The sequence below is a fragment of the Panthera onca genome, chromosome D4 (assembly GCF_046562875.1).
Source record: "Panthera onca isolate mPanOnc1 chromosome D4, mPanOnc1 haplotype 2, whole genome shotgun sequence".
Taxonomy (NCBI): Eukaryota; Metazoa; Chordata; class Mammalia; order Carnivora; family Felidae; genus Panthera; species Panthera onca.
The window spans coordinates 40,600,263-40,727,560 of NC_138351.1; the positions used below are offsets into that span (position 1 = coordinate 40,600,263).

Below are 127,298 nucleotides of genomic sequence, written 5' to 3' on the forward strand. Positions count from 1 at the left end.
TGATACAAAGGCTCAGAAACTGCCCCCAAATGCCTGATAAACACCGTTACTTCACCTATGTAAACTCACTTAAAAAAAAAAAAATTGTTTCCGTGACATATATATATATAAATGGAGGGAAATGGATGAAGGAAGAGGCAGAGAGGTAGACATGTAGATAAATACTATTGTTATTTTCCCCGGTCTAAGTCCATTAATTGTTACTTTTGTATTCATCGGTGTTGTAAATTTTTTTTAACAATGATGCTTACTCTTTTTGCTTCTTTTTAAAGTTTATTTGGGAGGGGAGGGGCAGAGAGAGAGAGGGAGAGAGAGAATCCCAAGCAGACTCTTCATGGTCAGTGTAGAGCTTGATGTGAGGCTCAAACCCATGAACCATGAGATCGTGAAGCCATGAACCCCGAGATCGTGACCTGGGCTGAAATCAAGAGTCGGATGCTCACCGACTGAGCCACCCAGGTGCCCCATGTTGTAAATTTTTAATGGCAAATTACCATTTTACTTGTAGAAATGCCAGCAGAGTTTCCACACCGTTCCTGTCAGAGCGTCTATTTGTGGAAGCTTAAAACACGTGGACCACTGGTAGCAATCAGATGACGGAGTTTACGGTAGATTTTCCTCCGCCCTGAGAGAGATCACTTAGTCATTTGGGTGCTCGACATTTCCATCAGTGAAAAGAGGCTGTCACCTACCTCAGGATTAGTCAGAATTTTTAATAGCACTCCGGAAAGAATATTCAGCTCCATAGTAAAAGCCAAAATATAAACACTAAGCGGGGATGCGGCAGAGTGGCCATTGCACTGTGTTCTCGTTGACACGAAGCCTGGGAGCGCGTCCCCCATCGCTAATGCTCTCCGCCATCCTCGTGCACTTGGTGGCGTTCATTCTGTGGGTTCTCCTGTTACTTTGCTTACCGGGAAGACAAAAGTGTGTCTGTAGCCAAGTGCTCTTGGGTTTCATCCACAACCCCAGATCCTGCATGGGAACCCGAGTAGAGATAGAAAGGCGCTGTAACAGAAGCAAATAAAATTATAATGAACGTTTCATGGAGGCCAACCAGAAAAGCAGAAAAGGAGAAAGGCAGGCGAACCCAGGAGCAGGGACCCACCTGTGGGTTCACGAAGCTGCGGTGAGGAGAGAACAGCGAGAGCACAGCGTTGGGACCAGGGCATAGATACAGACAGTGGCTTTTTAAAAAGTTAGTTGATTCGAATATTACCTAGAGAAACCAGACTGCGTTCAGTATCTCTTCTATAACTGGCCCCCCAACCCTCATTACTATTTCATTTCACCTAAGTAGAAGACGGGGCAGTACAGATATGCAAAGAATTAATTTAAAAAATTAGAATAACCACTGTTAACACTAGAGTATAATCTACCAGACCCGTTCATAGTTTGTTTGGGCTTAGTTTTTAACACACAAAAAGAATCATCTTCCACATCCTGTTTTGTAATTTTCTTTTCTCACTTAACACATCAAGAATAGCTTCCCACGTCAGTTAATATACAGCTACTTCATCATTCTGAATGGTAATCTCATTTCATTGTATAAATGAATGAGCTTTCCCTTCCCCAGTCTCCTTTGGGCATGCACGTCGATCGTTCTTTAGCGATTACAAATAATGCCTAATGCATTGGTTCCCACTGTGTAACAAACCACCCCCAAAACTTCATAGCTTAAAATAACAACCCGTTTTCTTAAGCTCACGATTCTTTGAGGACACTGGAAGAACCAGTGCAACTGAAACAGCAGGGCCTCTCTCTACATGGTCTCTCATCCTCCAGTGGGCTAGCCTAGGCTTCTCCACGCCAGGCCTCAGGGTCTCAGGAGGCAAGCCCTCGAGCCCAAGCGCTTTTCCAGCCTCTGCTTCCGAAACACTCACCAAACTCTTACTGGCCGTTCCTAGTCACAAATCCAACCCAGATTCAAGAGATGTTGAAACAGCCCCCCTGGCTTGGTGGGGAAATCTGCAATGTTACAGGAGATGTACTTGTAAGGATGGAGATTTTTTTTTTCCATTTCCACCCTCCACAAGTCCTATACTAAATATTCTTTTAACTACTTCTTTGCACACATACCTGATTATCGATGTGGGATAAATTTCTAGAAGGTAACTTGTGCCGTAAAGGAACATTTTAAGCTGTAGATTCATATTGCCACGATTGGAGTGTCTCTAATCAACTAAACTTGTAGCAATAAGAGCTCAGCGCCCAGTGTAATGCATGTTGCACAATAAATATAAATGAAATAACTGAATGAATGGACAAACAACACCAAATAAATAAATCAACAACAAGATGAGTAAATCAACAGCCTGATAATACTGAAGTTACCATTCTTCAAATTTTTGACAGTTGAGGGGCTCCTGGGTGACACAGCTGGTTAAGCGTCTGACTCTTGATTTCAGCTCAGGTCATGTTATCACGGTTTGTGAGTTCGAACCCCGAGTCAGGCTCTGCGCTGACAGCATGGAGCCTCCTTGGGATTCTCTCTCTCCCTCTCTCTCTGCCCCTCCCCCGCTCATGCTCTTTCTCTCTCTCTCTCAAAATAAATAAATAAACATCAAAATATAAACAAAAGCTTAAGAAAACAGCTATTCTTGATGTGTTAAGTGAGAAAAGAAAATTATAAAACACGATGTGGAAGATGATTCTTTTTGTGTGTAAAAAACTAAGCCCAAACAAACTATGAATGTGTCTCCCCCGCTCATGCTCTTTCTCTATCTCTCTCAAAATAAATAAATAAACATCAAAATAGAAACAGAAATACTTGCCAAGTGACAGACAAAAATAGAACCCTATTATTTAATTCGTACTTAAAAATTATTAATAACTATATGCTTCAAAGCTACTTGATATTCCTCTTTACTGAATATCAGTTGAGCTGATATGGATAGGTCTATTTCTGGGCTCTCTATTTTGTTCCATTGTCAATCTGTCTATTCCTAAGCTATGGCACTTAACACTATCGTATCTAACTCACTCCTTTCCTGACTGTATAATACTTCATTGCATGAAAGTACCATGATTTCTTTAATGGCTCTTTTATTTACAGATAGATGTATTCCTAGTCTTTCGATACTAAAGACAGAGTTTAAATGAATATCCTTTACACTTACTTTTTTGCGGTCAAGTGAGGATATATCTTCGGAATGAGAATTACTGGGTAAATTAGCATGTTCATTTAAAATATTGATACTTGGGACGCCTGGGTAGCTCAGTTGGTTAAGCAGCTGACTTCAGCTCAGGTCACGATTTTCATGGTTCCTAGGTTTGGGCTCTGTGCTGACAGCTCAGAGTATGGAGCCTGCTTCAGATTCTGTGTGTCCCTCACTCTTTGCCTCTCCTCTGCGCTCTCTCTCTCAAAAATAAATAAATATTTAAAATTCAAAAATAAAATAAAATAGAATATTGATATTTGTTGCATAAATGCTTTCCAAAGAAGTCATTGCAATTCCCATTTTTTTCCATCAGTGGGTAAATTTGCCTGTTTCCCTAAACTCTTACGCACACAACATATCAGTCTTCACCAATCTATGTGAAACATGACATATATCACTTTTAAAAAATTATATTTCTAGGGCCCCCTGGGTGGCTCAGTCGGTTAAGTGTCCAACTTTGGCTCAGGTCATGATCTCACAGTTTGTGAGTTCGAGCCCCTCGTCGGGTTCTCTGCTGATAGCTCAGAGCCTGGAGTCTGCTTCAGATTCTGTGTCTCAGTCTCTTTCTGTCCCTCCCCCACTTGTGCTCTGTCTCTCAAAAATAAATAAATGTAAACAAAAAAAAATTAATTATATTTCTATTTGAATTATGATGAACATATTTTTTTAAGTTTATAAACTATTCACATTTTTGTGTGTGAGTGAACTGATTCAAATATCTTGGCCATTGCTGGGTTGTTGGTCTTTTCCTTATTAATTCTAAGAGTTCCTTGTATCTTAGAAATAGCCTTAATATTTTATATTCACTGTATTCCTGGTTGTTCTCTGAAAAAGTATTTAATTTTTATATGGCTTTATTTATTTATTTATTTGGAGATTGAGAGCATGTGAGTGGGGGAGGGGGCAGAGGGAGAGAGAGAGAGAATCTTAAGCTGGCTCCACACTCGCGGTGCCCAAGGTGGGGCTCAATCCCATGACCCTGGGAGCATGACCTGATCTGAAATCAAGAGTCAGGTGCAGGGCACCTGTGTGGCTCACTTGGTTCAGCCTCCGACTTCAGCTCAGGTCATGATCTCACGGTTGGTGGGTTCAAAGCCCTATGTCAGGCTCTGTGCTGATAGCTCAGAGCCTGGAGCCTGCTTCAGATTCTGTATCTTTCTCTGTCTCTCTCTCTCTCTCTCTCTCTTTCTCTCTCCCCCATCCTCCACTCACACTGTCTCTCTCTCTCTCAAAAATAAATAAACATTTAGGGCGCCTGGGTGGCGCAGTCGGTTGGGCGTCCGACTTCAGCCAGGTCACGATCTCGCAGTCTGTGAGTTCGAGCCCCGCGTCAGGCTCTGGGCTGATGGCTCAGAGCCTGGAGCCTGTTTCCAATTCTGTGTCTCCCTCTCTCTCTGCCCCTCCCCCGTTCATGCTCTGTCTCTCTCTGTCCCAAAAATAAATAAACGTTGAAAAAAAAAATTAAAAAATAAATAAATAAATAAATAAATAAACATTTAAAAAATTAAAAAAAAAGAGTCAGGTGCTCAACCAACTGAGCCAGCCACGTGCCCCTATATGGTCCTATTTATTGAATATGTATTTATTGTGTCTGGATCTTGAGTATTTATTCTAAAGTCCTTCCCTTCCGCTCTTACAAAAAAATTATTTCCCAATTTTTCTTTTAGTACATTTGTCTTACTAACGTGTTTAAATTGTTGGGCTCTCAGGACCTTATTCTGCATGAGAAGCAAAGTTGTATTTTGTTCCCAAAGGACTAGCCAGTACCCGTTCTCATATAATGATGATAATATTATAAATATATCCATTCCCTCCAACAGTTTGGACTGTATTTTTATTGATAGCAAATGTATGCATGCATTAAATTTTAATTTTTTCCATTCATCTGCCTGTCTATTAAAATAATGCCAACCTTTTAAAATTACTTTAGTTTTTAGAATACATTTTAATATCTAGAGGTATTTTTTTTTTCCTTTCCTCTTTTTAAAGACCTTTTGGGATATTCTTACATAGATATCTTTGATTCACACTTTGGAATCAATTTGTCTACTTTCTACAAAAGGAGTACATTGAATTTATAGATCTTTTTATTTTTTTTTATGTTTATTTCTGAGACAGAGAGAGACAGAGCATTAGTGGGGGAGGGGCAGAGAGAGAGAGGGAGACACAGAATCTGAAGCAGGCTGCAGGCTCTGAGCCGTCAGCCCAGAGCCCGACACGGGGCTCGAACTCACAAACCGTGAGATCATGACCTGAGCCGACGTCACTCAACCGACTGAGCCACCCAGGCGCCCCAGTATAGATCTTTTTATATAGTCAGCAGTCTTAACCTTATATCTTCGTACTTAGAACTACGCACATCTCTCCAATTACACCAATTTTATACCTTGCATAAAATTTTAAGCTTTCCTTCGTTTAGATTCTATAAGTTCTCATTAATTTTATTTCTAAGCATTTTATTTTTAAAAATGACATGAATATATAGGACTAACACAGACCTCTGCATTTGAATAAGTACGTTGTCTCTTTCATTTGTGGTAAAATACACATAACGCAAAATTTACCGTCTTAATCATTTTTAAGTATACGGTTCAGTGACATTAAGTACATTCCCATTGTCATGCAACCATCACCACTATCCATCCACAGCAGTGTTTCCTGTTGCAAAACTAAACCTCTGTGCCCATTAAACAGTAATTCCCCATCATCCTCCCCGCCCCTTCTACTTTCTCTCCGTGAGGTGAGCACTCCAGGTCTCTCTTGTAAGTGGAATCACACAGTCTTTGTTCTTTTGTGACTGGCTAATACATAGCCTCTTAGCGAAACACAGGAACACTGGAAAGAAATTCTGCAGATAAAATGAACACTATTCCTTAATTTTTTAAAATATATTTTCAAGCGTTCATTGTTGCAGAAGTCAAACAATTTTGCTTTTACAACCAAAACAAAATAACCACTCTATTATACCACTCTTGGCTAAATTTATATGTATAGATCATTCCAACTTCAATTGTTTTATACTTTATTTACACCGGGTAGATCTTTTCACATTTGCGTATAATACACGCAGTTGTTCCTACTGTAATACTTTAGATCTGGAAGGTGCATTAGTGATAATCTTGTCTAACCCACTTTTCTTTTCTCAATGGAAATACTGATTTCCAAAGAAGATAGGAAAAACATAAACATTCTTCTGACTGCAAAGCCCAAGGAATTATCCCAGCCCTAATGAATATTTCAAGGGCACTGAAAGAAGTAGAGAATATGAAATCAGAATCATCAACAGCCTTTTTTTTTTTTTTTGTCTTTTTGAGAAATCATGGAGAACAGTAGAGGTTCTAGAATGCTGAACAAAGCGTATGCCCTCCCACCACCATTTTTTTTTTTGAAAGGAGGAGAAAGATCACTTTAAGTATCACTCTGTTGTAAGTTTCTGGCTGACCATTGTTCATCTTCTTGTGAGGACTTAGAAAAAGTTGTGAAAACTTAGAGATGTCATACATTCACCAAAAACATGCTATGTCAACTGAACCCACTTACTTTGATTTGTTCATTTTATTTTCAAGTTCAATGGTAAAAATGTAATAAACACTGAATGCAATATAGTTTATTAATAATAATATATAAGGGGCACCTGGGTGGCTCAGTGGGTTGAACCTCTTGGTTTTGGCTCAGGTCATGATCTCACAGTTCGTGGGTTCCAGCCCCATATTGGGGTCCACACTGACAGCAGAGCAGCTTGGGATTCTCTCTCTCTCTCTCTCTCTCTGCTGCTCTTCCCCACTTTAAAATAATAATAATAATAATAATATAATAACAATAATTTGCTTTTCAAATCTTTTTATAATATATGCATATATTTCACTTAGCTGTAATCAGCATTTGTATACAATTTTATTTCCTCCTCTTTCAACTCGGGATCATTGTTACAATATATATTCACTTATCCACATAAATCCACATAAATTTATCCGCAGAAATCTCATGCTCAGGTCAGGGCTACTCAGAAGGCAGATCTTTTGAACTGGCAGAAGAGGTGGGTAGTAGAAATAATGCTAATTACATAGGCAATTCAAGCAAAGTCACCAATCCCTTGGGCCCAGGGTAGATAGAAGCTACGCAGGGAAAAAGAGCTCAGTGAGCGAAGCAATGCTTGACATCCCACTTGGCCTCAGGAGTGAGGTCAAAAGAACACAGTGGGAGCTTAGCGTAGAGGAATTCAAGTCTGAAGACAGGCAGAAACTGCATATGACTAGTTTCTGGTCTCCTCGCTGTGATAATTGATGTATAATGACAAAAACTGCATGAAGTTGGGTAAACAGGGTAAGCGGTAAAGCCATACGTGGTGGAGGTCTGCACAGGAGTTTGTGACGGCTGTGGCTGAGAGCCAAGCCACCAGCTCACCAGGGCCAGGATCAGGACATGTGTCTTGATTTTGAAAAACAGAAGATGAAGTCTGTGATTATATCCTGTGGATAAGGTCACTGCCCAGCGTGGGTGCGAGTTACCACGTGCATTTCTGCTTGATGGACCAACTATACACAAACTGTAGGATTCAAGGTATGTCATAGGACTCTGTCTTTGGTTTCGTCTGGCTTAATAGTTTCAGTAACAATTTGAACTTGCAGTTCTTCAACGTAATTCCTTTTTGAAAAAGCAATTTGACGGACCCTCAGTGTTGGGCTTAAATTATTTTTTATTATAATATTACTTAAATATAGGCACAGATAGAAAAAATAAATAAAAAAAATATATAGGCACAAATAAGATTAAATATTGTTTATGGCTTTAATGTAACCATGAAGCTAGGATTTAAAATGAAAATGCAAACCCTGCAAAAATCAGATTAACAACATTAATGAGACATGAAATCACTGGTTTACCCCCATGTGGGCCTGAAAGTGATGGGCAGGTGCTTTGGGCGTGGCATGGCAATACTGGGAAGGGTCTCTCGATGTCTGGGCAGTCATTATTCCACAGCCTGATACAGTGTCATTGACCTTAGCTCAGCACATGCACATCATTTACACATTCAGTTGCCTAGTTTTCTTTTCTTGTTAGCCTTGTCCATTTGTTGGAAGCCCCATCTTATGTTTAAAATTTCTTTTAATGTTTATTTTTGAGAGAGAGAGAGAGAGAGAGAAAGACTAAAGGAGGGTTTGGGGTGGGACACACTCTGTCCTGACAGCAGACAGCCGGATATGGGGCTTCAATTCATGAACCATGAGATCATGACCTGAGTTTTAGTCAGATGCTCAACCAACTGAGCCACCCAGCTGCCCAGCAAGCCCCATCTAAAACACGAATGCATATACATGCACCAAAGCATGGTGTCGGTCTTAACTAGAATTTTTTACTTATGATACGGTCATTGAAAGGAAAACAGGGGCGCCTCGGTGGCTTAGCTGGTTGAGCGTCTGACTCTTGGTTTTGGCTCAGGTCGTGATCCCACAGTCGTGGGTTTGAGCCTCGCGTTGGGCACCGCACTAAGCATGGAGCCTGCCTAGGATTCCCTCTCTCTCTCTTTCTGCTCCTCTCACCCTTGCTCGCGTGAGCTCTCTCACCCTCTCTCTCCCTCTCTCTCTCCCTAAAATCAAAAGGCAGAAAGGGAAACAGAAAATTGAAGATTCATTTACAGAACTCATTCATTCAACCAATAATTACTGAGCACTCAGTAGGCACCAGGCAGGTGCTTGATGTTGTAGACACAGTGATGAACTAGACAGGACACGCTTCTGCCTGCAGGAAAAACTGCAGAATTCCTACTCAGATTTACAGATGGCTCCAGACTGGGAGGGAGAAGCAACATGTGAAAACAGGACCCGGATTATAAAACAAGTCTATACGTTTTTCCCGTAAAACTCCTTCGAAATTCCTAAATCACTGTATGCTTATTGCTTCAAAAAGTTGCATGTGATACAGAAGACTACATAAGCTAATAACTGAGAGCTACCCCTCTCTTGATACTCTGCAGTTCCACTCCCCACTGGTCACAGCTGTGTTAATTTGCACCTTCCAGATATTTCCATGAGTTTGAAAAACTAAGTCTGGAAAACTTCATTCTGTGAGCACAATTCTTTAGTTAGCCCCCTGGCCTTTTTCTCTACTCGATGGCATTTTCTAAAAGGTGTCCTTTTTACATCGGAAAATCCTCCCAGATTGAAGTTAGGAGGGATCACAGAGCCTGGCCTGGGCAAAACTTCAATTTTGCAGAATCACAAGCTTGTTCTAAGTGTCACGGAAAGGATTAAAGATACCATATACACCTGGCACAGAATAGGCACTTACAAAATCGCAATTGCGATTATTACATGAAAATACTGGTTGTGCTTGAACTGTTACTGGCCTTTCCAGGTGTGGTATACTGTGTCTTGATTATGAAGTGATGGCAGTTCTTTTTTCAACAATCTTGAGAAAAAAAAAAACCCACTTTTTTAGTGTAGTTGCTCTGGGGCGATTATAGCTTTTCGTATCTTTAGAACACCACTGCTCAGTCACCCTTCCATTTCATATAATATCCCCCTTGTCTTCATAGAGGAGATGTCAGAGGGGAGGTGGACGTTTGGTCATTTGAATTGAGACAGGGTATTAGTGTCAGGACCATATTTCTTTCCAAGTCTAAAATCTAATTTCCTCAGAACTGTGTTTAACAGTTCTGCATTTACGGCTTAAGTTCCCGGCGTCCCATCCGCTCGTCTACACAACATCGCTTAGGTAATGCTTGGAAAGTACTTTGAAGGAAATGGGCCCAGAAGTGCTAAGTAGAATTACATGATATGAGTCGACAGTGGGGAGCCACATGAATAGATAAAAATCTCCTGTCTGCGCTACATTTTATTTTCTCCAGTAAATTTTATAGAACCCTCATGTGTTATGCTGGAAATAAAGCAGGAAGTCACATTTTTATGGGTAATATGTATGTTGAACATTGAAAAAAATAACAAAGTAGTGGAATGGAATATTTGCGCTCAGTTGGGTCTAATAAAAACAGTCAGTTAGAAATTAAGGGTAGGCCACTTTCCATTATACAATATTTTTAATAAATAACCCAAAAAAAATGAAGATAGGATAAAGTAAACCGTAGAGGGAACAGTTCTGGAAAAATTTCTTATCCAGGAAAAGTGGTCCCGGAGAATTGGAGAGACAGTTTTCATAAGACTATTTGCCTGTTCAACATTTATTTATTAATTAAATAAACTTTTACTACATGCCATCAGAGAGCCAAGCACTGTGTTAAATACTGGTACAGAGAGCACAGGGACATACTGTACTGGAGGCAAGACAAATCACATCCTCGTGGAACGTGGACAAGGAATCCTCTGCAAAAGTCATGGAAAGTGTCCCTCAAGGAGGTGATATCTGAACTAGCCTCAGGGTGACTAAGTGTTGCTAGGTGGAGTTGGGGAGAAGGGGATCACACGGCAGTGAAACGGTGCGAACAAAAGCACACAGGACATGGGAGGTGAGGAAATGACAAGGTTTAATAACCTGGGACACATAATGTTAAGTCTAAGGGTGAGACCGAGGTATTGCTGAAAACATGTGCCCTCTCTTCCTTTTCCTAGAGAGAACATATGTTGACACATTTGTGGAAATGATGTGTTCTACTAAATGAGATTCAGCAAATACACCCAAGGGCATTCCTGAGGACATCAAGATGAACATAAAAAGATCCCAGTGGCCCAATGCTCACAGTGCAGTTGCCACACCATTCTTCCGCACACCTTCAGTATTCACTTCAATCATTTGTTATTCTGTTGGTTGGTACCACACCCCATATATCACTTCTAAGATCAAGAGTAGTAAGGCACAGAGGGAAGAGTGGGGCTCTGAGGTCAGACTTCCTGGGCTCAATTCCTGAGTCCCACAGATACTAGTTGCTTGACTTTGGGCAAACTAACATGGTCTCCTTCTCTACCAAATGGAAGTCCTCAACATCCAAAGTCATAGGGCTACTGTGTGAATTAAGTGAGAAAATGCAGGCACAGCACGAGGCACCTGGCGGGCTATAAACACTGGAGAAATGTAAGCTGGTCTTACAGACCTGTTTTATGTGCATTAGTGTTTTAGTGAAGAGCTGTCTCCTCAGAGCATCATGTGCATCTCCACCATGATGAAACAACCACTGCTGATTGCTCCTGTTCTGTGACTGCTCTCCTTCCTCTGCAAGGTGAGACAGATAACATTTGGAGATATTTGTTTACCATCTTCTGTAGAATCACTGTCATCATCACTAGCAATGTCATCCCATCATATATCAATGGAGAAGCCTGCATGTAAGTGAACATGAACCAGTCAGAGAGCAAACCCCAACCCAAATAGCCCAAGGGGTCAGGCAGTACTGTGGCCTAGGAAATAAATTGCTGAATTAAAAAAAAATAAAGCAAATGGGTATTACATCTGAGGAAAAGTGTTTTCTCTTCCCTCCAAATGCCAGAGTGATGTATATATTTTATTTCTGAGTGCTTTTCCCTAACCTCATTTCTATTCCACCCAAATGAAAAAATCAGATTAGGAGACAGAGGGGTTCAGAAAGATTAAGTCCAAGAATATAAACAAAACAGATGGATTAGTTCCATGTGTGAATATATTGAGGACCTATTTTAACTTCTGGCAATGAGCTTAGGACTGAATCACTGACTGGTATATAGAAAAGTAAACAATTTTAAAAATATGGCAATTACTAACTCCAGGGAAAACAGAAAGTTGTTCAAGAAAGTAAATGTAGTCATAATATATAACACAGCTCAGCTGTGAGAAATATTCTCCTAGTTATGTTAATGTAAAGTCTGAATATGTATCAAGTGTATGATATAAGTATAGAGAGAGGATATGGAAAGGAAAGTGTGCATGTATGAGTTGGTGAAGCAAGGGAAGGCAGAAATAAAGGTCAGAATATTAAATCTGAAAAATCAAACCAGACACATGACAGACATCATGTTATTCAGAATATGGAGGTAACACCAAAGAAACGGCTAAAAGAGCTGAAATGGCTGCTCTGGGAAGAACACAGGCAGAGGTTACCGCTTTTCACAATAAATCTTGAAAAACAGGATTTTTTCACAGTAAAAACTATACACGTGCATGAATTTAATATAAATAAACATTAAATATATTAAAAGGCATGATGAAAATGGGGTCCAGTTTGAAGTGTTTGAATCAAGGGCTGACAAGGGGGTGAATTTTGGTCAAGCCCATTGTGCAGGGCTTCAGAAAGCAAGGAAAAGGTGTAAGTTGTTAAGCAAAGGAGTAGCATGATCAAGTTGTATTCTGGAAAAACTTGTCATAACTATATATGTGTTATAAATTTATATATATTCTAATTAAATAGATGCTATATTACATATAAATTATATATATTATAATTAAATATATATTTTATATATACATGTATACACACACACATATATACCTATTTACACACACATACACTAAAAGACAACCCCACAGGGAGTGGGAAGACTTTAAAAATAGCGAGGCCAATTTGCAAACTTTTGCAATAGTCCTAGCAAGCAATGATGACTTCGGAACCAAACCAGGGAATGTGGGCACTGAGAGAGGAACATGGATCCAAGTGATATGAATGAGGTGGACTTCTGTTGCCCATATGGAAAACGAAGAGGGCAAAGTGAAGAACCCAGGTTCCTGGCTTAAAAGATTGGTACCATTATCTAAAATGGATCTTCAGAAGAAGAGGCAAGTCTCTAGAGAGAAGACGAAAGGGGAAAAAAGAAAATGTTGCATCTGTTTCTGTACACATCTGAAATGCTTAAGGGACACCTAGAGGAAGAACCTGTAAATGTCAATCAGGAGGCCAGGATGGAGAAGGAACCAGAAGATTTGAGGAGTTCTGGTTTATATGTAGTAAACAGAGCCTCAGGAGGCCAGCACAATGCTCAAATGGAGTATATGGTATAAATCAGGACAAAGAACTGTCCTAGGGAATAAAAATTTTGAAGAAATAATCAGCGGGGCAAGGGCCAACAAAGACAGTCAAACGTAAAAGGAAAGTAGGAGAACTAAGTGAGGGTGGCAGGACTGAAGTCACAACAGATAAGGCTTTTGAGAAGGGAGGGTTTCATCAGGTCAGAAATCTGAGAGAAGTCAAGAACAAGAAGGAAGGCATCAGTGACCCTAATGAGGCATACGTAGTGATGGAGGGATAAGGACAGAAGCCCGAATGAATGAAAATTAATTAAGTAGATACAAAGAGCACAGCAATGCCTTCAACAAATGTGGTAGAAGAAGGAAGAAGGAAAATAGAGTGTATCATGAAAATCCATTTTTGCTCCCAGTGCTTTTCTTTTCTTCTCGTTAAGCGAACCTGGCTTCGTTTGGAGATCTGCTCTATCCACATGGTTCAGAGAATATTGTAATCCGGTACCCACTTCAGGGTGGCACACGGCTCCAGAAAGGCAGCTTGGAGCCAGCACCTCTCTGGGGCTTAGTAAGCTGGAACTGAGAAAAGTTGGTCGTTTCTCTCTGGTGGCAATACTGAAAAGACATGATCCTGGGAGATGTCCAGAGCCATAGTTCCAGCCTGCTAGAGAAATACAGTCTGAGTGATTGAAGTCACACAGACAAAAGCAGAGATAAGCAATAGAGGGGGAGACCTTTGGAACAACCTTGGGAGCCCCTAAACATCGAGGCACCTGAGCTGCTTTAGTCTTTCCTTCCGGAAGCCTGGTTACTCAGCTCTTTTGGCTTTCTTTTCAGTTCTCTGAGCCATCCCAGGATCCTTCTAATTAACCCTTCTGTTTGCTCAACCTCAGGTCACTTTTTCTGTCATTTGCTACCAAAAAACAGAGAGTGGTAACTTGAAGGAAAGACAGGTTGGAGAGATGATTGATAGATAATAGATAGATAGATAGATAGATAGATTTATTCAGGGGGTAAGCATTGTTTGGAAGCATAGGGAAATAAGCTAGAAAGTAGGCTAAACATATAAGGAGAGAGGATGCTTGATGGACCTTTCAGAGAAAGTAGGCTGAGATGGGACTGTGAACCCAGGTGAAGGTCGCCGTCCCTCTGAGACAAAAACCAAGGACAGAAGCAATTACATTTGGTAGGGAATGGGCTTGAAGAAACTCATCCCTGTGGGGGCACCTGGGTGGCTCAGTTGGTTAAGTGTCCTACTCTTGATGTTGGCTCAGGTCACGATCTCACAATTCGCAGGATCCAGCCCCGGTCAGGCTCTGCGCTGACAGCATGGAGCCTGCTTGGGATTCTCTCTTTCCCTCTCTCTCTGCCTCTCTCCCCCTACCGCTCACAAAATAAATAACCTTAAAAAAAAATGCCACCTTAAGAGCTAGCGAGTGCTGTAAAGGCACAGCCTTTCCTGGGCCGCAGTCTTGTGGGTGACAAAGCATAGACGCACCACGCTTGTCACTGAATGCGGTTCCTCTGCGGCCAAGTCCTGGAAAGGGTTGAGTCTGGAGTCAACCACATGGGAGGGAGAGAATGAAAGGAGTAAAAAACATGATTTCTCCACGGGAAAACCGGGCTCAATAACACTAAGACTCTCTCCCAAAAGTAAAGGTTCCAGTCGCCTACGTGAAAAGTACCCCCTGTCCAGAGACCCCGCGATAAGCCTCCGAATCATCAGCGTGTCCCTGTCCTGCACAAGGTTGCTTTGTTTTCAGCGTTGTTTTTTTTTTTTTTTTTAAGGTGTACCTAAGACAATGTCAGAGGATCTTTTGATGTGGTTTCCAACTGTCCTGCTGTGCAGCAAATGTAAGGTTTCTAGGTTAAAAATGAGAAAACAAGGTTGCCGATGACCCGACAGCCCATCTTCTACATACCCTCTCGGGAGCCAGTTATCTGAGGTGGGGTGGGAGCGTTGCGGGAGGATGGCCCCAACTTTGTAGCGTGCAGACACTGGCAGCTATCGTCCTCAGGGCGGAGCGTTCCCATCTCTCCATTTACGCCGGGGCTTCCTAATTTTCTTCGAATTACCCAGCTGCACAGTTTTCGCAAAACCCGTTTCTTTAAAGGACACCACCCCCTGAGGTTAGGAAATGATTTTAGTAAGAAGTAGAGAATAATGCAGGGTCACCAAATTACCAAAAGGCATCATACAGGGATTTCTGGATCCTTCGGAACCGATGCCTAGCTCCTCATTTCCTCTCAGAAAGCCAAACCCCGGGCAGGGAGCTGGGGAGCTCTCAAATCCACTTCCAAAGTCGAAACCTGCTCATATTTTACAAGGTTAAATGTTGAAAGTGAAGGTTTGCTCGTTGGTTCTGTAAAAATGGGAAAGGAAGAAAAGGGACAAAAACGTGGCTTTTCAGGGTAAGGCTTTTATCAAAAGCAGGTACATTGTGGAACTCCAACCTGGGAAACAAAGGGAGCCTTGTGTAGCTCCCCCCGCAGGGCTTTGGGGGTAAAAGGAGTCGGGGAAATGGTTTCTGTGTGTGGTGGAAAAGAAAGAGCAATTCATGTGGGCTGCAAACGCGGGCTTCTCTGAAGTGCGCCTGCAGGCCGGCTCTGGCGGTGGTCATGTTTCACGGTAAGGAAAGGAGGCCTGCTGGGGGCTGGAACCTGAAGGAGGCCGAGGGCTCCCTGTGGCTGATCAACCATCAACGGGAAGGGTGGTGCAGCTTCCCCCCCCAAATACAATCAGAGCAGGAGTCGGAGAGGTCCCTCAGGACTCCTTGGAGTGGGGCACCCAACCGAGGGTGGTGAGAGCCTCACTCCGCTGCTTTACCAGTCTGTTCTCTGAGGCAAACCTACTGGTGCCCACTGTCCAACATGGCGGCCACCAGCCAAAGGTGGCTACTGAGGACTGGTGAAGTGACTGGTCCGAAATGAGGCTCGCTCTGAAAAGTTAAAAGATAACCCCCATTGCACAGAAAAGAATGTAAAATGTCTCGGTAATTTTTGTATTGATTGCATGCTGAAAGGACCACATTTTGGATATATTGGGTTAAATGAAACATATCATTGATTTTACCTGCTTCTTTCTTTCCTTTTAAAAAATGTGACTGCTGGAAAGTTTTTAAATTACACCTATTGGCTCGCCTTTTATTTCCTTTGGACCGCGCTACCTTGGAGAACACACTTAGAGCTGCAGTGCTGTTCTCACCTAATTTTCTTTTGATATTGGATAAAGGAGAAACCAAGATGGAGGAGAGAACCAGTGAAGAATGCACTTATGGTCCTAAAGCCTGAACAACTAACTTGAGGCAGCTGATTCACATGGCACAGATTCCTCGGACTCTCACCCTTGCCCCCAAGCCCCTCGTGCCTGCATCACATTATGTTCCCAGCACCCAGCCTGGCACAGAGAGGCACCTGTGTTTGTCTGAGGAAGGTGTGTGGCTGGCTGGATAAAGGGCTCTTCATTTTGCAGGGCTTTTCCTTCAGTTCTTCTCCACTCTCCCTCCTCAGCTCCCTGCTCCAATTTGTGGAGAGAGAAATTGGAAACTGAATATGCGGTTTTAATTCCTTATAATTACTACAGACCACGTCCTGCGGCGTATCTGTGCGGGAAAGGTTGAGAACACAGGTAGAATGGGGGTGTCAGCTCTCTGAGGGGCGGCTTCATTTTTGAAGGGATAGTAAAGCGTGTAAAGGGCTCTGGTGAAAAGTGCGAAGCCTGAATTCGGTGGCACGGGCCACATCACTAGCCACGTGACTCTGGACCAGGGACTTAGAGTGGCAAGACCTTATTTTCTTTTCCTGTCAAACAAAAATGCTAACCATTGTCCTGATTCCCTCATAGGGTGAGGATCAGATGAGAAAAATGAACTCCAAAGCTCATGCTGGCATTTAGAGTATAAACGGTTAATGTTATTTAGTGCCGAGCTTCTTTTGAATCAAAAACAAAAGGTCTCAATATTCCCCTCTGAAGTAAGAGATGGTACCCAGGGCTGATAGGAGGGTAAGGAAACCCAATACCGACCCCCGACCCCATCAGTCAGTGAGGAACTCTGGATGCTTTCTCCGAGTCTACTGAAGGACTAAAATGGTCATCACAAATGTGTTCTCAGAGCCAGCACTGAAAGAGCTATAGGGACCAATTTTGCTGTGCCTTTATATAGAATAAGGAACCAGAGAGGCAGGGAGGTTGGGAGGATGGTCTTGGTCACTCAGCCCAGTCAATGCCCAGCACCGTGTGGAACTCAATTCTCCCAACACGAGGCAGCGCTCATCCTGTGGGACCACATGTCGACCCTGGGAGCCCACGTGCCCTACCGCCACGAAGCTGGTGACGGTGTGCGGGGGACAGAGTCTGGAGGCCATACTAAGATGAATGTAAGAGACCACGAAAAGGACCATCCGGTCTGCAACAAGGCTGGCTTATCTTCAAATTGCTAGCAAAGATCTACCCAAAGATCCATGGGTAAGACAGAAACTTCACTCACGGCCAAACAACGAAGAAACCGAGTTGTTTACTTTAAGGTGTGAACAAGAGCCAAGTTTATTGCTATAAAATTTCCTTTCAAGGAAATTAAGTTGTTAAGAGATTATTTATTTTATCACCGCCGGCTGAGGACACAGTAAGTGGCTCTAGGCTTCTGAGTGCATTATGCCACGTGTGCATTATCTAATAAATTGCCCCGGCTTCGTAATAAAAAGAATTAAATTAACATTATTGAGGGGCGCCTGGGTGGCTCAGTCGGTTGAGCGTCCGACTTCAGCTCAGGTCACGATCTCGCGGTCCATGAGTTCGAGCCCCGCGTCAGGCTCTGGGCTGATGGCCCAGAGCCTGGAGCCTGCTTCCAAGTCTGTGTCTCCCTCTCTCTCTGCCCCTCCCCCGTTCATGTTCTGTCTCTGTCTCAAAAATAAATAAATGTTAAAAAAAAAAATTAAAAAAAAATAAATTAACATTATTGACCCACACGAATTTTTAAAACCTACTTTTTATATCCTTAACAGAACCTGGGGTCCCAGGGTGGCTCCGCCCATTAAGCATCTGACTCTTGATTTTGGCTCAGGCCATGATCTCGCAGTCATGGGATCAAGCCCCGAATCAGGCTCCAAGTCGGGCGTGGAATCTGCTTGGGATTCTCTCCCTGCCTCTCCCTCTGCCCCTCTCCCACTTGTGTTCTCTCTCTCCCTCTCAAGAAAAAAAAAAAAAAATTTAAATTAAAAAGAATCCTAAACAGGATGTAGAACCTATCTGCAAATTGTTCAGCTTTGCTAATTAGCGTCCCCTCGAGGAACTGACTCCCAGTGCAGAGGGGAATCTAGAGAGAAGAGAGCATTTAGTGTCAGATGGGGTCAGACTATAGGGTCACCCAGGATGACAGAGGGTGTCTCTTCTACCTGAGCCCCCAGGAGGCCTGCCTCCTGCAAACCCCAACCACTGTCATAAGGCTGGTGGGAATGACTTTGGTTTTGCCATGTGCCTTACTGCCTTTGTCTGATGTCCTGAGGTCATTTATTTATTGATTTTTTTCTGGTATAGGACAGGGAGTATACAATATGGATGCAGCTTATGGAAAGTCTTCCTCCTCCTTCCCCCTCCCCCAGCCACACACAGGAAATGTGATTTGAGAGTAAATGACAGGAAGGCTTAGACCAAGGCTTGCTATTCAATTTGAAAGATAGAACCGCTGGTATCCATGACAAAACTGTTACCCAGGAGACACCCTAGTTTGGGAGACGTGGGCCTGCGGGAAGAGCACTCCAGATGGGAAACGAGTGATGTCAAGAGGCAGGAGACAGGTCTTTTTAAAACACTGGTTCATTGGGGCGCCTGGGTGGCTCAGTCGGTTAAGCGTCCGACTTCGGCTCAGGTCATGATCTCACAGTTCGTGAGTTCGAGCCCTGCGTCGGGCTCTGTGCTGACAGCTCAGAGCGTGGAGCCTGCTTCACATTCTGTGTCTCCCTCTCTCTCTGCCCCTTCCCTGCTCATGCTGTGTCTCTCTCCGTCTCAAAAATAAATAAACATTAAAAAAATAAAAAAATAAAAATAAATAAATAAATAAAACACTGGTTCACAGAGCCTAAGAAAACCCTCAGTTGGACAAGGTGTGGCGCTTCATGGGCCGCCAGCCACCGAACACTGGAAACCTGCACTTGTCTATCAGAGAATCCAAAGGACCATGGAAGCAGTGATTGGAAGGACATGAGAAAGCTGAATGGGTTCCCATTTAAGAGTAAGGGTTAAGGCCATGGAAGACTGTGGAATGACCATTTTCTTGAAGAATTAAGAGTTTTTGGAGAGGGGTGCCTGGGTGGCTCAGTCGGTCAAGCATCCGACTTCGGCTCAAGTCATGATCTCACAGTTCATGGGTTCGAGCCCTGCGTCGTCGGGCTCTGTGCTGACAGCTCAGATTCTGTGACTCCCTCTCTCTCTGCCCCTCCCTGGCTCGCACTCTGTTTCTCTCTCAAAAATAAATAAACATTAAAAAAAAATTTTTTTTAAAAAGAGTTTTGGGAGAGCTAAGAAATGGATGGCTGCTGAGGTGGTGAGCCTGGGAGTCATAAATAGCCACCTGAGCCTGGGGGAGTGGAGTGGCCTAGAGGGCAGGAAGGTGAAGAGATGCCGCCCCATGGGAGGAAGAAACCCAGGCACCTTGGTGGACAAGCATCTAAAGCCACAGCAAAACCTACTGAACGGAGGGAAGCTCGCTGGATTTTCAACCTGGAAGACACCCTCACATTCTCGAACACTGGTGTCTGAGATGCCTGCTGGCCTGGCTGCATCCGAGTCACCAGGAAATAAACTACAGTTTTTTTTCAATCTTGTAAGACTGGGGACAGAATGGCTATTTTTAACAAGCTCCTAGGTGGCTTACTTGGCCAAGAAGCTTGAAAACCACTTATGTGGTCCACCATCCAGCATCTTTAATTAGATGGCAGGGCTCAGGTTAAGTGACTGGCCCAAGGACACATGACCTGTTGGTAGCAACGGAAGAACTAGAACCTGATCCTGTAATTCTAAGCAGTAGTTTTTCCCTGGCCTCACAATGCCTCTGCCAATTTCTGTTGGGCATACTGGTTAGCTCTAGTTGAGTCACAAACCACCCCAAAACATCACCGCTTAAAAACAACCACACTTATGGGGAGCCTGGGGGGCTCAGTCAGTTAAGCGCCAACTTCCGCTCAGGTCATGATCTCGCAGTTCATGAGTTCCAGCCCCGCAATGGGCCCCGTGCTGACAGCTCAGAGCCTTGGATTCTGTGTCTCCCTCTCTCTCTGCCTCTCCCCTGCTCGCACTCTGTCTCTCTCTCTCTCTCTCTTTCAAAAATAAATAAATCTTTTTAAAAAATTAAAAAAATAAAAACAACATTTACCTCAGAATTCTACAATTAAGTTGTTGGACACTTAGACAATGTCTCCGTTGGGTGCTTTTTCTGGTCACCATCTTAGAACCTGCCCAGATGCTTTTTCTGGCCTCAGCTGGGCTCCCTTGTCCACGTAGCCAGCTACCAGTCAGTTGGGTGGCTGCTTTGGGGACTGGATGGCTGTTAGCTGGGGTGACGTGAGGTGGGTCACATGTCTCTCATCCTCCAGCAGGCTGAGCTTGTTCTCACGGCACCTGGCCAGGTTCCAAGATGGTCAGTGGAAGACACAAGGCTGCTGGTGGCCTAGTGTGAACCGTACCTCATCACTGCTGCCACATTCTATTGACTGAAGCCGCCACAAGGCCAACCTGGATTCCAGGAGATGGGGCAGATTCTCCTCCTTTGTTGGAGGAAGCTACAAAGTCACATTGCAAGGACTGTGTGCGTCCAAGGAGAAAAATAAGTTGGGCCATCTTTGCCAGTCTACCACGGGGGACTTGTCTACCTGCCTCTGGCCCCCCATCCAGTACACCCTACACCCCAGCCAACTGTGATCCTCATTTCCCAAACACGATGCCACAGCCTTTCGGAAATCTGTTCGCGGACTTGCTTTCCTTGACCTAAAATGCCCTTCTCGTCCCCCCGTGTCTTCACCCTTAAATTCCTCTTTAAACACAAAAATAAACTCAAAATGGATAAAGGACCTGAATGTGAGACAGGAAACCATCAAAACCTTAGAGGAGAAAGCAGGAAAAGACCTCTCTGACCTCAGCCGTAGCAATCTCTTACTCGGCACATCCCCAAAGGCAAGGGAATTAAAAGCAAAAGTGAATTACTGGGACCTTATGAAGATAAAAAGCTTCTGCACAGCAAAGGAAACAACCAACAAAACTAAAAGGCAACCAACAGAATGGGAAAAGATATTTGCAAATGACACAACGGACAAAGGGCTAGTATCCAAAATCTATAAAGAGCTCATCAAACTCCACACCCAAAAAACAAATAACCCAGTGAAGAAATGGGCAGAAAACATGAATAGACACTTCTCTAAAGAAGACATCCGGATGGCCAACAGGCACATGAAAAGATGTTCAACGTCGCTCCTTATCAGGGAAATACAAATCAAAACCACACTCAGATACCACCTCACGCCAGTCAGAGTGGCCAAAATGAAGAAATCAGGAGACTATAGATGCTGGAGAGGATGTGGAGAAACAGGAACCCTCTTGCACTGTTGGTGGGAATGCAAATTGGTGCAGCCGCTCTGGAAAGCAGTGTGGAGGTTCCTCAGAAAATTAAAAATAGACCTACCCTATGACCCAGCAATAGCACTGCTAGGAATTTACCCAAGGGATACAGGAGTACTGATGCATAGGGGCACCTGTACCCCAATGTTTATAGCGGCACTCTCAACAATAGCCAAATTATGGAAAGAGCCTAAATGTCCATCAACTGATGAATGGATAAAGAAATTGTGGTTTATATACACAATGGAATACTACGTGGCAATGAGAAAAAATGAAATATGGCCTTTTGTAGCAACATGGATGGAACTGGAGAGTGTGATGCTAAGTGAAATAAGCCATACAGAGAAAGACAGATACCATATGGTTTCACTCTTATGTGGATCCTGAGAAACTTAACAGAAACCCATGGGGGAGGGGAAGGAAAAAAAAAAAAAAAAAAAAAGAGGTTAGAGTGGGAGAGAGCCAAAGCATTAGAGACTGTTAAAAACTGAGAACAAACTGAGGGTTGATGGGGGGTGGGAGGGAGGGCAGGGTGGGTGATGGGTATTGAGGAGGGCACCTTTTGGGATGAGCACTGGGTGTTGTATGGAAACCAATTTGACAGTAAATTTCATATATTAAAAAATAAAAAAAAATAAATAAATAAAAATAAAAAATTAAAAAAAAAAAAATAAATAAATAAATAAATTCCTCTTTAAAGTATGACTTACGGCTCCGAGTCAGAAGGGGCCAACTGAAGATGCATTTTCCCTGCTCCCTCTTGAAAACTTAGTAAAAGAGTATAAAAAGGATTTTTTAATAAAGATGCATAAACCCCCAAGGGCAAAGCAGAGAGAAGCTGACAGGTGATGAAGTATTTCAACAAAACTTTGGAATGTGGAAAGCAGATGTACGATGCCCAACTTAGCAGGCCAGAAGTGGCTGAGCGCCTGCAGCAAGGATGGGGAGCCAAGTGACAAAGTGGGTCTCAATGCAGAACCGAGGGGATTCAGGAACCAGGGGGGCTGGATGCCATGGAAGACAGAGCAGGAGCCCCTGAAAAATGTACAAGAAGTTGCTGCTCCCTGGAATTACTTACCCTCCCTACACAGCCAGGTAAATACCCTCTCCACCCAGAAGCCCTGAGGTTTCATCCTGGAGAGGCTACTCTCCAGGAGTAGGAAAGCCTCTGAAGAGCGCTGGAAGTTATTGCCTCTTAGTTGTGGGACTCCAGGGAGGAGAGAGCAGGGCGTGTCTGAGGTCATGAAAAACTTGGTAAAACTACTAGGCACATTGCACTGTAGACATGCACTGCATTGTTAAAATAAAAATTCATTCTTTTTTTTTAAGTAAACAAAACCCCCTTAAACGTCCTCTCTTTAAAGCCGTCTCCATCTGGCAAGCACGTTCATGGCCCTGCTTTACCGGTTTTTACACGATTGTCGTTCACAGGAGTAGTTTACTGAAACGTTCCTGAATGAATACAGTGAGGAGGACACATTTTATCTGCTTGACTGTCCATCCTCCTTTCTTGCTAGGCTTTATGTTTTCTGAGGTCAGCAGGAAATCTTTACTTAGGGTGCCACACACAGAGGACATTCCCACGTGTGGGGAGTGGAGGTCAAGTTATAGCCCATTCGTAAGACAAGTCTTTATTATTCACTATTTCATTAATTTTTTCATTTATCAATTTACAATTAGCTTTGTTCCTAGAAACAATTTAACGTGACTAGCTATCAAAGAAATCAGTGTAGAAATCGGGACAAATGGAAGCCTGCTTTTGAAAAGTCACACCAACATATTATGTCAAACATGAAAGAAAGCAGGTGGGGGTTCGGGGGGCAAGAAAGGAAGGAAAGAGGAGATTTAAAAAGTGTTGCACTACAGCGAAACAGCTACTTCTTTCAGCCTTCTATTTTCTCTTCCAGTTATTAGTCTTAGGCATATCCATTTGATAGCGTCCAATCATAGAAGAATAAAAATTTATATTGATTTATTCTGTGATATTTTAAGCCACATGCTATTTTTCTGTGATGAGAGTACGAAGTTGGTGAATTACTGTCTTCATAGTTATTTTTAGGGGCTTATACTTCTATTTCATCCAGTCAACATGCCATAATTTAATACCTCATTCTCTTGTTATTGAACATTTTGGCTTTCTAATCAATGCTACAATGGTATCTTGTGTGCATAGTACATATTCTTCCTTTTGGAAAACATCTCCAAACATAAACTGTCTATTGGCCATAAATAGTCACGCAGGCATGTGTTACAGGGTTTAGAACTGGCAAATGGCTTTCAACTCCCTCCAGTGTTTCCACGGCTAAGATCGTCGTTAGAGATTAGAATTTCTTTCTAATTTAATTTTATTCACATTTAAACACATCTTTACTTCACTACTTCCATTTTTATCTTGGGTCTGTTCTAGGTTCTCACACCCTCTTACACATTTATCTACTATATGTTCTGCTCGGTGGTTTTCTCATTCATGTAGATCAACTATTTGTATAACATAGATATTAGTCCTTTGTCAATGTAGTTATACATCTTTTTCCCAGTGGTTTTCCATTTCATTTTGGCTTTGATGTCTTTAATATAATAGAAAAGTTTTCATTTTAAAGACAGAGTTGAATCTATAGATTTTCCCTCGTGGTTTCTTCTGCCCAACCATGTGTTGCTTTGAGTGTGCAGGGTAGTTCGACACAAGCATCATTTGCTCTGTTTATAACTAGGTTTAACGCCAATTATATTTAGTTTATCATTCAAATAAACAGCCTTCTGGAACCAGGGAAGCCAGTTCATCCAAACAATACCCAGAAGCTTAACTGAAGCCAATTCTCAAGTTCTGAATTAGAAATTATTCTAATTGAGGCTATGACAAAATTTTGTAATGAGCATGAGTGATGCTGGGACAACCAAAAAATTACATGTTACAAAGCTGCCCCCCCCTTTTTTTTAAGTTCATGTAACTTAAAAAAAATTCTACTCCCTTTCTCCTTTCCAGGTTTTAGGTTCAGAAAATGAAAATGTGAGACTGACCACTTCCTCCATTAACTCATAAAATTGAATTTAACAAATTCAAGTTCTTCAGTTCCTTTCTCTGTTGACTCCTAACATACTTTGCAAGCTTGGGAATGTTAGAGTAAGAATTTGAAGTGTTCTCAGGGTGCCCGGGTGGCTCAGTTGGTTAAGACTCAGGTAAGTCCGCGTTTGTCTCAGGTCATGATCTCACGGTTCGTGAGTTTGAGCCCCGCTTCAGGCTCTGTGCTGGCAGCTCAGAGCCTGAAGCCTGCTTTGGATTCTGCATCTCCCTCTCTTTCTCTCTCTGTTCCTCCCCTGCTCACTCTCTGTCTTTCTCTCTCTCTCTCTCTCTCAAAAAGAAATAAACATTTAAAAAAAAATTTTAATGCTAAATAAAAGAATTTGAAATGTTCTCAGACCAAAGGGAGAGGAAGACAAATGGGGCAGTTCCCCTAATCACAACTTCCCCTCTTCCCTTTTGTCTCTTGGTCCCAGAAAAGTCGTCATTACAGGTTTGGAAGGAGATGAGGAGAATGCAGGGCCTGAAGGAGAAAAATGTATCCAAGAGAAGGAAAGAGACGGAAAGCACAGGGCTGGGAGAAGTTGGCAAGTAGAGCCCGCACAGAACAGGAGTAAGGAAGAGTCACTGGAGAGGCCCCAAGAATTTTCCCAGTGCTTCCACCCCCAGCCCCCATTCCCTGCACTTGGCCACGTCCCTGCTGAGGCTGCCCTCCCCACCGCCCCATCCATCCCTTCCCTGCTCATGGCTGATGCCTCCTCATCCTTCAACACAAGGCCACTCGCAAAGTGTGCTCTAAGCATTGGTGCTGGCTCTCAACCATCCTGTTGAGTTTTTTAGGGTGAAATGAGGTGAGTCTAGAAGTGAAAAGGAAGCATTTAGAAACTTTTATAGTAATAAGCCAGAGCCATTACATATCGGCATACTCTAAGAACAAAATTGGGTTTGTACTTTTGAATGTGACTGGTCTCGTTGTCCATTTTCATTGTATTTACATAGCAAATTGGAAATGAAAAAGAGAAAAAGATTAGCCCTTTAATATGGATAGTTCGAGAAGCTGCCTTCGGACTCATTTCAAAGATCACCTCCTCCAGGAAACCTCGCCATTGCCTCCCAGAGGAGGCGAGTGTTTCTCCTCTATACTTCCAAGAAAATGTCTCCCCTCATGCACTTGTTTTAATTATCTGCTTATGGGTCTATTTCTTCTTATTATTATTTTAGAGAGAGAGAGAGAGAGAGAGAGAGCTCAAGCAGGGAGAGGGGCAGAGGGAGTGAGAGAGAATCTTAAGCAGGTTCCATCCTCAGTGCAGAACCTGACATGGGCTTTTAATCCCATGACCCCGGGGTCATGACCTGAGCCGAAATCAAGAGTTGGATGCTCAACCGACTGAGCCATCCAGGTGCCTCTGTTTTGTGTCTATTAAACTCCAATAAACTTTGAGCTTCTTGACGGCAAATACTATATCTTACTTATCTTTGCATGCCCGACATCCAGTACAATGCATGGCCCACAGGAGACATTCAATAAACGTTTCCTGAATATTACTAACTCAATGGTCCTGCTTGGGAATGCACAGCCTATATATATATTTGACTCGGTGACACCCACTCATCTATGCTTCCATTATTAATCAAATCTTTAAAATACGCTTAATCATTAGATACGGTTATTGCCAAACGACCATATTGCTATCCTTGGGAGCCAACCTGACAAATATCTTTAGCATAAAGTTTTAAGTTCCTTCTCTGCATTCCATTTTGTGTTGGTTTCACAGCCTAACCCTCTGAGGCTATTTTGTTTCCCTAACTTCTGATTTTAGGTGAATACCTCACTTTTTCCCTCCTGTACTGCCCACACAGGGAGATGCTATCTGTTTCCTGGGGTTGCTATGAGGAATATATCACATGGTTAATGCAGAATACATGGCATATAGTAGGCTTTAAGAAAATCTCTCTTGAAGGGAAGGCAAAAAAAAATGGTATCTTGGCATTTGTGACAACATGGATGGAACTGAAGGGTATTATGCTAAGCGAAACAAGTCAGTCAGAGAACGACAAGTATCACATGATTTCACTCATATGTGGAATCTGAGAAACTTAACAGATCATCACAGGGGAAGGGAAGGAAAAATAAGACAGAAACAGAGAGGGAGGCAAACCATAAGAAGACTTAAATACAGAGAACAAACTGAGGGCTGTTGGGGGTGGTGGTGGGGAAAATGGGTGATTGGCATTGAGGAGGGCACTTGTTGGGACGAGAGCTGGGTGTTGTATATAAGTGATGAATCGTGGGAATCTACTCCCGAAGCCAAGACGACACTGTATGTTAACTAGCTTGAGAGGAAAGGGAAGGGGAGGGGAGGGGAGGGGAGGGAGGAAGGAAGGGAGGGAGAAAGAAACCATGATTCTAGGCTAATGTTGAAGTCAGTGATAATCCCAATTTGAAAGCAGTTTTTAGCAAGTGCAGGATAATGAGTCTGGTAAGCAGGCAATCAATGGTTTCAAAAAAGTGAGAGCATACTTTTCTTCAGATTTCCCCAAGGTGAAAGAACTATCACATTGTTTTGTTTTTTAAATTATTTTTTAATGTTTATTTATTTTTGAGAGAGAGAGAGAGAGAGAGAGAGAGAGAGAGACAGGCTACAAACAGGGAAGGGTCAAAGAGAGAGGGAGACACAGAATCCGAAGCAGGCCCTAGGCTCTAAGCTGTCAACACAGAGCCAGACTCAGGGATCATGGTCAGATGCTTAACTGACTGAGCCACCCAGACACCCCTAGAACCATCACATTGTTGACGGAGAGGCAGGTAGGCCTTCTGGATAGTGATGTAGTCTCTTTGTTTTTAAGGAGCTAAACACACTGTGAACAGCATACAGTTGGATTAAGATCTAACCAACTAATGTGTCTCCCTCAAGAGACAAGAATTAGTAAACAGCAGTCTCCTTGTAGTTTTACTTGACAAGGTAGGGAATCTCTGCGTTAGTGCCTGGGATGAGGCATGGATGATGAATGGGTGCTTCAGACATGAAATTACATGAAGAAAATGCAAAACTGTATTGTAATACAATTCTGTCATAAATACGCAAAGCAAAAAAGACTGATGGACATGTATCAAAATAAAGATTGTGGTCTTAGAATATGGTTACAGGCAATGTTTTTGGTTTTTTGGATCTTCTGCAGTGCAATTTTATGAAAATAAAATAACATTAAAATTAATGCAGTGGCCGTTTCAATTCTGTAAGCTCCTAAAGAGAAGGAACACTTATGAGTAGGGGGCAGCCCCTTTCCTCAGCTGCTGGAAAGGTGCTGGTCCCTCTGAGGAAGCTAAGGCCGCTCTGGGGTGAGCCCCTCACTTCATCTGTGCCCAGCAGCACCGTTCAACACTCCCCTGCATCGTGGCCTCGGTCTGGGAGCTCATCAGCCTCTGCTCTGGCCCCATCCTGCAAAGCGACGATGTGATGGTCACCGAGAATAAGATCAATGCCCTCATTAAAACAGCAGATGTAAATCTTGAACCTTTCTGGCCAGGCGTGTCTGCAAAGGCCCTGGCCAGCATCGACATCAGGAGACTCATCTGCAGTGTAGGGGCTGGTGGGCCAGCTGGCCGCTGGCACTGCAGCAGCAGGAGGTCCTCCATTTCCATCATGGCTGCCGAGCTGAAGAGAAGAAAGTGGGAGCCAAGAAAGAAGAATCAAAGGAGTCTGATGATGACATGGGCTTTGGTCTTTTTGACTAAACCTGTTTTCTGTAATCTGTTCAATAAAGAGCTGAACACTTGAAAGAAAGAAAGAAAGAAAGAAAGAAAGAAAGAAAGAAAGAAAGAAAGAAAGAAAGAAAGAAAGAAAAGGAAGGAAGGAAGGAAGGAAGGAAGAAAAAGAAAGAAAGAAAAGAAAAGAAAAAAAAGAAAAGAAAAAAGAAAAGAAGAGAAGAAAAGAAAAGAAAAGAAAAGAAAAGAAAAGAAAAGAAAAGAATACAGCAAATAGGGTCTCTCAAGTTATAAGGGCTTGAGGTAGAGAGTAAGTAAGCAATGAGTATTTTCCTGGTTTCCTGCCTCTTAGTTATATACAGGAAGACAAAGGCAGCCATGTGCCAAAACTATTTTACACATGAGCCTTCTATTTCCCCCAAGAAGAGTAGGTCTTGGTATCTCGACTGGAAAACTGGGGGTGATTCACTAACTGTACTATTTTAGCTTTCGTGTGTGTGTGTGTGTGTGTGTGTGTGTGTGTGTGTGTGTCTTTTGCGGTCAGAGGTAAGTATGGGCCATCTGGAATCGTCACCCTTCTTTGCATAACTTGGTTTTATTCCAGAGCATATGATAGAGTTATTACATCCACACAGCATATGAGCTGGAAGTTTGTGTAGCTTCTTCAAATACTCACCGACTGAATGTTTTTAAAAGGGCTCATTTTAATCTGACCATCACCGTAACATGGTGCGGAGACAGCAGCTTGCAAAAAATAATAAGGGAAAACAAAAGAATGTTGTCCTTTTGTTGTAATCTGTTGGAAGATATGAGGCGAATGCTTTGAAATGAAGCTCTCAGTAAGAGAACACTGCATACTGTGTCTCTTTGAGGAAGCTGTCTTGTTTATCTACAAGATAAGGGCCATGTGTAGCCAGGTGCATTAATAGCAGGTTCCAGAAACTTGGTGTCTCGGTTGGAAGTGACTTCAATATTTTTTTCTCCCAGAGGCTATAGTTTTTCTCTCCTCTAATTATTAGTGGAATGTTGTCTAAAAGCCAAAATCGTGATCTCTTAAGTTGCAAGTTCATTTCCAGCCTGTGGTATTATATGTTTTATCCATCCTCTTTAGAAGAACTGCTTTAGAACTTTCTTTCATGTTGCTTCCCAAGACTCTCTAAAAAAATTTTCTCCAGATCCCCTGAAAATGCAGATTCATATATAAAAAGAATTACTAGCCACCACCCCTCCTTGACTTGTATGTGTTATGCCATGTGACGTTCCAAAACAGGAGGGGATTGATCCTGTCTCTTGACTTTCATTGACAGATTTCTTGGGAGAGTCAGCAGCCCATTCATTCTGCCTGACCCTGCGTACTCACTTTGTAGCCCCTGTTATCTAGGCTCTCCTACCACCAACCCCTCCCTACTCATCACTACTCTGGAATCAAACTTGCTCTCAGGATCTTTCTCTGATTTCAGCTTCCTTGACTGTCCTATTCCCTACTGTTAGGCATATCTTTTTTCCTAAATACTCTCTTCTTTGGTTTCCGTGGTCTTGTATTTCCTTACCTACTTTAAGAGCTCATCACCTATTTGTCTTCCAAATGTAGGAATTTCCAAAGGTTATGCCTTGTCTCTCTTTTTGTGCCTACTCCTTCCATGGCCTAACCCATGATCACCTTCACCTGAACTAAAATTTGGCCGCATCACTTTCCACTCAGGTTGATGTACTTCAACGTTAACAACTTGCCTGCACTTCAAAGCTGCCCTATTTCAAACTGAGATGCCTATGCCCCCCCCCCCCACATTAGTTCTTCTTTCTCAATTCCCTATTTTTTTTAAGTTTGTTTATTTACTTTTGAGAGACAGATAGAGAGAGAATCCTAACTAGGCTCCACAGTGTCAGTGCAGAGCCCAATGCAGGGCTCGAACTCATGAACTGTGAGGTCATGAACTGAGCCAAAGTCAAGACACCTAACCAACTCAGCCACCCAGGTACCCCCTCTTAATTCCTTATTTTTATTTATAATGATACAATTCTTTTAAGGACCTAGGCTCCAACACAGAACTATATTTGCTACCTCCTTCTCTGTGACCCCAACACCTAGACAGTTAGGAGGTTCTGCAAACTCTCCATGGCAATGGTTTTTTGAATTCTCCCTTCCCACACTCTGACACTGGTTCAGATCCTCCTTTTATCCTAAGAACTACTGCAATGGCCTCTCCCTGGTCTCAGTGTTCTCTACCACAATTATCTTAAAGTGTGGCTTTGATCACAGCACATTCCATGCTCATTCATGCACGTTCAATGGCTCCCATTCTCCAACACAGTACGAGCAAACCCTCCTTGCACTCAAGCACACATAGATTTTTAACCCAGTCTCCCAACCCCTTATGAGCACCCCACTCCACAGTGAATTTATAGCAGTGTGTCTGTTGTTTTCTGACTGTTCCATGTTTTATACTTTTACTCATTCTCTCGCCTTCATCTCAAAGATTCTTCCTGGTTATTTCTGTTTCTAGAAATCTTATTCATCCTATTAGACCTAGTTCACTTCCTTCCTATCCCACCGGACCACACGCCTGCCATTTTCCTATTTCCTTTCCTTATCTGCCTTGTAGTATATTTGTTTGTATACTTGCTTGTCCTCTTTACTACATTGATCAGAAACATATCATCGGAAGAGAAGGGGCTTGATTCGGTCACACCAAGGGTAAGTCCATAGCCCCTTTGAGCCTCGCTGTCCTCATTCATAAAATGTAGATAATGACATAGTGTAACAGTGATTAAGTAAGACCTTGGGCTTCGGAGGCAGGCTGACCTGGATGATAAGTGCTTACTAAATATTGCCCAGGAGTCATTACGACGGTCGTTAATTCCTTCATGGGGTTGTTGCAATAATCCTGGGGGTAAGACAACGGCACTCCCTTAGGTCAAGGCCCCCCAAACGCAGGTTATTATCAGTTCTAGAGAAGTCATGTGGAATACAGGACAGCCAGCAGCTCTGGACCTACGTCCCCACATATAGTGTAGGTGTGCACGTGACTATAAATAATGACATGCTAAATAAATATGGTATGACCCTCTCCATCTTCACCTTTGAACCTCCTGAGATGGTATGACAAAGTAGAAAGGGTAGAGCCTTGGATTTTCTAAAGTACCAGGACAACGAATCCTATAAGTCTCAGTTTCCTCATCTGTAAGATATAGTGGTTAGTCACAGATACTAAATAAGGTGACTATAAAGTTCTTAGTATATTTGGTATAAACCAGCTGCTCAATAAATGTCAGATTCCTTCATTGCCTCCCTCTCCCAGAAGTGCCTCACGCCTAGGATAAACTTAGCGAATATTTGTTGAAGTGAACTGAACTTAAAAAATACTGAGTAGTGCGATTGCTGGGTCGTAGGGTATTTCTAGGATCCAGAAGTGCCGATTCATAGGGGCACATGTGCCCCGATATTTACAGCAGCACTGTCAACAATAGCCAAAATATGGAAAGAGCCCAAATGCCCATCAACTGATGAATGGATAAAGAAGATGTGGTTTATATATACGATGGAATACTACTTGGCAATGAGAAAGAATGAAATCCTGCCATTTGCAGCAATGTGGATGGAACTGGAGGGTATTATACTAAGTGAAATAAGTCAGCTAAAGAAAGACAGGTGTCAAATGTTTTCACTCATATGTGGAATTTGAGAAACTTATCAGAAGACCATGGGGGAAGGGAAGGGAAAAAATAGTGTCAAATAGAGAGGGAGGCAAACCATAAGAAGACTCAAATACAGAGAACAAACTGAGGGTTGATGGGGCAGGGCAGGGGAGAGGGGAAAGTGGGTGATGGGCATTGAGGACGGCACTTGTTGGGATGAGCACTGGGTGTTACATTAAGCGATGAATCACGGGCATCTACTCCTGACGCCAAGAGCACAATGTATTCACTGCATGTTAGCTAACTTGACGATAAATTACATTTTAAAAAATACTGAGTATGTACCCAGAATATGTGTATTTGTCACAGGGGATGAGTACCTTATCTGGCTAATGGGCTGACTCCTGGAGAAGGCAGAAGTAATCCCGTTAAGAGATTTAAAAATATATAATTAACTCTTCATTAAAACTGCATTCTATAAAAAAGTTTTTAAGAGAGACAGAAATTACAGCAAGAATTAAAAGGAAAATCTGGCCCCACAAAATAGCTCCACAGCTCCATAGCTCTCTCTGTGCCCAGATACCATAATGGCTAGACAGATGCAGAACGAAGCAATTTCCTGTTTTCTTACCAGATTCAAATAAAAAAAGCCTGAAAGCAAATAGATGGCCATTTTTTTTTTCTTTCTTCTAAATAAGTTTACACTTACAACAACTTGCTGAGAGACTACTGGATTCTAAGTGTTTTACATATGCTGATTTATCTGATTCTTAAACCACCGTATGTGGTAGGTACAATTATCATCCCCATAACAGAGATTATGAAAAGAAGGCACAGAGAGGTTAACCGTTCGAGATCACACAACAAATAAGTGCCAGAGCTAGGACAAGATTCTTGGCTGTACAGATCTTCTTGTAACTGTTACACACAAATGATACATTTAGGGTCCCATTTTGGAAAGTGCTAAGGTAGTGATTCTCAATAGTAGCTGCACATCTGAATCGCCTACAGATTGATACATGGATGCAGATTCCCAAGTCCAGATCAAGACAGATGGAATCAAACTCTCCAAGTGAGGTCTGGCTGTGTGTAGTTTTGGGGGCATCACTGGGAATTCTTTAAGGGTGGAACAGAATGGTGCTAAGGCTTGGCACGCTCATCTAGGGCAGGAAAGAGCCTGTGCCTACAAGACGTCATGGAAGAAGGCTCTGGAGAGCCCCGGTTCCTATTGTGGGCCTCGTCTAAGACCAGCAATGCGTCTGAAACCTACACCAACTTACCACACGCCCACGTCCTCTAAGGTGCAACTGTCAAAGCGTCCACAGCCTGCGTAAGAGACTGAAGTCACTGCACACAGAACAAAAGGCCATGCCGGGCACTCTTGCGGGGCCAACATACATGTCCCATTACAGCTTGTGCCAGCCATAAGGCAATGCCAGGTCCCTGGGGAATTCCTGGAACCCAGACGCCTACTAACTGTAGATGCGGCAAGGTGTGCTGCGAGGGAGGGCTGGCTGCTGCCACGTGACCCTTCTTCTCCTTGACTGTCTTTTCAGCTTGTGAGTCGTGAGGGCCTTTCTGGTGGCTGGGTTTATTTCAGGGGGTGGGGAGTGGGATGGGAAAGGGTACTCATTTCTATATTGCTGCTGCTGGCAATAAGAGGCAAAGTTGAGGGGTAACTTCCAACAGCTTCCCCTTTCTCTTCTTTTTGTTCACTCAATCTGTCTGGACCAATGCACAAGGAAAAAAGACAGACAGAATGGCCCTCCAAAGTTGCACTCTGTTTTAAAGCTGATAAAGGATGTGTTTCCCACAGCTTAGGAGAAAAATATATTATCAAGTGCCCGAGCAATTAAACAAATGGTATTTGCAAACATCTGCTGTCCAGAACTGTTGCCTGTGTTCAAACAAAGCCTCACACTGTCTTTGGCAAACCAGGGTGAGAAAAGCTGGGTGCCATTTGCTAAATGAACTCTCCCAGATTACAATTCTGTGGCCTGAGGGAATTAATTCACATCCACACGGGGAAATGAATTCCCAAAGAGGTAGTTATTCCCTAAGAGAATCAAAGAAACTAGGACCTAGAGTAAAGTTGGCAGTAAGTCAATGAGTGTTTTATTACCCTCTACTACACCAGATTTATTATTTATGCCCAAATCACAGAAGCCTAAAGTCAAGAAGATTCCAAAGGGAGGATGAGAGGTTTGGTTGAAAACGGCTGCTAATAGCACCGGCACTTTTCTGCAGTCTCTCCGACTGAAACCTACGAAGATACAGCCAAAGATGGAGCCTTTCAACAGCGTCACCAAGACCGACAGCCAAACGCACACAATGTGGGCGCAAAAAATAGCATTAGAGGTTAGAAAATGCAGACTCCAGATCTGAATTTTGGCCCTGCCATCTCCTAGCTGAGTGACTTCATATTCTCACCTGTAAAAATGAGATCATGAAGACAACTGCATAGGCTTGTTCTGAGGGGTAGAGAAGATAATGCCAGGAAAGCTCTCCGCGCCATCGGGGGCACAAAGAAAGCATCCCACAATTGTTAGCTATTCATAGCACAGCTTCATGGTTACTACTGTTGTCACTGTAAGACAGAAGTTTCTCCGTTGTTCTGGACTCATAACAAATGAAGACAGGAATGGCACACAATGTCCTAGGTTTCCTGAGAGGTGCCTGCTTCAGTCTTCCCCACCTCAAGCCCCAGTATCCCCAATTAACACAAAGGAAGAATGGGCAGGTAAGTGTGGCCTCTGAGGGAATATTCTGAGAAAGAGGCTATATTGACCCTCCCTTCCCCATGGGGGAGGATACCCAACTTTTTCTCTCCTTGAAACTAAGAGAGGGAGATCCTAAAAGAAATTCTAGCTAAATTTGAGGGTTTCCAACACCCCATTTTTAATAAACCAAAAGATTAATAATTTTTTTCTCTGAAAGTTGGAGAGGCACCAAGCCAACTGAGTATCTAATGTGTTCCTTGGGCTCTGAGAAGTGAATGGGAAAGGACGGTGAAGTTGGGCCTCGAAAGGATCAAACTGGTAAGCAAGTAATTTAACTGCCTATGAGAACAAAATCTAAGACTCTTAAAGAAAGATAACAGGGGCGCCTGGGTGGCTCAGTCGGTTGGGCGTCCGACTTTGGCTCAGGTCACGATCTCGCAGTCCGTGAGTTCGAGCCCTGTGTCGGGCTCTGGGCTGATGGCTCAGAGCCTGGAGCCTGCTTCCGATTCTGTGTCTCCCTCTCTCTCTGCCCCTCCCCCGTTCATGCTCTGTCTCTCTCTGTCTCAAAAATAAATAAAATGTTAAAAAAAAATTAAAAAAAAAAAAAGAAAGATAACAGTATCTACCCCTCAAAAATGTCAAATTCAGAAAGTCCAACATCTAACCAAACATTACTAGACATAGGGTAAAGCAAGAACATGTAATTCATAATGAGAAAAGTTAGTCAATAAAAAAAGATGCAAAAATGTCAGAAATGATGGAATTAATAGACACATCTAAACACAATTTAAAACATTACTGTTACAACTGTGTTTAAATATTTAAAGGAAAACATGTACCTGGTAAAAAGAGACATTAATGATATAAAGGACTAAATATAATTCTAGAAACAAAAAAAATAAGTCTAAAATGAAAAATTCACTTCATGGGATTAACTGTAGATTAACTATGGAAGAAAAGACCAAACACTTGAAACATCAAAATAGAAACTTTCAAACAGAAGGACAGATGGAAAGAATACTGAAACAAACAAACGAACAAACAACACAGAGCTCCGGTAACCTCTGGAACAATATCAAGTGTTACAATGTGTTTACAAGTGATGGGGTGGACAAAATATTTGAACATATAATGGCCAAAGTTTTAAAATTTTTTATGAAAAGAATAAACTCATAGATTTAAGGTGTTCAATAATCCCACACAGGAAAACCACAAAGAGAACCATACCAAGACATGTCATAATTAAAGTGCCAAAAAACACAGAAAAGAGGGCTATTAAATGAGAGAGAGAGGGGAAAAAAAAATGATACATTGAGTAGAAGGGGAAAAAAACTACAACAAACTTCTCACCAGAAAATATGCATGTCAGAAAACAATGGAATGGAAGAGGCTTAAAGTGGGGTAAGAAATCCCACCAACCCTAGAATTCTATATTCAACAAAAAGGTCCTTCAAAGATGAAGGTGAATTAAACTTTTCCAGACAAACAAAAGTTGAATGAATTCATTACCAGCAGGCCTGAATCACAAGAAATGTAAAAGAAAATTCTCAGACAGAAGGAAAAAGATATACATAAAACCAAGATCTAAAAAAAGGATTGAAAGCACCAGAAATGGTAAGCAGATGGGCAAATTTTAAAAATATTTTTGCTACTTTTAAATTTCTTTAAAAGATAATTTACTGGTAAGAGAAAAGTAATAATAATGTTATTGTGAGCTTTATAACACACGTACCAGTAAATATATGACATCAATGTTCAAAAGGAAAGAAGAGGGAAATGGAAACAAAATGTTGTATGATTTTTGCATTATACATGAAGTGGAATAATAATAATATCTGAAAATAGGCTGGTAAATTAGAGGCATATTGTAGTTCTGAAAGAAATGATTAAAACATTAAAAGGGGTACAGTTAATAAACCAATAGTGGGGATAAAATGGAGTATTAAAGCAATACTAAATCCAAAACAGGCAGGAAAACAGAAAAAGGATAGGACAAGTCATTTAAAACTAGCAAGATGTTAGACTTAACACAACCATAATGATAATTATGTTAAGTGAAGATGACCTAATTCAGCAGTTCTAAAACCATGCTTTATGGCCTTTTAGCAGAAATCAAGACAGAACATCCCACTGTATTAGTAATCATTGTATTGTTCATCCTCGTTAAATCTGAAAGAAAACAAGGTCAGTCTCAAGAAACCTTCATGAAGCAGTAAAAATTATTGATATTATTAAACCATGATCCTTCAGTATACCTCTTTTATAAAACACTCTTCTTTGTCTCTAGTAATGTTTCTTGGTATAAAATCTCTTTTGCCCAATATCATTATAGCTATTCTAGCTCTCTTATGATTATTGTTTGCATGGTCTATCTTTTACAATCCTTTTATTGTCAGTCTACTTATGTCTCTTATAGACAGTGTATAGTTGAATCTTGCTGTTTTATCCGGTCTGGCCATCTGTACATTTTGATTGGAGCTTTTATTCTATATTTAAGTGATTATTGATATGATTGGATTTATAAAAACTATTTTACTGTTTGCGTTCTATATCTTACATCTTAAATCCTTTTCCCCTTCTAGTCCTCTCCTACTGCCTTTTGTCTTAAACATATATTTTTAGTGTACCATTTTAATTCCTCTACTGATTTTAAATTGTATTTTATTAGATTATTTTCTTAGTGGTTATTCCAGTGATTAGAATCTCCATTGTAACTCACTACAATCTACTGTGAATTAACACTAACTTAATTCCAGCAAAATACAGAAACTTTATCCCAATATAGGTTCATTTCCTCTCTTCCTTTGTGCTATTGTGTGTGCATGTATATATACATGTACATATATATATTCTATATATTTTGTACATATAAAATCTTTGCAATAAACCAGACAGTATGGTATACAACCAGAAAGCTCTAGCAATTATAAATCTACATTCATCCAACAGAGCCCTAAACACATGAAGCAAAAACTTAAAGAATTAAAAGAATACACAATTCAACAATATCTAGAGATTTCAATACCCTAATTTCAATAACTAAGAGAACTAGACAGAAAACCACTATAGATATAGAAGATTTGAGAAAACATATTAACCAACTTGCCATAACTGATAAAGAACACTGTACCTCAAACCAGCAGGATACACATTCTCTTCACATACACTTGTAAGATTCTTTAAGAGACATCATATGCTAGGACATAAAATAAATCTCAGTAAATTAAAATAATCGAGAAACTGTATTTTCTAACAATAATGGAATTAAATTAGAAATCAAAAGTAGAAATAAGTTTGAGAAATTTCTAAATTCTTGCAAATTAAGCAACATGCTTGTAAGTAATCCATGGTCAAAAATCTTAAGAGAAGTGAAACTATAGCAAAACCTTGGATTGTGAGTAACTTGTTGTGTGTTCCACAAGACAAGCAAACATTTCTAATAAATTTTAACTTGATAAACGAGCAATGTCTTCCAATACAAGTAGTACGTGATGCCGAACATCACATGATCACAACTGAGCCAATGGTTCTGGAAATTCATTTTCATATACAAGCATTTTGAATTACGAGCATATTTCCGGAATGAATTATGCTTGCAAACTAAGGTTTCACTGGTATTTTGAGTTGAATGAAAGCAAAAACACAACAGGTCAAACTTATGGGATTCAGCTAAGGCAGTAGTAAGAAGGCAATTTATACCTTTGAAAAATCAGTAGAAGTTAGAAAACAATAAAAGTTTAAAGTCAATAATTTAAGTTTTCTTTCACCTTAAGAAACTACAAAAAGAGGGGCGCTTGGGTGGCTCAGTCGGTTGAGCAGCCGAATTCGGCTCAGGTCATGATCTCGCAGTCCATGAGTTCAAGCCCCACGTCGGGCTCTGTGCTGACAGCTCGGAGCCTGCAGCCTGCTTCAGATTCTGTGTCTCCCTCTCTCTAGCCCTCCCCCGTTCATGCTATGTCTCTCTGTGTCTCAAAAATAAATAAACATTAAAAAAAAAAATTTAAAAAAAGAGAAACTACAAAAAGAAAAGCAACTAGAAAACTCAAAGTGGGCAGAAGAAATAAGGAGGAAATAAGAAATTTTAGTATAAATCAATAAAATAAAAAACAAAATTAGAGAAAATTGATGAAATCAAAAGTATGTCACTTAAAAAGATCACTGGCTCAGTTGGTTAAGCATCCTACTCTTGATTTCAGCTCTGGTCATGATCTCACAGTTCGTGAGATTGGGCTATGTGCTGACAGCATGGAGCCTGCTTGGGATTTTCTTCCTCCCTCTTTCTCTGCCCCTCTCTGGCTTGCATACACACACTCTCTCTCTTTCTCTCAAAAATAAATAATAAATTTTTTTAAAATAACTTTAAAAATGTTTAAAAAGATCACAATATTGCCAAACCTTTAAGTAGACTAACAAAAGAAGGAAGACGTATTAGCAGAATTAGGAATGAAAAAGGGGACATCACTACTGACACTACAGACATTAAAAGGTTTCTAAGGGAATACTATGAACAACCTTATGCCAACAAATTAGACAATCTGGATGAAACAAATTCCTAGAAAGACGTAAATTCCCCAGACTTAAGAAGAAATGGAAAAACCTGAATTAGACCTATAATAAGAAAAGAAAAACTCGGGTCCATTTATCTACACTGCTGAAATTTATCAAATATTTAAAGAAATAACACCAATCATTCATAACTGTTTCAGGAAGTAGAAAAGATAACAAATTAAGGAGTATTCATACAAAAGAATAATAACAACAACATTGATACAACATGAATGAATCTCAAAACATGCTGAGCAGAAGTCTAACAAAAAAAAGAAGACACACTGTAAATGTATAATTCTATTTATGTGAAATTTTGGAAAACAAAAACATGAAAGGCTTCTGTTTCAAATGGGTGGGGGTATTTAAAAATACCATTTCTTACATGAAGTTAACAATTATAAAAACATAGGTGAATGCTTCTGAAATGTGTAGCAATAATAATTAGAAGACTTAAATGCATGCAACACACCTCCAAGAACACAAGTGATATGAAAAAATAAGCTATGTGAAACAAAATTGTGTTGGTGATACTTTGTACACCTAAAGAACTTAAACTTAGTCTCCCACTACACACTTATTACAAAAATAAAAGCTTATAGAAGTATACGAAAAACTTTGAAGTTTACAAAAATTAAAATTAATTGGAGTTTATGTTCATAAACTCTAAATGAACTTAGTAGCATAATACAAAGGAGCAACATAATCAAAGTTTTTTTTAAAAATACATAACCTTCATTTAGGAAAGACTTTTTAAAACACAAGATAAAATCCAGAAATCTTAAGGAATATGATTAAAGGTAATTTACTTCTTCCATAAGACAATGATTGTGGCAAATTTTGTTTTCCATAGATGTCCTCAAGAGGAGGACATCTCAGCTAACATACTTTTCCTGTGACATGTGACTTTGACACTCTGCCCAATAACTACAGTCTACATTCTCTTTCACTGAATCTCAGCAGGCTTTATCACTTTTGAGGTTAGGTCACAAAAAGTGATATAGCTTCTGTCTGATTCTGTTGGGCCACTCTCTTCTGGAACCTTGCCACCATGCTGTGAGGAAGCCCAAAGAAACATATAGAAAGAGGTATTCTTTTTTTTTCTTTTTTTAATGTTTATTTACCTCTGAGAGAGACAGAGAGAGAGTGTGTGTGAGCGGGGTAGGGGCAGAGGTGGGTGGGTGGTGCGGGCAGAGGATCCGAGGCGGGCTCCACGCTGACAGCAGTGAGTGAGACACCAACGGGGACTCGAACCCATGAACCGTGAGATCATGACTGGAGCTGAAGTCGGACACTCAACTGACTGAGCCTCTCAGGGGCCCCTGGAAAGAGCTGTTCTTGATGACAGCCCAGCTAGGTCCCAGTTGACAGCCAGTATCAACCATCAGACATGGGAGTAAATGAAACGTTAGCTAATTGCAGTCTCCAGTGACGGACTCCTTCATAGTCTTCAAGTTTTTCTATCTGAGGCCTCAGACACTATAAAACAGAAAAAACTGCTGTGCCCTTACACATGGAAAATGGATGGCAAAAATTAGAGCACTTTGGATGGATTTATATTTTCCGTATTGTGGATACTTTTCCATATGAAGAATATTTGAAATGCTTTCAAACATTCAAGAACTCTCTACATCAAAAATCAAGTTATAAGAAGTATAGATCACCCAAAAAACTTTGCTATCAGTTACTTCTAGTTGCCATGAAAATATGAACCTGCTCAAGGGAATCAGGCTATATCTGGCCTACAGTTACATAGCTTATACAATTTATAGAACAAATTTCATTAGCTTGATGGTCATTATTCACTCATTATGGATTAGTCATCCATAGTGTCAGTGTGGAACTATAAAAGCCCCATATCATGTTAGATCCTTAATCAGTTTTTGCCAGGAATCATAAGTTAAGAAGTAGGGAACACTTTTAGTTATAAAAATAGGAAGTTTCAGTACTAAGAAGGATAAATACAATCCAGACCGTGCCACAATTAAACTACTAATGACACACTTCAGTGCATATGTATGGTAGCATCTGAATGTTTGGATTTGTAGATTTCAAGTTCTCTATTTCCTGAATTACTCTGGTATTTTTTACATGCAAAACACATTGCTATTGGGGCGTTTGACCTAAGCAGAGGCATTTTGTTTGTTTGTTTGTTTGTTTGGAGAAGAGGGCTAATTTGAAAAATACTAAGCAACCAGAGGACATTTAAAGAATATGCTGCAACTGATACACATATTTTAAGTCAGCTTAGATGTATTTTTTTCTCTCGAACTAACACACATCCTCTATCCTTCCCTCCTCAGTCCTGTTTGCTCAGCTGGATGTCCACAGGGTCCAATTTTCCCTCCAATTGCCCTTGCACGCTAATATAATTGCTGTTCATATGGGTAATTGGTCAGCCTAGAGCAGCATTTGTATGGATTTGTTCATCTACAGTATCTGGCAGCTTCTCAAATGGTTTTGCAGTATTATAATACTATCATGCATTTTTAGTTTTTGTCTCTTTGTAACAAGACTAAACAGATGTAAATCTTTAAGGATGCTATATTTTAAGTGCTTCAAAAGCAGGAATATACAAATGCAAACTGTTTAAGCAGCTAACATTCCTTTTCACTTATCAGATACAGAATAAATGAACTTGAGTCTCAAACACATAATGTTCTGCCCTATCTTCCTCCATTGCTTTTTTTCCCTAAAAAGAGCCAAATTGAGTAGATTCAAATAAACTTTAGCTCAAAAAAGAGAATAAGCCAGCTTCACCTAATAGTGCCCTTGATGTATCAGTAAAAATAATTAATTTTATTAAATCTTGATCTTGGAGTGCATTTCTAATGTTCTGCTTGACAATATGGGAAGTACACATAAAGGATTTCACCTGCAATCCCAAATATAATTATTCTTGAGGAAAAGCACAGGTTGTACCTGTTTGAGTTGCAAGCTGAACTAGCCATGTTTTTCATGAAACACTATTTTTTATTAAAAGAGTAACTGACCAACTATGGCTTTTCAGATGTAGGTATCTGACCATTTGTCTTTCAAAAGTAAGTGAAGTGTTCCTCTCACCTCAGGGAAAACTACTGACAGTATGTGGTTACCGATGATAAAATTCAAGTTTTCAAGTAAAAACCAGAATTTTGAAAAATGTAATGTATTATGAGTTTAACAGCTTTCTAGTACTGAACATTACTACTGACCTTGTCAGAGAAGTTTTTAAATTATTTAAATTTAATTTTATAGAGTTAAATGTATCAACACTTGGGGCACCTGGGTGGCTTGGTCGGTTAAGCGTCCGACTTCGGCTCAGGTCATGATCTCACGGTCCGTGGGTTCGAGTCCCGTGTCGGGCTCTGTGCTGACAGCTCAGAGCCTGGAGCCTGCTTCCGATTCTGTGTCTCCCTCTCTCTCTGCTCCTCCCCTGTTCATGTTCTGTCTCTCTCTGTCTCAAAAATAAATAAACGTTAAAAAAAATTTTTTTTAAATGTATCAACACTTAGAAGATCTGTGTTATTCCAATATTTTCCAAATGACCAATGGATGCTGTCACAAAATCATGTAGTAGTTAAAAGAACTTTCCAGGGGCGCCTGGGTGGCTCAGTCGGTTGAGCACCGACTTCGGCTCAGGTCACGATCTCGTGGTCCGTGAGTTCGAGCCCCGCATCGGGCCCCTGTACTGACAGCTCAGGGCCCGGAGCCTGTTTCAGATTCTGTGTCTCCCTCTCTCTGACCCTCCCCCATTCATGCTCTGTCTCTCTCTGTCTCAAAAATAAATAAACATTAAAAAAAAAATTTATAAAAAAAAAAAAGAGAACTTTCCAAAGGGAAAAAAGAGACCAGTGGATTTCAATGTAACAAAACATGAGAAGTTCTTTGGGGAGTCTGGAAGATCGAGGTGTAATAGGAGGATGCTAGGCTTGCCTCCTCCAATGAATACAACTAGGTTAACTATCAAATCATCCTAAATACCCCAGATCATCAACCTGAAGACCGGCAGAACAAACTCCACAACTAAAGGTAAAGAACAGGCCACACTGAAGAAGGCAGAAAATGCAGAGACTCAGTTTGGGAGAGAAACAGACTGTGGCTGCTGTGGTAGGGAGGTAGCTGCGGCCATGGAGAAGGACAAGAGACAGACTGACACACGGGAGTGCACGGAGAAAACGAGTTCCCATAGAAATTGGCTTAGAAAACGAGAGAGGCTGAATTTTGTTGAGTTCTTATAACCAATGGGGCTTAAAGCCTGGAGTTTTAAAGTCAGTGGGCTTGGCTTGGGTAGAGCCCCAAGAGCATTGGGGCTGCTCTTGGACAGAAGGCAGGGCAACAGCCTGCAGACATACAGCGTGGAAACAGCCATCTGAAAGTTCCTTGGGCACCCAATGGGGAGGTTATTTGTTCATCTCGGAGCCTGTCCCAGAGAGGCAGCATTCGCAGAGAACAAAGAAACTGGCAGGTGCTACTTCTCTTCCCTGCTCCTCAGCATAAGCTGAGAACCACTTCAGTAACCAGGGCAGTGTAGGCACTCACTACCTAACTGGCTTTACCAAGCCCCACTCCCCCCCCCCCCCCGCCCACAAACTCCCAAAGAACTTCCCTTCCCAGTTATGTTTGCCTCAGTCCCGATACGGCAGACCCCTCAGAAGACCAGCCCAAACCCCTGCCCACACCACATCCCCTGACCTGGAAGCTCTGCAGAGCTTTAGTTCCAGTGGCAGTTGCAACAGTTCCCATTTCATAAGCGGACCAGGGTACACCTAATTAAAACACACCACATTCAGGCCAGGAACCAAACACTGCTCGTAACAGGCAAAAAGAGCCCCTGCAGACAACTGGCCTGAAGGATAATGTGGCCAGGACACAACAGCAGAGCACATGCTGTTCACATTGGAGACACTCCCATAAGTGCCAGGTCCTGGGGAACAGGAGATACTACACTCAGGACACTTCAGGACACTTCATAAGGCCATTACCCTCAAGAATGAGAGATGCTGCTGACTTTCTTCACAAATGGAAACAGGCACAGAGACTAAGACAAAATGGAAAGACAGATGAATCTGTCCTAAATGAAAGAACAGGACAAGGGCATGGCCAGAGATCTAAGAGAAGCAGATGTAAATAACATGTCCGATAAAGAATTTAAAGTAATGATCATAAAGATACTCATTGGATTTGAGAAGAGCAGAAACATGAGTGAGACCCTTAAAAGAGAGATAAGGAATAACATAGCAGAAATAAAGGGCTCAATATACTAAATGAAAAACATGCTTGATGCAATGAACAGCAGGCTGGAAGAGGCAAAGGAACATATTAATGACCCAGAAGACAGAGTAATAGAAAATAAGTTGAACAAAAGAGAGAAAAAATAATTATGCAAAACAAGAATAGACTTAGGGTACAAATGACTCCATCAAATGTAGTAACATTTGCATTACAGGAGTACCAGAAGAAGAGGAAAGGAAAGGGGACAGAGAATTTATTTGAAGTGATAATAGCTGAAAACTTCCCTAATATGGGGAAAGAAACAGATATCCAGATCCAGGAGGCACAGAGAACCCCGAACAAAATCAACAAAAAACAGATCCAATTAAAATGGAAAATTAAAGACAAAAATCTGAAAAGTAGTAAGACAAAAACAAAAACAAAAAAAAAATACAGTTACAATAAAGGGAAACTCCATAAGGCTATCAGTGAATTTTTCAGCAGAAACTTACAAGCCAGAAGGAAGTGGCATGATATATTCAAAGTGCTAAATGGGGAAAATCTGCAGCCAAGAATACTCTATCCAGCAAGGCTGTCTACACAATAGAAGGAGAGATAAAGAGTTTCCCAGACAAACAAAAGCTAGAGGAGTTCAGGGCCACTAAATAAGCCCTGCAAGAAATACTAAAAAGGACTCTTTGAAAATATCAGTCAAAAACTCACAAAATAAAAGGATGTAAAATATGGCACCAAATACCTAAAACCAAAAACGTAAACCAAAAACCTAAAAGGAAAGAAGAATCAGTTCAAACTTAAATGACCATCAACTTAATATAGACTGCTATTTGCAGAAGAGGTTATATACAAACCTAGTGATAACCACAGAACAAAAACCACTAATAAATATACAAAGAATAAAGAGAAAGAAATCCAAATGTATCGCTAAAGCAAACCAGCAAAACATGAAAGAGAGAAAGACAAAGGAATCAGAGAAAATCTTCAGGAACAACCACAATGTGTAACAGGTAATAAAATGGCAGTAAATACCTATCTATCAATAATTACCTTGAATTTAAATGGACTAAATGCTCCAGTCAAAAGATACAGGGCATCAGAATGGATTAAAAAAGCAAGAACCATCCATAGGCTACTTACAAGAGACTCATTTTAGATATGAAGACACCTGCACATTGAAAATGAAGGGTTGGAGAAACATTTTTATGTAAGTGGATGTCAAAAGAAAGCTGGATGGGCACCTGGGTGGCTCAGTTGGATAAGTGACTGACTCCTGATTTGGGCTCGGGTCATGATCTCACTGTTTGTGAGTTCAAGCCCCACATGGGGCTCTGTACTGATGGTGCAGAGCCTGCTTGGGATTCTCTCTCTCTCTCTCTCTGCCTCCCCCCAACTCATGTTCACTCTTGCTTTCTCTCAAAACAAACAAACTTAAAAAAAAGAAAAAAAAGGGGCGCCTGGGTGGCGCAGTCGGTTAAGCGTCCGACTTCAGCCAGGTCACGATCTCGCGGTCCGTGAGTTCTAGCCCCGCGTCAGACTCTGGGCTGATGGCTCGGAGCCTGGAGCCTGTTTCCGATTCTGTGTCTCCCTCTCTCTCTGCCCCTCCCCCGTTCATGCTCTGTCTCTCTCTGTCCCAAAAATAAAATAAAAAACGTTGAAAAAAAAAATTAAAAAAAAAAAAAAAAAAAAAAAAAAAAAAGCTGGAGTAGCAATACTTATATTGGACAAACTAGACTTCATTTTTTTAAAGTTTACTCATTTGAGAGAGAGAGAGAGAGAGAGAGAGAGAGAGCACGCACAAGTGAGGAAGGAACAAAGGAAAGACAGAGGGAGAGGGAGAGAATCCCAAACAGACTCCACACCACCAGTGCAGAACCTGGTGTGGGGGCTCGAACTCATGAACCATGAGATCATGACCTGAGCTGAATGAAGTCGGACACTTAACTGACTGAGCACACAGTTAGTGTGCCCCGGACAAACTAGACTTTAAAACAAAAGCTGTAACAAGAGACAAGGAAGGACAATATATAACAAGAGAAACAATCCAACAATCCAACAAGAGGATATAACAATTGTAAATATTTATGCACCCAACATGAAAACACCCAAATACATAAAACAGTTAATAATATTCATAAAGGAACTAATCAATAATAATACAATAAGAGTAGGGGGCTTTAACACCCCACTTACATTAGTAGAGAGATCACACAAGCAGAAAACCAACAAGGAAACAATGACTTTTAATGACATACTGGATCAGATGGACTTAACAGTTATAATCAGAACATTCCATCCTAAAGCAGAATGCACATTCTTTTCAAGTACATATGGGACATTCTCCAGAATAGACCACATATTAGCCTACAAAACAAGCCTCAACAAACTCAAAAAGTTCAAAATCATAGCGTGCATCTCTTCTTACCATAACACTTTGAAACCAGAAGTCAACCACAAGAAAAAAACCTCAAAGACCACAAATACATGGAAGTTAAATACCATGCTACTAAACAATCAATGGGTCAATCAGGAAATAAAATAAAAAATTACACGGAAACAAATGAAAATGAAAATACAATGGTTGAAAACCTTTGGGATGCAACAAAAATGGTTCTAAGAGGGAAATTTATAGCAACACAGGCTTACGTCAAGAGTCAAGAAAAATCTCAGTAAACAACCTGACCTTACACATAAAGGAGCTAGAAAAAGAACAAACAAAACCTAAAAAGACAAAAAAGAAGAATGAAGAAAATAAAAAGATTAGAGCAGAAATAAATGATACAGGAAGTTAAAAAAAAAAAATCAATGAAACCAGGAGCTAGTTCTTTGAAAAAAATCCATAAATTTGATAATCCTTTAGCCAGATTTATCAGGAAAAAAAAGAGAAAGGACTCAAATAAAATCACAAATGAGAGGAGGAAAAACAATCAACACCACAGAAATACAACAATTATAAGAGATTATGAAAAACTGTATACCAAAAATTAGACAACCTAGAATAAATGGATAAATTCCTAGCAACATATAAACTACCAAAATGGAAACAGGAAGAAAAAGAAAATTTGAACACACTGAGAACCAGCAAACAAATTGATTCAGTAATCAAAAAACTCCCAACAAACAAAAGCCCAGGATCAGATGGCTTCACAGGCAAGTTTTACCAAACATTTAAAGAAGAGTTAATACATATTCTTCTCAAACTATTCCAAAAAACAGAAGAGAAGGACAACTTCCAAGTTAATTCTATGAAGCCAGCATTACCCTGATACCAAAACCAGATAAAAAAACACCACAAAAGCAAAAGAGAGAGAGAGAGAGAGAGAGAGAGAACGAGAGAGAGAGAACGAGAGAGAGAGAACGAGAACTACAGGACAATATCTTTTATGAACATGGATGCAAAAATCCTCAACAAAATACTAGCAAACTGAATACAACAATACATTTTAAAAAACAATTCATCACGATCAAGTGGGATTTATTCCTGGGTTGCAAGGGTGGTTCAATATACAAAAATCAATCAATGTGATACCTCACATCAATAAGCAAAGGATAAGAACCATATGATTATTTCAATAGATGCCAAAAAAGCATTTGACAAAGTACAACATCCACTCTTGATAAAAACCCTCAACAAAGTAGGTTTAGAGGAAACATACCTCAACATAATAAAGGCCATATAGGAAAAATCTACAACTAATATCATCCTTAATGTGGAAAAACTGAGAGAGATTTTCACCTAAGGTCAGGAATAAGGTAAGAATGTCCACTCTCACTTTTATTCAACATAGTACTGGGAGTCCTAGCTACGGAAAGAAGACAACAAAAAGAAATAAAAGGCATCCAATCCAGTAAGGAAGAAGTAAAATATTCACTATTTGCAGATGACATGATACTCTGTAGAGAAAACCCAAAAGACTCCACCAAAAAACTGCTAGAATAAATTAATTCAGTAAAGTCGCAGGATACAAAATCAATGTCTCTTCCATTTGTATGCACCAATAATGAAGCATTAGAAAGAGAAATTAAAAAAAAAAAATCCCAATTACAGCTGCACCAAAAATAGTAAGATGCTGAGAACAAACCTAACCAAAGAGGTGAAAGACCTATACTCTGAAAATTATGAAACACTAATGAAAGAAACTAAAGATGAAACAAAGGAATGGAAAGACATTCCATGCTCACGGATTGGCAGAACAAATATTGTTGAATATCTATACTACTCAAAACAACCGGCACATTTAATGCAATCCCTATCAAATACCAACCGCATTTTTCACAGAACTAGAACAATTTGTACGAAACCACAGAAGACCCCTAATAGCCAAAGCAATCTTGAAAAAGAAAGGCAAAGCTGGAGGCATCACACACAATTCCAGACTTCATGTTATATTACCAAGCGGTAGTAATCAAAACAGTATAGGACTAGCACAGAAAAAGACACATAGATCAATAGAACAGAACAGAAAACTCAGAAATAAACCCACAATTATATGGTCAATTAACCTTCAACAAAGCAGGAAAGAATACCCTATGGGAAAAAGACTGTCTCTACAACAAATGGTGTCGGAAAAAGTAGAGACAACTTGCAAAAGAATGAAACTGGACCACTTTCTTACACCATACACAAAAATAAATTCAAAATGGATTAAAGACCTAAATGTGAGACCTGAAGCCATAAAAATCCTAGAAGAGAGTATAGGCAGTAACTTCTCTGACATCAGCCATAGCAACATTTTTCTAGTTATGTCTCCAGAGCCTGGGAAACACAAACAAAAACGAACTATTAAATAAAAAGCTTCTGCACAGCAAAGTAAAATAATCAACAAAGCTAAAAGGCAACCGACAGAATGGGAGAAAATATTTGCAAATGACATACCTGATAAAGGATTAGTATCCAAAGTACATAAAGGAGTTATAAAACACTCAAAAAATAATCCAGTTCAAAATGGACAGAAGACATGAACAGACATTTCTCCAAAGAAGACCGCGAATACACACATGAAAAGATGCTCAACATCACTTATCATCAGGGAAATGCAAATCAAAACTACAATGAGATATCACACCTGTCAGAATGGTGAAAATCAACCGTACAAAAAAACAATAGGTGTTGGCGAGGACATGGAGAAAAAGGAGCCTTCTTGCACTGTTGGTGGGAATGCAAACTGCCGCAGCCACTGTGGAAAAGCTATGGAAGGCCTCAAAGAGTTAAAAATAGAACTACCCTATGATCCAATAATCGCACTACTGGGTATTTACCCAAAAAATACATGTACACTAATTCAAAGGGATCCATGCACCCCTATGTTTATAACAGCATTATTTACAATAGCTAAGCAGCTCAAGTGTCCACCAACTGGTGAATAGATAAAGATGTGGTATAGGGGCACCTAGATGGCTCAGTCAGGTAAGCATCCAACTCTTGATCTCGGCTCAGATCATGATCTCGTGGTTTGTGAATTCAAGCCTCACTTTGGGCTCCTCGCTGACAGCACAGAGCCTGCTTGGGATTCTGTTTCTCCCTTTCTCTGCCCCTCCCCTGCTTGCTCTCAGAAAAACTTAAAAAAGAGGATGTGTGTGTGTGTGTGTGTGTGTGTGTGTGTGTGTGTGTGTGTACACATATACATACACACACACAGACCATGCAATATTATTCAGCTATAAAAAGAATGAAATCTTGCCATTTGTGACGACATGGATGGAGCTAGAGAGTACAATGCTAAGTGAAACAAGTCAGAGAAAGACAAATACCATATGATGTTAAGAAACAACTGAACAAAGGAAAAGAGAGAGGCAAATCAAGAAACAGACTCCTTTAACTATGGAGAACACACCGCTGGTTACCAGAGGGGAGGTAAGTGGGGGAATGGATTAAATAGGTGATGGGCATTAAGGAGTGCACTTGTGATGAACACGGCGTGTTGTATGGACGTGTTCAATCACCTTGCATCGTACACCTGCAAGTAATATTACACTGCGTGTTAACTAACTGGAATTAAAATTAAAAACTTTAAAAACGTTTCTTGGTATTGTTTCTGGTTCCACGTTGCAAGTTCCGGAAACCAATACTTGCTGAGTTTTTGTGTAGTATTAAAGATTATGAACAGCCACTTGAAAACGTTATTCTTTTTCACAACTACACTATTTGCATAAGACCAGATTTCTCTAGATACTTCAACCAAAATAACAATGCAACAGATTAAATGCAGAAACAGTATGAGATTTCAAATTTCTTTTATGAAGGTAGATACTAGAACTTTGCAAAAAAAACAACCAAAACTCTTGAGTCTCTAAATAAAAATACATTACTTATGTTAACATGCAATCAGCTTATTATTGCTATTCCAATGAATAAATAAGCATTTAAAATACTTCTCAGTTTTAATTTTTTAATACAGCCAATAGTAATTAAGACGACCTACATAATAAGCAAAAACTCTTTGGGGCCTGCAGTAATTTTTATGAATGTAAAGGAGTCCTATAACCTAAGAGATATAGAATCATTGTAATTGATCATCACTAAGGAAGTACAATTATTGTAAATGTTGCCTAGAATCAGAGCAAAGGAAACAAAATGAAACAAGATTAAAGTTTTAGAATCCTTCAGTTGGTCAGAATGCAACTGAACTTGCTTTCATTCACCAACACAGTAAGTTTGTAGTTTTATCTACAATTCTACCAAGTCATTTAAGTGTTAATCCAGGATATTTATCAACATAATTTTTATGACAATAAAAACTTAAGAATTTTAAAACTAAAGTTAAGCCTGTATCTTTCCATCTCAGGGCAGTTCATAGTCCTTCACGGTTTCTAAGACGTATGGATTTTCAGATGGTATTTTTGACCAATTTATATTCACGAATATACTTTCTCCTTTGTGACTTCTTGCATGGCCAAGTAAAGCGGTTAGTTGAGACTTTGGAAATTTGTCAACAAAAAGCTATCCAGAAACTCCTAGAATATAACTCCATGAGAGCAAAGGCTTTAAGGAATTCAGTATCCCTAGCTCTAAAATGTCTAGTTGTATACCTGAATATTCTGCATTTTACGTAAATTATTCCTCAAAAAAAAAAAATATTTCTATAAAAGTGTCTGGCACAATAAATGGGAAATAAACTGGAGGACTGAATCTAGCCATATGGGTCATCTCTAAGACAAAAATGTCTGACTGCAAATATTGTGTTTGTCAATGTCAACCCTAGTATGTGTACCTAGTTCTTCTTGATGTGTGATGAATTATGGGATTACGGTAGAACAGTATCCTAAAAAGGCTATTAATCATGAATAACCATCCAAATTGCGTAAAACTAAAAAAAGTGGCCTATCATCTCTTGGTCCTGAAATCTAGAATTTGGGTTGATTTTAATAAATAAAAAGGTGGGGGAGAAAAACAGTCTTATGTTTTTGAAAAATATTTATTTAAAAATAAGATTTCTAAAAATACAGTACATAATACATTTCAAGAGAAGTAAAAATTCCACAATTTAAATTAAAAACAATCTGCAAAGAAAAACAAATATTACAGGAATAAAAACTAAATCACTGAAATAAATAAAAAAAAAAAACCCACAAAACATTGTTCTTAAGGTAGATACATGGTTTTCCATTTTAAGAACCAGTGTAGATCTTTCACTTAAACAAAGGTATCTCAGATACATGGCTTCCTCTCTCTTTTCAGTCTGGTCTCAGCTCTCAGCTATTATTTTCCCTATTACCATTAGCACTAGAAATGTTAGTGAAGATCTTCTTTAAATGCTCTTGAGGGACCAGACAAGGTAAAACAGACAATGCAGCCAAACAGCACTCAGATTTAAACATATGCACTGAATGAAAAAACGCCTGACACATTCGAAAACAGGATCTTTATGGCACTTGGAACACCCCACTATTAAAAGACTTTTATTTTAAGGATAGAACATTAGACACAGTTTGAGGTGGACACAAAATTTTAGGAGCCCCAAAATGCCACAGATTTTGCCCATTCAACTTGCCAGTCAGAGTTTTAAAAAGACTGCTTCGGGGACACACGGTTCACACAAGCGTGGTTATCTGTGCTCAGGCCTCCGAACGGCTATCGTGCACCCCCTGTGTTAGACTCGCAACTTACTGGTCTCGGATTGTGGAGGAATTTCTTCCTATCGGATCATCGTAGTTGTTTCGTTCTGCCTACACTAAAGAAGAACTTCTTTTTAATGTTCATCTCTGGAGGACAACAAATAGTGGTGAACTATCCACTACCAATAACTTGAACAAGCAACTGCATTCACCCACAGTACTTTAAATAATAAACAAGCCAAATAACTCAGAACCGATACTGCAGCAACAGAACCTGGGAAATATATTGTTGACAATTAGAGACACAATGTTGCTTCTTCCCATTTTGATTACAAGTAAATTGCCCTGTTACCTCTAATGGCATGTACATCCGTATTTCTATATATAATTCAAATGATCCTATGTCATATTCCATTTAAGTTTCAGACTTGACTCTTTTTTTCCATTCAGAAATCACTGCAAAACCATATACTGTATCTACATTCAAGGAGAAATTTGATTTCGGTTGACTGAAAATAATGTAAAACATTCTCAAATGTGATTGTCAACTTTTCCAATACACGAACAGTTATCTTCTTGCCAGAAATTTTAACCACTTCAGTTGCAGTTTTAAGGACACTAAATAAGTGTTTTGAAAATTTATGGAAAAAGAAAAAACAGGGAACCGGCAGAGTGTACCCCGACAGCCGTACTACATTTGGACAATTACAAGTATTTCTAAAGGGCATTTCCCCCCATTTTTTGGCAAAATGAATCACTAAGCAGAAGTAGTTCTGAAAATAATCTTACGCTAAGTTTCATGGAAAGTGAGTAGCAATATCCAGACACCTTTTGTGGGTGTGTGTGTTGGTGAAGTTCAATTTTCTATGATCGTTTTGCTTAAATCAAGGTACATTTGCATTTCCTCTTGGGGAGCGCGTGTGCGCGTGTGTGTGTGGTGTGTGTGTATAGATATATATATTTTTTTAAAGGTGTTCTTTAATTGTATTTTTATTTGGAAAATAATCCCCCCAAACCCATACATAGACAGATGCAGAATTCTTCATTTATAATCAGAATGAGCCCGTTACAACTTTTCATTTTAGCATTTTGTTTCAGCACTCACTAAAAGGGCTCAATAGGATGTATAGCTCATTTATAGAAATAAAAGGAGTTCTTATTATTTTTCATTTATTCCTGCAGAAATAAAATACAATCTTGTGAAAAGTGTTCAATTATCTTTTGTAACCTCAACCTATTAAACTACCTTTTAAAGTAGCCAATCTATATTAAAATACAGACTGAAAAACCATACTAATATGCCTAAAAAAAAAAAAAAAAGTCCAAAGGAGAGACATTTAAAACCAATTAAACTGAGGCAGAAGTGTGCAAAAACTCAAATGTGTTCATCAGAATTGTTCTTAGGGACATTATTTAGAAGGATGAGAGAAGCAAAGTCCCAGTCAACCAAAAAAAAAAACAAACAAAAAACCTAAATAAATAATTCTTTGGTACAGGAATTAAAAATGTCACTCAATGCTAAAGTGAGTAGCACCAGTATGTTTTAGTTGTTGAGGCTGTAAAACACTAACTTCAGGCACCAGTAGGTTGAAAGATCACCCAGTGCACACTGGCAAGAACACAGAGCTGGCGATATGCGGACAACCTTTCCCTTTAGTTAACAGCCTATGCAATGAAACCCTGTACGAAGTCAAACAGGCAAGCGAAGCCACAAAAAGAAGCATAACTTTTGTTGTTGCTGTTTTGTCCATACCTTTGCTCATATATAAAGCTATCGATACCAAAAAGATCCAGGTGTCGAACAACTGTGGCAAGTGCTACATTACATGTTACAGGTGTTCACAATACCAATAGATATAGTGACCTTGGAGGGACCAAAATAGCCCAAATTTTAAAGTGAAAATCACCTTTTATACACAAATTGCTAATTTTCCCTCTAGTGGCAAATTTACTATAATATTTTGTATCCTTTATTTGCAATAGGTGGCTTGTAAAAAAAAAAGGTCCCAATTTTTCCAATCAAACTTTCAATAACCTATTCATTTCCCAAGTCTCCATTAAATAGCCGTAGCTTTCACATTATTTGTAACACATCAGGTTAGCATACGCTACATAATTATAATGTTTAAAATTTAAAATAATTTTTCAAAGGCATCTGGCCAACTCATGAGAATCAGCAATATAAATAACTCTAACTAAATGCTCCCATGCATTAACAACTCTTACATTAAAATGATTATCAACAAGAGATAAGGCTAAAATGACTACAGCTGGGGATTTCCTGATGTCACAGAGACTATCTCCCGTCAACCCTGTTGCTGAGATGCTGCTTATACATGTCCCGTCTAGCCTTCTTCCCATCTTCGAAAGTTGCCCTAATATCTTTATCCAATTTTGGCTACTCACTGCTCATTTGTATCTGCCCTCTATGGTGGATGAGGGAAAAGGACATATAATAGTAAAAATATATATAGTGAGAATGGAAAATACTGGTAATATCAACACCTTAAGAACCATAAATGCCACTGTTATTTCTGTTGCAAATTAGCACTAGCAGGAAGTATTACAACATCTGAAGAACAGACAAAAATGCAGTAAATTTCGTTGTTAAAAACTGCACAATGATGATGAAAGGAGACATCAGAGAAAACACTTTCCTGAAATTAAACCATCATTATCTCAAAGGCAGCGGAAATGCTAAATACTGACTGATACATAAAACAACAACATTGGTTCAAAATACTTTAAACAAGTTGCTTCTATTACTTTCTCACATTCTACTGCAGAATATTCTAGAATTCAATTGAAAATGGCTAAATTCAGAGCACAGTGCCATTGTTGATTTATAGATAAAATCTGAGGATGATTCTTAGAGTAGAAGGTAACAAATGACATTAAATAATACACTCGTTCAGCTGTTAATTATATGGCTAATAACACTAGCAAATAGAACATACTAAATGTGCATGACTACATCTGCCAATACATACATTTTCAAAAGCAAGAACAGGTTGGGTAAAAAAAAGCTAAACCTTGTATCTATTAGTAAACTATCTGATGTTTGTACATACAAGCTTTCCCAAATAAATTCTAGGTATATCTACTTACATTTGAGGTGATGTCAAAAATTTGTTTAATGAAGCAGCACTCGTTTAGTAAACTTGAGCTAGATAATCTATTCATACATGAAGCACGAGGGAAGTAGTTAGAGACTAGAGAAAAGTCCAGAGAGAGACTAGCAGCTCTGTTAACATTAATGCCATTGTACACCAGGGCCGGACACACCGCGATTTTACAGCAACACACGCGAGAACACACGAACTGCCCTGTGATCTGATACATAGGAAACCGTGTGGTCATACTCTAAATGACTTCACACTTCCCAGTCGGAAGTGTCCTCCTAACCTAAGTCTTTCTGATTAGCATTCAGAAATAATACACCCTTTTGAGCGAATCACACCTTCAACTTTTATGGAAGTGACTTAAAAGTGTGACAATGAATAGCTGTAATTAGCCAGCATCCGCAGAGAAAAATACCTCCAAGCATTGGCAAAAAGTCACTGCTGTTCAGTCCGACAGAAGTTTTAACTTAGTTGTCATATGGAGCATTATGTCTGATTATGCTCCGTACTTCCATTACTATTAAAAGTAAACTATGCTTTCTTCTGTTAAAAGAGGTTAAAACGTTAACTAAAATTTTAAATATGGTTACCTCTTACATGAAGTACTTTTAATACAATTCTTAAGCAAAACAGTATTTTTCTTATAATGGAACACCAGTTAACTTTGTATTTTTAAACTAGAAGTCTTGGTTACAAAGTACCAAAAGCTCTTTAAACTGAGGCTTGCTGTCTGGGGGATTCTGAACTCAGTCCATTTTTGCCTACAATCTTGGGCCCATAAGCGTTTTTGTTTACAGAAGAGAACAACAACAAATATAACTGGTAACTCAGAATATCTGGCTAAAAATCTTTCACTTCCAGAGCCCAATTAAGAATTGCTGATGCAAAGCATCCTTTAACATATATTTTGCTTAAAACAAAATGGAATGTTTATAAGGAAATACTTCATCCAACAAATAGATTATATCAGTAATTTCACTGCTTGTAATTATTTTCTAATAAGGCTCAACATTAGTCATTTTCACAGTTATCCAAAACCCATAATATGATGACTACTAAAGTTATAGCTATAATTCTGAATGGGAGTTATAAGAGTATAACTTACACTCTTAAAAAGAATGAAGTATAGAAAGAATTATTAATCTATTATTCTATTAATACAATAAAATCAGTAAAAAAAATCATTCTGAAACTGAGATTAAAAAATCTAAATGTATTTTTTTAGATATTCATTAAAACACATTAGATACTTGCTTGCCAATGTAACTACAGTTAAGTTTCTGTGTTTTGTAATGAATTGGTAATTTTAGGTAATGGCTTTCCTAATTCTAAGCACTTAATTCGCCGAAATAAGGTTTAAAATATTATTCATGAAATGGTTTACATTTGTTTACCCTGATCTGATATAAATTTCTAATGGATAGTAAAAAAGTATAATAATATACACAGATGAAGCAAAGTAGTTATCATATTTGTATGATCCACACACTGCCATCATAAACGGGAATGCACTGGTTTTCATAAACTCTTACGTTTTTGTACTTAACACTTCCCCTAAGTTTGCACCTCTGGCATGCTCAGAATTAGGCCATACAAATAATGAACTGTGGGGCAATAAATCTCTAGAACCAGTATAATTACATTAGTTAGCCAAAAGAGGGCGCAGAGAGAACACAACTAGATTCCATGCGTCCCAGGAAACTGCCGGTTGGCTTCGTTCAAGTCATCGCTCGAGAATTGTAAACACAGTTAGGTGTGCTGACTTGAGCACACTGAAAATCACAGCAAAAGTGTATACATACAGATAGGCTTTAATATAGATTCTTATATAGATTGATACGTAGCATTTCTGCCATTCAAACAAAATAAATATATGCCTTGTCTAGTGTATCAGTTTGTACCCCAATGACTGTGAGCAATCAGGTAGAGGGAACAGGACAGGGAGGTTAAAGAGAAAAGAGGGAGGAAAATGTGCCCAGAAGTGGTAAATCTAAGAAAAACAAAAACCCTCAGGGCGGGGAAAGGACCATCTCTGGCTCCCATTACTGAGACAGAGATCGGCAATGGGGATCTCCCAGGTATATACCTTTCAAGGCAGCTACTGCTACTACGTGAAGCGTAAATACGTCCATAAAGCTCTTTAGCGGGTCTACAGTTGGCTATGTTTTTTCTCAAGGTTCTCATTTGACAGAAATGTACACAGCATGAGGCATTTGACTGATATATACCTACATATCTACACGTTACTTCCCTTTAACAGTTCTGTCAACAGACCAAATGTGGTCACTATGTTAGCTTGCACAAAACCCAACCCAGGTGCCGGACACAAACAAACATACCAATTTTGTGGTTCACTAAGCTCTATAAATATACTCCTCATATTACATTTACTATGCATCTTATCAGCACCAATAAATATTTTCATCTGCCACTTCCAAATTTTTAAATAATAAAGCACTGTAGTCAGAACATGAAAGACATGGTATTTGTATCTCTGAGAACAGCTTATTCAGTTATTTTAGAAGATATTTACAATTCCTGAAAGAACAAACTACAGTAGAGTTCACTGGCTGACAATGGAAATCTTCTGTTTCATGATTTCTCAGGTTTGACTCCTTCCTCTCAACACTAACTAAAAGGAAAATACTGGTATGTTCCAAGAACAGCGGACCCCTTTAATCTTCTCTTCAAGGGAAAGACTGTGAGGACATAAATTGTTGACAAGGATATATGGATTTTGCAGTATTCTAATGGAAAAAAGTGTAAAAGCTGAATTTTTCTCAAAGCATGCTAAAATGTCTTTTCACACAAATCTTCTATGCTCTCCAAGAGACCATCACCATTAGCAATTTAAATTTGTAGAAGCTAATCATGTAGATCATTACGTTTTCTTATTTTAAGGTCATTTCCTAACATTAGGTACTAAGTACAAAAGGTCTCTCAATCCAAACTTATAGTTGGCCAATTGCAATTTGGGTGATTACAGGTGCACAAAAATTAACTTACTTTTACTAGCAACTTCCTATAACGAAGATTTCATTCTTAGTTGGCCAATATCTATTACATACAAACCTTGAGTGTGTCATTTTAGATCTACTAGTAGGTAAGTAAAAGTAAAAAGTATATATTTGTTTTTCAAAAGCACAATATTCCTCTTTATACTGTACATTATATATTATCTAGTTATACTAGCACTTTAAAAACATACGCATTGTAATATAACCGTACTAGAAAAGGTGTCTGTGGAATTATTGCAAATTCTCTACCCTTTTTGCTCATCAAAATCTTAGGGTAAAATAGAATATACATGCCCGCTTGGTCAAAAATTTCACCTTGGAGTAATTATTTGAACAACAACCAACAATTACATCAGTATAGGGAAAAGAAATGGAAAAGTTAATATGGAAAAAAAATTAATCTTGCCTTGAAAACAAGGTAGGTAGTTGGTGTTTTATTTTAGTGGCGCTTTTATTTTGCTTTTGGTGAAGAGAAAAACAGAAAACATTAGAAAGCTACTTCTAAGAAAACACTGCCCTTTTTCTGTTGTTGTTTTATTGTTCGATTCTATGCTGCATTAAAAAAAAAATCCTGCAGCATATAAAAAAGGCAGTATTATTTAAATTATTATGCATTTGAAAAAGAAAATTTGCATATACTATAAGGTGTATCAACTTTTATAAACCTGAAGAATTAAATTCAGATTTGGTTAGTACTGTTTGAGAGTGAAAAATTTAAATAAACATCTGAAATTTCCCATAAATTAAAATCGGCAACATTGTCAGTACTAAAAAAAAAGAAAAAAAATTATGTACAATTATTTTATCTCAATCACTGCCTTTTGGGTTTAATAACAAAAGCATTTCAAGAAATCCCCGTGGAAAGCTAATTTGAAAGTAAACATGCTTTAAAACTTAAATATAGATCTTGTATTAGTCCCACAACAGGATTCAAGATCACTATTAAAATAAAGCCTGGGGCACATTATGACGCCTAAGATTGGTGGGTGGATTTTAATTGACTTGAAGACTGTCATAGTTCTATTATCAGAAAACCTGTAACGCATTTCCAGCATGGAGGACCCATCTGTGCCCACCATCCATCTGTTTAGACGTGATTGGCAAAGTGGTAGGGAACTCGCAGTGGTTGCCTCTGCCTGAAAGGAATAAACCACAGGATCTTCCAACGAGTGCCAAAAACTTCTGAGAAGGTCTGCTGCCATGGCTTTCGGGGCCTCGATCTACAGAAGACAGCATTATTAGTGAAAGACAGCACTCCCATGGTGCACTTCAGTCAGCTAAAACAATGCAGGTTGGCTGGGGATCCATTACTGGACTCTGATGAATTGTGTCCCAGCATCACAAATACAGCTTTTCTTTCATTATGGCATGCAGCTGAGTTTTAACTCTGGATAGCAGATATTGTATCTGTGTCGTCAATCAACCTAGGGGAACTTTTGAAGCAGAGGAGAATCTCAGGATTAACAGAGCGTGTGTCAACGACACAGTAGCAAATCTCTTTTGATGTACTTTCGGGACAAATAATTTAACTTACTTTAGTGAGACAAGGAACAAGAACGACCAGTACTTATTTTGTTGGGAAACTCTCATGGCTTGAAGACCCCTACTGTAAGACTGGATTATGCTTGTCTAGCTCAGGCCTTAGACAAGGCACCGAGAAAAAGCCATCATTATGTTATCTTTCCATCACATGCACACATTTTTCAAATGTGGCCAGCTGTTTCCATTTTTAAATAAGAGCACTACAGATTTCATTTTTATACTTACATTTCTTCACAACAGTTTGACATCTTTTCAATAGATGTTGTATCCTATTAAAAATTAAAGAAAAATTATACTCAGATGTAACAAGGTTATCAAGACTCTATTCTGTATCTACTTTATGATGCTTTTCATCATATTCAGAGACTATTCCGAAGACTTCAACAGTTTACATATGGGTACTAAGAATTTTAAATTAACTGCATACATTGCTGAAATTCCCTTGACAAAAACAGAACGAACATTACATTGTGCCAAAAAAATGTATTCAGTTACAAAACCTCACAAAAATTGTAGGAGTCTCACTTTATTAAAATATAACCTATTACATTTGCTTTCTTTGATAATTCTTTTAAAAGTCTACGATCTATTTTTAATTCAACTGCCAGGGAATATGCGCTACAAAATAAATACCAAAGTGACAAATGAAAGGCACTTAATAAACAGAAAGCTGCCAAGAGCCAGAGTGCTACTGGGTCTGGATTTCTATAAACAAACACAAATTCAACAAGGCAATCTATGCATTTGCCATATTACGGCATCTATCACCTTGAAAGGTAAAGCGAAACTATTTCTTTTTTTCAACAGAAAAACCAGTATCTTCCTAATAATACAATTTCTCATTCTATGTTTTCCATAAAGCTCTAATATTACAAATATGTATTACATATTATCTAATATTGCAAATATGTAAGCAAAGGAAGTCAACAAAGAGAAGACAGCTTCTAGACATGCTGGTTCCATTCATATATACAGAAATCCTATCACTAGACTGAGAAACTGCGATAAATAATAGCCAAATGCTCAGAACACAAATTACACGATCTTCTTTCAAATATAATGTTTCAGACACATTTCAAAGTAGTACAAAAGGAAATATGTTCTTTTAAATATGCAAAAGAGGTAGCGAACTTTCCCTCTTATCCTCTGATAGCTTGCTCACATATGGCAGGTGAACTGGACTGTTATTAAGCAGCACTATGCATGCACAATCTGGGACGGCAACTCCAATTCCAGGAACATCTAGTTGTAGAACTCTCTCCCAACGATACTGGTAAAAAAACACTTTGACTTTAAAAATCTCTTTGTAGAAGTTACATCAACATCTCACAATATTAAGTCCTTAACGTATGAACCGTTGAAGAACTACGGTTGGCCCACATACGAGAAAGTGAACCTATTTTTTTTTTTTAGATGACAGAGTAACCAATAGCAGTGTTCCGTTTCCATATTTCCCAGGGATTTGTGACAAGATGGTAGATTAGCCACATATTCCATATTCATCAGTTTTCCTATCATGCTTTGAAATTCATGGTATCCAATGACAAGCCTATTTATAACTAACTTTTCTCAGTTCTGTTGCATAATTTCCTCAAAATAATGTTTTACTTTGTGACAACACAGTCTGCAAATATATGAGAACCTTGATCACGGGCTTAGAGGAAGGCTGGGCCTCCGCTTCCACATCTGTAGAGAACGTGAAGGCGGTCATTCTAACGGTTTCCTGGCACGGATGGGTGACGGGATGCCCCAAAAGACTGAAGGCAACTTGTGCAAAAATGCAAAGGAAACGACGGGACAGAAATCTGTCAGGGTTCTTAGGACAGGTAAATAAACGGATGCAAAGGGATAATACTTAAAAACCATTTCGAGAGAGGGAAGGCAATTACAAAGTCAGACTACCATAGCTAGTATTGTATGAAATTTTTTACTATGCATAAATTTACAATTTGATTAAGACTCCGAGGAACTTATTTGTGGCGATAAAAGATTCATCTTCAAAGATTCTGGATTTAGACTTCATGTGGGAAAAGCTTTTATTTGCAAGTGCTTTTGACACCTTCCCAGAAACTGGTTCAAGTAATAAGTAGAATACTACCTCTTAAGTGATCATAAACAGACGGTCATTCTATCCACGAATGTGACGTTTGCCGTGACTTTTCCAACAGGATTTGTGAGGCTAGACAAAGAAGGCCACTCTTTTCCCTCTAGAAATAGCAAATGCATAACTCTCTGAAACCCAGCTATCGAGCATACGGTTGTAAGAAAAATGTGCAATTTGTACTTGAACAGCCAAACAGGTCACAAACATGTCACTGGCACTTCTAGAGCGTACTCAGAACAACACAAGTTATCACACCATCACATTCGTAAACACAGCAGGAACTGCAAACTTAGAGGAGCAGAGAGGTTACTACCGGCAGGAACACTGAAGCCGTAAGTTATTTCCAAAAGTGCCAAATGAGGTTTGATATAGCTTTTAGGTTTATTTTTGAGAGCGAGCAGGCGTGCACGAGTGGGGGAGGGGCAGAGAGAGAGAACCCTAAGCAGGCTCCACGCTCTCAGTGCATTTCGAGCGGGGCAAAACCTCAGCAACAGTGAGATCATGGCCTGAGCTGAAAGCAAGAGTCAGACGCTTAACTGACAGCGATCCAGATGCCCCTAATATACTTTTTGTTTTATGAAGCTGGGAAATAAAACCAACGTTTTTAGTGCATTTAAAATAGATTTTGGTGCAGACAGTTTAATTCAATATAAAAGATTCAATACCTTTAGTGACCATCAGGAAATGACCAATAAGAAAATCGCCAATGACCTGTAAGATAATCTTCAAGGAGTATAATTTATAAATTCTTAGTGCTTTATAAAACTAGCTAGCTATCCAGAAAAATTCATTCTTCAAGGAATGATAAGACACAAGTTTTTATAGTAGGTCATCTTCAATCAGGATATCTTATCTTCAGAAAAATATTTATGTCACATTGATGGTCTAATGATCAAAATATCTAAGACTCGGGGCGCCTGGGTGGCTCAGTCGGTTAAGCGGCCGACTTCGGCTCAGGTCATGATCTCGCGGTCTGTGAGTTCGAGCCCCGCGTCGGGCTCTGTGCTGACAGCTCAGAGCCTGGAGCCTGTTTCGGATTCTGTGTCTCCCTCTCTCTGACCCTCCCCCATTCATGCTTTGTCTCTCTCTGTCTCAAAAATAATAAATAAACATTAAAAAAAAATTAAAAAAATATCTAAGACTTCCAACAGTCTGCATAACTAAGAGACATATGAGAATGCTTTCCTATATTTAAAAACTGAAAGTTTATTTTCTAAAAAGGAATAAATTAGGAACAGCAGGACTTCTATGGACCTTACCTATTTCATCAACCGATCCTTTATCTTCTCCTGCTGGCTGATGTTACCCTAACGATCAGGTTCAGTCTAAGATACTAGTAAGATTATATCTGGAATAGGGCGGGGGGGGGGGGTGGGGGGGTGGGGTTCCTAACAGAAAGGGATAGGAAAGTATTTACTGTCTGTTGGAAAAATTAGTAGTAAGAGTGGAGGACAAAGAGCAAGAATTTATCACCAGACAACTAGCCCTCTCGGAACAGACAGCTTGACGATCTGATCCATTCAACTGACTCATCCTGCTTTGGGTTCATTTTCACCAAGCAACGCTGCCACGTACGTTGTGCAGGACAAGGAATATGCCGAAAGTCCTCTGGCACGCCTTACAATTCCACATGAGGGAACAAACAATCTGGTTTATACGACCAACGCTTTTGAGTCTGGAAGGCACAGTCGCGATCTCTGGGCCTAACTCTGGAAACATTTCCAAAATGGAGTTTCTAGACCTGCCGAACTGCCAACTCGATGAAAGTTAAGAGCATTCTATCACAAAGACGTGAAGACAGCTCAGTGTAACCTCGATGATCACCTGAACACTTTATTCTTCCTTTGGTCTGCTGCACATACCTAATTCAATGACTGTTGACTGAATCTGGAGTTAAAAACCACTCAGGAACTTTCTTCACAACGAGAGATTATATACCTGTTTTATCTATTACTACTACTACTAATTCTAAGACAGACTTTGGCTTGACTTCCTAGCACCTCTCATCAATGAACGGACAGGAGCTCAGTTAACTTCACGTCTTTCACAGCACCTAGCAGCATACGTGGTTCCAAGTGGGTACCCGATGTATGTTTCCAGCACTAAACTAACTGAACATGGACAGAAACAGCGTGATTCCTTAGTTTTTTCCTTTGGAATTCAAAGAGAGAACATTTCCCGTGAATCATAGCTCTCTCTCCTCCTGTGAAGCCAGAACTCACTATATTCTTCATTTGAAATAACCGGTACTTTAAGCATTTATCCACCAAGAGAGGACCAGCTATATCTCTCATTAGAGATCTGAAGTTCACAGAAACATTTAATCAATCACGGAACCAAAGGAGAAGGTGGTAGATCTTACATGTGTAGTCACTGAAAATTTCTTTCCAATAGGATTCCTGTACTTCATCAAGCTACTTTCTGGCTGTATAAAACCTTAGGAAAGTGACTAAAACTCAGTATCGTAATTTTCAAATAATAATTCCTTATTCATAGATTTTTGTAGGGATTAAATGAGTCGGTATATGTTAGAACCCTTAACTCCTCAATAAACAGCAGTCCTACCTTTTACTGATGTTGCCTACTATGCTGTTTTTGAGAGGGCTTAGAGATATAATCTCAATTACATCAGAATATAACTTAAAAAAACATGTTTAAGTAAAAAAAAAAGTGGGTTTTATAACAAACAATAAAATGACTGGGCCTATTTTACACAGATAAAATCCAATGTCCACAAGGGGCTTACAATCCAGCTGAGAAAATAAGTACTATGTAACATACACCACGACTCATTTACTCATCTATCCATTTATCAAAAATCTACTAAGGACCTATTACAACACGGTCCTTAGCATCAAGGAGCTTGACAGTCTAGTGAAAGTGGTCAAGTATACAGGATAACTATACAAGAAAATACAGAGAATGCCAGAGAGAACGGTTATATGCAATAACATACTATATAAGTAAGCTCTATAACTGAATATTTGAAACAGCTGGAAACTATGTTTACAATCAACACTCCCTGTCAACTACTCCTACATTTTTAATACAAAATTATACTTTCAAAAAGATTTTTGGTTACCAGCATAATAAGTAAGATGGGCTAATGGTAATGGGCCTCTCTGGCTGAGATTTAGGGAGTAACTAACGTATTGACAGAATGTGACAGAAGCATATGAATCATTGTGGAAAAGATCTACAAATTAACCGTAAATACAGGATTCAGTGTTTTCTCCAATTCTGTAATGTTTTAAATCAAATTTTAAAAAATGCATGTAGATTCAGAACATGAGAAAATAAAGTGAACGTGGAAAATTGCAAGTAAAATGAAAACTCATAAATGTTTAACTTGTTCACCAAAAAAAAAAAAAAAAGCATTGAGTTAATCACTCAAGCAATTAGTAATGCTTTGAGAAAATTAAAATGCAGTATTCCTATGGAAGAAATTCTAGAAATAGATTTAAATAGTTTTAATTACTTTTAACGTTATCAGATATACAGGAAAGTTATGACACTGAGCAGACAGATGATGCAATATATATACATTTTTCACACAGGAACATATTATGCTAAAGAGCAATATAATTCCACACATAATAATTTTGATGCTAGCAGGCATTTTTTAAAAGAATGCTTTTTATATACCATGCAATGTGACTTAGTATGTATTTAAACTAATTCTTTGGCACAGGGGAACCCAGGTTCTAGAGTTTTCTATGTATTCCAGTTCAAAGAAATAATACTTAGCCAATATTAGTATGTAATATTAAAAAGCATAAAAGAAATGACATTTTAAATTGTAATGACTTTTCTAGGTTTTTAAAGCTACTGAGAAGATATGTCATATAATATTACAAGTAGAGGTATTCTATTAAATACACTTTGTTTTTATTAAACAAAAAATATAATTCAGAAAGGAAAACAAAATGCTATACAGAGTGTCCTTTGTAGAAATGTAAGTGAGTTGGGTTCTGCATAATTAGCAATAATTTCCATATTTGCAATGCTGATTTAGAGCTGAGTAAACCAAACATAATTTGTACACAGATTGTACTGAATGCCGCTAATTCACCACATTGATTCAGTGGGATACTTGGCAAAATTTAATTATAAGGATTAATAATCTCAGGACACATTTCTGGATACATAGTAAAAGGCAGGTAAGCCCACTAATTGTCTGATTAAGGAGAATGCTATTTAATAGATAATCTCATTTAAACTAATTTAACATTTTGAACATAAGATACTTTTCACTGCATAAGATAACCCAGTTAAACTGAAATCACCCTGCGTTTGTGATTCTTTCTGTATTTATTTAAGGAACCATGGGTCAGTATTTGGGGGGGGGGGGGGGTGGGCGTGGGGGAGCATTTTCCCTCTTAATTTGAAAAGCTTTCCTTTAAGCTAGCTCTAGTAATTCAAGTAGAGTCCCACAAGAGTACCTACGAACAAATGCAAGAGCTCACTTTTTCTTCTTTGAGAGTTTAAAAGCTCAAAACCACGGCTAAATACATCTTCCCCGCCCTACCCTCAACCTCACCGCAACTGAGAAAAGCACTATGCTCCAGAGACGCCATCAAAAGCTTAAGCTATTATATACACTCCACGGTGCCCAGAAAACAAAAATGCTTGTATACAAAATGTAGATAAACTGTCAGAGCAGTGTCACGGTATACAATAGCTCACTGTCAGAACCTCACCAGAAGGCGCTGTACCAGCTGTTCTAGCGTTTCTTGATGAACTCTCTCCAAGCCCGGTGACTGAAAACATGACTGACACAATCACCCAGCACTGGTAGGATTGGTGCTCATCAGAACGGACATTATTCTTGGCTGTGTGCGAACTACTGCTCAATAAGAAATTCTGACAACATCAATTACATTAATAACAACATCACTATCCATTTCATTCGGAAACAGAAACAGAAAAAGGCTAACCAGGCTAAGTAAGGAATAATTAGAATAATCTGTTCCCTAAATAAAGAACGCTTCAAAGCAGATTGCTTTGAAAACGGTTTAATTTCAATATTGATTTTACTAAAAATTTACCAACTTATAAACATATGCCTACAGTTAAATCTAAAAATAATCAAAGGTAATCCCTTAAAATTGGGTTTAAGATTAGTCTATTCCACAGAAACATCTGGTTGTGTTGAGATCTTTTAACCTTGGAAATGAGATTAGAAACCCACTGTTTTTAAATTTAATTTCTAGTTATTTTATCTGGGTCACAGATAATCTGCTCTTGCTAAATCTAACATGACATCAGATTATCATTACTGTGATTATCCTGTTACCTTCTACTGTCAATAAGAAGACAGGATTTTCCCTCTTACATGGAGAGAAATGATGTATTTATTCCAAGTAAGAACAAATAATGGGAAAAAAATTACTGAAAACTGAGGTACCGCTTCCTGAAAATCTCAACCTAAACCTCAAAAAGATAGCATATGTCTTGTGTATTTGTTGTCCAACAGGCCTACGTTCAAGCTACGTAATGACAGTTCATATGACGAAATAATACTCCTACCAGTGTTTTCCCAAAATGCCTCTTGGTCTCTGGGGTGCAGGAATAGGGGAAGGAGGAAGACTTTAGCGGAAGGATTAAATTTACTGTAACTTCTCCTCCTCCTCCTCTTCTTTCTTATACTACTTGACAAATTCATCACCTTCCTTCCCATTGTGAGAGATGCACGGATTCAAATTACGACAAAAACACCCAGGTGTGACATTTCCTGTGGGTAGTCTCAAATTTTTCATAAGATGAAAACAGCAAGCATACTGTATTTTAAAAAGTAAGCATGATCTCTGTATGTTAACTTTAATTAAAATATTAGATTCTACTTTATTTAAATACTAATTATTCATTAGATTTAAAATGAATACTGAGGTTAAATGACCTTAAATAATGAAGCCTTAAAGAGCCTTAAATCAATGTGAGGAGGAGTGCATTCTGGAAACCTTAAAAAAAAAAAAAAAAATGTTTTTCATCCAAAAACAGTGATGCTAGAAGTTCACTATGAAAGCCCAGGTAAATGGAGTTAAAATTTACTGTAATTGTTTAAAGTACTGGGATTCAAGAGGAAGTACAGTGAGTGGTGAGTAAAGACTAGACTAGCAAATACAGTGTATTCTCTTAACGCTGCATTCTTTTTTGAATGTTTCACAAATGTCGAACTTCTACAGACATCAGAACTGTCCAGTACAGAGTATTCTGAGAGGGTACTATACATATACGGAAAGAAATGAAACTTTTGGAGGAAGCATTATATATAAAAACAAAACAAAACAAAACAAAACACCGTGGTTTCTACTTAGTTTTAGAAACATCACATCAGAACCAACCTCTCTAAAGACAATGTTGTTCAGTATTATAGCAAAAGAAAAAAATCATACAATTTGAAAAACATTAACATGTTGGCAATACAGAATAGAGTCAGAACAGAATTTGATATTACACATCCTTCAAACACCAACAAATTCAGTAAATAACTTTATGGCCAACTCAGAAGTGAACGCTAAAATTTTAAAGTAGGGATTCTTAAAAGATTTTGAAGGCTTTCTGCCAAACCCTCCCCTCTGAAGCTTCTGGGGCTGCTAGGTAAGAAAGAAATTGCTGCCCTCAGCTATAAACCCCTGACGGCCCTCATAAGTAGCTTGTACTCGTAGCAGCAATGTCCCAAATGTCCATTTTTAGTCATTCATCATAAGAAATTGGAAAAATCTGAGAATTCTCCTTCCAGGGGATAAAAATATACACCAGTGATTTCGGTAAATCCAAAAGTGAAAATTCAAACAATGCACGTACAATCTGGCAATTCTGACGTGACTGATGAACAGACTATAAAGTAATTGGGAATTAATATAAAAGTAGAGAAAAAAGAATTTAGGCAAAGACCTACTTTCATCCTCACCACTGTTATTAATACCATGTTATTTATCACCATCATTAGAAAAATCACAAGAGGTATTAGAAAATATTTCAAGCTGAATAATAGTAAAAATATATTTAAACAGACATTACCCGATCCATGAACAACCAATAAGCACAGGAAGAAGTGTTCAATATCATTAGTCGTCAGGGAAATATAAATGAACACAAGATGCTATTAAAACCTACCAGAATGGCTGCAATTAAAGACTGATGACAACAAATGTTGACAAGGATGTAGAACAACCAGAATTCTCATATATTGTTGGGGAGAGGGCAACTGGTACTTGGGGAAAAGATCTGGCCGTTGCTTATGAAATAAAAGGTAAGCCTCTCCTAAGTGACAAAGCCGTTCTTCTCCCAGACACTGACCCAAGAAAATGAAATAGGTTTCCACAAAAGGACTTGAGCAAAAATATTCAGAGCTTTATTTGTAACTGCCACAAATCTAGAAGCAAGCCAGCCCTCTTTCAATAGAATAGAGAGACAACTCGTGGCCTAGTCATACAGTGGAATACTACTCAGCAACAAAAAGGAATTACCAACACATGCAACAGTATGGATGAAAACAGTATTATTTTGAGCACAAGAAGATCTACATAAATGGATACATATGAAATTCTCCAACCAGTACTAATCTATGGTGGGGAACAAAATGACATCAGTGGTGCCTCTGCGGACTTACTGATGTGAGGCAGGAGGGAACTCCTGTGAGGTGATGGTAATATTCTGTGTTGTGAAAAGGCTTTGGGTTGCGCTGTGCGCCTCTGTCAGTGCTCATCCAATAGTAACACTTACTGTATGCCTCTCACTGTATGGAAATTTGGCCTCATAGGAAAAACATGTAAACAAGCATTGAGCTCTAGTGGATGATTTGCATGGTGAACAATTTGATGCCTGTGATTTATTCGGATATGTATTAAAACATATAACAGATTGACAGATGGTATGAAATGAGGTAAAGTATTCTAACATGTTAATTGTGGTTGGGTATTCACTGTAAAATTCCTTAGAAGTTCCCGTGTGTTTAAAAATGTTTCCTATAGAGGCGCCTGGGTGGCTCAGTCGGTTAAGCGTCCGACTTCAGCTCAGGTCACGATCTCGCGGTCCGTGAGTTCGAGCCCCGTGTCAGGCTCTGGGCTGATGGCTCGGAGCCTGGAGCCTGCTTCCGATTCTGTGTCTCCCTCTCTCTCTGCCCCTCCCCCGTTCATGCTCTGTCTCTCTCTGTCTCAAAAATAAATAAATGTTAAAAAAAAAAAAAAAATTAAAAATGTTTCCTATAAAACCCAGGGAAAAAAGGTTACTATGAGTACCTTATAAAATACGCAAACACAGGTTATACAGTAAATGTTTTCCTTCCATATCTGACTGCATCCTTCCCGTTCAGAGGCCACTACCAGAACTGCTATCTAATTTGCCTTTCCAAAGGAGTCTGAATACAGCCAGTAGGACAGAGAGAGACAGCGCTCTCCTGCACTATTTCTTTTTTTTGAAAGTTAACTTTTTTATTAACCTTTCTTAGCGATCAGTGAGAAAAGGACACCTTAAGAAAACAAAGGACATCAACAAACCATATACAAAATGAATAAAATTAACATTTAACTTATGCTAGAAATAGGCTTTTTTTGGAAAGAGCTATATTGACATATAATTCACACACTATACAGCTGACCCATTTAAAGTGTACATTTCAACTTTTTTTTTTTTAGTATGTTCATAGAGTCATGCAGCCATCACCAAAATCAATTTTAGAACATGTTCATCATCCCGTACAAGAGACCCTGAACCGTTTAGCTATCATCTCCAGCCCCGCTAGCTCTCCACCCCCAGGTAACCACTAATCTCCTTTCATCTCTACGGACTTGCTCATCCTGGACAGTTCATATAAATGGAATTATACAAATACATGGCCTTTTGTGACTGGTCTCTTTCACTTCACATAGTGTTTTCAAGGCTCATCCATGTTATATCATGTATCAGCACTTGACTTCTTTTTATGGCTAAATAATATCCACTGTATGGATATACAAAATGTTATTAGCAATAGATACCTGAATTGCTTTTGGTTGGGGCTACTATGAATAATGTTGCTATGAATATTCACCTATAATTTTTTGCATGGACATAGATTTCATTTCTCTTGGGTATATACCTAGGAGTGGAATGCTAAGAGAAATGATAACTCTGTGTTTAACTTTTAAAACAACTATCAGACTGTTATCTGCACTGTTTCACATCCCCACTAGCAGTGTGTGAGGGTTCTGATTCCTCCACATCCTTACCAACCTTATTTTCTTTAATGTCAATTTATCTATTTTTGAGAAAGAGAGAGAGCACAAGCAGGGGAGGGGCAGAGAGAGAGAGAGAGAGAGAGAGAGAGAGAGAGAGAGAGAGAGATTGATTGAGAGAAACAGAATCCGAACCAGGCTCCAAGCTGTCAGCACAAAGCCCGACGCGGGGCTCAAACCCATGAACCGTGAGACTATGACCTGAGCTGAAGTCGGACGCTTAACGGACTGAACCACTTAGGCACCCCTCCTTTTTTATTATAGCCATCCTAGTGTGTGTGAAGTGGTACCTCGTTATGGTTCTGATTTTAATTTCCCTGATGACTAATGATGTTGAGCATCTTTTCATGTATTTGTTGTCCACTGGATAACTTCTTTGAATAAATCTCCATTCACAACCTTTCACCATGTTTTAATTAGGCTTTTTATTATTTATAGGAGCTCTTTATTCTAGATATAAAACCCCCTTAGCAGATAGATGATTTATAAATTATTTTCTCCCATTCTATGACCTGCCTTTTCACTTTTTTCATAGTGTCCTTTGAAGCAGAAAAGTTTATGGTTTTTTATTTATCCATTTTTTTCTTTGGTTGTCTGCACTTTTGATATCATGTCTAAGATACTATTTCCTATTCCAAAATTTCCTCCTATGTTTTCTCCTAAGTGTTCTATAATTTTAGATCTTACTATTTAGGTCTATACCCCATTTTGGACTAATATATGTATATGTATATGTATATGCATATATATGTATATGAGGTAAGGGTCCAACTGTATGCTTTTGCATGTGGATATCTAATTATCCCAGCAGCATTTGTTCAAAAGACTTTTCCTTTCCTCACTGAATAGTTTTGGCACCCTTCTTGATAATCAACTGACCACAGATATACAGCTCTGGTCTCTCAATTCTATGTCATTTATCTATATGTGTATCCTTGTGCCAGGACCACAGTTTCTTGATTACTGTTACTTTATAGTAAGTCTTGATACATTTTTTTTACTATACATTTTTTTCACTGAACATATCTGGTAAACACTTTTCATACACAATACATATGTTATGCATAATGGAGATCTTTTTTAACATACATGTTTATTACACATAGTATTAAGGAGATCTTTTTAACATACATGTTTATGTACACACATATGAATAAAATAGCTTCTACAAAATAAACATGTAAAGGTTGATCAAAAGGACTATGCATTTTAAAGTATGATACACAATGACAATTTACCTTTCAAAAAGGTTACACGAATTTACATCACCACCAACAATGTATGAGAAAACCTTAACCCACATCTTCTACAATACAGTGTACTACCAAACTTAAATCCTTACTCAGTATAATTTTTCTCACTTTTTGAACTTTTCTGCTGTGATAAATCCTATATGGTTAATCAATGCATGCAAAAAAATAAGACTTAATTATTAATAAAATGTTTCTACCAGCAACTCCATTTTTTGGAATTTACCGTAAATAAATAGTTTGAAGAGGAAAAGAATCAAAGGAATGTTTGTAATACAGAAAAAAATGATCATACACTAGATGCTGACCAACAGGAAAACTATTCATTAAAATATTGTATATTCACTAAACAGAGTATATCCAACTACTAAAAACAATAAACACGAAGTCTGTAGCCACACAGAAATACGTTAATTTTTAAAACCAGGATACAAATTGCATATGTCCTCTACAGACTGATTGTAACTACTTTAAAATTACATAGGCATATGGAAATGAAAACATATAAATGACTGTGAGTAATTTTCTCCTTTAATTGCTAAACTTTTTGTAGCTTCTTGGAATTAAGTTCATAAGTAGGGAATATGTTCATAAATACATTACATTAAAAAATAGATACTTACTGTGATGATGCCAATTAGTTGAGTATAAAAAAGTCCAGTTATTCCAACTAACATAGTAATGCCCATAAAGGCAGCGAGTCTCATTATGGCCAATTCATGCCTAACCACAAAGAGGTCCTATAGGAAGAAGAAAAAAGGAAGCCTTAAAAACAAATTGAAAAGTTATTTATTGTTGCAGTAACAGTCAAGAATTAACAACGAATTAAGTTATTATCTTAACAATATTCTCCCCTGAGTTTATTCCACTTTCTATATAAATATTTGAAAATTTCAAAAATAATTGTTTTAACTCATAGTAGCAAGTTGAAAAAAATAGGATTTTTACTACTCTTGTGCCAAAAAACCTCAAACCTAAAGTTGCAAATTAGTCACACTCATTTACTATTTGCAGCAAAAAAACACAAAACCATGTTGTACAATCTTTGGTTATACAAAAGAAAATTTTATTATTATACTGCTAAAAAGCTTGAATGCACAAGCCTGATTCATAGTATTAAAATTCAAGTGACCAAGACACCTAGAGGTGATGTCACTTAGGCAAAATAAGGGGAAACACAAGTGATAGGATCATGTGGACCAGCTCTTAAGCCCACTTCATTCATTCATCCATCCATTCACCCGACCCCCACTGCCGAGCAATGCACTGTGTAATAGAAAAGCCAAAATGAGAAAGATAGGTCCGTGCCCGGAAGAAGCTGCAGCTTATTTAGAGACAGAACCCAACTTTGCAAAATTCCAAAGCAATGTGATACATGCTATAACGGGGGTGCATGCAGAAGACTACAGAAACACCTTGCAATGTCTAGACAGAAAGGAGAAATGGAAATGCTGTGAGGGACCATGGATTTTCTGGCTCAGGGCATAAAATAAGGGTGAACCCAAGAAAGTGGTGGAAAGACAGGAAAACAAGAAGCATTTCATGCACTCTGATACCAAGCAGACAGACCAGAGGAGTGAAAGGGAGCGAAGGAACAAAGACTTCTAGAAACATACTGCTGCTGCTAAGCTCTGGTATAATACTGTCACAGTGGATAGAAGCAACAGAAGAATGGAAGGACCCCCAAAACCTATACCCACGTGCTTTTTAAAACCTGATTCAGGTTAAGGCTTAAAGGTATCCTGGTAGCAACATCAAAAAGAGGGAGGTCACCGAACGTAATGAGCTTGCTTGACACAAAAGAACTGATGCTTTTCTGTGCATCACAGTGACCACCCACCAGACTCAAGCAAAAGTCTGATTCCACACCCAAACCAACATTTAACTCATTAGCCTGGAGAAACTTAAATTCACCAAGACATTTTAGGTGCCGTGTAGCAGTCACATGTTAGGCAGTCATTTCAAAAGCACGGTGAAAAAGGCCTCATGTAGAGTCCTTACAAAACAGACAAAGATGAAAAGGTAGAGCCATGCAAGATCTAAAAACATTAAGTGCAGTGAATTCTGCTATAATGCTGTTGGAAAACACAAATTTGTTCCAACACGGTTGATACATGAAGCGACAACGAGAGCACAGCAAGAATTCTGGTTTTGCTTATGTGTGATTTCATCTGGGAGGAACCCCTAGATGAGCAGGAAAACTGCACCCAGCTAAATCACGGCATATGGGAACACACAAAATACACGCGCACACCCGAACACCTACCATCTACCTCAGTTGTTTGTGTTACGGGCCACATTCATCCACATCTGGTGTTACAACTTTCCCTCCAACTCCAGATGATTCCCCTTCTGTCAGTACTGATGCCCACCTCCACAACAACATGGCAGGTCCTTAAAAGGGACCTTGCCATGTTCAATATAGTACTTACGTATTTCTTAACTATTTAATGTGTGTGAAACTGTGCTGCTGTTTTTATCAGGCTCTGACCCTTTTGAGTGTCACTGACAAAGTTTCTGGGTGCTGTGCCTCCATTTTCCCATAAGCCTTTTGGTCTCCATTGTATACTTCTGCACAGTAAAGTGAGCTTTTAAAAAATTTCAGCCAACTACAATTGATAAATGTTGGGGATGATGAAACTGAAAGATGTAATTCTAACATTACATTTACTACTTACTTCATTGCACACTTACATTTAAGAGTATCTGTGTGAAACAGTAAGATATTTGGAGAAATTTCTTTTTAGCACTCTTAACATTTTCAAAATACAATAGCATTCTAAGTTTACATACACATAATTAACATCTTCAGTACTAAACCCAGATTGTAGTCATTTAGCACAGTTCTTCAGAACACAACATCTTTACTTAGTTTTTTTGTTTTTTGGTTTTTTTTTTTTTGATGAAGCACTTCTGAGATTTAAAAATTGGCTTAGGAAACTTTATCCAAATCACAAGAGCCCATCTGCTATTCAAGACCTTTACTACACAGTCAGTGTTATGGCTGAATAGGTCTCCCCCCAAATTCCTATCCTGAAGTCCTAATCCCTAATGCCTCAGAACAGGACAGTATTTGGAGACAGAGCCTTTAAAGAGGTGACTAAGTTAAAACAAGTCCCTTACACTAGACACTAATCCAATCTGACTGGTGTCCTCATAAGAGGAAATATAGAAACCCGGACACACACCAGGGAACGCCTGAGCACAGAGGAAAGACCCTGTGAGGACATAGCGACAAGATGGTCCATCTGCAAGCCAAGGAGAGAGGCCTCCAGAGACCCCAAACTTGCTGACTTCTTGCTCTTCGACTTCTAGCCTCCAGAACTGTGAGAAAATGACATTCTGTGGGGTTTTGTTATGGTAGCCCTAGCAAACTGATATAGTAACTGTGTTTGTTAATTGTTTTCATTTCTCCCATTTTTTTTTGTTAAGAAATGTGGCTAGATCCAGAAAACGCCCAAGGTGTAAGTTCAGTTTAGAGAAAGGTAAGAGCACCCTCTCAGGAAAGAGGACATTTGAAACCATACAGAGCTTTCATCTACGCATTCCTTCCCCGTCACATTCTCTCCCTCATCCCTACCCTGAAGGTCAAGTTTACGGACTCACTCTTCATACCATTTGGATACTACCATGTTTTAGTTGTAAAGTGCACATATCTTCTTCTACTCTGAGTCCACCTTTTCACTTTCGTTATGGCGTGTTTTGGTAACTCCAAGTGCTTCAATTTAGTCCAATTTATCAGTCTTTCCCTTTAGTGCTTTTTATTCCCTGTTTAAGAAGCCTTTCCCAACCCCAAGGTCATAATGACATTCTCCTATATTATCATCCAAAGCCTTAAAGCTTTATAGTCTTGCCTTTCACATTTAGGTCGCTAATCACTTGATGTTTATTCTTTTGTGCACAGTGAAATACAGGGGTCTGAATTTACTTTTACTATATGAATATCCAATTGTGCCAGGACGGTTTATTTATTTAAAAAACTCTCCCTTCCTCAGTGATCAGAGGTCAAGTGTCCATACATGCAGGCGTCTGCCGTGGCCTCTCTATTCTGGTCTCTCGTTTTGTTTGTCCCTGTACCAGTGCCGCATATTTTAGTTCCCATGGCTATCTAAGTCTCCATACCTAATGGACCAAGTCATCCCTTCTTGTTCTTTTTCAAAAATGTTTCGGTTATTCTAGTATTTCCAGAAAATTTTTTAAATTAGTTTTTCAAGTTACAATACACAATCACACACAGACACACATATATTGTCTTCACTAAGCTTCTTAATTTTCCCCCTAGAGGTCTTGTACTTTTTTGGTCATATTTAATTTGGGAACTTCCAGTTTCTCGATTCTATTATTAATGATTTTGCATTAATTTCATTGTCTAAAGGATTATCTGCATACACATGATTTTTTTTCTAATCTGTTAATGTAATGAAAATACTGACTGATTTTCTAATGTAAAACTACCTTTCATTTTTAAGATAAACCCAACTTGATCAGGTTTATTACACAGAATCAGATTCAGTTTGCTAATATTTTGTGTAGAAGTTGTTCACCTATGGTCATAATCAGACTAGCCTATTATTTTCTTTATTGTCCTTGCTACGTTCTGTATTCAACATATGTTACCCACATAAAATGAGTTGGGGAGAGTTTCCTCTTTTAACAGAGTTGGTGTAAGACTGGAATTATTGTTTCCCTTCATATTTGACAGAGCTGGAACTCACTGGTAAATCTGTGAATATTCTTTGCAAAAGTTTTAACTACTCACTCATGGTTATAGAACTCCCCCTGTTTCCCATTTCTTCTCAAAGCAATTTTCTTCTTAGAGCTATACTATGCTTATAATCAGGAAACTCAGTACTGTTAAAGGTGTCAACTATCCAAACCGATGTATAAAATTAATACGATCCCAATAAAAATCCCCACCAGCAGAGCACATAGTCTACTGGTGGCAGCTTTTTAAAAATTTTGTTTTGATCTGTACAAATTACTCAGTAAGCTGTTTCTAAATTTCACAGGAACAAACAACGAATCCCATACCACTCCTATATAGAAAGAAAAAGGTGGGAGGGTTTGGTTGACTGCATACATTCTCAATATAGGTCATATTGCCCCCAAGGAGGGAGAAAATTGGTTCTTGCAGGGGGGAGGATCGCCTTATTTCAATAGTTTTGTGGCCATACACAAATCTATCCTACCTGACAAAATCTTATTCCTTAGTATGTGATTTCATAGAGGGAAGTGGAGAAAATGTCATAAAAGGCTCCTGAGGGAGCAAAAATAATGAAAAAAGAGGAGTCATCACTGGATAACAAGATTTGTTATAAAACTATAGTTATGACAGCGGTACAATCACAAGGACAAATACACCGATGGACTAGAAAAGAACCAGAAACAGACACACACACACACACACACACACACACACAGCTTGGTTTATGAAAAAGGTGGCACCGCAGAGCAGAGTGGAAAGAATTTTCTTTTTAATAAATGGTGCTAAATCAATTGGCTATCCATCTGTGAAAAAAATGAAACCCTGACTCATACTTCATGAGAAATACAAAAGTCAATTCCAGGTGGAAATATAAAAAATACGATACTTGGAAGACAACGTAGGAGAATTATATTGATGATCTGGGGATAGAAGACGACTTTTTAAATGGAACCCAAAAAACACTAACCAAAAAGGAAAAGATTGATGTTGGAGTACATGAAAATTAAAAACTTCTGTTCATCAAAAAATACCATCAACAGAGAAAAGGCAAGCTACAGGGCAGAAGAGATTTACAACACACATACTCAACAAAGAGCTCAAATCTAAAATGCCCTACAAAAAAAAAAAAAAAAGTCAAATAACCCCAACCACCAAATAGGCAAAACACTTAACCAGGCACACTGCACAAAATAGGCAGTCAGTTAGCATGTGAAAAGGGGCTCAATATCATTAGTCATTGGAGAAACGCAAATTAGAACACAATCAAGTTCCGCGCCATCTCCACCAAAATGGCTAACTTCAGGAAGATCTGAACAAGCATTAGTGAGCCTGTGAAGGACCCTGAACTTACATTCTCTACTAGTGGGGGTTTAAATTCATAGAACCGCGGGGCGCCTGGGTGGCGCAGTCGGTTGAGCGTCCGACTTCAGCCAGGTCACGATCTCGCAGTCCGTGGGTTCGAGCCCCGCGTCAGGCTCTGGGCTGATGGCTCGGAGCCTGGAGCCTGTTTCCGATTCTGTGTCTCCCTCTCTCTCTGCCCCTCCCCTGTTCATGCTCTGTCTCTCTCTGTCCCAAAAATAAATAAAAAACGTTGAAAAAAAAAAAAATTTAAATTCATAGAACCGCTTTGGAAAACTGTTTAACGGTATTTCAAGGACCGTGGATATATCCTTTGAACACTACCACTCCTAGCCATAAGTCCAAGGGAAAGACACACACATCCAAGAGACAGGAACAAGGATGTTTTCCTGCACCATTATTTGTAACAGCCTCAAACTGGAAATAACGTAAATGTCCTTCAATAGAATGGACAAATAAGTTGTCCTATAGGAAATGAAATACAGTTGACCCTTGAACATTGGTTTGAACTGGACCAGTCTACTTAACCCAGATTTTGTTTTTACTACATTATAAATGTATTTTCTTTTCCTTAGGCCTTTATTAATAATATTTTCTTTTGTCTAGCTTATTTCATTGTAAGAATAGAGTATGTAATACATATACAAGGTACAGGTTAATCGACTATATTATCGGTAAGGCTGCCTGTCAACAGCAGACTATTAGGAGCTAAGTTTTGGGGGAGTCAAAGTTATATATGAATTTTCGACTGTGCAGGGGATGGGCTCCCCTAACCCTGCATTGTTCAAGGGTCAACTGCACCATGAATATTTATAGCGATATTCACTGCAATGAAAATGAACTGTATCTAATGTAACAAAAAGAACAAATCTTATAAGCATTGCTCAAAGAGGCTTTGTGATAATTCAGTGAGCTGTATGTTTTTATTTTTGTGTACTCCTCTATATGTGTATTTTGGAATACAGAAAGTTGTGATCATGAAATATGTAACACAAAAATATTATAAAAATACTTTCTTAATTTTAGAAACAGAAACAAAACTTTTAAAATACATACAATAAAATGTGAAATAAAATTTGGTTACATATGGCCTGTAAAAGGAGACACAAAAAAATGTCAAGTAAGTTCTAGAAAAGGATATATTAGGAGACAGAAGGGGAAAGGGAGAGAGCAGGAGTCAGACTGGCTCCCTGATCTCATCCACCACTTTCTTCACTCTGATCCAAGCAGACTGATCTCCCTGCTATTCCTCAAACACATCAAGCAAACTCCCATATCAGGGCTGTTAACACTTGTCCTTCCTGGCAAACTCTTTCCCCAGATATCCATGTTTACTGCCTCACTGTCTTCAGGTCTCTCCCTAAACATCACCTTATTTGATAGAAACCCCTACGCTTTTTTTACTAGGGCCTATTTGCTTGTTTTTCCTTGCCCAAACTACAGAAAATCCCAGCATTCCCTATCTCCTTCATATATTTTATTTTTTCCATTAGTACTTAGCTCCATCTGATATATATCTATTTCTTTACATACTGCCTGCCTCTCTCAGTAGTATGTACATTTCTTGAGGATAGGGACTTTTGCCCTTTTTGTTGTTCAATGAGGAGTCCCTGGAACCCAGACCCAGCTCTAGCTCACAGCAGGTACTCAATGAGTATTTATTGAATGAATAAATGAAAATGAGGAAGAAAGCTGACAAAAGAGCAGAATTTCCTCCCCCAACATGTGAAGAGGCAGAGTACCACTTACAGAGACTGTTACACACATCCAATAGCAGAGATAAACACAGAAAAAGAAACACACAGGCAACAAGTACACAGACACACATGTCACAAAAACCAACAGAGGCAGAAGACAGGGGCACTTACATGAACTAATACTCCTATATTCCTATCTGGTAATCTTTTGTAATGATATCATGTAAACTTTCAAAATGTTAACAAAACTAGAAGGTAGTGGGGGCATCGCCTCTTGATGCAAGTTATCTGAAAATAAGCCAAGACTCAGATTCGGCCACTTATGATCTAGCATAAGTCTTCTAATATTTGGTCTGTGAGTTCCCTGAACTCATTTCTTCCAATAATCTTATCTTCTATCCTAATCTAGTCTCAATCCAAATTCTATAATTAAATCCGCATCACATCCTTTCCCATAACTGTACCCGTAACATAAACGCAAATTCAAGCGCGGCACACTCCGAAAACCACCTCCCATCTTTCATGCCCAACTCCCTGTAGGCGTCAATGCTAACAAATCCTCAACCTCAGTGGGGCCTCACTCTGTTGACCCAACTACCAAACTATACTGGCCCACTTCTCAACAGTTCCACCACTCCTGTAATCATCTCATGTTTGAACTATACTCCGATCGTCTCGCAACTAGTCCTCCTGCTACTATCCTTGTGCTCCCTCAATCTATTCTTCCTAGCAATCAGTTTTCTTTCTAATATGTAAACGCCTTTGTGCAACCAGGCTCAAGACCCTTCAGTCGTTTCCAAAGTCCCGACCACCAAACATCCTGACAACAAAACACCTCCAACATCCAACTCCATCCCTCACTGCTCTCAATTCGGCTCCTCCTACCCTCTCCCCAATTGGCTCCACTCAAGATACAGTGGCCTTCTGACTGTTCCTTGGAAAGGTCAAATGTGCTCCCACCCCAGGGGGACTTGGCATGGTTCTCTCCTCTCCCTGGAATGTTCTTCCTCCCAGTATCAGTGACTTGCTTGCGTTCCAGGTCTCTGCTCAAGTGTCACTATTGAGAAAGGACTTCTCTGACTGTATTATCAATCATTAATGTCTATCCCTTACCCAACTTTATTCTACATCAGAATATTTATTTTGCATAGCATGTATTTGTTCACTGCCTAGCTCCACCAATTAGAATATAAGCTCCTTAATGCAAGAACTTTGTTTTATTCACTGCATCGTCAGAGCCTAGATCAGGGGCCAGTGTGCACAGAAGACACTCAACAAATATCTGTTAAATGACTAAACGAGTGTTCTTCATAATTTTTGAAAATGAACATCTATGCTATACAGATACAATTTTACATTATAAAACGATAAATTTTTATATCAATCAGTAGGAAGCAATTTTTATTTATAGGCTATTATTTTAAGTAGTTTTCTGGGTTTTTATGAGACCAGTCTGAAAATGAACAATATTTGAGGTATTTATGATCTTCCTCCTACGAAAAAGTTTCTCAACCTCAGCACAGGTGATCCTTTGGGCCAAATCACTCTTTGTTAGAGGGGACTGTCCTATGCATTGTAGGAGTTTTAGCAGCATCGCTGGCCTCCACCCACTAGATGCCGGAAGCAATCTGTCACAACCCAAAATGTCTCCTGACCTATCCAATGAATGTTCTCTGGATGACAAAATCTCCCTCCTTCGCCCACTATACTGCTCGAAGGGACTTGGTTTTTCCCATTTTCCAAAAATGAAAATGGCTTAGAACACAACTGGGATATCTAAAGCATACAGACTCGAATTTTCAAAATGGCTTCATAACCAATTTCACATGCTGAAGTCGGGTTCATGTGGCAATTACTCTTGTATAAAATAAAATCCTGTTACATCTGAATGGTCATCAGCACTTTTTGGAATAAGCCTTGGCTTAAATTTTACCAAAAATGCAGGCAAAGAAGTTACAGGACTGTTCTGTACATCCCTCTCTCACCTCCAGCCCCCAAGTAATATGCATCTTTTCAGTTTTGTTAAATCCTAATGGAAATTAATATCTAAAGGAAAAAAATCATTATTCACACATACCTGATGGCTATCACTGAGCATTCAGGATGACACATTAAGTTAAGATATAACTGCAGTTTTGTTAGGGAGCAAACTGCACTGGTACCTGTCAGGTTCATGGCTGAGGGTAAAATAATTTAGAAAAACATTTTATCTGCCTTCCCATATTTTGACAGTAAAAATTCCAGAAAAACTGGAGCAATTTAATAAAAAACAACACAAGAGACCCTATTTTCTTGCTACATTTACCACTTAACTTACGATTTCAAAGATGAACAAGACAATAAAGCTGCTGCCAGGCTGTGACCATTTAAACTCAAAGTGACTGAACCAGTCTTAGGCAGAAATAAAAAAGGGTTAAATCTTCTACTAAATGCTATAATCTTCATAAATAATGAGCTGTATAAAACAAATTTCCTGAGGATATATATTCAGTAGACCGGGTATTGTAGGGCAAGGTCGAGATTTATTAGAAGGTTTCTGTGTTCCACGTAACACTAAAAGCACAGGGCTATACTGACACACAGAACTGACAACTGTTAGGATGACGTGGCATTCTTAAACTGTCTTTTTGTTCCCCCTACAAATATAAACTAATTGTGTATCTGCCACTATAACTTCCAAGCCAAAAAAAAAAAAAAAAAAAATTACCAAGGGATGAGATCTCCACTACCATTTCAGGGTCCATGAACAAAAATGCCAATTACCATCATATTAGCATTAAAAGTCATTTTCATTTCACTGTATCCTGAATTCCAAAGTATTCTTGGCTATTCTCAACTATTTTCCCCCAAATCCAAAAAGTTAAATACATATTTCAGCAATTTTATCCATTCCAAAGTGACCATATGACTTTATAGACATCAAAAAACAAAGGTTATGGGGCAAATTCTAAAATATTTTTTAAATAGCAATAAAGTATTCAGGACACTTTAAGATTGGTTATATAGAAAGATAAACTATAAAGAGGTTAACCAATATTCGAAGCTACCTGCAATCTAATCTTCTGGCTATTTCTATTCTTTGTTAGCCAAAAGCTAGGCAAATAATCCTGTGGCATTGTTATACCTGACATCAAATCCTTAGCAACGCTACTAGATATGAGCTAATTGGAATAATAATAATGTATCTTCCTCGAAGAGTTAGCTGGACTGCTAAACATTATTTATTTTCCTTCTCTGAATATTGGAAGCATTCACTTTTTGAAATTCTCTCCCTTCCTTCCCCCTTCTGTCACTCTCCCCATACATAGCCTTGAATGTAATTCATAGATTAGTTTCGGGCCTTCGCAAAAAAATAGGTATAAAAGAACCAGTTAGAAATTATGCGAATCTACTTCATCTAAAAAGAATTTAAAAGATGTCACCTTAGAACTAACGTGGTTATGACACAAATTATTAGTTGCAAAATCTCTATACGAATAGCTACAAATTTTTTATTTCAAAAAGAAAACAACCTCTGATTTTCTCACGTAGGCAGACAGTATTGCCTACAATAAGAGACTGCAAGTAGGTACAGATTTTTAAAAATATTTAAACCACTAAAATGCCTTAATAAGGTCTATTTTGACAGTCCTCATATTAGATAAGCTATTAAAAATAGGATATCTCAATGAAAAATGAAACAGCGAAATATGAAGTCACCAATCAGGAGATTTCAATGAGCTTTCTCCATAGAATAGATTTTGTGACACTCCAGCATTTTTTAGTCTGTACATTTTTAAATTAATAATGCTACGATAAAATTGTCAGGACAAAAAAATGCCCTTAGGGGAAAATACAAAAAGTACAATAGCACCTGGAAAGAATACTGACTTAGAGACAGCAAGAAATGGGCTGAAATCACACCTGCCAAGTGGTAACTCTCAGACTGGACAAGTTTTAGACTGCTCTGAATCTCAGTCACCTTATCGGTGCAATGGGAACCATGCTACTTATCCTCGCAGGAATATTTTAAAGGAGTTGACATTTGCCACTAATCAAATGCTTACAGCTCCAGAATAACAGCACGTAAAATTCATGAAAAATATGACTAATGATATATTTATGAATCAACGAATAATAAATTGTTTAAAGTATACTAAGTATAGTGATACTTCATATTTAATTATAAAGCTATATTTTTCTAATATTGGTTTTGGTAAGCTAACACACAATAAAATGAAATACACTGTTATAATTTAATAATACACCATATGACAAGTGCTTATATTAAAAACAACTATGTGAAAAAGTCAAATATGAACACTGGTCACAGAAATTTCAATTTAACATCCATCTATTGTATGCATTTAAAATGCCAAATCATTCCCCTCATCTACAGGTTTTGAAATCTTTAAAAATGATTTCATCCCAATCACTAAAGTAAGACATTAGTTTCAAGAGGGGTTTTAAAAGTAAAATTTAACATTATGTTGGCATGATAAGTGCAAATGATGGTCAAACTAATTTGACATCTAACATTTGAAAAACTTGTCCAAAATGTTTAAGATGAAAGCTTATGATCTTCATTGATTTTGGATTCTGTGATTTTAACCAAAATGTTTAATTTATTTTCATTTATTTAGAAAGATACCTATTAAGTTTCTGCAGTTTTTCCAGATAAATGTATTTTTTGTCTATCCAGAGTATTTTGAGATTATTTTAGCTATTATTTACAAAGAAAATAGTAATACTAATTCATTTTAGGTTCTTAGGCCTTCGTTAGTATAAAACTTAGAATATTTATCAATATTTACAGCTTAAAAATATATTCTTATTATGGGCATTGATTCCTGATGAATAAATTATCTCCTTAAGTTCTTACTACCTCCTTCCCTCATTAAAGGATATATTGAAATATTTCCTCAAAGCTTCACATAGTAAAAATATACATTTTTTAAAGTTCATGACACGTGGATATTTTAAAAATAAAGATTAAGAAGAAACCCAAAAAGCACTGTTACTCTAAAAAAACAACAGGGCAAATGCAAAGCAGTTAAAACAATCCAGCACAGAAAGAACTCTCTTGACAGGAGGAGGTTACTAGAAGAGAAATGGAAGAAAACCAGGGTTCCAAGCCCTTCACTTCCCAGAGTTTGTGAACAGCATGCTTTCTCTCTCAAGGCTCTCTTCCTTGAGCTTAACCAAAATGTACCAATTTTCTACTGAATACAGGTGGAGTGCCATTACAACAAAGTTGAAATGACAATTCATTTCTTCTTTTTTTTAATTAATAAACACTCTCGTCTTAAAAACAAACAAACGAAACAAAAACCAAAGGATGAGTCGTTAACACTTTCTTGTCCCACCCAGAGAACCAGCACTCAGCTTTAGAATTTGGCTGGCAAAGATACGATGCTGCCATCTACCAACCCGAAAGGGTATAAAGAAGAACACAGACTAAAGCTTTCACTTCTTTGGCTGACAGAATACAGGGTCAAAGGCTATGGCATGCCTTAATTGTGCTAATATTTCCACAAGAACGATACACAGTGATCATTAATACAAGCTCCAAAGATAATTAGGGACACTGGGGGACGTTTATTCCACATCTCAAATAACTGAAAGGGTCACAATGTGAATTAACCAGGTTTCTGACACTATCTGGCCAGCTTTACACACCAAGTGAAGAGCTGGATATAGTTTGGTTCGTTTGCTTTAGAGAAAAATCAAAAAGACCCATGGGGGAGGGGAAGGAAAAAAAAAAAAAAAAAGATGTTCGAGTGGGAGAGAGCCAAAGCATAAGAGACTCTTAAAAACTGAGAACAAACTGAGGGTTGATGGGGGGTGGGAGGGAGGGGAGGGTGGGTGATGGGTATTGAGGAGGGCACCTTTTGGGATGAGCGCTGGGTGTTGTATGGAAACCAATTTGACGATAAATTTCATATGTTGAAAAAAATAAAAAATAAATAAAATTTTAAAAAAAGACACAGCAAAAACTTAGAAAAAAATTGATGGGGCAGCATTGTCCGAAAAATAGTCCACTACAAAACGTTATTTTTTTTTTAAATGTCAATGATAATAATGATGACTTTTGCACTGAAATTACTGGTATTTTTCCTACCTTTATTAAAAAAAAATACAATAAATGTCATCATTAAAAGAAGCGTTGTAGCAAGAACAAGGTTCTATTATTTAGCCTTAGAAACATTTGCTGTACAGTATTATTAGTATTTTAAAGCAGATTTGACCTTAAAACCAATTGTTTCCATTATTGCCTTTAGTTGTCCTCTCATTCAACAAGGACTTCCTTCATGTCCTCGTCTGGTTAATCTCTACCTATGCTGAAAGCCCATCCCAAGTCTCATTCCCTACAGTACAACAGTGCTAGAGCACAGCGGCTAGAGCAGCACTGTTCTGTACAACCCCATAGGACACCTTTCACATAGACTAGGATGTAAGTGTTATCTCCTGGAGTTGCGCAGACAACACTGATAAGAATCACTTGGGAAGAAATTTTTAAACAAAATGCTACTGCCAATGACACCCGTGAGGGAAAACATTTGGGGAAAGAACAAGGAAAAGGTACAATCCACAGTAAACACCTAAGGTTTTCAACTGAGACTCATGAAGGGCTACATCGTAAGAGAGAAGGCAAACTGAAAGTAGTCCTTCGCAAAGACCAAACCCAGCAATTATAAATCCTTACAAAACCTCAATAAATGCAATGTTATCTTCAAAAGAACTGCTGTTTTAAGACCAATGTTCTATTATTTAGTCTTAGAAATATTTGTCATACAAACCCTTCGTTGGACCAAGATGAGCCTTCTCTTACTGCCTGTCCAAAAAAAGTGAGTATATCCTATCTTGAAAAAATAAATAAATAAATAAAACAGATCTTCTACAGTTTGTCATATAAAATGGCTGGCATCCAACAAAATTTATCAGATATGCCAGAAGAAAGGACCAAATAATTAGAAACTAAGAGAGACAGAAAAAGAAAGTCAACAGAAACAGACCCACAAGTAGATCTCAATATTGAAATTGTCAGACGTAGACATTAAAATAACTTTAATTAAAATGTGCACAAGTATAGAAGATAAATAGGAGAATTTCACCAAACTAGTAATCTATGAAAAAGGGATCAATGAAAATTTTGAAAGTGAAAAATTCTAAGTGAATGAATAACTCAGTGGAGGTGTTTGACAGAGCAGAAGAGCTGATCAGTAAACCAGAATAAAGGTCAGAAGAAAACAGCCATCTGAAACACAGAGAAAAAAATAAAATACAAAAAAGACTGTGAAAGGTATGCAGTGCAGTGAGACCTCATGTACACAAAATGAGAAAATCAGAAACGTAAAAGCAAAGTTTGGCAGAAGCAACATTTGAAGTGATATAGGCAAAGAAAGGTCTGTAACTTAAGAAAGACATCAAGCCAGAGTTTCAAGAAACTACATAAACTCTCAAATAGGAAAGATGCAAAGAAGACAGTGAAGCACAATACAGAATAACTGAAATACAAAGACCAAAAAAGAAGGGAATGCCAGTCCAAGGTGGTGACATGTGAGGCTTCTGAACTCAACTCTTTTCACAGACACACTGGATCTACTGCTACACATGGAACAATTCTCTTTGAAAGAAACCCAGGAACTAGCTGAGCAATTCCTACCCAACAGTATACAACACAACTACAGAAAATCATCAAATCACAAAGAGAGCAAGAGAAGAAGGGAACAAAGGAATTATAAAATAGAAAACAATTAACAATAGGGAAAAAGTAACTGCATACCTATTAATAATTACTTTAAATGTAAATGGACTAAATACTCCAATCAAAAGATAAAGAATGGCTGAATAGATTTCACAAAAAAAAAAAAAAAAAAAGCTCAACAATATGGTGCCTATAAGTGACTCACTTTGGCTTTAGGGACACACAGACTGCAAGTAAAGAGATGGAAAAAGATACTTGATGTAAATGGAAACCAAAAGTAAGCAGAAGTAGCTATACTTTTATATCCGACAAAACAGACTTTAAGCCAAAGACTATATTAAGAGACAAGGAAGGTCAATATAATGATAAAGAGATTAATTCAACAGGATATAATATTTGTAAATATTTATGCACACAACATAGGAATACCTAAATGCATAAAGCAAATATCAACAGACCTGAAGGGAGAAACAGACAGCAATACAATAATGGCAGGGACTTCAATATTCCAGTTTCAACAACGGATAGAACATCCAGACAGGAAATTAAGAAAACACTGGACTGAAACTACACATTAGAGCAGACAGACATTTATAGACCATCCCACCCAACAGCAGCAGAATATATAGTCTTCTCAAACATACACAGAACATTCTCCAGGGCAGATCATATGTTAGGCCACAAAACAAGTCTTCATAAAGTTGACTGAAATATATCAAACATCTTCTCCAACCACAATGGTATGAAACTAGAAATCAATTACAAGAAGAAAACTGGAAAATTCACAAATATGTGGAGATGAAACAACATACTACTGAACAACCAATGTGTCAGAGAAGAAATCAAAACAGAAATCAAGAAAACATCTTGAGGAAAATGAAAATAGAAATTGAACACACTACAACTTAGGAGACACAGCAAAAGCAGTTCTGAAAGAAGTTCACAGCAACAAATTCCTAAATTAGGAAAAAAGAAAGATCTCAAACCACCTAACTTAATACCTCGAGGCACTAGAAAAAGAAGAAACTAAGCCAAAAGTTAGGAGAAGGAAAGAAATCATGAAAATAAGAGCAGAAATAAATGAAATAGGGACTAAAAAGACAATAGAGAAGATTAAGGACACTAAAAGCAGATTCTTTGAAAAGATAAAGAAAATGGATTAATCTTCAGCTAGACACACTTAAAAAAGAAAAACAGGACTCAAATCAGAAACGAAAGAGAAGACATTACAACTGACACCATACAAACATAAGAATCATAAGAGACTACTATTCTATAAAAATGATATAGCAATAAATGGGACAACCGAGAAGAAAACAGATAAATTCCTAGAAACATACAACCTACCAGAACTGAATCATGAAGAAACAGAAAGTCTGAACAGACCAATTACTAGTAAGGAAACTGAATCAGTAATCAAAAGCCACTCAACAAAGAAAAGTCCAAGACCAGACAGCTTCACTGGTGAATTCTACCAAACACTCAAAGAAGAATTCTCAAACTATTGCAATCCTTCTCAAACTATTACAAAACCTGAAGAGGGCATACTTTCAAAAATCACTCTACAAGGCTTGCATTAACCTGCTACCAAAATCAGACAACATTAGAAGAAAAGAAAAGCAGGGGCACCTGGGTGGCTCAGGCAGTCAAGCACCTGACTTCAGCCCAGGTCATGATCTCGTGGTTCACCAGTTCCAGCCCCACGTCCAGCTCAGTGCTGACAGCTTGGAGCCTGCTTCATATTCTGTGTCTCCCTCTCTCTCTCTCCCTCCCCTGATCCCTGATCTCTTTCTCTCTCTCTCTCTCAAAAATAAACAAACATTAAACAAAAAAATTTTTTTAAAAAGAAAATCACACAACAAAATCCCTGATGAACATAGATGCAAAAATCCTCCACGAAACATAAGCAAAGTGAATTCATCAATACATTAAAAAAATCATACACCATGATCAAGTGGAATTTATTCCAGGAATACAAGGATGGTTCAACATCTGCAAAACAGCATGATACACCACATTAACAGAATGAAAAAAAAATCACGATGATCTTAATAATGCAGAAAAAAAGCATTCTACAAAATTCAACATCCATTCATGATAAAAAGTCTTAAAATCAGGTGTAGAAGGAACATATCTCAACATAATAAAGGCCATATATGACTAGCCCAGAGGAACATCATATTCAATAATGAAAAGCTGAAAGCTTTTGCTCTAAGATCAAAGACAAGGATATCCACTGTTACCACTTATTCAACTTAGTACTGCAAGTTAGAGCAATTAAGCAAGAACAAAAAGGCATCCAAATTAGAAAAGAAGTAAAACTTTCTCTCTTTGCATCTGACATGATATATATAGAAAACCTAAACACTCCACCAAAATCTGTTAGAACTACTAAATGAACTCAGTAAAGTCGCAGGATACAAAATCAATATACAAATATCGGTTGTGTTTCTGTAAACTAATAACTATCAGAAAGAGATTTAAGAAAATAATCCCATTTATAACTGCATCAAAAAATACCTTGGAATAAATGTAACTAATGAAGTAAAAGATCTGTAGAGTAAAAACGAAGACACCAATGAAAAAAATTGAAGAAAACACTAATAAAATGGAAAGCTATTCTGTGCTCATGGATTGATAGAATGAAATATTCTTAAAATGTCTACTACCCAAGCAATGTATAGATTTCAATGCAAACCCGACCAAAATCCCAATGGCATTTTTTTCACAGAAACAGAACCATCCTAAAATTAGTACAGAATAACAAAAAACTCTGAATAACCAATCCTGAAAAAGAAAAAGAAGGCTGGAGGCATCACTTTCTGATTTTAAACTATATTAAAAAGCTTTAGTAGTCAAAACAGTATGATACTGGTGTAAAAACAGACACATAAATCAATGGAACAAAACAGAGAACCGAGAAATAAACCCATGCATATATGGTCAATTAATTTTTGACAAAGGGGCCAAGAATAGTCAATGGGGAAAGGACTATCTCTTCAGTAAACGGTGCTGGGAAAACTGGACAGCCACATGCAAAGAATGAAACCATACCTCTAATCTTTTTTTTTTTTTTAATTTTTTGTTTTAACGTTTATTTATTTTTGAGACAGAGAGAGACACAGCATGAACGGGGGAGGGGCAGAGAGAGAGGGAGACACAGAATCGGAAGCAGGCTCCAGGCTCTGAGCCATCAGCCCAGAGCCCGACACGGGGCTCGAACCCACGGACCACGAGATCGTGACCTGAGCTGAAGTCGGATGCTTAACCGACTGAGCCACCCAGGCGCCCCCCATACCTCTAATCTTATACACAACTCAGCTTCTCTGCACTTTTTCTACTTTCTTCCGACATTTTGTATCTCCTAACAAACATTTACTATTCTGCTGGTCTTTTGTCAACATTCAGTATGCATTTAAATATTTATTTAATAAAATCATGTAACATATAATATTTATATATATCTAAGGATTCAAATATTAACACCTATAACCGGTTTTCCCATTTAAAAAAGTGATTCTTTCTCTAATTGGCAGAAATTTTCCAAAGTTTCTACCTTTCATCTGGAGAGGGAAATCAGTTTGTAATTTCAAATGTCTTAATCCTTCCGTTAAACATTACCATTATATTCTTGATTATCGAAATTTCTTTAGTCTATCATTGGTCTCCCAGTAATACTGTTAAATGGTCTGTAAAATTTTCATACAATTTAACAGGCCAAAGAAAAGCTGTTCCCTCTTTTTGAGAGCTTTTATGAAGTCAAACATAACATAAACTGAATGTCTATTATATATCATACTTTCACATGTGTTATCTCATTTAATCTCCTTATTATTCACATTTTCCAGAAGAGAACGCTGCAATTCAGAAAAGCTAAACATGGTGTCAAAGGTTATACATAAAGTAAGAAAAGTCAGGCTTTGATCTGAAGTGTGTCTGCTCACAAAGCCAAGATCATTCTACTACCAGGGGTTGGCAAACTCAATATAAAGAGCCAAAGAGTTAACATTTCAGGTTTTTTGGGCCAAATGTCTCTGTCACAACTACCCAACTCTGCTGTTGTAGCCCAAAAGCAAATGTAGACAATATGGAAACAAATGTAAATAGGTGTGTTTCAGTAAAACGTTATTAATAAAAACAGGTGAAGGGTCAAATTTAACGCAAGGTCCATAGTTTGCCAATCCCCTTCACTTTCCTACAATGCAAAACCCCTATTGGGTTTTCATTAACACCACTAAATTTTATCTCTCCTTAAAAAAGTATGACCCTAATCTCACTGAGAAACTAAAACAAAATTCTTTTTAACGTTTGTTTATTTTTGAGAGAGAAAGAGAGACAGAGTGTAAGCAGGAGTGGGGCAGAGAGAGAGGGAGACACAGGATCCCGAGGCAGGCTCTAGGCTCTGAGCTGTCAGCACAGAGCCTGATGCAGAGCTTGAACTCATGAACCCCAAGATCATGACCTGAGCTGAAGTCAGATGCTTAATCGACTGAGCCACCCAGGCACCCCTCACTGGGAAATTTTATTTTAATGCTTTTCTTACGAGGCTCAATTATTTGAGATAGGTCACTCTTGGAGGAATACGTTCAACCTTTTACATAGTCTAACTATAATGCAAATTATACCAGAAATCAATCTATAAATAAGATGAAACATGTCTAAAACTACAGTACTGGCATGCACTAAATTCTCAGTGTGAAAAAGTCAAACACCCATAAAGTTCTCCCTTTTGAACTTTTTTCAGTTAGGATCTAATTTTAGTTGCTCAATCTATAGGAAATACACATAATCACAAGGCCCCACTAACATACACAGCCAAGCAACAATAGCAAATATCCTTTTAGTTATACAAAATGATCATCTATACTAACATTATCTAAATACGCAGAACTTAAAGACCTTATTCTTTAGAGAGACCTCCCACTCCCTTATTCTAAAACTTAAATGTACCACCACTGAAATTGTTATTATTTAATACAAAAGATTCAAGCAGTATGAAATGACATGAACAGGAAAGAAAAATTCCCCTTCTCCATCAAGGACTGTAGTCTTTCTCCTCTTTCTTCTACCCTACCTTCCTTCTTCACGTGTGCACGTGCACCCACACCCTTGTGCATGCTGTCGTTCTGTTCTGTCTACCTCTTTCTCGGTCTGGTCTGTGTGTGTGTGTGTGTGTGTGTGTGTGTGTATCTCCCTCTCTCACACACACACACACATACACACACACACACACAATTTCAAAACACAATCCGAGTCCAAATTATGCACAAGATCAGGCTTCAATACCAACCGTATACACAAAACACAGAGGGTAAGATTCAAAAACACAAGATCAGATTCAAATCCCAGTTCTACAACTAAAACCAGCTGAATACTCACTTACTAGCTTTGTGCCTTCAGTAACTACTTAATTAATCTCTATTAGTCTGTTTGCTCATCTACAAAACTGGGGGAAACTGTACCCACCTCACGTGGTTGTTTTGTGCATTAAAGTGAGAATTGGAACAACATGCCCACTGCATGGTGTTGGTACTTGGTCAAGTACTTAAAACGTGTTGCTGCTAACCACCCCAAGCAGCACTATTTGGGGCAAGTCTTACTAAGATCTGTCGTTATTCCTGTACACAATGGGAAAAGCACTCCTTCCGATGGTATATACGACAATAACTTTTTACAGAACCTTGCAAATGCTCATCATAATTGTTTAAAGCCAAAGGGAAAAAAGGTCCTTTTTCTCAAAAACTTAACATTCCCTTGAGAAACTTGAAAAAATTAAGTCTGTTTTTATTCCTGAAAAGAAATGAGAAGTTAACATTTTTCACTTTCTCCCTCATTATCGTAGATATTCTTAAACCAAAACATACATATTGAAAGACCTCGTATGTTGCTTTTTAAAGAAAGTCACTCAACACTAATAAATAATCATAAATGGATTTGGTTAAAAGGGAATGTCAGATTAGAGTCTACTTTCTCAATCCCAAGACATTCGCAAATTCACCAAGTTTGGAGTATATTTTTGTTGTTTTTTGTTTCCAATCCTCTGCACTTAAAGGAACGTTAATAACTGTATGCTACAGCTGTTCTAACATCAGTGAACATGAACATTTCTTACCAAGTTACGCTTTTTTAGTGGAAGAAAGTAATAATAGTGGCAGAAAGAAAACATCAGTGCGTAGGAAGTAAGAAGTTCTGTGTAGAAACACAACTGCAGAAAAAGCCAATGATTATCTTCGCCAACACAATTGTTAATCCTGAAGAAAAAAATGAAAACAGAAACAATATTTTAAACTTTAATAAAATGTTAATCTTGGGGCTGGTAAAAATAAACACAAACAACTTCATATTATGCTGGACTTCCCAGAGATATGCTAACATCACCTAAGCCTAAAAGCAAACCGTGCATAGGAAAAGCTACACTACAAATATGCCTCCTCACATTTGTAAAGCACTTTCTACTTGACAAAAAGGAAGTCCGTGGAGATGATCTGCCTTCAAGTCACAACCACCCAGTGTGGCAGGAAGAGCAGATGGCAGTCTCCCCGTTTCACTGATAGGGGAGCAGGAACAAAGGAGTTAAGACACTTGCCAGAGGAAGAGACAGTAGCCAAGAAAACAAGAGCCTTCTATATATCGCTCTTCCATTCCAGCATTCCAGCTGTGGAGAGCAATTCGAACGATTGGAAGCAAAAGAACTTAAAACCTGCCGCTTTGACATTACTGCTAAGCATTCGCAATTTTTCTTACTTTTAAAATCCACCCTTGGTTGCTGGAAATAAACACATATCCAAAAGTATTTACAAATTCTCAGAGCTACACTTCCACCAGGACAATAGTGAACCATAACCAGGAAAAATAATTAATGTTATCATCCTAACATTTTCAAGGCTAATGCAAACTCAATATTTTATTGTTCCAAATTTATTTATCATACCCCAATTTTCAAAATATTTTACAACTCCAGCAGAAAACCCTAGTCCAAAACTATAATTTACTTTTACAAATGTTTTCATTTCACTATAGCATTATACTGCCATTGTTTGGGGGATGGCGGGGGGGGGGGGGGGGAGATACAACAGGTTCAGTTCCTAACAAATTGTTGTTTTAAAGGTGTATCATTGAAACTACTTTTTAAAATCAGACATAGAATGAAATGGAAAACCTGCAAAAGCATTTCCTAAACTTAAGATCTCATGCTTTGTAAACACGAAAATGCCTGGGTTTTGCTACTCGCAAGCAGGGCTTTCTTTCACAAGCGGGAAGCGTGCTTGTGTGTGATCTCAAACACACTCTTCACCAGCTGCTGCTTCCATGACTTCTGCTCACCCCATTCTCCTCGTCCTGCCCAAATTTAAGACATAACTGCTATGATGATGGCATTCTTCTTAACCGGAGAGCTTTAAGAAACACTGAGGTACTCAGTCTATATGTAAGAGTCCTTTCAGTAACAAGCTATTCAGAAAGAGTAATCAGAGCCTGAAACAGAGAAAATCTCAAGGTGACCTGAGAACTGACCTCCAAATCTAAAGCTCTTAGGCAGCTACGATAATGCAGTTTCTGAAAATATCAAAAATTCTCTTTGCTTCCAATTTACACTGTCCACTGCCCTTACCCTCTGACTATCTCAGCAATGCTCTACTAAGGAATTCAATCAGGAAAGTCCCTCAGTCTTTTTAAAGCCACTGGTCTGCCCTCCTTTCCTACCTCCAACTCTTTCTACTTCCACTCTTCTTCCCACCAGGACTCTGAGAAGCTGACGAAAACCACAGAAGAAACTGACAGACAGACAGCTCACCCCAATCTCAAAATTTAGGTTAATAGCACATTTTTTTTGTCACCAAGTTCATCTTTATTCCTTAAAATAAGGAATATCGCTAATCTCTACAGGACCAAAACATCTCCTGGTTGATTATTTGAAAGCTTAAAATAATGCATTCCTCTCAAAGGAAGGATCAATATCCAACTGTAATTTGAACATTTATTACATATGTAATTAGTTAATCAGAAACAGTACTCTAAAAAAGGGTATGCAGTTGAGTTTTTCAGTGTGATTACCACTTACCCAATAATACATGTTTTACCTAGCCTTTTCTTTTTAGTCTATTACTATTATAGTTGTAAACAGATCACCGAGGTTTAGAAATTCACTTGAGAATTAATCTGTTTAAATTCAAAGCATATTTTTTAAACATCAACTATATATTAATATACTACACTATCCCGTCAATGGAATCAGACAATTTTAAGCCTTTTTATATAGTAACCAAGTGCTTCTATCTAAAATGCTTTTTTAAAAAATGCTTTTATTTTTTTCCTAATCACAGGAAATACTTTCTATTTAAATAATAGATTTATAGTAAAAACCAAATTTTCACTAAAAGCTTGGTAACCAACCTTAAATGATGCTATCAAAGTAAGTTATCAAAAAATATGGGGAACTCTAAATTGATCAGCATTGTCAAAGCTAAACTCCACCCTTAAGTCAACTATAGATAAATGCAGTTATAAATTTCAAAAGCCCATTGTGCAGTTAACTTTGTATATATGCATGTATGAGTGTACAAACATAAATATATATGTATTTAGATATATTTACAAAGTGCTACGCTATACTAGTTTAAATATTTATACAGAGATCCCATGCTAGGAAAACAGAATTAAATACAATATCTTGCTCACAGATTTTTGTGACAGCTTTGAAATGAGATACAATGCAGAATTCTCACAGCATTTGTTTTCAAAATGCTAGTTCTCAACTGAACCGTTTTTTAAAATATTACAAGAGAGCCCCCTATTGACCAAAAATGTTGGCAGTTCAGCAGAAGCAGTGAACTACCACTTGTACATATCCAGCATGCATGTAATGTGCAAAATGTGCAAAATGTGCAAAATGTGCAAAATGTGCAAAAAGGACTTTGAGAGTTGATAGAACCTGATAGAAAAAGGTATCCTTATTGTCCTCACTAAAGGGTTTTTTTTTTAAACTGCATAACTTTAATAACTTTTGTTTAACTGCATAACTTTAATATAACTTTTGTTTAAATATGCTAAGTCCTAAGATTTATTTTTCACTGTTTCTTTCTTTTTTCTTCCTAAAAGTAAATTATCCATTTCTTACCATGGACAGTGATGATCCATTCTCCTCACGCAGTGGCCACAGCGGCTACAGTGATGGGATCGCTTTGGTCTCATCAAATTACATTTGTTACATAATTCCCAGAACTCCCGTTCTAGAGAAGGAAATTAAAATCCATTTACTAAAGGCAAAAGAGTACTGCTGAAATTTAGCAACAACAGTTTAGAAGACTTTATAGGAAGTCCTCCCTCTCTCTCTCTTTCATAGATAGATAGATAGATAGATAGATAGGAAGATAAATCCAAGAAAATATTCTTCTACATCTTCACTGTAAGAGAGTTTGACATAAATATTGCTGCTCTACTCTATTAAAGTCTTATTCTGTACACTTCTAATTTTAAACACTATAATAGTAAGACACTATTAGTAGTCAAACTAAATGATAGAAAGTAATGCATCTGGGTTTCGGATAAATTGCTAGCAGTAAAATTTAATGACAAAACCCTCAAGTATAACCAGTTATTCTATTTCATTTATTTTTCTTAATGTTTGTTTATTTTTGAGAGAGAGACAGCAAGCGGGGGAGGGGCAGAGAGAGAGAGGGAGAGACAGAATCCCAAGCAGGCTCCGGCCTCTGAGCTGTCAGCGCAGAGCCCAACACGGGGCTCAAACTCACGAACCGCGCGATCATGACCTAAGCTGAAGTCGAACACTTAACCGACTAAGCCACCCAGGCACCCCAGCAAATCATTATAGTTAAACAGAATTTTATGTAAACAAATTTATTTCTAGAAATTTTATTAACTAAAAAAGAAATAATGCTGAATCCTGGTTTCATAGACTAAGAAATCAAAATTAATCCTATTAACTCATTAGAAAAACAGAGATAGCATTCCCACCTCCCAAACTTTCTATACTTTAATATCAATAAATTCATTTGGGAGTGTTTATAGGAGAGGGTTGGAGGTATTAGAATGATTTCAGAAGTAAAGAAGATTATAAGATAATTACTATTTAATGGAAATAAGGGAGTTCTTTACAAAACTCTTTCCTACAATCAAGTAGCAATTTCTTTTAAGTTGTAATTAAAGAGCACACATTTAAGTTTTGTGCTAAAAACATTAGGTTTACAGAAATAAAGAGAAAAGTCATTTGTTTTCAGCATATGTCTTTCTAATAAGATCTATAAGAACTATAGGAAAGTCATCTACCAAGACAAATGCTTTATGACACAGAATGTATCTATTTAATATTTGCTAAAAGGGAATTTTACAGAATTCTTAAACCTTTTTTAACACTTAGGTTCATTTTTTTCCAACCCTATGTTTATACTATACTCTAACCTTGTTAAAAGCCTGGGCATAGTAAAACTAGCCTGACTCCAAATATTCAGAATGAATTATCAGTATATGCAAAGTATGACAAGCACACATATGACTAAATACCTGCTCAAGTATAAAGTTTAAATGTTTAAAAACGAAACATTTTAAATATGAGTAAAAGAAGATAATACCAGGTAGTATTCAATTTTCTAAAAAGATATCCTATTTTAATTTCATTATTTTAGTTTAATGACAAGAGTAAAATCAATATACAAGAATTTTATATAGTGAAGTATTATGAAAAATTCTGCTATAGAAGACATCAATAATAATAGTATCAAATTAATTGTTCCAATACTATTGAAGTTGAGAAAGTATCTTTTGCATCAAAAATTTCATTTTAAAATAAAATCTTTTCACTTCTTACTTACAGTTCTTATTTTAATGAAAACTTATGTGAGAGAGCAACACTAAAGTTTAATTTAGATACACTAGTATTCTTTGTGAGTGAAATGAAAACTAATTTATATAATATCACAAGCAGATCCCTCTTTTCCCACTTAGCCGCTGAAACAGCCAAACATCCTAATATTAAAAAACCCTGAATTCACATATTGCAAAGATTAGAGTCAGAAAGTAGACCCTCCCTGATGAGCCGATTGTCATTAAAAGACAACATAAAAACATTATGTCTTAAACCAGTGCCTTAAAATATAAATATGGTGTACTCATTATTGGTCATTTCAGCATCTGATACTTTAGTAAAATTCTTTCATAATTGAAATGTTGTAACCTCAGAAAAGAAGACAGCATTTGGCTATAGTCTGAGAAAGCCTGTAATTCTGCAGTCCAGACCACCGGTTGGCAAGCTACAGTCCACAGGCAAATCATGAGCTAAGAACGGTTTTTACAATTTTCAGTGATCAAAAAGAACAAGAAGAACTTGTGAAATGTAAAACACATGACATTTGAATTCCAGTGTCCATACATAAAGTTTTATTTGAACACAGCTAAGCCCATTCATTGACACATTATCTATAGCGGCTTTTGGGCTACAGTAGCAGAGCTAAGGGGCTGTATGGTCTATAAAGCTCAAAATATTTACTATCTGGCCCTTTACAGTAAAGAAGAGTTTGCCAATCTATGGTCTGGATCATACATTTGCTTAAAGAGTTGAGCTAAATTGGTTAAATTTAAGAAACTATATAAGTATCTAAAGTGAGAAATATCTTTGAAAAACTCATTTTCACACATATACACACCTATGTGTGAGGGGAACAAAGGAAAAAAACGCACTACTGTAAATATCTAGAAATTTAATTAAAGTATCATCTAGGTTTTGGCCTTGTATAGCAAGGGAAAAAAAAAATCTATCCACCTTAACCTATCCTACATATCTATAAACCATTTCTTGATCTTCTCCCTTTCCTTCTTTAAGGTTTATTCATGTTCAAATGTGACCTTCGTGACTGATATATTCTAAGGTCTGAAGACTTTTGCACTAGCCATCTAATATAAAATAAAAGCCTATGGGAAAGAATCAGAAGGCAAAATACAATTTGTAAGTGATGAAAATAAAAATTTTTAATTAAAAAAAAAGCCTATAGGAGAGAGAATCCAGTTGCTAATTTATGGTAGCTACAGAAAAATTGAAAACTGATTTTTTTCTTAAAGGAAATGTTTAAAGGAAAAAAAAATTGAAAGTGACTTTTTTAAGGAGAGAAAAATCAAAACATAAAACAAATTAAAGAAAATGAGTAAACCTAAGTAACCTAAGTGAACATTATCACATTGTTTTGCATGGATCCTCGTGTGTGTGTGTGTGTGTGTGTGTGTGTGTGTGTGCGTGCGCGTGTGTGTGTGTGTATGTCCGTTTATTATTTTTTGTTATTTACTTAAGTGCAAGTTAGTTAACATACAGTGTAGTATTGGTTTTAGGGGTAGAATATAGTGACTCCTCACTTATCCCAACAAGTGCTCATCCCAACAAGTGTCCTCCTTAATGCCCACCACCCATTTAGCCCATCCCCCCACCCATCTCCCCTCCAGCAACCCTCAGTTTATCAGGGATCCCCTTAATGCTGTAAATGCATGAATAAATACAAAGGAAGGGGTTTTTTTTGGTGTTTTAATTATCCCTCAGAGAGAGGAATAACCTTCTATTTAAGCCTTTTAAAAGACTTACAGTCATTGAGAGGGCCTAATATGCGTTTCAAACCACAAAGTAATGGTTTAGGGAGAAAAAATACAACTTGAGACTACCAAAATCAATGCAACATTTGGCTCTTCACAGAGGTTCCCTGACACAATCACTTGCCAAAGTAGAAAAGAAATGACGGGAAGTGTCTTGCAGAGCTCCTTCAAAAAAGCAATAGAAGAAATGCGAGGGGAGCAAAACTACAAGTGAATTCATAACCCTGAGCATTAATAGCATATGCATCCCTATAGCTCAGGGTAAAATGTCAAGGGACATTATCACACAAAGTTTAAATGTGCTACAGTTTGTAAAACTTAGAGGATTTTGCTCTGTAACAGGGCGGCTCTACTCAAAGTGGCTCTACTAACGACAAAAACACTGAAGTCAAACATGTAAGATAAGAACTTGACGATCAAAACGTTTGAGGGGCGACTGGGTGGCTCATTGGGTTAAACATCTGACTTCAGCTCAGGTCATGATCTTGGGGTTTGTGAGTTCAAGCCCCGCATCGGGCTCTGTGCTGACAGCTCAGAGCCTGGAGCCTGCTTCGGATTCTGTGTCTCCTTCTCTCTCTTCACCTCCCCTGCTCATTCTCTGTCTCTGTCTCTCAAAAATAAAAAAACGTTAAAAAAAAAAAAAAAAAAAAAGGATTTTTTAAAAGAAAGTGTTCTAAAATTGATTGTGGTGGGGCACCTGGTTGGTTCAGTCAGAAGAGCATGCAACTGTTGATGTCTGGGTTATGAGTTCAAGCCCCACATTGGGCATAGAGCTTACCTACTTATTTACTTACATGCATACATAAAATTGGTTTAGTAATGGTTCCACAACTCTGTGGACGTATTAAAACCACTAAATTGTACACTTTAAATGGGTGAATCACATGGCATGTGAATCATACTCAATAAAGCGGTTTTTTAAAAAGATTGAATAAAATCATTTCATAAAACCTGAAAGTAATATAAAGCAATATTTATATATTTCAAACATGCATGTGATTAATTTAAGTAATAAAAATTGACAATGATTTCATTTGACTATTTCATCTACACACCAAAAAGTTTAAAAGAATCAAATTCTGAGAAATCTTTGCAGAGATAATGCAACATTCTCTTATATTCAAACTGCCTCATGTATTTGGAGGGTTACACTGACACTAAATTCATTCTACTTAAAAAAAAAAAGAGAAAGGGATGTAAAATATTTCGGAGTAATTCAATTAAAACATGGTTAAAACTGTAAAAGTTCTGGGGCTTACATTTCCTTTCCTAAAGAAACCATTTATATAAAACTGCTCAACCTTAAAACAGCGATGAGTAAATGTCACTTTTTATGGCCCCAACTCGCTGGTCATGCTATATTATTTTTTCACTGTTAAAATTCTGTGTTTTTTAGTAAGTTAAAACCAGATTTACAAAATAATCAGGAAATCACCACAAAGCACATGACGACCTCAATTTTTCCCAGAATCAAAGCCAAGGTGAATAAAGGGCTAAAATTATTCATCTCTCTATAGTTACACGGTAAACAAGATGATGGAGACAAGTGTTGGGATGTCACGGTAGCTCTTTAACAACCTGCTGTGTGACAGTCTACACTCTTGATTATTCGGTCTACCTCCCTCATAAAATTGCCACGAGGATCAGATGAGAGGAGACAGGAAAAGACTCTGGAAACACTGAAATATGACGAATGTATTTTTTTTCAACTGGGCAAAAGATAAGTCTTCGGAACTCAGGGAAGAAAAACAGGCCACACGTCAACCGTGACCAGATAGGACGCAGACATCCAAACAGCAGCAGGATGCCATGCAGTCCTCCATCACTGGGGCCTGTCAGCTAAAGGTAACCCGGTGGTTTCACATAGTTTGTTTAGCACTCTTTTAAAACCAGTGTTTTTTAAATTTTTAATTAGCTGTCAATTGTCTTCAAATCCTGAAATTTCTCTTAAAAACCGAGATTCTCTGTTTTCTCTTTAAAAATTCTAAGATCTAAGAATACTGGGCCTACGTGACAATTTCACTGTAGCTGAGTAGTGGCTGCTGTCTGTGGATATGAGATTTTCAAGTTCCTTTTTGGCCCCTTTCTCTGATTTGCAGTATCTGATACATGCAGGCGTGTGAGTGACCACTGCAAATTAAAGATTTCCTAGGAAATGGGTCATGGGTTGGGAAAAACCTGCTTCTCTAATTTTCTGGAAACAGTGGGTTTTAGAGTTGAAGTAGGCAACACATTTATCAAGATGTTAGAGAACCTTCGGTATGGGCTGGTTGAGAAAAGAGGTTCTGTACAAACTGCAGACTGTCACCCTCCCCCGCAAACACACGTGCACGTGTGCATGTGTGCCCACAGACCAACCTGATGGTGACACTGTTTCTATAAGTTAATAGAAACAAAATATTTGACACAGTTCTCAGAAACTCTCACAGCTATGTAAACGTCAGTGTCATATCATTCCCATTTAATCATCAAACTTGCAAAGCCAAGTATGTCCCTAAATGACGGGCCGCAAAAAACAACAACCAGGGACTTCAGGAAGATTCTTTAAGTGACTTGTCACTAATCTAATTTCAGAAGGAATTAATAGGCTCCCCAATTTTTGACACACTGCAATCACCTGGGATCTTTGAAAAATATTGATACCTGGTTCCCACCTCCAGACATTCTGATTAAATTAACATAGGTGATCAGGACATTGAAATTTTTAAAATCTCCCCTGCGGATTCTAATGTGCAGCAAGTTTGGAAATCCCCGAAGTACTAGAAAAAGTATTCTGGCTCTCTAATGTAGAACAAAGTCCTATACATTTCTCATTAGAAGAAAGTATAGAGAGTTCTCAAAGCTCATATGGCAAATGACCAAAGAGTGAAACTGAGGAAAGAAGGTAAGCAAGGGTCACTATCCCTAGCACGCAATAAAACAAGCAACACCATTTTCAATTCATTTTTGTGGTTCGAACAGTTATCATGCAATAAGCTGATCCTAAATTACCTTCAACTGACACTAGAATAAAATCTGTCAAATTTTTCACTGAATTGTTAGAACTTGGAAAAACACAGGCAATAGTATCATTAAACCACAAATATTGACTCTAAGCAATATTCTATTTATAATATCATGCACGAAGTGAGGGACACGATCAAAAAGATCCCTTTATGAAATAAAGATATATCAGGTAATTATATATCACTCACCAGTGTTTACCCAGCATCTACCAAATGACAGAGACGGGCACTAAGGATACAGCACCAAACCGAGGAAGAAAACGAAATAACAAATCTACACCCTCACACAGGCCCTCACACAGGCTATACAGATGTAGTGTGGGAGGAGAGAAAAACAAGCAAACAAGTAAACTACACAGAAAAGTCAGAGAGTAGGGGATACAGGAGTCAGCTGGCATTTACAACTATAAAGAAAGAAATCTAGAACGGAGACAGTTGAGAAAAGACTTGAGAGCTCGTAGAAGACATATGTAATTAGTACATACTAAAGGCTATAAAATGCATTCACAAAGATAATAATGCAGGTATAGTCAAATTGATAAATCTGAAGAGTATCGTACCTCCATGTGGAATCTTAGGGTTCTCAGGGAGTCTTCCTGGGTCAGTTATTGAGGCCCTCACTAAAGCAACCAGACAAAATATGGCAATGCCATAGAATACTTTGAAATAAATAAGAAAGTTAAGTAAGTAAATGAGGCATTTATTCTTCAAAACATTTTATCAAGAAGCATATTTAAAGTTTAAATGTGTATTTTCATTAATGCCATCAGGATAATTTTCAAAAACTAAAATGGAAAAGTTAAATGATCCATTTCATTTCATTCATCAAATAATACTGCCATGAGAACTTTCTCAAACGTATTATCTTTAAATATTATTTTGCATAATAACTGACAAACTTGTTATAAATCAGATGTTTTTATTAACAAATTCCTTGTCAATAATGGCATAAATGAATGGGTTCCCTTTTAATTACTGCATGTACTATATGTGACAGAATCAAAGCAGCATTTTAAAACCTATCCTACAATTAAACTTTTTCATGCCTCCAACTGGCTAGCTTCAAAATTACCTTGAGTTAGTGACATTCGATTGCTCCTTTCACTAGATCTTAAAATATTTACGTAATGTGAAAATAAAGAATCTAGAAATTTTGAGTTTTTAAGAGTAACTAGAAAAATAGCAGTAAGGAAAAATAGATCCATTCATTATAATTCTGCCTTTTAAATGAATAAAAAATAGGCATTTGGCGGAGGTGGGGGCGGGGCTGTGAAGAGAAGGCAATGCACCTGTAATAGGAAACTTGGTCTGAGCGCTAACCCCAGGGCTGACTGCATGGTACCGATCGGTTTTATCCCTTGTACCACAGAGAGCGTATCACCCACAGCACTTGTGAGGTCGAAATGACATAATGTACAAGGTAACTGTAAATGCCATCCATGTACATGTAAAATATATCATTTTCAATCTTATTCTTTTAATCATAAGCAAGCCAGCACTAAATGAACTAGAGCAGAAAATCATTATCCAGAAGTTCAAAGCGTTATCATAAACAACATCGTAATAATTTTTGCATCATGAAATTCTCGTTTCTGTAATATATACCATCTTCATTATGAAAACTCCTTCCACATTTGAAATAAGTACATAATAGAAACACATTAAAAATACACAGACACACACAAAATAGCAGTAATGTGCCAGTTTCATTTTAAACAAAATGAACTTCATATGTTTTGCAGAGTTAGATATGGAGATGACCACATTTATCTAACCCTGAAAAATAGAGAAAAGCCAGTCTTTTTAAAACTTCCATAATTTAGTAAATAACATGAATAACACCAATACTAAAAGAAAGGTTATCATAGTGGCACTATACTCCAAATACATTCACAATGAGAAAATTCTTTAATAATAAAAAGAAATAAAGATCAGAAACTTACTTATTATTAATATGCCTGGAATATGTCCTTCTTCATAGTGAGGAAAGAGGACAATTTTGGGAATTAAGACAATATTGTATAACCAGACAAAGACAATCAAACCCATGCAGCACCAACCATGTGGGTCAACAACAAAGTGAATCCGAAGACCCATTTTGCAGTCCTACAACTGCCTGCCAACCCACAAGGAAGACGACCCTAAGGAGAGGTAAGAAAGAAAAAAATTACTTATATAGAAAAAATCATTTGACTAAAACAAAACTACATTCCTGGCAACTATAAAATGACGTGGAGTTTTCTTTGCATATTTTTGACAAAATGAAACACACTGGAAAACAGAGAACTTTCGGACATTCAAGTTTCATCATAAGTTTCACATAATTTAATTCTGGCTCCCACTATGAATCGGCTATCATGGGAGTGTAAACTGGCAATACCTTCTGAAGTTAAACACAAGTCTGTCCTGAACCCCGTAATTCCACAGGTTAACCCAAGACAAATGAGACACAGGTCAAAAGATATGTGCCAGATTTTTTAGAACTTTTAATCGTAACACTAACGGATGCTCACACAAGTCAAAATAGTGGTCATGTTGTGGTGGGAGGGGTGTTTACTAACTAGAAAAGGACATAAGGGAAACTTTGAGGGGCTAGTAATGTTCTGTATCTTGACCTAGGTGGTGCTTCAAGGGTACATACACATGTAAAAGTTCACGGAGCTGTACACTTAAGATTTGTGCAATTTAGTTTAAGTCACAATATAACGCTTAAAAAATCATTTTAAAAAATTTTAATGAAAAGCGAAAAGGAATTACAAATTGCCAAAAATATTTAAATTCATGGAACGAAGCCCAACTAATATTACTATCAACTCAAGAAGACTCCTGTTTAAAATGCTGGCAAGGATGTGGAGAAAGGGGAACCATCTTGCACCACTGGTGGGAACGCAAACTGGTGCAGACACTCTGGGGAACAGTATGGAGGTTCCTCAAAAAGTTAAAAATAGAACTACCCTATGATTCAGCAATTACACTACTTGGTATTTACCTAAAGGATACAAAAATACAAATTCGAAGGGAGTACATGCACCCCAATGTTTATGGCAGCATTATCAACAACAGCCAAATGATGGAGGGAGCCCAAAAATGTCCATCGACTGAAGAACAGATAAAAAACATGTGGTGTACATACATATACAATGGAATATTACTCAGCCATCAAAAAGAATGAAACCTTGTCATTTGCCATGACATGGATAGAGCTAGAGTGTATTATGTTAAGCGAAATAAGTTAGCCAGAGAAAGACAAATACCATATGATTTCACTCCTATGTGGAATTTAAGAAACAAAACCAAGGAACGTGGGCAGGGGGGTGGGGAAGAGAGAGGGCAACAAACCATAAGAGACTCTTAGAGATAGAGAACTGATGGTTGATAAGGGAGATAGGTGGGGGATGGGCTAGAGAGGGGATGGGTATTAAGGGGCACTTGTTGGGATGAGCACTGGGTGTTGTATGTAAGTGATGAACCACTGAATTCTACTCCTGAAACCAATATTGCACTGTATGTTAACTAACAAGAATTAAGTACAAATTTGAAAAGGAAAAAAAAAAAAAAAAAAAAAAAAAAAAAAGGAGACCCCTATTTAAATGGGGCTTTTTTCATATGAGTGTTAAAAATATTTATGGTACCAAAAAAGTGATGTAAAATATATCCCTACCTTAGTAGATATAATTTATAAGCTTAAACAATAAATTACTATATAAGGTCAAGGGGGCACCTTTTATAGAAAATACAACGGAATAACACAATAATAACCAGGACAATGTTTCTCAAACCTGTAAACAAACCAGAGTCAACTGAGGAGCTTTTTAAAAATACTTATTCACAAGCCTCATTCCAGATCTACTGAATCATAATTCCTATGGAGTAAAGCTCAAAAACCAATAAAAGGGTTTAAAATGCTTCCCAGGTGTCTCTGATAGAGCTGACCGATCTCGAGGAACAGATGATCCAAAAGCTTCCCTAAGACTTCAACGTTAGGGCAAGGAGTTGAACTCAGTTCAACAGATTTATTCACGGAGCCTCCACTCTATACAAGTTATTACAGGTACAGTGATGAACGAGACATTGTCTTTGCTTAAAGAAACCAATAGCCTAGTGGGGGAAAGAATCATAAGATTTAATAGAACATGCTAAGTTCCAGAGATGTGGACAAGATGTCACCAGAGGCATAGAGGATGGAGACTAGGTAAATTAGGGCAAGACTTCCTGTAACTGGTAAAATATGAGTTCAGTTTTAAAAGATGAGTAAATGTTACTCAGGGGCCCCTGGGTGGCTCAGACGGTTGAGCGTTTGACTCTTGATTTCAGCTCAGGTCCTGATCTCAGGGTCATGGGATTGAGCCCCTCGTCAGGCTCCACACTAAGTGTGTGGCACCTGCTTGGGCTTCTCTCTCTCTCCCTCTGCCCCCCTTCCATACTTGCTCACTCTCTCGCGCACTCTCTCTCTCTCTCTCAAATAAAAAATTAAGGGGACCCCAGGTGACTCAGTTGGTTGAGTGTCTGACTTTGGCTCAGGTCATGATCTCATGGTTTGTGAGTTCAAGCCCCAGGTCGGGCTCACTGCTGTCAGCCTGTCAGTGCAGAGCCCACTTTGGATCCTCTGTCCCCTTCTCTCTCTGCCCATACCTACTTTACACTCTCTCAAAAAATTAAATTAAAAATTAAAAAAAAGAGAGAGAGAGAAGTGACAATACTGCAAGCAGAAGGAAGAGCAGGAGGTATAGACGACAAAAATTGTAGGCAGTGTTACAAACTGCCATCACAAATCATAAAGCTCTCAGTGGAGAGTGAGTGATGAGAAGTAAGGGGCTACATCATGGCATAAAGACGCCATGTTACAATGCTGACGCTTCATTCTTAGGCACTGGAAAGCTACTGAAGCAAGGAAGTTAGCATAATGACATTTATACTTAAAAAAAAAATTATCGATGCTCTAGTGTCGAGGATCAAATTAGAGATCAGTGAGGCTAAGAAAGGGCAAAAGCCAAAATTAGGTTTGGAGAAGAGATCAAGTGAGAAAACAGTTACAATCATCCCAGTATGTTTTACTAATTGAATGGATATTAGGAGTTACAGAGGAGAGAGTCCAGAATGACTCCCAGATTTTCATCCCTTACTATCATCAGATGAAGAGACTCAGGGTACCACCCCTTCAGACGTCTTGCCAATGTTCTTTATGAAAAAAGATTTAGGATTAGCTCATTTTAAAGTAATACCCTGATCCTCTCGTCCTCAGAACATGCAAATACTGGAGCCACAGAAAAAAAGGCAAGAACTCAAATATAACACAACCCAACTGTTTAAATCAGATCTGGTCCTTACATATGAATTCTAAAATAGGAAAAAGTGTCCAGGCCCTAAAAAAGTAAAAGTTGAACTCCATTACCTTTTAATTAGAAAATTAAAAGACCTATCGGGATCATTAAAGTGAGGAAAGTCACAGAGTACACTGGGTATCGTCATTTTAAAAACCGAAGGAGCTCAAATACAAATGGTATGCTGTCTACGTAGTTAAAATGAGAAACATTAAAAACAATGTTTATTTTTAAAGTCTTGCCAACCATCAAGTGCTAAAAGAAATGACAGAAGGCTCTGTTTCTCAACATGTTCAATATTATTAACTTCATGTACCTTCTTTCTTGCAATGTTTCAGTTCCATTCGGGACTGGAAAACAGACCATGAATTCCAATAATTACAGAGAACAGGATCCTTTCATTACTTATTTCTAAATGTATTAATATTAGAAACGGAAAAGCAGACAAGCCAGCAAAACAACTAGCAGAACTGTTACTCATTCATTTTTTTGAACTGTCTGTAGTCTCCTCTACCAGAAAATAATACATTTTTTCTTGCAAGAGATTTCTCACAACTGAAAATACTAGATACTGAAAAGTATAGTTAAATGTGTCTTTTCTTCCTGCATGTAAAAGATACAGACAACAAGCTCTAAAAGAGTAAGCATCCCCAAGGAAAAGTAAGCCAAGGATAGACAAAGAAAACAATGAATGAGATGGTGAATGTTTTGTTTTGTTTTTTTAAATACCTGATAAGCGAAAATTAGTGCCACATAAGCCTTACAGCCTAGACTGTCCAGAAGCAAACAGCAGTCTTCCCAGAGCTCCAAATCAGGTTACAACCAGAGACACGTAACTGGCAGAGTTGTAGGGTCACTCCACTCGCTTAATATCCACCAGGCGTGGCTTCCGGCTGAACAGAAACTATTACGCATCCTGACCCACAACCGAACTGAACACACTGCTGCTGTTCGGTCTCCAGGGTGGCATTTGTAAAATACTTTCATTAGCTAGAGATTCGAACATGCTAATTGGTACATTAAATGGTGAGCTCATGACTCAAACTTTGATGTAACTTAGACCTACTGGTACTTCAACATTTTTGAAGATTGCTATCTGGTAACTCGACTTGAGTGCCGTGACTAACTTCAATAATGATGTAAATTACTACCGCACAAACTTTTTTAAAAGATATTATAATTCAACTCTAATAAACCAGACTACATAAATATTTACAACACTCAAGCCATTCTAGTAGGAAACCACCTTTCTTTTCTTGCCTTTTCAGGCAACTAAATTTTACCATGTATTTTCCTCGGGAAGAATATTCGAGTCACTCGGAAAAGAAAGGGATTTGGAAAACTATTATATGACAGAAAATGATAACATCAAAATGCACATTTCAGAAAATGATAAAAATTGGCCAAAAGTATTTACAGGAAATCTAGAAATGTGAGCTCGAAACTTCCAGTTTTATAGGACTCTCCGCCTCAGCCACTGGTCTTATGACTGTTCGTGAATATGAAAAAAATATTCCTTCTCTCATTCTTCCTATCCGAAATGGCCCTATTATTTTGCTTACTTCTATTTAAATTCAAGTCATAATTCAAGGTCAATTTGAATCTCACTCTCCCTATGAAATTCTTCCTGTCACCTCAGTTCACGGTGATTTTTCTCTTCCAAATGCCAAATAAAAAGCAAAAGTAGTAGACGAAAACAGCAAGTGGTTTTATAATCTCAGAATGAGTAAGACCTTCACAAACAAGACCCATAAGTGAAGCGTAACCACATGAGGATTAAAATTTGTGAAGCCTAAAACACACCAAAGACGAAGTTAAAAGATACAGCATCCCTTTTAAAAAAACATTACAACAGGGCACCTGGGTGGCTCAGTCAGTTAACTGTCCATCCAACTCTTGGTTTCGGCTCAGGCTACGATCTCACAGTTCGGGAGTTCGAGCCCTGCATGGGGCTCTGCACTGATAGTGCAGAGCCTGCTTGGGATTCTCTCTCTCCCCGCCTCTCTCTCTGCGCCTCCCCTGTGTGTGCCATCTCTCTCTGACTCTCTCAAAATAAATAAATAAACATTAAACAAAAAGATTACAACGTATGACTGGTAAGAGGCATATGAAGTAAATACATAGAGAAGCAATTCACAAAGGAAAAAAATTCAGTCGCTTATCATTACTGATGAGGAAAATGTGAAATAACTAGGCCTATTTTTCATCCCTTGTATTCAAAACCTTTTAGAAAGACGGATTATCCAGTCTTGAGAGAGAGTACAGAAGAGAACACTCTCACCCATTGCTGGTATGCATGTAAACTGATACAATCATCTTCAGAGGGCAATTTAGGAGTCTCTATTAAAATGTCAAACTCTTTGACCCAGTAGTTTATTTCTAGTCATAGCTACCAAGGTACTCATCAGAGTGTAGAGGTAGATATACATTCGCGGTGTTGTACACAGTGCCTTTCGTAATCGTAAAGATATGGCACAACTTCAATGTTCACAAAGAGGGAGGGGGATGGTCAAATAAACTATGAGACCTCCAAGGTGTAGACTATTTCCAAGCTACTGCAATTTTAATTTTTTTTATGTTTATTTTTGAGAGAGAGAGCGCGAGCAAGGGAGGGGCAGAGAGAAGGGGGGAAAAGAGGATCTGAGGCGGGCTTCTTGCTGACAGCAGAGAGCCTGATGCAGGGCTCGAACTCCCGAACCGTGAGATGGTGACCTGAGCCGAAGTTGGATGCTTAACAGACTGAGCCACCCAGGTACCCCCAAGCTACCACAATTTTATAAGAAAAAAAGAAAGGAGAAAAGGAAGTAGATCTAGATCGGCACAGGGCTACCCCCACAAAGTGCTGAATGAAAGAATGCAAGTTATATGAGAAAAAGCTTAACAGGGGTTTCCTGGAGGAGAGGAGGAGAATGATAGACAAGAAAAGGCACAAAGGGAACTTTCTGGTTCCCTCATAAAGATCTCTATCTTGATAGGAGTCTGAGATACACAGGTTATGAATCTGTCAAAAGTCAGCAAATGTACACTTAAGACTGGTGCATTTCATGGTATGTAAATATACCTTTTAAAAAACCCTATAAACCAATACTGAATTCTAGTTAATGATACACAGGCCGAAGTATCGGGGAGGGAGTGGAAGAAATGTACTGATATCTTCAATTTACTATGAAACGGAGCCAAAAAAAAATAATAAAGTCGATTGTCAGATGGACCAAGAGATGGATGAGCATGTGACGAAGCTTAATAAAACATTAGTTATTATCTAGGTGAGGGATATTCAGATGTTACACTATAAAATTTTTTCAACTCTTGTGTTTAAAATTTTTCAAATGTAAATGTTACAGGGGAAAGCAAATTACAGAAAAGTTTGTATGGCATTATTGTTTTTTGTCAAAAAAAACATAGGGGTGCCTGGGTGGCTCAGGCAGTTAAGCGTCCGACTCTTCATTCCGGCTCAGGTCATGATCTCACAGTTCATGAGTTTGAGCCCCGCATCGGGCTCTGCGCTGACAGCATGGGGCCCTCTTGGGTCTGTCTGTCTGTCTGTCTCTCCCTGTCTCTCTCTCAAAATAAATAAACTATTTAAAAAATAACATGTGTGTGTAAGTAAAAAAGTATAGAAGAAAACACATCCACCAACCTGTTAACACGAGTGGTTATCACTGGGCTTACGAAGGACACAGTAGTGAGAAGAAAGCTCTCACTTTCTATGTATGGATTATGGGTTCTTCTAAGTTTATTAATAAACATATGTACTTATAAATTCTTTTCCACCAACTGAAAAATAAAGAAAGCTGAGGGAGTCTGATTAGACACCACAACCTTATACACAAAATATTTAAGTCTCTCGTTATCACTATACTTATTACCCTTATATTAAGTGGTTTTAAAATTAGTATTTTTTTTAAATGTAGTGCAGAAGCATCAGCTGCAAGCCATATCAGATTTGTAATTCAGAAAATGTTTTTGAAATTCATATTATGTACAAATTACTTTTCTCATGGAAAAAGAAATTTCTTATTTAAGAAAATGTCTAACTAAAATTTAATATGAAATGTTTTAAATAAACATAATGTAACTACAGTTATTTTTAGAAATGAACAATTATTTAATGTATCTAAACATAAGACTTTAAGGATACTAAGACACATAATACAGAAGCATATTCCCGCATAAAATTAAATGTAGACTTACCAATTGGAAATTCACCAAGACGTGTTGTAATTTTTCTGGTACTTGCATTTAGAGGTTTTATCTTGATTCATTCTTTTGTTAATTACATCCCAACAAATGGATCTCTCCTCAATAACCGTTCTCCATGAGAATCTATTAATGATTTAACAAATAATGATCTCTCACAAAAGATAAAAATTATAAGCCGCTAAAATATTCTGACTGTGAAAATGTCAATTACAAAGGTTTTAAAGTCAGAAGTAAGAGAACTCCATTTCACCTGACTTTGTTTTCATTTCCCACCCCATCCCCCCCAAAATCTGCACTTGATTTCCATCATACATGAAAGTTCTCTCTTTTGAAACCACCCAGTTCCCATAAAATCAAATTAGTATCCTGTGTCCAACATTTGGGCTTCATCAAACTCTTGACCACAAAGCACAAAATGACAACAGATTCTGAGATCACTCATGAGACAAGATGCAATGTAATGTCTATCAAGATGTGAGGCTAGAACTATCCAATTGCAACTGATAAACATAAAATGAAGAGTTTAAAATAGAAGCAAGTTTTAGTTTAAAATGCTGTAAGGAAAAGTTATCCTCCTATAATGAACCGTTAAGAGAATCAACCATAAAAGTTAGCTTCTATAGTTCAAGCTTAAATAATAATACTGTAGAGAGTTCTAGATAATATACATACACCAATTCAGTATTTCACTAATTCAATTAACATCTATTGACTATACATTATGCCTCTGCACTGGATACAGATAAAAAAGAGATGGGCCCCATCCTCAATGGAGACGGACTAGTAAACAGACAAGATCGATACCATGTAAGACAACATAAGATAGGGGGCAAGAGGGCAAGAATGCATCTCACAGAAGATGGGTATTGGCTCATGGAACTTTTTTCAGTTGTGCGAGTATTTATGTGCATACAAGGTGGCAATACAGAATGCATTTCTCATGGTAAGTTGCCATCAGGAAAAGGTTTCTGGAGAGAGTAAACCTGTGACTTAGCTCGTCAAAGAACGGAGGCTCTTCTGACCACGGGAGCAAAAGAAGCAAAAGTACAAAAGCAGGCAGAGAAAACCTTAGTAAAGTGAAATGCCTGGTCATTGCACATAGAAGAATGATGTAAAACACGTTTAACCTTCTGAGCACACTCAACTCCAAGAAATATATTTCATTACAACATCAGTACACACAGAAATATAAATGTTTGACACTCTGATTATATGAAATACATGATTGAAAAAGTCTATTTAATATACGTGATGTACTCCGATACTGTTCTTCTATTTTATTCTAGTTCATTTTAAATACATACATAATTCTAGTCACAGCCCACTCAAGTGATTTCATGACCCACAAGAAACGAGTGATCTCAGTGAAAAACACTGTTAAACTATGCCAATGAGTCTGGACTTTGCACTTAGCAGAGTGGGAAATCACTGTAGGATTTCAGGGAGAAGAATACCATGATGAAGTCTGCACCTTGGAAAGAACAGCCATGCTATGAAGAATGGACTTGGGCGGATGGATAGTGCTCCAAAACTGACTATATAAAATAAGCTACTGGTCACCCAGGTGAGAAAGGAGGGTACATGATAAGGCCACAACAGCAGTTACTTAGAAGGGGGGTGCGGAGAGGAGGGGGTGAAGAAGGAACACTTAAGACAGGGGGCATGTGAAAAAGGGCAGATTAAGAATTTAACGAGTAAAACTAGGGCACCTGGGTGGCTCGGTCGGTTAAGCAGCCAACTCTTGATCTTGGCTCAGGTCCTGATCCCATGATTCGTGAGATCGAGCCCCGCGTCAGGCTCTGTGCTGACAGAGCAGAGACTGCTTGAGATTCTCTCTCTCTCTCTCTCTCTCTCTCTCTCTCTCTCTCTCTCTCCCTCTCTGCCCCTCCCCTGCTCGCATGCTCTCTCTCTGTCTCAAAATAAATACATAAACTTAAAAACATTTAATAAGTAAAACTGATAGAACTTGGTGATCATTTGGAATCAAAGGGCAGACTGTAGGATGGCTCCCAAGTTTTCCGCTTAGGGACTATGTAGAGGGTGGTACCATTCTCCAAAACAGGAAATAAACAAGTTACAAGTTTGTTAAGCATACTGCTTACCAAAGCAAAAGGAAACTGTTACATACTGAGGATGTGAAAAATACACCAAAATCATTATCATTTCCATTCCCTGTATAGATTTTTGTAACTGTATTTTCTCCCAGCATCAATTACTCTGTGGTCCATGATTGTCAGATGGTCAGATATAATTTGTTTCTACTCTAACTTTCTGAACTAAGCTAAGAATGGTTTCCTTGCCTGCACCTTTGATTTTTAGAGACAAAATATGGAATGACAAAGTAGAGGAGCTGCTACTCTAAGAGCAAATGGACGTATTCATCTTCCTCTAGAAAAAAATCTCACACAGAATTAAATGTGGCACAACAAAATGTTCTGAAACATGGCCTAAGTCAATAATGCTGCTATGGCCCGGATTCTAGGGTGGCTTCCTAATGTTTCAGCAAAACAGCACTTCCTGTCAGTATTATTAGGTAATAGCACAAGTCAACCGTCTATGAGTCAAACCGCAGTCATTCACTGGCTTAGACTCCAGGACACCTCCTACATTTACGGTTATTACAGCCACCCTGCAGCCAGAGATAGCATCCAAATGGGATAAACATTTTATCTAATTCAACAGTCTCACTGACATCACGGAATCAAATCTCACCTAAGCGGGACAGAAACAATGCGAGGCTTAAAACTTCAGGTAATTTTGGGATAACAAAGAACGTACCAAAGCTTCATAACTATAAAGGGTCATTAAATATTTTTAACATTGCTATTTCTAAAAGCATACAATAAAACTTCCCACAGAAAGTTCCCAAGAGAGATGGTTAATATGTGAAAATATAAAATTTAAACTTATAATTGCTTTTTTTTTAATTTTTATTTAAAAACATTTTTTAATGTCTATGTATTTTTGAGAGAGACAGAGGCAGAGTGCAAGCAGGGGAGGTACAGAGAGAAGGAGACACAGAATCTGAAGCAGGCTCCAGGCTCTGAGCTGTCAGCACAGAGCCTGATGCGGGGCTCGAATCCACCAACCGTGAGATCATGACCTGAGCCGAAGTTAGACGCTTAACGGACTGAGCCACCCAGGCACCCCTAAACTTATAACTGCTTCTGAAAATAAAGTTACAACTATATACTTTTAAACGTATTTATACAGACATTTAACTTCTGATGTTATCTACTCTGAAAATTGGCCACATTAAATAATTCTACCTAGACTATCAGACTATAGCTGTCTCTAACAATTAGCCAACGATGTAATTCAATTTTTTAAATACACATAGGTATTCAGTTTATTTCAACAGAGTAGGAAATTAACCCTGTGGGGATACGAAAAAGAGAGCCACATTCAAATTCTCACACAGCTTATTAGCTCTCCAGGCTGCAGTTTCTTCTCAAGCTTCAGTTTAGCCATCTGTAAAATGGTGATATAAATAACTCCTGGAATTGTCATCACGCTTAAATGAGAAACTGCCTGACAACTGATAAGGAACTCTCAAAATAGTCACTTGAAAGGGGAGTGGGGATAGGAGAGGAAGAGAGACAAAAAGAAGTTTTACTTCTAGTCTTGTAAACTCCAGATGTTTCTGGGTCCCCATTTTTAAACACCGAGTCGTGATACAACTTAACCACGCCCCAGCTCTACTTCCTCTAAAGCTAACATCTGGGAACACTTGTCAAAGATGAGAAATCTCAGGAGACCCAGCCGCTCAGCTGGTATCGTACTAGAAGCATAGAGAGAAGTTTTCTTTCCACATGTTGGCATGAGGTCTCTTCAAGCAGAAAACCAAAAACAGAGATCTGATCTCAAACAGAGAGACTGAACTAAAACCTGTAAACCCAATCTCTTTGGGCCGGTAAGTTAAGGACGGAAACATGGGAGCAAATCAGGACCCAATTTCAGGAATTGGTGAAGAATGAGTTAGTGAAGTCGGGAACTTTGACTCAACGCTGAGTTCTCCAAGAAGACTCTGTGAAAATGTGGTGGGCAGAGGTGTCAAAGTAGAACACATTTGCGCCATCAGTGGTCTCACAAACCCGCTTCTAGAACAAGTCTTCAAATCACTCCATTCTAGGCAAAACTGAACATGAGCCATTACTCCTCTGTGTACCTGCTTCATGAGTGAGAAATAAAGGTAAGTTAATATCTCTATTAAAAATACTGCACTCCAGGGACACACTTCATCAGAATCTCCTAACAGAAAGTACAAATAGCTCGGAAGGTGTGGACGATACGAATTAAAGAGACCAAACGTTGCTTCAGTCAGTACAAAGTGTCGGCATGGGAATCTTCACGTAGGAAGGCAGGGATGCGGGAGAGGGCCAGGAAAGACAAGAAAAGAATTGGAGTTGAGTGCAGAGCAGGGACGGAAGACAACAGATAAGCTTTGGCTCCAAACATGGCACAAGGAAACCCTTTGGATACAGTAAAAGCCAGAAATGAACCTGGCAAGTTCTTCCAAGGGGGAAGGGAAACTAGCTACTTACCCCTAGCACCCACTACACCAAGATAGGTTGAAAAGATAAAAAAACAAAAAACCCTAAATCAGAGGTCTTTCACACCAAGCTTTACCAAAGCAGGCTCAGTTTAAGAATAACATTAAAAGACCAAGTGCCTGGGTGGCTCAGTTCGTCAAGTGTCCAACTTTGGCTCAGGTCGTGATCTCACAGTTTGTGAGTTTAAGCTCAACATCAGGTTCTTCACTGCTGATGGGGAGCCTGCTTGGGATTCTCGCTCTCTCTCCTCTCCCTATGCCCCTCCCCCACTCACGCTTTTTCTCTCTCTCAAAACTAAAAAAAAAAAAAAATAACAACACTAAACGAGAAAAAAAAAAATCACTCCTGACTTGCTTGAAGCTGAACACCCTGCAGTAGGTTAGGTTTCATTCCATAATTATGGGATAAAAGGCTTAAAATCAGAAGCCTGGTTGAGATCACACGGAGCGTGTTGAGTTATAACTACAATAAAATTAATCAGTGAGTGGTAAAATACTAATTTTACCTAACCTGCCCTTTTGTGGAAGCGGTAACAGGTAGATGGAGAGAGCAGATATCTGCTCAGGCTCTTAAATGAGGTTAATCTACCCGAGGGAAAAAGCACAAATGGGAGACCTAAAAGGCCAACGACAAACTTTGGAAAAGTCCCATCTTTTTCCTAGGGTACATCAAAAGAGGGAGAGAAGTAAATAAACTACCATCACACTAATGTATTTTGGGGGAGATAACCCCCAGAGAGAGCAGTGCAGAGAGAGTATGCACATCTGTGAATAACTAGGTTTATTCAATTTACCCAAGATGCTGAACCAAAAAAGTCACTATGCCGCCTACAATAAAAACTGGGGTTTTTCCACCTTTTCTTGTCTTTTACCTGTGTTTTTCATGGATTCAAAATAGTTCAAATATTTTCAACTTCAATAAGAAGCATAAATGCACTAATTATTCTACTGGATGTTAAAATGCCATTTATATTTAGTGCACTCGAAAAACTGAATCTGAGCCCTAATGTTTTACTAAAGCAATATAAAATTCCTTTATGCCTTAATATAAAGTAAAACTGAGCTTGGGGAACAAGTCCCCGGTAATAAAAATGGCTTTTCCTCCGCCTTCCCTGTTATGCCTGTTAATACTGATACGACTATGAAGCGTTCTACGCTGAAAAAGGCTGTATTGACTCACGCTCCATTTCGATCCCAGAAAAAAGCTCCATGGAGACAATACTAGACTTCTCAATTAGTTTCTTCACTAACACGTGACGTTATGTTATCCACGCACTCTTCCACAGGTTCGGAATCAATCCCTATGAGTTACAGAAATCGGGCAGTGGGCAAATCAGTAAAAATTTTGTGATTCACTGATTATTACTTCTTTAGAATCTACCTGTTATGCCGGTGGTTACTTGGATGCATCTTAAAATGCATTTATTTTATTAAATAAAATACCCCAGAGATAGGCAGTGTGACAGTTACCATCATTGAAAATACGCTCTGTTTCATTTATTCCAATTATAGCTTCTAAAGTATGTTACGTTTAACAGAAGGGACCTGATATAATCCCATTGTTTTACATCCCCAATGAGGAATTCTAGAACTAGGCCACGTACTATTCCAAAAGTATGGAAATATATATTTAGTTATATTTTGATATAATTTTACCTATACTTCTTCAGGTATATGCTTAAAATGTGCTTTTAACATGCATGTTAAAGGGTTTTAAATTAATTACAAACGTAGCATATGCCAAGTAGTATGGGAAAGCTAAAATAAGCCTTAAAGAATTTAGCCTAACTCCTTAGTTGTATAGCTGAGAAAACAGCATGGGTCACTGGCCTATCCATGACCCCAGAGCTACATTGTGACAAGCAATGGGACTAGAATGTCGTTTTTCTTTCCACTACACTAAATCTCATTTAGTTCTTTCCTTCCCATTGATTTCTCACCTCATCTCTTCTTCAAAAATCTTTTTGGCCATTAAGAGGTTGCACAACTAAAGCAAAATAAAACACCGCTCTGGACTTCATCTGTAAAATCTAAAGAAATGGAAGGATTTAACAAGACATTACACAAAAAAGCCAGGGACAGCACATACCAGGCGGTCATCAAATGATAACTATTATTATTCGTTGTTATTATTATTATTACTACCACAAGGAAGGTAGTGAATTCTTTTTAAAGGTTACATATTAGCATCCTAGGCTGAGGATCCATTTGACACAACTTGTGCTTAATTATCCTCAGTCGTCTTTCAGGCTGTAACTTTACACTATGATTTATGACCCACCCACAATGACCTTGATTCCCCGCCCCCTCCCCCTTGTGCTTTTATGGACTGCTATGCTGCAATATTTTCGAGTAATAACCGGTCAGGTTCTCTCAGCCCTAGAGATACAGACATCCTCCACTGACTGACTCACAAGGGATTTTAAGATGTGACCCAAATATAGCTTGAGAAACCACAACTTTAAATGGACTCCCCACTTAAAACCCAGCGACCTATTTATTACAGCGAATGGTAACAAGCGCAAACTGCTGCCATCCGTGAGCCATTTTCTCAAAATCACTCTTGGATCCGGGGGAGGGAGGCAGAAGGTCAATAAAGGAGCAAACTATTTCTGCTCCTGCTAGTCCTCTGCAGCCCCACACCAGGGATCTGGAAATGAATGAAAGGCTGTGGGAGCATAAATAAACCCGGGATCCCTGCGCAGGTTTCTGGGCGGGGGTGCAGAGAGGGAAAACTGTAGTTTCCAGGCGATAAACTCGGGACACACATTTAACAAATTAAAAAAAAAAAAAAAAAAAAATACTACCCCAAATCACCTCGACCGGAGCAGGAACCCACCCCTACCCCTGCCACCAGTTCTGCGAGGGGGAGCTGGCGGGCGGCTGCGGCTCTGCTGCAGCTGCTGAGAGACCCGCCGGGCCCGCGGCAAGCCGGGTTCGGGGCGGGGGGCAGGTGCGGGGAGGGGCTGGACGCGGGGCGGGAGCGCGGCCAGGTGAGGGCGGCGGGCGCCGGGCACCGGCGGCCGGGGCCCTGCGGGGCGAAGGCGGGGGGCGGGGGGGGGGAGGGCAGCCGCGTCGGCCCCGCGCCTGCACACACTCACCGGCGCCGGCGGGCTCGGCTCTCGCCGCCGGTGCTCTCGCGGCCGCCAGCGGCTCTTCCCCCTCCTCCTCCTCCTCCTCCTCCTCCTCCGGCGCCGCCGCCGTCTCCCAGGCCGGGCCGCGCTCCCCTTCCGCTTCCGGGAGCCGGAGCGCCGGCGGGGTGGGTGTGCGCCCGCCCGCGCGCCGGAGCCACCGGCTGCCGCCGTCGCGGTCTCCGCTCCGCTCCCGGGAGCCGCGATGGGAGCCGCCGAGGGCCGAAAGAGCAGAAATCGCGCCTTGGCCGGGAGGAGGCGCGCCGCGGGCCCCAGGCCGCTTGCCCCGCGGGACCGCCGTCACCGGAACATTCGTACCTGACGCACCTCGCCGCCTCCGCCCTCCCCCGGTGCCACCTTCCCAGCTGTGCCCTGGCCGTCCTTCTCTTTGTCCCCACACCCTCTCCGCCCCCCCCTATGTGGGGAACTGCAGAGAGGCCTCCCTTTAAGGATTGCAACTATCCTCATTCCTTCAGGGATCATGGTCAACAGGCCTCTCTTCCCCTAACGCGCTCTGGATGTCCCCTGGTACCTTGTTTCAAAGCGCGGCCCGGCCCGAAGCACCTGCATCCTCTGGGAACCTGTTAGAAATGCACAACCTCAGATCTGCTGACTCAGTATCTGCATTTTAACAAGATCTCCAGGTGATTCCTACACCTGGAATTGCCCCAGCCAACTAAGATGTTTCCTATTCCTGTGGGCGACCTCAGTCCACACCCATACAAGCTTTTCGCCGTATGTAAGGAGACGTTCAAAAGTTGCCTGATTTCCCATCCCTGCAACCTAGGAAAAATAAGTCGACTCAACATTGTAAATAAGCCACCTCCCGGTCTAAGTTAGTATCTTATAGAACATCAGAGATACACTAGAACCTCCCCTCTCTTCCCACACCTAAGCTAAACAGTACTTGGGATACAGTACTGCAATGCCTGCGGGAATGCAGAGAGCCAAGCCTTTGTGTCTGCATGCCACAGGAAGAGACAATGTATGGATAGAAGAATATTACTTGATGCATCAAATCTGAACTTCTTTACAGGATGGTATTGAAAGCCCTTCCCAAGCTTACCCCTCCAGCCCTAGCTCAAACTAACTTGGTTCATTTACCCTTCCTAGGATGCCCTTCATCCTTCTCTCTGATGACCTTGATCTAGATTCGGGAGTCAGTTCAAATCCTGCCAGCCCAGAGACCTCTCCCACCAGCGCACTTCGATCACACACACACTGAATCCTGCTTTGGACCCTTACGTTACCTTCTATCGCTAGGGGTTTTGAAACAGGTGACCTTGCATTGCTAGGTATTTTTAAACATGTTCTGTTCTGGTTTGCGAATTGATTACAAACACCTTAGGACCTTCAAGACCTAGATCAGTTGTTATCAAAGTCCTCACCAGCACCAGCACCGGAATGCGAGAGATCCAAATTCTCCAGCTCCATCCCAGATCTACTGTATTAGGAACGTTAGCAGGCGTGAAGCCTAGCAATCCGGTTTCACGAGCCTTCCAGGTGATGCTCATGCACCCTCCAGTTTTAGAACTACTGCCCTGGAATAGTGTCTTCTACCCTCAAAGAAACTCAGTGGTAGGGATTGATTTGACTATACGAAATTTTATCGCCTTTCAGATTAAGAAACCGGCTCTTCCATTTAGGCATAGCAAGGTTGGAAGGCTGTGACGATTGCTCTTGAAAGAATTGTCTTTGATTTTCATAATGCATTTTATGTAGTAGGATTTTTGTGACTTGGTTTGTTTGAAAAGAAATAATACAAATAACTAGTCACTTTAGGAGAAGGGGAAACATGTGGTTTTACTTCCACAATTCAAATACATGAATTGCCTATTATTTTGCTCTCTTTTAGTATTCTGTTGTGAGAGGAATAATATGCGACAAATGATTTCAACAAGTGCCAAAATGAGAATTAGTTGACCAGCACGCAAATGCATGTGACAATTTTAAGTGTATGTATGTTTTGTGCCTTTTTTTTTTTCACGTGTTAGCCTGTCTCTTATCAGCCAAATCAATTCCACGGAGGATTTTCTAAGAAAGACATGGAAGGAGAAGGCACCTGGATGGCTCAGTCGGTTAAGCATCTGATTTCGGCACAGATCATGATCTCACAGTTCGAGAGCTTGAGCTCTGCGCCAGGTGAGCTCGAGCCCCGCTTCTCTCTTTCTCTCTCTCTCCCGTTTCTGCCCTTTCCTGGGATTCTCTCTCCCTCTCTCTCTGCCCCTTGCTCACTTGCACTCGAAAGAAAGAAAGAAAGAAAGAAAGAAAGAAAGAAAGAAAGAAAGAAAGAAAGAAAGAAAAGAACAGAAAGAAAAGAACAGAAAGGAGAAAAGAAAGAAAGGAAGGAAGGAAGGAAGGAAGGAAGAAAAAGAAAGAAAGACATGGAAGGAGAGAAGTGGCAGGAAAAGCATTCTCAAAATCATGAGGCTTCTTAGCATGGGCACTTAAGAAGTATAATCAAGGGCCTATCTATCCCTTATGCTGAAGGTCACCTCATAAACATGACTGTATCATATTGCAACCCACATACTTGACTCCTGTGTTATAATGAGATGGTAAGGGAGATATGGCATCATGTAATCTTTTTGAGGAGATTTTCTATTTCCTGTAAGGATGGGGATAAGATATATGTCCTACACCATATTCTCCCTCCAGAATTGTAGTCTATTTCATCCTTCCTATGACTCACTGGAACATGATTATTAATCAAACTAATATTTATCTGGGAATTGAAAAACGAGACAAGAACAAGCAGCGTTACTGCCACTGCCAACTTAGCTTCTCAACAAAGGCACAGTCAGGGCATTTATGTGGATAAACTCAGCCAACTCCTGTGCTTCTGTGCCGTGACTGGGGAGGACTGGATTTGACTGCAATTTCCAAAAGTCAGTGCAAGCTCAGTCCAGAGTTTAATCAACACTGGCTAATAGCCCTTGGCAGCTTTGGGTGGATGGCGTTCTCCACCTGCCCAGCTGGGTACCATGCCCTAAGCACCCACATTTGATGCACATTCATGATTTCTTGGTTGCTTATAGTCATCTCCCCCATCTGTTTGAGTGGCACAGTGCCCATTCCAGAATAGTCTAATATTCGAATAGTTGTTCTTCACCTCTTTTGGGTTACACATCCCTTTGAGCATCTAATGAAAGCTATGGACCCTCTTCCCAACAGAGTGCGTGCCCACACACACACACACGTAATTGTAGAAACATGTACATATATATTTATAAATAAAGTTCCAGAAGCTGTCCCACCTTCCCATGCCTCCAGTGAAGTCACGAAAACCAGGTTAAGAATTTGCTGTAGGATACAGAGAGTAGGTAAAATAAACTCTTTTTTTTTTTTCAAGTATCAAAGATAACTCTAAAAACCATCACGTGCTTAAGGGGATGGAACAAAAGCAATGCCAAGCAGAGTTACAAGCAAAGTGCTATGGGAATGCTAAAGAAGCAGCTAGTAGTGTCAACAAAGGGGCTTAGGAGTGGCTTCATGGAGAAAGGTTCTTATATCAACCAAATAAGAATAGGATTTCGACCAGGACAAAGCATCCCTCCGTTGAAAGGGAAAGTGTATGCAAAGGCGCGGAGATGCGAAAGTACAGTGATCCATCTGGTGTGGCTCAAACGTAAAATTCATGGAAAGATAGAGAAGAGAATGGAAAGGTAGAACAGAGTCAAATCATGGTGAGCTTCAAATCCCATGCTGTTTCCAACGAGAAGCCAATAAGCTTTTGGAGTAAGATAACCTGGACAGACTTTATTCGTGAGTGCCGTGGCATCATCAAAATGCAGAATGGTAGAACATTTGAAAAAGTTCTACACGTCCCAAACTGGAACCTATTAGCGAAGCCACATGGCTTCATCTCAACTTTTTAGGGTCACTTGGTGTTTGTGCTGGAGGTTTCTGTTACGTTAAATCAAGATGAACTCGAAATTCTTACAGTTGGTTAAGTGCCAGTGTGAAATCATATCCTGGTGAGTGTTCAGTGAATTTAGAATCCAGGACGCTGCAAGAGTTAAAATGTATTGGGAATGAAAAGAATGAAAATCAACTTGGCCTGACAAGAGAGAAGAAGCCCAGCCACTAATTAAGCTGGGAGGAGAGACACAGGTAAAGCCAGCTGCAAAGTTAATAACAAACACCGTTTCTGCCAAGGTCATGCGGTGGAGGCAAATTACTATAATGATCCCCTCTTTGGGTGATTACTGACCAATAATGCCCCAGACCACTTGCTATTTTCGTCTATTATTAGAGACACCCAATTTCTTGGCCACCTTCACCTCATGACAGCACCCAATTCCTAATGAATTCCCTCTTTTCCTAATCCCACCTCAAAACAAAAACCAATCTCAAACTGATCCCTGCTTCCCTTAGACCATCTTCAAAATCCTCCAGTGAAAACCCACTGACACTGAGCTCGCCCCGCCTACTTGTCTAATGGCACTTCTTTGAAGGGCCCTCCCTCCTGGAAAGGCAAGAAATCTGATTTTTGTCAGGCCATGGGCTTGTCCCTGGCAGTCTTGAGCTGATTCAGTTTCAGATTCAGATTCAACCCATTTGATAATGAAAGCTGTCCATTGTCAGAGCTTCAAAAGTCAGGGCTCTTCAGGAAAGAGGTCTCCTTTTCTGTGTCAATGCAGTCAAATAGCTGCCATTGTCAGCAACGAGACTCAGCAGTTTCACACGTGGATTCTTCCAACACGAGGGGAAGTGGTGCTTTGAGTGGGTCACCCTGATCCCTCATCTTTCGGAGAAACGTGGATTGAGGTAGAAAGCAGAAGGAGAATGTGCTTTTAAAATCCATTTTTGTGAGTACTGTGTTTTTTAGAAAACAGCTAAGGTAACTGGGCTTAACAGAGATCCAAGAGAGAAGTAAAACGGGTCTAGAAAGGTGATGAGAAGTTCTGCCCTAGTTCAATGTAAAGAGCATATTAAAAATAGGGTCATTTTGATGATGCTGACCTCATTGCATGAAGACGAGAGATTGAGATTTTCATTGAGAGATTTTATTATTATAAAGACAAGAGCAAAAGAGATGGGTGGAGGGGGCAGGAAACTGGGTTTGTCTCCAAGACATAAAAATAGAGAAGAAGAAGACAAGTTAGAATCCAGAGTTTAGGGGCGCCTGGTTGGTTCAGTCAAAAGAACATGTGATCCCAAGGTCATGAGTTCGAGCCCCACATTGGGTGTAGAGATTACTAAATAAACAAAATGAAAAAAATGAAAAATAAAAGGATTTAGAGCTTAAATAAAGTGTGGGGCCGGGGTGCCAGTAAAATCAAGAGTCTAAATAGGAGATTTCTCTTTGGTAGGAGAAGAAATAGTTACTTAATTCTCAAAGTCAGAAACGAAAGAAGAGCCAGAGGGGGAGCAAGTGGGATATTTTGCAGCATTTTTTAAATTTTATTTTATTTATTTTGAAAGAGAGAGAGAGAATCCCAAGCAAGTTCTAAGCTGACAGCACATGGCTTGAACTCACAAACCGTGAGATCATGACCTGAGCTGAAATCAAGAGTCGGATGCTTAACCAACTGAGCCACCCAGGCACCCCACAAAAGGGATATTCTGAAGGGGAGAGAAGGGAAACTGGGAAGCAAAATTCAGCGGCCTCCAGCTTCAAGAGGTGCTGAGCTCTCAGAAAGGGAAAGGACAGAGGGGCATGTTCAGCACCAGGAAAGGAGACGAAGATTTCTGAAAGAGACAGTCCACATGGCTCATGTGGTGGTAACGTTGACCAGTGAAATAAAATAACCTGAGTCCTTCTCGAAAAACCCAGGTACCAGAGGTAATAAAAATAGCACTTTCTGCTATACCTTAGGGCTCTAAAATACTATGGAGAATTAACTTGAGTTGGTTTCTGAATATGCTAACTCAACAGATCTGCTTTGGGTTCATGGTGTCTCCATGCAGTAGATGAAAAAAAAAGGAGGCCACTTGACATTTCATCCTTTGACACCCTGCGGTGCCACAGCAGGAAGCCTCCTCAGGCTTAGTTGGTAAAAATGAGGTTGGCAACGCTAAATAAAGATGCCTGAGAAAATTCCACAGGCTCAGAGGGTCATGATGAAGAACAGCATGGGGGAAGCAAACACATAACTGAGGAATTCACTGGAAGCAATGATGAAAAATTGACCAGCTACCTAGAATGCACTAGCCATCTCTTGAGTTTATTAAATACCTGTGCTGCTTTGCATAGTGATGCCTACCAAACTCAAACACACACACACACACACACACACACACACACAATTTCTCTTGAT

The 127,298-nt window shown here is 38.8% G+C and overlaps 1 protein-coding gene and 1 pseudogene across 1 annotated transcript; one reads left to right on the top strand and one right to left on the bottom strand.

The window, feature by feature from the left end:
- The first annotated feature begins 22,539 nt into the window (after nucleotides 1–22,539).
- Nucleotides 22,540–28,535, top strand: LOC132663393 (large ribosomal subunit protein P1 pseudogene; annotated as a pseudogene).
- Nucleotides 28,536–52,362: 23,827 nt separating this feature from the next.
- Nucleotides 52,363–121,118, bottom strand: ZDHHC21 (zDHHC palmitoyltransferase 21). The gene is made up of 10 exons (XM_078436805.2): nucleotides 121,006–121,118; nucleotides 113,344–113,475; nucleotides 112,790–112,926; nucleotides 105,772–105,969; nucleotides 104,389–104,487; nucleotides 97,351–97,462; nucleotides 94,348–94,486; nucleotides 73,411–73,527; nucleotides 60,441–60,484; nucleotides 52,363–59,893 (listed from the first exon to the last, which is right to left on the bottom strand). Exons 4-10 carry the CDS (start codon nucleotides 105,923–105,925, stop codon nucleotides 59,761–59,763), a joined length of 798 nt encoding a protein of 265 aa, XP_078292931.1. The 5' UTR covers nucleotides 105,926–105,969; nucleotides 112,790–112,926; nucleotides 113,344–113,475; nucleotides 121,006–121,118; the 3' UTR covers nucleotides 52,363–59,760.
- Nucleotides 121,119–127,298: the final 6,180 nt, after the last annotated feature.

What these genes read in the sequence shown, in the direction of transcription:
- ZDHHC21 (XM_078436805.2), bottom strand. Translation starts at nt 105,925, where the DNA reads ATGGGTCTTCGGATTCACTTTGTTGTTGACCCACATGGTTGGTGCTGC. An exon ending in CCCTAAGATTCCACATGGAG is followed by an intron (nt 97,463 to 104,388) that starts GTACGATACTCT and finishes TTCCTTCTCTAG; the next exon opens with AACGGGAGTTCTGGGAATTA. An exon ending in TCAAACTGTTGTGAAGAAAT is followed by an intron (nt 59,894 to 60,440) that starts GTAAGTATAAAA and finishes TGTCTTCTGTAG; the next exon opens with ATCGAGGCCCCGAAAGCCAT.